This window comes from Leuresthes tenuis, unplaced genomic scaffold, assembly GCF_036924035.1.
Source record: "Leuresthes tenuis unplaced genomic scaffold, fLeuTen1.0.hap1 SCAF_11, whole genome shotgun sequence".
Lineage (NCBI taxonomy): Eukaryota > Metazoa > Chordata > Actinopteri > Atheriniformes > Atherinopsidae > Leuresthes > Leuresthes tenuis.
The window spans coordinates 20,763,884-20,900,575 of record NW_027325365.1 but is presented as its reverse complement, the minus strand read 5'-3'; the positions used below and the strand labels follow the sequence as shown (position 1 = coordinate 20,900,575).

The window sequence follows — 136,692 nt, the reverse complement described above, 5'->3', positions numbered from 1 at the left end:
ACCTTACAAACACAGAGGAACTAAAACAGGCCCCCTACCTCTCGCTCTCACTCTGGCACACACTGTCAATTCTCACTCAGCCCTTGCGGGGCACTAAAAGTTGCTTCCTGCGCCAGGAACACATCAAGGGCCAAGAATACATAAGCAGCAAGCAGGAGAGATGCATAGCTACGGTCCAGGAAAGCATAACTTGGACTATGTAAATATTGGACTGAAGGATTAGTAGCTTTTGCCACCTATAAAAGCAAGGCTGGTATGCCAGCCTGAGTTAACGACCGCACGCTCTGACTTTACCATGGATTGTTTTACCAAGGAGCTGCTGTGGACAAAGAGGACATTTCAACAAGATCGCTTTATAGAGGAAAAGGGGGGAAAGGAGACGTGAGTTCAACAATAACCCCTTTCCTTTCACTGACTTAGGGACCATTCAAAAATGATTGGAGACAGGAGGGGGGTGATTTTTATATTGCACTTTATTAAAAAAAAGCAAGGCCCACCCTTGTTGCTGCTTCATTTTTCTAAAACAACTATTTTGGGTCAATATCTTAAAATGCTAAATGGTAAGTTGACTGATTTTGCATTTTATGGTGAGTATAAAGGATTTGTTGAGTACTGCTGCACATGTTGGGTACCAAAAAAGTTGCATGTTGTGTAAATATATGGCTGACGAGGAAGCTGACAGAAAATGTGAGGTAACAGCAATTCAAGTCGAAGACCAAAAGTTTGAAAATTTACGAAAAGGAGATGTGGATATAGAGGAAAACACCAGATCTCTGTAGCCTGCTCCTCATCTCTGCCTGAGGCTAGCAGCTTGAAGCTGTTTCAGCTGTAACTAGCTTAACATACCTGAAATTCAGGCTGAACTGTCAGTTGCTGAATTGCTTCATGGGTAATGTAGGTTTTGACAAAATAAATGACAAGGAGATGCAAAGAATCTATGTTTCTCCATTTCCTTTTCCTCAGGGAAATCCTTTCAGTATCCATGTCAGGATTCTTCCATCTAAAGGTTTGCACACCAAGTCTGATGTGTTTTTATCACTGCAAAAAATCACAATCCAAGAAATAAATCGAGTCATCAAGCGGTGAGAATGATTTTGCGGTCTTCTCATTTTTTCAAATTCCAAAAAGAAATAAAATCAATGAATACTGGGTCCATACAATCTTGTGTCAAGAACAAATCGAGTTTTACCAGGTGATAAAAGAACCACATAGTTATCCTGATCATCTGCAGGTGCATTTCAGTATGTCACTTGTCTAGATAATACTCTGCTGGTAATATTGAAAACATACATTAGAAATAAGCTCAACTCATTTCTGCAATCCAATCAACCATGTATTGTTGACATTGTTATAAAGTGCTTGGTGCTGGAAAACCAATGTTATGGAAACCAATTATTTTTAACTGACATTGCAGAGTCTCTCAGATGAATACTGACTGGTGGCATGCAGATCAGAATCTCATGGGCTTTCTTAGGTGTGATTGCGGCGGCAGCAGTAGGTACACAGGTTTTGAGTCATCCAGGTGAGTATGAGCTTTGGAGCAAGACAGCCAGGCAGTACTGTGTTCCTTAAACAGACGGCAAACGGGATTACTTTAAAGGTCATAACAAACAAAATCTAAGTTTCAAAGACGGAGGTCAACTGCATACCACATGGCTAAAATAAAAATCTGGTGAGGAGTACAGAGCGGATCACAGCTGTTGGAAGGATGATGAGCTACAGGTGCGTGGAATCAGCAAAAACCGTGCCGCCGAAACAACCACACCCAAGAAAATCACAGACAGGTCGGGGAAAACAAACAGGAAACAATCTGGAAAAGGGAGGTGGTGATAGGAAGCTGGTGCCAGACACAAACAAAACATTGTCTTCATGTCTCCATACAAGTATGTAACTCCATACAGGATAAAAATTGAGGTGGAAGAATGAAAAGCTTTTGAAAGGCTTTTTTTTTCCAGAAGTCTCGTGTTCAAGTCCTTGGATATCAAAGCCTCTTTTTTTTAGACTTTTATTGTTAATTTAGTTGACTTATAGTTTTATTGTTTGTCTAATTTCAGCTTTAAATGATCTCCATCTGAAAGATTGTGGAAATACCCTTAAAGTTCCAGTCTGTAAAACGTTACAAGAACCCTTCCTCACCCCTGTTCCATATTGTACTGCCTTGTTACAACAGTATCCCAGAGGAGACAAACCAAATACTTGCTCTAGAGTGGGCCTTTTGTGTTTTTATGTCCTTTGTAAGGATGGTGAGTTGGGGCCTATCCATTTGGCTGCGAATTGCAATTTTTGCTGCTAGATGTCGCAGCATCCTACACCTTGGACTTCTAATCGCGCTTTGTATCTAATAGCCAGCATAGGGGGCCACTTCTGTAGCTGCACAAAGAAGTCTGTATATGTATCTATAGATGACTTTTTCTTTTACAATCTCATTCACAACAAGAAAAATGTGCACTTTTTGAGGCAGAAATGAGTATTACTACAACAAAAACTGTTTAAAAAACTAATTCACCGGCCAAAAAAGCTAAAACATTGTGAAGACAAAACTTTTGCTTCTTCTCTTTTGGTGAGTTCCACCCAAGAATCAAAATTCAGGAGAAAAAAATATTTAGATCAGACTCACAAAATAGATCAAAAGAATCATTTCTTTTTTCTAATTTACCTTTGAGTGTTATGTTTAAAAATCAGAACACGGTGATTGTGCAATAAAACTTAAATTGTCTGCCCACATATTCAAGAGGTTATCCTGTGCATATGGCCAAATGCATGCAAATCATTTTCTTATGTTACTTTTCAAAACAGCAAAAATATATCAATAGAAAGATGTTAAGAACTCTGAACTGAGAAAAGATCCTGCTCTGGATTAACAGAAAATTATGACACCCCCTCCTCATCAAAGCGAATATGCAACCTTCAACTTTTCTGACATCCACATGATCATTTCTGCACACTACCCAGTTATGTCTCTCCTTCGTATAAATATGAATATATCTTTCAGCTATATCAAGTGTTTGTCATCGGGGCATTCCTCTACTTGCTGTGATGTTGAAGCTGATTTTGATTTTTGTCTTTGCTAGCTCATTCTTTTCTTCTCCATCTGAGCCAGCTCTTTTCTGGTGGTGGATTGGGAAACAACAAGAATGTTTTTTTATTCTCATGTGGTCTCACCCACAACATTTGTTTTCAATTTGACAAATTTTGGAAGAGAAACTCTTAGTAGAGAAACTGATGGTTAAAAAATAAGCTCTTTACAAAAAAACCCCATTCCCCAAAATATCTCTCCTCTCCTTCATTGCTCTGAGGCTCTCTCCCCTTCACTTCCTTCTGCTCCATTCCTCTTTCCTCTGTTGGTTTGAGGCCAAACAAAGTCACCTCATCTTGTATTGTGGGAGAGATTGTAAAGTTTTCATTGAGCCCATGTGGAAGTGATTTGGCTGTAATCTCCAGTAATTGTGAGTGCAACACAGAAACAGAACAGCCCGGCCTCGAATTTTTCTTCAGGGTCACGATGGGCTTATCTCAATATTTAGCGTCTTGACTGATTGAGTTATCATATCACATTTGCTGTTAAGAGCTGAGGGATGTCAACAGATGTAACTGGAGAGCACAAAATGCTGCTTTGAATCACAAAGAGGAAAGTTCCTGTTTGAGGAAAGTACACACATCAATGTCAGTGTGACCCGCTGAGCCTTGACTTTTTAAAATGCACAACCTTTAAGAGCTCTGGTAGACATGTGAAACAAAAATGCTGTTAAAAATGCCACCATTACAATCTGCCCCGTCGTAGATCTGAACCCAGTTTCCCACAACCCATGTCATACACACACACAGACACACACACGCACACAATATCCCACATGCTCACAGAAGTCAAGAGCACTCTGCTCAGTTGCTGTTGAGGTGCAAATGGTTTGTCTCTATGCATCACTGACCCAACACTGCTCCTTCACCTCCTCTCTCGTCTGCCCGCTCCTTCTCGACTCTGTCCATCAATGTTCCACCTCACACACCCCTCTCTCTTTGCACTTTTTTGTGTCTGTGCCCTATTCCTCCTCCTCGTCTCCCATAACTTGTCTATTTGTCCTCTGTTGGTCGTACTTCTTTTGACTCCCGATTTGCTCCCTCTGCCCCATGGCTCTAACTCCCACATCCTGATGAATGAGAAATCTTGTTGCATTGTACTCAGCCATCCTTGACCATGTTCCATAATGGCTCATTTGACTCTTTCCCACTGGTGTTCAGTAGATGGCAGAGCCTGAGAGCTGGAAGCTATGAAGTTATCATACAGAGGATGTCAACTGTGAAGCCACAAAGCCTACAAGTGATTAAAACCCTTCAACTCCGGGTTACTTCATCACAATCATTAGTCTTTTTCTTGTCCTACCTTCTGGCTGTTAAACCCATAGAGCTTCACCCTCCCCATCCGTTAATAATTTTCACTTTGCCTCTGATACATTAGCCAATGAATGATAGGGCAAAGCCCTGGCCTAATTGCTTTTCTTCTTGTAAAGTCTCAATTCATTTTTGCTGAGGAGACACAGAGATGTGTGCCAGTAGCACGCACATACATGAGCAGACACACACAGATGCACACACACACACATGCACACACAAGAATCATACTTTCACACACACTTGCACTTGCATACACAACCCCACCTTCCCCAATGCTGTTTTATGATGGATGGGCCTGAGGATGCATGGAGGAAGAGGGAAGAGAGAGACTATAAGACTGCCTATGTATGTGTGTGTGTGTGTGTGTTTGCGTGCACAGGAGCAAGTGTGTGTTGCTTGGAAAGAAAGAAAAAGGGGGAGAGAAAGAGAAGCTGAGCTGAGGAGCTCTGATTAACGACACAGAGAAGGGGTCCCAGAGGAGCAGGGGGAAGAGCAAAACTATCTGAGGCCAGCTGAGAGAACTAAAGTGTGTGTGTGTGTGTGTGTGTGTGTGTGTGTGTGCGTGTGTGTGTGAGAGAGAGAGAGCGAGAGGGCACAAAAAACAGGTAGAAAATGGGGGCGGGGGAAAGATGTTTTCTTTTCATGCCTCATTCTCATTACAACACCCTCAAAAACACATGAAACTCTACATATTCATCATCATTATCATTTGCAAACAGGAGTATGAGCTTCATTCATGTTAGCCCTGCTTGTGCTTTCCTTCTCTTCAACCTTACTGATACGACACACACCTTTCAGATTACATCTTATCGCCTTAGCTACATAACGATCCTGGAGCTCCATGCCTCAGGCTTCTGTCCACAGTGCTGTCAGAAGGGGAAACAGGGTGTGTGTTGCCAGAATACAGGCCATCACCTCTCTCTGATTGCACATGAGAGTAGAGGTAATGGGAGTGTAATAGCACCTTAAGTACCCTGCTCTCACTGACACTGGCAGTATAACATTACCCCTTACGTGGCGAAGTGTGTGTGTGGATGAAGAGGTGTATCCACTGGCATATGTGCAAGTTTTTCTCATGTCAATCCATCTGTCTGCTGTTACTATGTGTGGATATGCGTGCGCGCATCTGCTGAGAGAGGTCTGAGCGAGGTTTGAGTGTGCTATGTTGTCCCTGAGGGTCGCCTGAGCAGCAGCGATCAAAGAGAGAGATGGAGGTTAACTGACCAGACCTGAGAACCTCCACAGAAGGACCTAAGGGACTCCTCTCTGTTAGCCCAGGTACCAATCATCTGACACACGCACATAAACACACACAATCAGTGGAGCGGTTAGTGTAGACGGGGGCAGTTTGAGGGATCCAGAGGGATTTAAAGATCTGTAAGGCCCAAACTAACTTTGTCACTCCACTCCCTCTGCCGTACCCTTTCACACAGTATCCATTACTTCAGATGCGTTCACTACAAAACATCAAATAGCTTTATTCCTACTCCTTCCTCAGTGCTTTCACGGTGAGATGTCTTCAACTGATATGGAAGTCCTGTAAAGTGAGTATAAGTTATATAGCAGGGGGTCCCTGGAGAAAAACTCAGTTACTAGGCTTGTACTAGAAAGTTAGACTGTATTCCTGAGTAGCTCAAAGTATATCGACTTGTGCTGAAGGACTGAGAGTGGTGCACGTCTGCTGGAAGTTAAGCTGGAAGTTGTATTCTTAAAAAAAAAATAGAGGGTAAGAAGAACAAGCGAGTGTGTGAAACGTGTACAACTGTGCAAATGGGGAAGTGTGCGAGTTTCAGGAGAGGGTGTGGAAATGTGCGTGAGTATGGGCACGGGTGTGTATGTGTGTGTGTTTGAAAATGATCGAGAGATAACCATCACAAGCAGCTGCTGTGGTGTGGAGAGATGACTAACAGCTAGACGCAGCAAGAAATTTTCTTGAATATAACGTAGACTATTTGTTGATTCCACAGCTGCTTATATGTAATACATATTCTATTAGCATCAGAAGAATGCAGATCCCATACTTACTTGAAATAACACAATTTGGAATACCCTTCCCGTCTTGGATTTAAAAATGTGTAGGTGAAAATACAGAGGTGCTTGCAGTAGAGAATAAAGTATTCGTGGTTTCCTTTAGAGAGTTTCCTGGTAAGGAGCCTCAAACAAGGGTAAAAATGTCCTATATTTTTCCCAGCAAATCAATTTATTGATAAAAACTAACAATGAGCTGCACTATCACCAACATTAGGTTGAGCCAGCATCTGAAGTTTATCATCATCTGAGGTTCTACTGCCTCACTGTGTGCCATTGATGTGTGAAAAATAATCAACAACATGCATATAAGCTAAACTGTTGCAGTGGGTGGCATGTTACTCTATCATCAGGAACATGGCGACTGTGGTTTATTTTCAGCTAATTCCAGTACAATACACCATCCTGCCGTCTGAGATCAGATGTGTGGAACAAACAGTACAGCCTATGAAAAGGAGTTTTTTTCTGACGTATATTGGAGAGATCATCTTTGAAATGGTGCCTTCAGAATACACACAGAAATATATCACACAGAAACCTACCATTTTCACAACATAAAACTTCTGAAAATGTTCTAACTGTGAACATTTCATTCTAGAAAATAAATAATTCCACAGAAAAACCCCAAGAGAAGGACATCAATTGCAAAGAAACCCAAAAAAATACTAACTAATAAAAAACTGATCATGTCAACTGCCAGAGACAGGCCTTTTGTAACTATATGGTCCAGTCATATTAACCAAAACAAGATTTTAGCCACAGTAACAGTAGAAATGTTAGATGCAGGCCAAACACATATATTCATGATAATAACTTCATACTGGCTGTGAAGTAGATATTAGAGGGCTTTTGTGTTATTTAGCTGCCTCTGGAACTGGGCAGCTTTCAGTCATTGGCTACACTTACAAGCTCAGCAATATTCCAGTGCTAATCCTGTTAAGACCTTACTCTGAATAAGACTCTTCCATGCAAACAGAATTTTTTGATTAACTTAACATGAACAAGTTCATATTCAGAGTAAGCAATAATGGGAATGAACCTATGTGTCAATCTTTTTCAGATTACAAGGACATGTATACACTGTTAACGCAATATTATATCCTACAAGAGGTTTTTTTTCAGCATCTTGCTACACACACTGCTGTTTTACAATATGTGCTCAAGGCTCCTGAGCTGCCATTTCCGCTTATCATAAGTGGCTTTGGGTTTGTTTTTTAGTAACACAGTTGCTTGTTTTGTTTTTCTTTCCTTAGACTGGGTTTCTTGTTTATGTCATTATGACATCGACTCTGGTGGAGTGCAGTGCAGAAAAGGAAGGCTGCGGTAAAAACAAAAAAACACTCTTTTGTGACAAGGGAAGAAACCTGAGTAAATGAATGCTCCGTGTATTTGAGGGGTGTAGACATAATTAAAATTTTGGATGGGGCAAATATTGCAAACCACTTAACGTGTCATTAATCCGAGAATGTCTGGTAACATGTTAACAGGAATATGTAGTGAATATCTGTTCTGCAACTCATGTCAACCATCTAGATTAAGATCAATAGGGATCTGTCTGAAAGTTGAGGTTCAAGCTGATCCTGGAGGGCAACCCTCCAACAGGACAATGATCCAAGGAAAACACTGGAAAATCCTTGAAAGAACACGTCATAAAGATTAAATGTGGGGTTATGATATTAGAAATATTAAAGTGTGGGCGTTGACAGCCAGTACATGTAAAAAAAAAACTCAAACATCTTTTAACTGAGGGAATTTTGCATCAAAGAGTGAGTAAAGAAAATCCTGTAATATCAGAAACTGGTGGATAATTACATACTCGAGAATTTTTTTTCTGCCAACAGAGACCATACAAGCTCCTGGAAGCAAAGGCGCACCTGACTATGTATTGTGTTTTTGTTCATTGCATGACTGAAAAAGAAAAAATTCCCCATGGCATTGAATCGTACTTTAATCTGTAGTCGTTGTTTAAAAAATAATCTGTTTCCTTGTAAAAGAAAAAAAAAAAACACAAAACACTGACTTCCATGAAATGTACTTAAAATTTTCACATGACTGTAATCCACAGATGAAAGTAATCATGGACAACTGACTCCATTTAAGTAACATTGACCCTGTTAAGAAATAAAGCTTTGGAATGAGTGCCAAAGACGTAGAAGGTTAAAAGCTTTGAGGTGCAAACAAATCCCTTTTGATGGCAGAAATGTATATAGTAATGCAAGCATTAAAATTCCAGTAAGTGTATGTATTAGCCGATGACACGTACAGCCAAAATATCTGTTTTGAATACTCTCAAAACAGGAGTTTGTGTCCTTGCTGTGCTTACATGAAACATGGATAAGAGCTTTTAAGGTGGCTTTTATAGTGTTTCAGTAAATTAAAGAAAATTGCCTTTTTCTTTTGTACCCTGATATACCATTTACAGAGTAATGTGAGCATCAGGTCATCTATTCTATTGAAAAAAAACACCGGCATCATTAATACATGCGATCTGAAATTAAGCATTGTCAAAGAAATGTCACTGTATTGGACTTGGATATATAAAAAAAAGTGATTTCAAGTGGAAATAACCACAAATGGTACCAATAAGTCATGAACTTCTTGCTTGCGTGACGTCAACTGACTTCGTGACAATTGTTGTCTCATAGAGTATATATTCAAACTGCTTTTCCTGTATGTGAGGAAGTGTCAGCTATTCTTTTCCTGGAATAAACAAGGTATATCCTCTTCTCCGAAGTTAAATACGACCCAAACGATGACATTGAGAGCCAGGCTGTTTGAGTAGGTAATAGTAGTATTTGAGACTGTGTGCGTGTGTGTACAAAGAGGGGGTGGGGCACAGAATCCTGCTGCTGGGTAACATCTCTGTCAGGACTGCTCTGCTCCATCACCACCCCGCTTTCACGCACACACACGCACACACTCCATCAGCACCCGCTCAGGGCTCATCAGTCGCAGCGGCGCACATGTGGCCGGAGTATTCTAAACAAAGCTTTATAAAGAGCTCAACTCAGACTGCTCGATGTGACAGTCAGGCTACTAATGACGCCAGGAGACCACTAAATACGCCACTGACAGACCAATGACCTGCATGCCGTGCTCACGCACACACACATCACATACAAGTTTTCCTATTGGCATACACCAAAAACTCTAACAAACACTGTGGCAGGATGGAACACATGCTTAGTGTTGCAAATACATAGATACCCTTAAACTGATGAGAACACACACACACACATGCACACATCTTGTGCCCAAGGGCATCTGTCCGCAGCCTAAGAGCTCCCAACTGTTGAGGAGAAACAGCTCAATTAGCTCGGTGGAGGAACTAACGAAACACATCTATCCATGTGCTCACACACACCACCCACACACATACACACTCTCAGAAAGGCATTGATCCTTTCCCAGTCTGTGGCTCTAATTGGTGTGTTGATGATGCTGCAAGTGAGTGGGATCCTTCAGGCAACCATAGCTTGACTTCCAGCTCTTTATTTCTCACTTAAAGTTGAAATACACCCACCAAGTCTCCCAGTTACATGCTGCAAATTGCATTCTACCTGATATTCCTTCTGTGGATCTTTTTTTCATGTTTAGAGTTAATCTAGTTTTTCTGTTATATGGTAATACCATACCTGAGCTCACTCCAGGATCACGAAAAGCAAAGACTGCAGCCTTAAAAATCCATCCCAATGCCATAAATATCTAATAGCTTGATGACTGTTGCTCCCAGAAGCTGTAAAAACCATCTATGCATTATGTGCACGTCCATTAAAATTATGCACGCAAATGCTCAATGAGCACCTTTATTTCAAATATACCCAACCCTTCCCAGAACACATACACACTGTTGCAGCAAGTTATTGAGAGCAAATGGGGTAGAGTTATTTCCATAAAGGGTCTCAGTGGGTCTCTAGGATCTGTACTCCCGCCGACTGGGAGCGATTTAGCGAAGCACACTCTGGTATATTAGTAACTGAAGACGTCTGGGGACAAATCTGCGCTCTCTAAAACCCTATCCCTCCACTGTGACCTCTGGAGCATTCACAACTGGGACCAGGAGGCACTCTCCATCTTCTCTCTTTTGCTGACTAGCTTGTTCTCCTTTTATTTTTGACTGTTAGATCATATTTTTTTTAAACTAACTTCTCTCTTTCGTGGGAGCAGGGTTATCTTTTTTTATCTGACGATATATTATTTTTTTTTCCCCAACTTCTTTCTCTTTTTACATTCTGCTCATACTCCACCCTAGTTTACCACATTTCTTTTTCTTACATCCATCCGCTGTCTCTTTCTCACTCTCCGTCTTTCTCTTCATCTCCCCCTCCCTCCCTCCTTGGCCCCAGGGACGGACTGCTGATAGACTGTGTACACCAGCTGCCCAGGGGCTATTTTTAAGGAGCATTTGTCCTTCTCCTTCCCTCTGGAGACTGACTCAACCCAACAGCATCTCGTCCATGCACACTCACATGTGCTCACAAAAACACACACAGGCATTAACACATGCACTCATTAGCCCATGAGCATGCAAGCCCCACACTTTCTCGCTCACTCACACACACACACACACACACACATCCTCCGTCCAAGGGCATTCTGTAAATGTAGGGGCAGCTTGTAGCGCTGTAGCCGACTGCTTAACTGCACAGGAGCCCAGGCGCTCCTCAGCCAGCCTCAGAGGGCTCATAAAGCTACCCTCCTCCCAAGGCCTGGCTAATGCTCTCCCTTGTTCTAACCCTGCCTTACAATAGTTTGTAAAACAATACCATAAAACACTGTTGCCGAGTGTTGCGTCAGACTGCTTTCATTACTAAACTCACAACAGCCAATAGGGGTCCGTGAATAATAAATACAGGAAGTTGGAAGATCTAGGTACCGTGGTACCCTGTGCGCTGCAGCTTAACACAGCTGTTGTCTGTTTTATTTGACCAAGCATTACAAATCACAAATAAGAAGTGGGCTGAAAGAGACGTCGAAAAATTAAAAAGATATTGCACTGTGAATACTTGAATCTTCGGGAGAAATTTTTCCAATAAGTAGTCTGCTCGCAATCCTGAAATTTCCAAAAGTATTTCCAATTTCACTTGTAACCTAGGTAATAATTGTAAAGGAATTTGTTAACAAGCCACTAAATTATGTTCAAAGTGTGAAATCGAGGCTATGAACCTCGCTTTTGTGTTCTTCTGAACTACTGCAGCTCAAAGCAGAAGTTAAAGATAAAATGAATCCTCAAACAACTGCTCCAGCAACCTCGTTAAGACATTATTTACTTTCATCGTTAGCCAAGGAAGAGGACACTAAAAATCTGTCAGCAGCCTGAATCGCCTGCTCGAGTGTCTGAGCACTGTTTAATTGTGCCATTTATCAGCCAAAAAAGCCTACACACTCATAAATAAACACAATGCCTGTGCACAGGAATTATAAAAACGTCATGCTGAAACCCACAAGTGAGGCCAGTGCTGATGCATATTAAGTGATTTAGTCAGTGAAAGAGTGGAGCAAAAATATGATGGTTAATTTAAGAGTCATTAAAATTGTATGAATGTGCATTGCACTTGCTTGGAGTGGGATTTTCTCTGATCGGTAAGGAAGAAAGAGAAAGAGCAATGCAGACTGCCACACATTGTGGTCTATAAACTCACTGATTGATCAGGCGAGAGGCAAGCAAACCGGAGAGAGAGGCCCAATCAATGTCTCTGAGACTATGGAGAGACTAGTGAGCGCGTATGTGTGTGTGCTTACATGCAAGTGTGCACTATTCTGTCTGTTTATGTTTACAACCTTGCGAGTTTCATGCATATGAAGTGCATGCTTGTGAGCGTGTGCGTGTCTGTGTGAGTGAGATTGTGTGCTTCCCTCATTTGAGGAAAGACAATGTTCTACATTCCACAGGGGAACAGAGTCATTACTGAAGCAGGAACTCAAGCCTGGAGGCCACGGCTCTGCATGTAGTGTGAATAGATCGAGCGAGTTTCTCGCTGAGACGTGCTGTAGAACACTCACTCTGCCATTACCAGTGCCCTGCAGTTCAAACATCACTTGCACCTTGTTTCAGCTGGAAGAAACAGGAAAAGTTGACAAACACAAACATGTACCTCACTATGACAGCTCAAGTGAAGCCATCATTACCTCGTGTGCAAATACTGCCACCTCCTAAATGAAATAATTTCAAGCATAACGCCGGTGTTGTGTGGACATTTTGAGGTGATATGCAGATTTAGCCTGTGCGTTTCCCTGTGAGTTAGAAGCAGAGCTTCTTGGCCAGGCCTCAGAGGGATGTGACAGCTCTGAAGCCCTCTGCTGCCCCCTGTTGGTAGCTGAAACTCGACCACAATTCCGTCAACAGTAAACTTGTGGAAACATGTCAGCTGTATATCACCAGATAACAGGTGAGTGAATCATTCTTCTTTCTCTTAATCTTCTTTTGTCAAATTTTCTTTCAAGCTGAAACAAACTCAGAGTGGCTTGGGTTAATTTCCCCTGTTGCTGATACACACACGTCATTAGCATGGCCCAAAGGAAACTATTGTGGCATTATAATAGACAGCAATCAGAGGTGAGGTCTGATAATGCCTGCTGTCACCTGATGCTCCATCTGTTTGTTTCTCTCATTGAATTTCTCTGTCACAATAGCTCTCTCTTTTTTTTTGTTTTTTTTTATTACTTAAAGCAGATGTGCTGCTACTCTGGGATGTACTCATACTTGCATATATATTGCGAACTTCAGAGTAATTTTTTTATTTTTTCCCCCTCCCTTTCTTTCTTGTACTCTTAGCCACTAAATTAGGTATGACATATTTGGGTTGCAATAGCCCTCACACATTTGTAATGCCTCTATACAGGGCTAAGTCTCTTTTGAAAACACAAATTTTGCACACGCACACACCAGTCCTTACTCACGAGCATGCTGCTCATTTTTATGATGTCCATCTTTGCATCTTATAAACAAATGTCCTAATGTCTTTCTTTCCACACACACTCTTGAACTTATTCTAAAATCCTTCTAGTACCGATAACTTCCAGGACCTGCAGTCATTACCACTGTTGTAGTCTTCCAATGTGCGCACAGTATGGTGTTGTTGATTTTGATTGACACCATGGGTGATGTGTAAAAAAATATGAATATTTACAGTATTAGTATTAGTCATGGTAAAAATTCCAGTCACATCACATACATACGCTTAAAACCAGCCTTGATCTATAAACAGACTGAGAATGAGGGGCCTTGATTGGCTGAGAGGATGACTGACAGTTGAACGAGTGGAACCTTTGAATGTGAAACTCAAAGGAAAGATGGGAAGCGTGTTTGTGCAGGTCCCAAGGGGGAAAAGCCTGGGTTTTACACACACTCGAACAAACACACATGCCCATAACACACACATTGTGATCTTGCTCTACTTTGGGCTGTGCTCGGCATGAAAGCATCAATGCTTCCTGCTGTTCGAGATGGGCTGCGCGTTGCACTGCAAGAGAACATACGGGTCGGTATGTACATGTAGATGGACAGCTCTGTATGGAGACAAGCAGGTGAGGCCGTATCCATCCTGGCCTTTTTCTCAATTTCTTTGCCTCGCCGTCCCATATCGCTATCATCCCCTCTGCGGATCTTTCTCTTACGTCTTTTCTCTTTTTTCCCTTTTCTTCTCCTTCACTTTGTCCCAAGAGAGAAAAAGGAATTAATTCCATTCACATTTTCCGACACACTCAAGTGACACCAAACAGTAAAACTGCATTACACCAGTTTTTTAATCACTCAAACAAAAATGTTTTAAATGCAAATTAAACATACATACAAATGTACAAAACTCAAAGTTTAATTACAATCATACTTCTTCATGTCAGCACTCTACTGACTCATCATTCCCTCAAAATATTGTTTAATATAGAAAGTTAATGTATCATCGTGTTCTACAAATGACACTCCACAAATGTGGAAGCACTGTGCCCTTGACTATCCCCCTGCTGAAAGTAAGTCTTAGCCAATTAACAACGTCTTCCGCTAGGTCTACACGCTCACACACAAACACACACTTGCATGCACTCACACACACCAAAACCTCGCAGCTCATGGGACTAAACCTCATTAACTGCTCTGAGACAGACACTCTCTCTTTAATCAATCCTTTTCTAAGACTGTGCGCACATGGAGGAACGTTGACAATGCAGCGCAAAGTCTCTCTCTCACACACACACACACACAAACACACCGGTATGGGGGGGACATACATACATACACACACTGGTCTTCCAGAGAGAAAAACATGGTCATTTGCCAGGGTGATTCAACTCTAAAACGCCCTAATTACATCGACAATGCTACTTTGTTTTGGTGCAGGATAGAATGTGAATGATTTAGCATATTATTATTATGCCTCTGAAATATTAACCAACCCCAAGGGACTTTATCTGCTCTTTTAAATATATGCAAATTACTTTATTTTGGTTTGGTTTGTTTCCAATGACTTTTGTGAATTGTGTTTGGATAATTAAATGAGAGCGTGCAGATGTAGAATCGCAGGCAGTACCTACATGATATGATGATCTGCCAGATTAGCATACAAATTAGGAATGTTGCACCTCGACTGCTAATCGAATAACTTTTGTTTTCACTTCAACCTTGACCTATTTGAAACATCCACCAAGTGTTTTGCCACAGAGTGGGATTGTAAACACTGTTTCCTGGCTTTTAATTGATAAGGCTCATTTGATAATGTCCTTCATTCCAAGCATTTCTCATTTTGTGTGTGTCAGGCTCCTTCAGTTCTGACTGTCCTATCTGTGCTTATTCATACAGCTCCAGTGGACTGATGCTGTGCTGGAGATTTACTGCTACTACAGGCACTGGGGTACTGCACTGACTTAGCACTCATAGAACTGACAAATTAATAGGTGAAGTATTTCAGTGTGAAGCATTTGGTGGTTTCTTCAAACCTCGGTTGAGATGCTCTTACAAATGACGTAAGCGGGCCTGGAACAGTTGAAGTGAAGAGCGCCAACATTTCAGCTCTGTCTTACTTCACTGATTGCCTAGAGAATCCCTGATGGGTTCCGCTTGGTACATAATCATTTCCCTAACATGGAATAATTTGATTCTATTACTCTAACAACAGCGCAAACAAATTGCCTACGTAATTTATTGTGCCAATAATAGCAAAAACAGATGTGGTAATGGTACTGCGGCTTTCCAAACTCACATTTATATGGACGATAGTTCAAATACCCAGCACTTTCGTGTCCAAACAAAAGTGTTGCGTAAAAGTGGTCTTTGACCATAGTTCCTTAATCCTCGTACCCACACAGGTCTACATTTTTTTTGCTTTGTTTTTTTTTTTCCAAAACCACCCCCCCTCCACGTCTTATTTCGTAACTTTCTCTCTGCTTATGGGGAGGATTTTCTCTGAGGGTTAAGACATGAACAACGCATTTCTACTTAGTTGTCTTATAATTACAAATAAAGCATTTCCCTCTGCCACAGAAGGGCTCTCCACTGTGTACTCTCTACCTCTCCATTCAATGGTGTTCTCTATGCCCTCTAAAGCCCTCTGCTCTGTCCCATTTCTCCCATTGCCTCAGGTCCTTTTTGACACCCCTGGCATGTTAATGGGCCAATCAGAGACACTGTCCTTGAGAATCTCACTTTGGCTCATTTTCATACCGCCCCCCCACCCAGATTTATAACCTCTGCTGCTTACAGCTCCAGATGTTTTGTTCTGGTTTTTACTCTCTGTAATTGCTAATTCAATCTGGCTGTAAAGGAGCAGATGCTCTCATGGACCTGAGCATACCTGTGTGGGTTTCTCAGTGTGTATGTGATTGGCTTCCATGTATAAAGACAAAGGATTTCCTGTAAAACCCTGTCTCATAAATGTAACCCGTCACAATTATTCCAAGCTCACTTCCTCGTGTAGGGGAATAAGACAGCAGCGATTCTTAACTTTTAACTTCCATTACACACTGCAGTACTGCCACCCTTAAATCACCACCGCAGAGGTTTGCTGCTTAAGAGGTACTGACAGTTGGCTTTGGAGGTCTAAACTGTGGTGCAAGCCTTCTCATCAGCCTCCTTACTTTTTTTTTATCATCCTCCTTCCTTTTTCTCACCAGGGAAAGTGGCAATCCACTCCGGTTTAGAGAGAAAAATAAACAGACTGGTTATCCACAGGAATGTGAATGCTACTTTAGTCCCATTAGGAACATCTGTGTGTGTGGCTTGAGATCATAGTGGGCTGTCTGCACGACTTTGAACATGTGACAAGTGGCCTCGTTGTTTAAGCATATTCAATACCTACACACTGTGCCAGATATGCCCCGTATAGTTGCACACATGCTTTCACATTTACGTTAAAGCAAACACACATAAAAGCACACTCCCGAGCTATCGTTCCCTGCTCACATGCCCACACGCACTCTCCACAGTGGACCTGTCATGTGTCATGGAGACAGGGGTCAGATACTGTGTGATGTGTGTGGGGGTTATATCGCTTGGGAAAAGGACTAAAGATCTCACTGAGGTTGAAAGAGGGCCAACAATAACAGCCTGAAATATAACAGCAGTGAAAGAACCTTTGCACTGACAGGAGGAAAGCTGGGCCCCAGTGAGTGACTCCACAGATCAGAAACTCTTCTCCGGGCAGACACAAAGATGGGCGGGATAGCTAATTCATAGCTAATGTGCAAAACAAAGAGCATTGTTTTGTAATGACATTATAAAATGGCAAAATAAAAAAAGAGAGAGGGAAAGAGAGTTTAAGTCTTTCGGAAGATTGGAAGCACATGTTTGTAAAGAAAGAATAAAGGCAGAGCTATAGAAGCAGCATCTTTTTTTTGAGCGCATTCCCAGATCAAAATGATTTTCTGACCACATTTGTCATGGGAACTTCAGCCATGTAAACACACAGCCACAACTCTGATCCCCGGACACACACACACTCTTATGTACAAATGCTTAACACATTCACCCTTGTGTGACACTCATCAGTTCCAGGTACCAGAAAAGTCAGAGTGCCCCCTAGTGCTGCTTCTGCTACCAACACATCATGGGTCTCTCCCACAGTGTTTCATCTCCTGTAACTCATAAGTTGTTAGTGACAACTCGGTCTCAGAAGACCAAAATGATGATCAACTGAAAAGTTGATCATGATGAATGGAGCGTGATTATAGAACATGAAATATCAAGCAAAGGCAGATATTTTTTGCCATATGCAAAGAGAGAATTTGGGTCTCTGTGAGTTTTCCTCTTTCTTCTTTAAACCTAAATCTCTTTTTACTGGACATTTTCACTGCAATAATAATATCTGAGATCAGATTTCAGCAGTTAAGCCTGCCATCATTTCAGGCTTTCATATGACTGCGTTGCATTTTGCTGTATTTACAACAAAGCACACAAACATCAGACTACCCCATGCACACCAACATGTGAACACCCTACATCAGTGTACATAATTCTGATCTTTAAGGACACAAGGGTTTTCAATCAAAGCCTTGATTGAATGCTTTGCCATCCTCAGCACTCACATACTCACAAATACACACACGTTGTTGACGGAGAGTGTCTTGAGCAACATCATTTACCACTTAAGCCCCTCCCCGAGGACCGTGCCATTCCTAATGCGCGGCAGATAGGTTGATAGCTCTGGTTTCTGTCGAGAAGTGCATGTCAATCAACAGCTCGCGTCAACGTCACAGAGGCAAAGTGTTCCTGAAAGATCTTTTTACTGAGTGCCTTTCTATCCATCCTCTTCCAACCCACACACAAAAACACACTCACACATGCACAAACACACACACACACAGCCATTTCCATCTAGGCAATCACTTCTCCTAGAGTTCTTCTTTTCGGACGTGTAACAGTAATTGAGGTTGCTCCCGTGGGTGCAGTGCATTCTGGGCCGTTAAGTGCTGTTTCTTGTTGTTTTTTCCTCAAATGGGTTGTATTTTGGCTATTGTGTTGTTTCTTCCTACTCTCCAATAGAAGTGTAAGCAGTGGGCCATATTTACATGAATCATTAGAGAATAAAAACCCTGTCAACTGTGGGGCATCTGAGGGCTTATCTTGCCCCCTGGAATATCAATCAATAGAACAAAGAGTCTTAATACTTTTTGCACAGACCAAGTCACAGGAGAACCAAGAGAAATAAATAAATAAATAAATAAAATGACCACTGCAAGTCATTTCATCGTTCAGTTAAGAAGAAAAAAAACAGCCACGGCACACCAATTGATCCTATCCACAAGCCAACCGTGCGTATATCTAATATGACACTCAGTCATTCAAGGGTGTTCAGTTGCTGTGCTGACCTCCCTGCTCACCACATCAGGCCTGGCTTGAGTACACCCTGTGACCTTTCTGCGCGTTGATGACGTTGTCTGTCCAGAAGAGGGAGTGACTGATCTGGATTGACACAAACAGCCAGTGCCCTGCCTGGCCTGTCACACAGCATCACTGGGTCACTGTAGCATGCCTGAATGCCAGATGAGCAGGGATGGCGAGCACATGGGGTGGTGACCTGCTGACAATGATGTAGGCCATAGTTCTGGGGAAGCTGAGATGTATTTGGATAAAAAGGACAGATTTTTTTTAATGGTGTCATAAACTGTCTGAAGGAAAGCCAAAAAAGTGTCAAACAGGAATCAGATGTTAAATGCTGTAAAACAATGTCACATAGGCAGTTGAAAAAAATACACCTGAAATCAGGAGACATATTTAGGGTTATCTTAATTTACTTATAAGTGTGTGTTCTGAAGAGTCTTTCAGAATATAAACTTCTAAACAGAAGGAAAAACATTGTTATATATTTTGACATTTCTCTGAGGAAGCAAAGCTTCTTGTTGCTACATGAATTGCTGGGACCAAGTGGCATCTATCCCAGCTCTCACTGAGTAAGAGGCAGGGTACACACGGCGACAAACAGGACACACAACCAGACACGTTCACACTGGGGTCTTTTTAGAGACACCAGTTAACCTAATGTGCATATTTTTGGACGGTGTGATGAAGCTGAAGTATCCGGAGAGAACCCACACATGCACGGGGAGAACATGCAAACTCCACACTGAAAGAACCCAGCAGGGATTCGAACCAGGAACCATCTGCAAATCATTTAAGTGCAGTATTCAACTGAAAACAGAACAAAGATTATTTCTTTATTTTCTAGAAACCAGTCCTAATTATAATGATGATGATTATTATCATCATTATTTTTGTTGTTGTCAGTGTTTATCATTATTCATGTGTTGCTGGCATCAAATTCTAAATGACCATTTATTTTTCTAAGATCAATCATATATTTCAGTTTCAACTTTTTCCATGTTGCCTTTGGACTACTTTTCACTTAAATGTTTTTACTTAACATTTTTACTGTGTCCCAACCTTTTTGAAAACCAGGTTGTACTTATTGACTGACATTTAGACTAATGCAAAGATATAATTCGGTACCAGCAGGTACCATAGTCAATTGAATAAATGGTCTATCTGCATCAACGTTGTTATGACTGGCCAAGAGTTATACAAAAAAACCCAAAACATTTACTTTTCCTACATCTTGGTCCAAAGAGTGGCAGGATTTTACCAGACTCCATTTCCTCCTCCTCCGGGTTCCATTAATATGTGAATAGCTGGGTTGTAATAGACTCTCAGGATAATCCACTTATTAAAGTTTACATACTGCCTCATTCAGTAGGCCCCAGAGGTTCATGTGTGGATTCCAGTTTAAATACTTGCCGTTTCATTTTTATCTTTCCGCTGATAACTATTTCTGTTCAGTTGTTTTATCTCCCCACACTCTGCGACAGCTGTGTATCATTCTGTCTGCCGTTTCTTTTTCGGCGTAGGGTTAACGCTTGTCTCGTAACCCAACGGCGGTAATCTCATTCAGTTATCTAAGAGATTAGATTAATGTATTTACAGTATCCATGGTGGTACCGTCACACGAATAATAAACTACAACTCCATTGCTGCTTTACGCAGTTTTGATGACGTTACAAGGGTATTTACTGCAGTAACCTTTCCTGTCTGTCTGGTGGTGCGTTTGCGCCTCCTGTCTTGAAAGGGAGGTGAAAAATAGTTTACTTTCCAGAGTTCAAGGTTTGGTTTCGGTCCTCGTCTGGAGTAAAGGGTTTTGCCGAGGCAGTAAGCCCCTTTTCACAGAGCCAAGATGCTTAACATGTGGAAAGTTAGGGAGTTGGTTGACAAAGCGTGAGTATTACCTGACTATACGTTATTTATTTTGTGTTATTTGCGCCTGTAGTTTACCTGTTTGAAAAAGACACGTACCCAAAACTTTGACGTCACGTCACTCTAACAAGTTAGCTAGCTTGTAAGCTACTAGCAAGTTAGCTGACTTTCAATAACACTTTTTGCCTTGATATGAGTATCTCGTGTTTATTTAAGTTATTTGTCTCCGTGTTTTCACTTGTCTGCTATGACATTTACAATGTTATGCGATGACTGAGCGTGTCTTTCTTGTGTTCTGTCCGACAGTACAAGCTAACTCTCTTAGCTGACAAGCTAATTATTTAGCTACTTGACTGGGAAGCTCGCTCACTGGGCTAGCAAGCTAAGCTAGTTTGACAGCCCCTCGACTCAATAACCATCAGGGAACGCTTAGGGTTTAAAATACAAGTTTTCCAATCGATGTTTGGCTACCTCTGTCTTGAAAAACGTTTAAGTACATAACTGTGTATTGGACCACTTTGCAGTATAATCGTTAGGACACTTGTAGCTAGTCACACTTCAAGTTACAGTAGCTATTCTATAAATTATGGTAACTGTCTATCATAAAGTTACAACATGTGGCTGGATTACAATAGTTATCGTCGGCAATTTCTTGTGTCAAAACGCCTATTTGACATATCGAACAAGCTAAATCTAAACATGGCAAAGTTCAGCAATGTTGAACAGCATACTTCATAATACATTGACGTATTATCCAGTAATTTTATTAAGAGTGCCGAATAAATTATTAACACCTTAATCCCCACTCTTTTTTGTTGCAACACTTTACATAGTAAAGCTGTATTTGTAGAATGATTTACAGTACCTAAACCAGTAGTTTAATCTGTGAAGGGAAGTGTTTGGTGGTTTATTTTGTGGGGATTTTGTGAGAATGTCTCAGTGCTGGAATTTGACGATTTAAGTATAGTTTGTCAAGTTTAGATACGGTTTACCTTTCTACCAGATTTTGGTTAAATTTTAGTGGTTGCACAAACTGCGACTTAAGAAATGATCGAAAGCATGTAAATAACTCGCACTCAGTTTAATTTGTGTGCCGTGTGTGTACTTTTTGTATACTTCTTGTGATCATTTGGTTAAAGCATTAGACAAACCAGTAATCTGATGGCCGTGAATCTAGTTCCAGAACATTTTTGTCAGTCAGCACTGAAATTGGTCAATACCTTGTGGTCGCTGCACCTTTTTGTTCTTCTTTTGTGCTGTGTTTACTTTCAGCAGCTAACTAAACATGAGCATGCTGTGGTGTACTGTACTGCAGGGCCGTGCAACGTTATTGCACAATTGTATCTCCCTTCAAAGCTTTAGTGGGTAGTTTTTCAAACTCAGACAATGGAATGTTGCTCAAGATTGTCGTCCTGTGGAGCCACTTGTCTCCCTGCAGCGTGACCTTTTGCAATAAGTCTTCAGTTTGTTAGAGGATGTCAGGTAACGAGAAAGAGCGAAACGTTTGGAGTCTCCATGTTGATTTTTTATTTTTTTTTCCTGTTTTGGTTTTTGTTTTCAGTTGTAGGTGATGATAGAGCTTGTGCCATAGCACGTTTAGAAATGATCACAATAAGAATCTGTTTTCATGAAGCATCACCAGACTCAAACCATTTACAACAACACAGACAGTGACATCGCGCAGCATTCTTGTTGTGTGAGTAAACTGAAGTTAATTTATGAAGTGCACTTACGTTCAGAGTAACTGCATGGGAAATGTTTTGACACCGTACTATAGTAGCGGAAATCTGTGTGATAGTGTGTCACTGTGAGAGTATCACAACTTCCGTTTTATCTAACTGATAAGCTCGGACAGAAGCCTTCTCTGGAGAGATAAATTGTTGCATCACTACATCATGTCTTCTTGTGCTTTGCTATCATTCATGCAAGTGGTTTCAAGAAAAACTCAAAACATATGAATTTAGAAATATAGCACACAGAGCACACACCCCATTCCTCAAGACGATGTGAAGCTGGGTTAAAACATGATGGCCTTGTTTTGAAACATAGATAAAGTTTTGCCTGAGATTGAAACCAACAGTCAAACATGGACCCTTCAGCAGTTACTGTCAGCTATGCCTTACCTCTGAGACACATTTTAGGCATGGTTACGGAATACTTTTCTATACAAATTGGGATAGATCAGATTTTCGAAGACTCAGTTGTTAGACTGATATTCATATCTTGTAGCTTCAAGTAGTAATGCAGCCTGTCTATGTAAATGTACAGAGCTTATATCTGTATTACCTGTACAACAAATTACTGCCGGTCTTAGGGGGCCAGTACATTTTATTGCTGATGTGGTAGTAGTGAGGCATTGGAAGTTACAAGTTTCAAATTTCCTGTTTGTCCAGCCATGGATAAAGTTGTGAGAGTGCTTGATGGATTATCTGGAACAAGATTTCTGTATGGGTTTTGATTATACTTCTTTAGTCCTGTTAAAAGCCATTTATTGTAAGTGAATAGAGTGCCTCTTGGGTATGCCTTACACACACGGAGCACAATGCATAGAAACTGGATACACTGCTCCCTGTGAAGCATAAATTTGAAAATATTGTCCTGATAACCAGTTTATCCAGTTACTGCTGAATAGATATCAGATCCCGCATTCCTGTTTTCACTAATCAGGAATGGTCAAATTGAGATTGAAAATCTCCTCGACAAATGTTTAATTTCCAAGTACAGTTAATAGGCCATGCAAACAGACAACAGTGCAGCAGGAATGGTCACACATCATTTATATTTCTGCATTATTGTTTTCCCCAAAAGTCCTTCGTATTTCTCAACTTTGCTGCATATTCTCTAAATTGCTATTTGATGCACAGTAGTTTCTTGTCTGACACATTGTTGGTTATGGGAGTGTGTATCGAGTACATTTATTTCCAGTTCGATTTTACTAAGTTCTGTGATCATTACAATTTCAAACGTGTTCCTGAGTGTCATTTCATCACTTGTAAAATATAGAGTCCTCTGAGTTTATAAAACAAATTTGTTGTTAGCTTAAGTTCTTAGAGAGCTAATATTCTAACAACTTAAGTTTCTTTTTTCTTTTGAAGTTGGTTTCTCAGAATGTCGGCAGGAAAAAGCTCACACACACACACACACACACACACACACACACACACACACACACACACACACACACACACACACAGCACAGCCCTGTTGTGCTCTGCACCACTTTTGGTGTTTTTGTAGAATGCAGATTTGCATTTGCTTTGTTCAGGCTTTGTTTCTGGTTTTGGCATGCATTCCCTATTGCTGTTTTAGCTTATAAAAGGATAGTGCATGGGTGTGGTGGTTATGAGAGTGACTTTTATCTTTTATTGTCTGTGGTGGCCACACACAGAACAGAGATGCCTAATGCCTTGTGAAATGCTTGATTTAAGCAGTGAAGTCTTTGTGTTTTTACTCTACAGAACGAACGTGGTGATGAACTACTCAGAAGTGGAGTCTAAAGTCAGAGAGGCCACCAATGATGACCCTTGGGGTCCATCAGGACAGCTGATGAGTGAAATTTCTAGGTAAGGAGAATGGATGTTCGCCTTCAGGATGTTCTACAACATATCATGGTTAATTATAAACTGAGGCAAACCAGACAAATGGAGCCTCTTACATCTGCATTTCCAAATTTCTTTAGTTTTTCTTAAAAATAAAAAAAATTCCCATTACTCTGACCAAACTTGATTTAAGTTTTTTATGGTACCCACAAAACTCACTGTTTCCGAGACAGTATTTTTCTTCCAGACAGAAGCTATTCTGGTCATTTTGGTTGAGCTGAATGCGGGTCTCATGACTGCCACAACCTGTGCTCAGCATAAGAATTCAAAATGCCACAAGCACTGTTTGTACATCCATGGCTTTTAAAAGAGATGAGAAATGGTTGTGTTATCAAAGATTGCTTTCTTTTTGTTGTTGTTGTTGTTAAACGGACCACAGAGTGACATAAACTAAACTTATCCTCGAGCTTGACTTGGGGATTAATTAATTTACTTTGGACAAAATGCTAAAAGCAGGCGGAGGAAGGTACTTTGTGATTAGTCCAGGGACTCACCACTAAGGGTTCTTAGAGATTTAAAAAATAAATAAATAAAAAAAATTCAAAAGCATTTTCTAGGAATGGGTATGAATGATCCTTGTTACTACAGCAAAAAGTTCATGAATCAATTTGTCATCAGTAATTGATCTATAAATGATCAGTTAACATTTTATAACCATTTGCAATTAGTTTGTTTGCTCATATTTACACAAAATAAAAGATTTACATTTTCCGTAATGAATCAGTATTTTTTTGTTTTTTTCCAGCTGTCCAGAACCCAACTTTATTTATTTTATGAAATTAGCATAGTGTTACACTTCATATATTCATGGTTGACTGATTTTGATGGGATTGTTAATTTTGAGACATTTGTAATATTCTGAATTAATAAGCTCTTTTTTTTTTTTCTGATTCCTGGTTGTGCAGACCATGATAGCCGATGTGACTGGATTGTTTTGACTTGTTTGTAATCCAGTTACTCTTCATTTTTCTATTAACTTTTTTTAATTTCACAATTCTAATAAAATTGCTGTGTTTTTCCTCAGTGCTTGCTTCAACAGGCACGCTACCTGCAGTATTTGACTGATGACAAGGTGTTAATGACCCAGAACTTAAGCTGAGGTTAAAAGGGGTCCATACCTTACTTTTACTTTATCCTAACTTTTCGGCTGCCCAAAACAACAAAAAACCCTGATTGTCAAATATCTTTTCTACATTATTGAGTTATTTGTTACTTGGCATTAACTGCAAAAACATGAAATGGGTCTGAAACTCTTGAATTTACAGCACTGTCTATTTGTGCTTTACAGAGTGACATATTTATGGATAACTTTTAATCCCTTTGGGTTCAGATTTATCTAGTCACTGCAACTCGTGGAGTACAATGCAAGCACAATGCTCTTAAGGAACCTGTTGTAGCTTAAACACTTTAAACTTCCTGAGATGGTGCCTGCATAAAAGCTTTGATTAGACTTTCCGGTTTAATTGTCAGTTGTCATGCATTGCAGATGCACACGTTTGTGAGTGATAATGTCTCCCTCTCTTTGATTCGTCCAATGTGTGTGTGTGTGTGTGTAAACAGAGCCACCTTCATGTATGAGCAGTTCCCAGAAGTGATGAACATGCTGTGGGCCCGTATGTTGAGGGACAACAAGAAGAATTGGAGGAGAGTCTACAAGGTCTAATTGCAACGTCCCACAAATGCACATGATTCATTACGACTCAGAGCTCAAAGACCAAAGCGCTTAGTAAAGTTTTGATTAGTCCTAAAACAAGACTGAAGTTCAATCTTGTTGGAAGAAGAATTGATTTTCTCAATCAATCACATTTTTCTCCAACTACTGTTGTGCTTCTTTGTCTCAGGCCCTGTTACTGCTGGCCCATCTAATCAGGAATGGATCTGAGAGGGTTGTAACCAGTACCAGAGAACACCTGTATGACCTGAGATCATTAGAAAGCTACCACTTTGTAGGTAAGGTACCATTTTCATCTTTACCTGCATTTGGTCTTTTTCGAACTCCATCTGTATGCTTCATGCATTTTGTTTTTGATGGGATAAGAAGTTCTCTGCACATCAGAACTGTAGTGTGTTTATCAACAATAGTTTTAGTGTTAGCTGGAATGAATGCATGGAGGCGCTAAGCACTGCTTAATCCACAAACCCTTAAAACACACACACACACACACACACACACAGTCTTCTCCAAAGCTGCTTTCATTTCTTCCAAAGAAGTTTATTTACAAGTAAGAACCATCAGTGTTCCCTTTACCTAGATGCTTATTTATGTTATTTAACACCTCTGCATCCAAATTGATTAATATATGTTTATGTTTCTCTCTCTAGATGAGAATGGGAAGGATCAAGGAGTGAATGTTCGTCAGAAGGTGAAGGAGCTGGTGGACTTTGTTCAGGATGATGACAGGCTTAGGAAAGAGCGGAAAAAGGCAAAAGAGAACAAAGACAAATACATCGGTGTGTCCTCTGACAGTATGGGATATCGACCTTATAGTAAGTTCATTTAACAAAATCACTGAATTCTAAATGGATTCTTGTTCTTGCAAAATCCTTACTGTGATGTCTGTGAATGTGTGTTTGAATCTTGATTATTTTTTTTATTTTTTTTAAGCCGGGGACAGGTACGACACTGGCGACAGCCGGGGAAGGTGGGATGACGACTGGGACAAGAATAAAGGGCCATTTCCATTCAGCGAAAAGTTGGGGGAGATCAGTGACAAAATTGGCAGCACCATTGATGACACCATCAGCAGGTTTAGAAAGAAGGACAGAGACGACTCACCTGATCGGTTCAGGCAAGAGAATGCTAATATGATATGATATAAGAGATACAAACTATGTTTCATATACAAAGGAATGTTTTATGATCTGCTAAAGGTTCTTAAAAATGTCTGATCATGATCATGTTGGAAATTTCAAACACAAGGCTTCTAAATGGCAAATTGGTGATGTCACGACAGCTCCGTCCATCATTTACGTACAGTCAGGACCAGAGTTGAACAGCTGGCTGTTCCCTGAGATTCAGTCAGATTTGAAAGCACATTATGGGTGGCACCTCTTCCTCCAATTATCAGTGCAATTGGTGCATTGCACATTGGTGGGGGAGATTTTCTGAAACGGGACAATTTAACAGTTTTTGACCTTTTCAATCGAGCTCGGAACAAAGATCCATGTACAGAAAACAGCTCTGGTTCATTTGACCCGAAATAAGTTTTTCTCTGCAGTGACAACGATGAGGACCGCGATCGTTCGTCTCGCAATGGGCAGACAGGAAAAGAGTTCAAAGACGAAGAAGAGACTGTTACCACCAAGAGTGTACACATTGTCCAAGCAACAGAAACTACAGCAACACGAAAGAGAGGACCGTCCAGAAAGGTCGACCTGGGGGCCGCAGCTCACTACACAGGAGATGGGAGCCCAGACACCGCTGCCAAACAGGTAGCAAGATCACAACAGAGAATATAAAATGAGATAAGACTTTACAGAAATGGCTCTGGTTGAGTGTGATTATGTTATGTTATGCGCTGTGTTCTGATTTTCTTTTCTTTACATTTTTTCCAGACCCAGCCAGCAGCAGCAGCTCCGCAGCCCTCCAGTACAGGTCTGGCTGACTTGCTGATGGTGGACGCGGCATCGAGTCAGCCTGCCCCCACAGGTATGGTTTAAGTGAATTCTTCGAATACTCTGACACTTAGTGACACTTGTTATCGGTTTTAGCAGGAGATGGATGCAATCAGGTGGGATTTCTGTGGTCTCAACAGGCTAATTGGTTGAAGACCAGAACCAGGAAAAAACACTTGTCTACCCAAAGGCAAAGGTGGCCTTCGAGTAGACACTACAGTAGCTACAGGCACACACTAAATACTGTTGAAAGATTATGCCCAGCTGCTGAAACAAGCTTCAGATTTTGGGGACAGCCAGGGGAGGGAGTTGATGTATAGGGACTAAGTACACCAGATGTTTTTTGGAGGAGTTCCTTGTGGATGGAGACGGCGAGAGTGCTGAACAGATGTTTGGCCTCATCCACAAATCCATTGCTTCCACCGTTCCCCTCCGTCCTAAACCTCTCACACTGAAGGAATGCTAACTATGTAAGAATGACACCTGGAACTTACCTGTTTAAAACTGACCTGGATTTTCTTTTTGCTTTTCTCTCAACCCAGACCTGATTGGTGGATTTGCTGACTTCTCCTCACACGCTGCCTCTGCTGGACTGTCGTCAGGTTGGTTTTAAGAGTTTTTTTTATTTTTTATAGTGTTTGCCACGGTATGCTGTCCTGTTGCAGTCATACTGCTAGAATATTCAGAGGGATGCTGAGGGAGCTCTGGCCATATGGAGCCTGCTACCTGCTCTGCATAATAAGAACAGACACACATCAACTCCTGTTATGGATGACAAGGAGACAGGGACAGACGAAGAAGTTGCTGGGGGTGGAGGAAGCTCTGAGTGAGGGGAAGAGCAAACAAGCTGGGCCAGTTCAATGAAAATTTAAAACGCAGCACAAGTGGTTTCTAAGAATGTCATAGATAAAGCTCGACTCTCCACAAAATTGTGTGCTTTCTTCCCTCTTGCTATGACAGATTCAGATTTGCTTGTATGACTTCTGTTCACTGAATTTTCAATTATTTGTAGAGCTCTCAGGACAGATATCCTGTCTGGATGACAAGGTTGGCCATTCATGCATGTTGTCTCTTTCATGTTGCTGCAGCACCATCCTCTAACACCAATGGAGAATTTGGAGAATGGAATGCCTTTCCTGGCGGTCAGATGCCAGCATCTGCTCAGACTGTCGACATCAGTGGAAATGACCTTTTTGGAGGCTTTACAGCAGGTTCTGCCGCTGCCACGGCCCCCACCCTTGTCTCGGCTCCTGCCTCTGGTCCTGCCTCTGCAGACCTGTTTGACTTGATGGGCCCGACTCAGTCGCTCACTTCCTCCCAGAGCCTAAACTTTAGCATGAGCAGCACACAGAGCATGAGCACCACAGTCCTGCCCCAATCTAAATCACAGGTATGCATGGTTGCACTCATGCACACTCACATTCTTTTTTTAAATAATTTATCTATATCCATAGCATTACAAGCCTTACAAGTGTTCCGGACAGAAATGGAATACAGGTGGAAATATGGTCACAACACTTTGTGTGCATGGATGCAGTGTTTGGGGAATAAATATTCTCCATTTTGAGACAGAGGAAAGTATAATAATACAACAGATTATTTTGAAAGGACTTCACGACATGAGAAACTGAATGTTTAAAGGTTTGTCAGAAGATTAGTGTTTCAACCTTTTTATATGAAATCATTTTATTAAATTGTAGTTACTTATTTATGTTACATTGAGTCTCGCACAGCTGCTATGACTGTGAGCTCAAAACTTCTGACATTTTCTTGTCTGCACCTGGAGCACACTTTGCACCACCAGTGGGTCAAAGCTGGTGGCGTCATTTTTAAATTCTCCTAAAAATAGATAAAGAGAACCCAATTAAACATGGAGCACAAAATGATTTTAATTATTTCGTAACTTGTGTTGTGTTGGATCGTGTAAATGAATAAATATTTGTGGGAAAACTCCGGAGTAGGATCAAATTTTCAGGAATTCCCTGAAAAACGATATTAGAGATGTATTTAGAAAATTTAACGCCGTCAGTTATTTTCATCTTTAACCCTGATGGAACCTTTTTGACTTTAATAATTAGACACAAATTATGATTGCAGAAAGGTGTAAACAGTTGTTACACAAACAAGGGATCTAATAAACAAAAGATCTGCAATCAAATGAAACGATAACACTGCTGTGGAACATATTTTGAAGCAGCTGTTTCCAGCAGTTCTTGAAACTCTGGCCTTACAGATGCCTTCATCTTAACATGCACTGTCCATGGGGGCTTTTCTTTTCTTATTCATCGTTTAACTGACCTTAATATCTGGATTCCTCTTGTTTTTTTAATGCTCCCTGATAAATAACATGGGGAATAGAAAATGCTAACCGTTTTCACACATCAGTTGCATCGTCTTTGTGCCAATAAAGCGCATTCTCTTCCCCTTAGGTGATTTACACATACCAAACAGAGGAAGCTCAGCTCTGCATCGTATGTGCTTACACACATCTGTGTTCCCCAATTCCTGCTTTTAAGGCACATCAGTCCCAGCATGGAAGTCATACGTGTGCACACACTACTGTAGTGACACCTGCAGAATTATGATTAGGAAAGTGTGTAACCAAGTTAGTCGTATTGAGCTGTTGCACAGGTTCCATAAAAATCTCCAGCCTGAGTTTACACACCAGTAGCAACATACACTGGCTCATTGTAGAGGCTAGCAATAACCCCCCCGGGGGTGTTTTCTGCTTCTTCTTCTCCTGTTTGCCTGCTTTGTGTGAACGGTGCAGCAAACATCCTCATATGTTGCTGCACCACCACATATTATGTTGGAACGTTAAAGTGAAGTAACCACCTTTAAATTAGTCCGCAGTGTTATCGTAAGCTTGAAGCTGTTATGGCCAATACCAGTCATGATATTCAGCTGTTAAAGGGCTGTCAGCGCAGTGAACTATGATTAGAACTGCTTCAAGAGAAATGATGCTCTGATACAAGTGGATGGCCGTCCACACCAGCACTATAATAACCACGATTTCATGAAATGATTTAGTTGCAAACACTTGGAGAGTGAATTTGACGACAAAAAAAGCTATTAAAATGACAGCCAATCAAAGTGTTGTTGTTTTTTTTTTTTGTGGTTTCTTAGAGATTTACTGCTTTTCTAGTATGAATTATAAGCTACCACTTACTAAAAATTCAAACGATGAAAATTACCAGCAACACACTGCCTTTACTGCTCTGAAGTTTCTTCTTTGCTGATGTGCTCTTTGACAAATGCTGGGACACCATCAAACTGCTGTTGACACATGTAAAAGTGTCATTAAACACTTACTTAAGACTGTAAAATGTTAGGCAACACAACACATCAGCTGTAAAGAGAAAGCCACTGTTCTACAACAAACGCTGACGTCAGTCTGCAGTATTGCTGGTAAATGACGGTGCTTCTACCAGCATTATAAAAGTTGCTATATTGCACATATGCCCTGCTAAACTAGCCGGCCCTCTCATCAGTTCTTGCTTTTGGCCTTTTTGTATAAGTAGATATGGTGCTTGTCCAAGTGCTCTAACTTTGCTTTGAATTGACACAATTACTCTCAGTGAAGATGATCCATAAAGCCAAGACAAAACAAAACTGTAATTGAATTGTTGAGCATGAATGCAGTCCGCTACAGCAAGGCATATCACTTTGAGTGCCGGCTGGTTTATTAATATAGACAAAAAGGTTTGGAGATTTTAAATATTAATCTTCTCTGCTCTGCTGAAATGTTTCTAACGCCACATGGAATTATTACTCCATGAGATCGCTTAAGATCCATCTTTTTATGCCTTGAGTTTAGCTTTATCATTTTCAGCCCAGTTTGGAATAGTTTGCAAATGTTTGTCGTATAGTTGAGTAAAGGAAACAATTTAAATATGTTGAATAGTCAGTTAATTTCAATCAGTCCCTCATCATGTGCATGCATGGGTCCTGCAAAACATGCTGAAATATGTGGCAAGTGTCATGGTAACATCCATCTGAATGCCAGAATATTAGACTTTAAAAAGGTGAGCAGTGTTGCTTTACCTGCCAGCGGTTTTAAGGTTGTGGCTGATTAGTTTAAGAGCTTCCCGACACGTTTCTGGGAAGTAATAACAAAAAATTCCCTTCTTGGTGATTATGCCGTGGAAAATAGATGTATGGCAAACGCATGTAAGAAGCTGTACACCACTCCAGCACAAACTTATTCTTGTATTTCCTCACTCATCCCCTTGCCTACCACTTACACTCCTTGGTGACCACATTAGTCAGCAAGCCAGTTTGATAGAGACATCCTTGTGTGACTGAAAGACAGAGGACAAGTATCTTGGTGAAGCGTTAAACATGCAGCCCTAACCAGATGCTCATCTCCCCAAGAGACCTCCCACTTACCACCCACTCCTCCTGTTACTGGCACAGAATGAAAAGAATGAGATGTGAGCTCCAAAAACATTAAAAACTCAACTAAAGCTTGCATATGTTGACTGTATTTCCATGTTAAAAGGTTGCTGACCTACTTAAAAAGGGGGGGGGAGAACCAAAAAAGACATTCTTTGTTTTACTGAGATGACACCCACTTCTTCGGGTTTTTTCTGGTTTCTTTGCATGGTATGTTTTCTAATGAGTTCAGAAGCAACACAAGCAGATTCCTCTGACAGTATCAGGATTAAGCGGATCTGAGTGCAGGGTTTGAGACCTTGAATTATGGAGAAAAAAAGCTTTTATGCATTTTATCACGTTATGGCACGAACTGGCTATATTTTTCTTAACATTGTGCATATACTTTGTGTCTTTACCAGCCCATGCAGAACATGGGGGGCCCTCTACAGCTACAGCCTGGGCAGCAGGGAATGACCTCCCAGGGTGCAGGAGCCAAAGCATCTCTCCCATCCACTTGGTCAGATCATTCAGTGAACATCAGCCTGGACTTTCTGGCCCCTGGCATGCAGCCCCCAAAACTGAGCCAGCCCAGTCTCAACACCCTCCAACAAGGTCAGATCAGGCAGCAACAAATTTAGCTGGGGTCTTCTTCTTAATCCCCCCGTTGATCTGGTGCGACTTGAAATTTATTTCTTCCAATCACTGTATTTTCTTGACTTTTCAGGCAATCAAGCACCCGCCAACATGCTGTCCCAGGGATTCTCCAGTATGAGTCTTGGACCTTCAACAGTCAGACCACCTGTTAATACTATGATGCACCCGGGTACTGGCATGGGAATGGGCATGGGAATGGGAATGGGTATGGCCCCAAACCCAGGCCTGATGGGGATGGGCATGAACATGGGGATGCCACAGGGGGGTATGACCATGGGAATGCCTGGTGCGATGGGAATGGGGATGAACCCTGCAATGGCCCAACAGCCCAAACACGATGCCTTTGCTGACTTTGGCAACTTTGGAAAGTGAAGCAACTGGAGAGCGAAGATTATCAGGAGTGGTGGCAGTCTCTCTCCGTCCATTGGTGAAGGATCGTCATGAGATGCAAACAAAGAGTACTTGAATTATGTCACCTATCTTATTTCCAACACCCCGCTGTCTCCATTCTTTTTTTTTTTCTTCGTCATTTTAAGTAGTGAATGGATCCAATGAATGTGTGTCAATGATGTATGTGGTCCGGGATGGTGGTTAGACGCGCAGATGATGTGTGTTTTTGGTTAAATGTTGGCTAATGAGAAGAAAAGCGCCATTGAGAAAAATGCCAGGGGGATTTTGCTTTATAACCTCAATCAAGTGAAATCACCAGAATAGCAAAAAATAAAAAAAAAATGTAAAAAAAAACAACCTAAATCAGTAGCTACATAAGTTTTTGTTGAGATGCATTCTCAGTACCTTTATCTAATAATACATTTTGATAACACGATCGGCCATTTTATCTTTCTAACATACATTTATGAATGTCAAGTTACCTCTTTTTCTTTTTTTTTTGTATTTTATTTCAATTTGGGTCCTCTTGTCTTCCTTTAAACTGTAAATAGAAACCTGGAGCCCTTACAATAAGTTATAAAGTCAACACACGAGAGGCCGTGTCCGTCTCATACAGTTAAAATCTGCTATGAATTAAGATCTAGAACGATGCAAATCAATGCGCTCTCTTTGTACATAAGTGTCCACACTCCAAGTGTGGCTGTAAGTGTTGCAGTTTGGGGGGTAATAATTGTTTGCCGTGGAATCGATCGAGTCATTCGAGATTATTTTTTTCCAACAGTCCATCGTTTGTGGCCTTTCTTATGGGGAAAGTATCGTTTAGATTTCACAGATGAAGAATACTATAATCACTTTGCGTCCAAATGAGATAATCAGTGGGAGAAGCCTCTTCCAGGGCTTGTGGGTTCTTCCTTACAGCACGCGGTGCCTGAAAGGCCGTTGCCTTTTCTCCTCAGCCAACCTGAAGGAGACGGTGGGACTGTGCAGTGCTGAAGAGAGAGAGCTGCCAGAGTTGAGCTTCTGTACTATGTACAAACGGTGTATGTTTGTATTTGGGCCTTAAGCCAAGTGTGCTGTCTGCTGAGTGTATGTGTGTGTGTGTGTGTGTGTATATATACACACATACATATGTAATCCAATACCTTTTTTCTTATTATTTTTTTTATGTTCATCCCATGCACCTTTTTTTGTGTGTGTGTGTGTTTCCAGTCTATTTAGGCCAGTGATAGCTAGAGGCACAAAAGCCCCAAGATGAGAGATTCGTTCAGCACCTGAAGTGTTGATTCAGACTGTTATAAGATTGTAAAATGCACCCGTCTGTGTGGTTGTTGTTAGTCACTGCATCTCGTTAAATGCTGCCTTTCCTTTTTCATTAATGTTGCACAGTAATACGGCAACTCTGGACACGTTTCCACCGCCTTAACGATCATCAGTCTGCGTTTCGCAGTTCATCAGGTACAGAAGATTGTGCAGTGTAACCAGCTGGTATGCAGTTGGCATGCATCTGCTCTGCGGTGCTGGCTGGATGAAAATGTGGGTTAGGGCATCATAAACGGTCCTATTCAGCTGTACACCAGAGACGTTTTGTGTTAGATGTACGTCGTGTTGCTCCTCAGTGGTTCAAGTGCCTGGCCGGTGTTTGCCTCCTGACCCTTGTAATGAGTGATTGATAATCAAAAATTGAATCTTGGGCAGCCTGACGTTTTTTGATAAGTCACCAACGAGATGAATAATTCACTGACAAGCGGGCAGTGGATTCTGCAGCCTCGGGAGGATTGAAGTTGTGCTCCTAAGGGCTCAAGAGGCTGAGCACACTAACACACAGTAGCCTTGCATCGATGTCTGAAGCATTAAAATGACCAAAATCTGTTTGCTATTTTTCTAATGTATATCAGTAGAAATTGTTCATGCATTTTGTTTTCTACTTTGAATAATTTTGGGCCTCTCAAAAATGATAATGTTATTGAAACACTAGTATATGCAAATATATATATATATATATAAAAATATATATATGTGAAAAAAAAGTCCTTTGAGAAAGTGAAATTTTTGCCTTCTTCCCGCTCTGATTTGATTTACACATCGAGATTCTTTATGGACGACATTAAACAGTTGATTGAAATTTGTTAATGATGTGTGTTATTTGGTGTGCTGTGTCATTAGACTCATTCAAAAGTGCTTCAAGCAGCAAAATCGAAGCCAATGCGCTTGGCTTGGAAATTGCATCGACTTAATGCGAGTTTAACTCGGCCGTTTGGAGCGATGACGGAGAGGCCCCCCCGTGAACGACCGGCACGCGCATCGCGGTGCAGGCAGCCAACAGGTCCACAAACTAAGTCGTCGGGACACAGTGGGATTCCTATCGGGACCGCTGAAATCTCAACTCTACTTTCCTTATCTATGCAAGCCTCTGATGTTAAAAGTATGAGAACTTTTAAGTGGCGCAACCTTAGTGCTTCCATAATTCTTCAACAGCTGAAACTTACAGTTTCTCCTCTTGAGAGGGATGGCCTGATTTCTCTGGCGTAATCCACGGAGGACACGGACAGTACGGTCTAATTGTGGCTCATCTGTTTTACAATCAGGGCCGTGCCCCTCCGTGTATCAAGGTTTGTTGGAACACACTTTGTGTGACAAACACGACTTAAACGCAACTTGCATTAAAACAATTGACCCCGTTTTCCCTCTCTGGAGAGGGCTGTTAATGGGCTATACTATGGGCTATGAAAAGAAACCGTATATACAAGAGATGAACTAAAGCTCCGCTAATCATGAAATATGCCCCACTTATGACACGAAACACGAGGAAAGAGGGTCAGCTGAAGTGGAACTAAAATAAGTAAATTCAGACCTGAAGATGCAGAGAAAACAATAATTCTGCGCCGCTCATCATCCAAAACTAACCTCTGTCATTTAAAGAGAGAGAGAGAGAGGGGAAGAAAAAAAAAAAGCAACGTCTTTACAACTTCCACGAGACGCTGTAAATTGTGCTTTTATGGGTAATGTGCCCATTAAAGAGTAAAGGCAATCTGAGACGTCAAGACAAATGACAGCTTCTGAGTGCCATCTGCAATCTCCAGCTTCACAAACTCAATTATTCATAACGCATTTATGAAGTCCGCTGAGACTGCGCTGTCATTCCCGTTCAAACTGACGGGAAAAGCAACATAAAGGGACAAGCTCTTCCAGATGACAATAGGCTCGCAGGTGGCCGCGACGTATTCATGCTGCCACCTGCTGGGTGATAACCACAACACAGACGGCCACGGACAGGAGGAAAGACCACCACAGGCTAGCACAATTAGCAGTGAGAAGGTTTTATTCCTCGAGAGCGGAATCATTTCTCTGGTGGACAGAGGAAAAACTTCCATATCAATATGATATACAGTAACAGTCTGTGTTTGATTCATCTGAATCTAATGAAATCATAGTGATGCCTCCGGCGGTGCTTCCACACCGAGTATTTCAGACACTCAGCATAACAGAGAGGGAAATGAAAGCAATCAGAGTGGTTGCGGGTTAACCAGGATAACATTCTCACCACGGATAAAAAGCTGGTTGATGTGCCGCGTATGGACCTTCCCATAAGTCTGGGATTCCTTCTTTTGTTGAGCCTGTGGACCCGGGGCCTTCACTGGCACTCTGTGCTTTTCTTGTCTGCCTTTAACAGCTTCCGACAGCTCGGACTCTGCCGTCCTGCCATCCGCTCTCATGTCAGCAGAGCAGCCTCTTGAAGCAGCTTTAGGGTTTGCAGGTAGATGCCTGGCGGCCTTTTCCTGGGTCTCCTGCCGTTTTACCGGCTCGTTGCTTTCCTGGAGATTCAGCTTCTCGAAGAGCTGCAGAAAGATTTGAGGCGTGTTAATATCTGTGGGTAAAACCTGGGGCATGAAGACAATCATCTTTGAGGTTCTCGGGGAACCCGGTTTTAAAGTTTCGCAGCGTTCTGTAATTATCTCTCTGCATTGCAGCTACTTACCATCGAGGAGATTTTTTTTTAATGAAACTTTCAAATCTTACGAACGTTTGCTCATTGCAGCCAAAAAGTTACATTTAAACTTCAGTCTGTGAGACTTTTTTCCACCAAAACACGAGCTTTGTTTGGACATTTAACTGCAGACTTTCAGAAGGAAGCGGAAAAGACCATTACTCTGAGATAAACAGCATAAAAGTCTCTGCCTGAACATATCTCAGGTTCTGATGTGCCTTTCCAGCAGTCCTTTCCCTGAACTGTCCCTCCCTCCACCTTTCCTGCTGTTTCTTCATTACATTAACCGAAGAAGCAGCTGCCTCCTCTGCTCTCCTTTTACAGGCTTCTCCTGGTTTGTCAGCCTCGATTATTTCGAATTTCTAGACTCCCTGGCAGCTTTTAAGGGCTCGGTTTTTGCATAAGTATTCTCATAAGTACACATAAATCTGTGTGAAATCCTTTTCCCAACAATGCCTATGAACACAGCCCTGAGGTGCGAGGCCTGAGCGAAGGATGCTTCCAATGCATCCACTGACATGTGGATGTGGGTGATGGAGCACTGCGTAACCAGGCGGGCTTTATGGACTAAAAAGTGCTGCTTAAGCATGTGGGTGAATCTGGCTTGTAGTCATTCATCCATTCATAGTAACAGACATTTTTACATGGGTGAACAAACTTTTGCCTGCTACTATACGCTGAATAACAATAAAATGAAACAAAACGGCACAAACCCGTGAAATGGTGAGAGCTTTCTCGTGATAGAAAGCCTCTCCGAGTAAAGGCTCTCTGTAGGTCTCATCCACATCCACCATCGCCTGCCAAAGACAAAGAACAGCTGGTGACGAGTGGCTCACATAAAGACATGAAGTTAACGGTTACGTGGTAAATGTCAAGAGAAGGAACGAGCAAGAGGGTTCCCTGACCATGTTCCAGAACTTGTCGAAGGCCACGACAAAGCCAGAGCACACTCCTCTCAGACCCTTAAAGGTCCGGATGTGAACTTTGACTCTTATCCTCTCCTCAACGCAGCGGTACAGCTCCCCCAAAGGACTGCCCTTACACACTGAAGACAAAGAAATAAATAAAGAAGGAGGTTATGCAGCGGATCAGTTTCACACCAAAGATTCAGCTGAAGAGAAAAATCAAGAGTTCTTAAAACACACAAACAAAAAGAAAAGCACGGTGAGGTTACAACTAAATTCAACTTTCTATAAGCTGAGCAAGAAAGAAAACACACAACCAGAATAAATAAGAAGAGGAAAGGAGTTTTTTACGGAAATGTTGCCAAAGTCTGTGCTTGGTTCACGCTCACAAGATCTCACAGCAGTTGATATCTGGGTCCATACCACCCCCCCCCCCTTCCATCATTAAAGCCCAGTCCCAAATCCTCACCTCAGTCCTTTCATCTGGCCTTTGCTATTTTAAAAGGTAAGGTGCCCATTTTCTTTTGGGATTCAATGACTAGTGGTCATCTGGCCCCTCAACCAGAGTGGTAGGGGCCACTGTCATGGCCAGATGACCTCCACTTAATCATCTAATACATACATAAATACCCCCTAAAAATGACAGTTCTTTGCCTCTCTGTCTTTAGATTATTGAATGAAAGTAATTCACAGATATCCCATTAGGCTTATTTTTAAGCTATTTAAATCAATAACAAAAATATGGCATGCAGATGGTTTTCCATGAAGGTGGGCGTCTCTATAGCCACTTCAGTTTAGTTTGCAGCGCACTTTACATCTATTTCAAGTTTTACTGAAGTGATTAGTGAACCTACAGGGCATCTTTGTCAGGACATTTTTCTGGGGCTTCTGCGTCCTCCTCCGCGGCGCCTTGCCGCTGCTCTCCCCGTCCTCAGACACCGGGTTGTTCACCATGAGCTTCTTCAGCCTCTCGATGCGCTCCGGGTCCACCACGCCTTTCATCGCCTTTTGCCGTTTTTTCTCAACGTTCTCCGGTTTAGCTCGGCCCCGGCCGCCCTTCATAAAACTCTCATACTCTGCTACATTGTTGAGGCACTTGATGTTTGGAAAAGGAAGCGGTGGTGGAGTCGGAGAATACAAGGCCAGCAACGGGTTGAACTTTTCAGAACAAACGTTTGTTTGATCTGAGTCATCGTCCGCGGCTTTGCTGTCTATAATCTTTGGGTCGCCATCAGATTTTGACGATGTACTCGAAGAGGGTGCTGATACCGGCTCTTTTCTATCTTTTCTATCACTTTTCCTTTCCGTCTCCTCCATGTTTGAAACAACCGCAGATTAGCGCACCGCACTGAAGCGAGGCATCCTGGGAAAATTGCTCTCGTCGTTTGATTCTAAACCTAGCTTTTGCTTAGCCTTTCAAGTGCTGCATTTCCATTCTGCAAACGTTCAATTGTGTTTTTTTCCCTCCACAAATTCTGTAATATGTCAACTTGAAAATAACCAATTTCCCCAACAAACCTTAACGACAAGGTCTTAGTTTGCAAATGAACTACAAGTTCCATCACCCCCTGCAAAACGTATACGAACATAAATCACGTTCTAAGTTTTGAGCACAAGATGGCGGTATAACACTAACGATTTTTTGATAACTCTTTCGAAAGTCCACTTGTCTTTATACACTTTCATTTCAGTTGTATAATAACATTTGACTTGAGATGAGCGGGGTTTTTTTTAAGATGGTTAAAAGACAATGGAGGAAAATTAACTTTATTTTATATCAGATTTAGCATTTATCCTTTGGTGTCCGGAACCTTTCTACGTGATGTCCAGGGCAGTACAACTACGACAGAATTTGAGGACGGACTGTACACAAACCAACGTGTGAATGTATGGTTAAAAAAAAGCTATATTTGTATAATTTTAGATATGACCTGGTTATTTAGCTTTAGAGACACGTTATATATAATAGAGATGTTTATGTAAACATTTAAGCTAATTTGCCAACACCTCACTGGACGTTGAAGTGTGAGTAATGACTAACTCGTGACAAACATGTAACAGTAATTGTACTTTGATTAGCTCCGTCATGACTTAATTATATCCATCCATCTTCTATACCGTCAATCCGTTAATCGGGTAGCGGGTGGGCTGGAGCCTATCCCAGCAGTCGACTTGATTATATATATATTTTAATTAGTTTTTATGTAAAAATGAAGTAGCTTATGGTCTTGTTGAAGCTGCAAATATGACCAGAGTTATGCGTTTGTTGACATACGATGTGTTTGAATGCCTATTGTTTTCTCTTTCCAGGAGCCTCTTCATGGTGATAGGTAAGGTCTGCAGGTTTGGTGGGGGGGTTAGGTCCACTTTTGTCACAGTCCTTGCCCGTCCGTTTGCCACATCCAACAACATGGCCAAGAGCAAGTTTGAGTACGTCCGCAACTTTGAAACAGACGATACTTGTCTGCGCAACTGCTACATCGTTGTCAGACTGGATGGTCGCAACTTCCACAAGTGGGTTTTCTCTTCTTTCAGCATTACTGCGAAAAAAAAACATGGCAGGTTTTTCGGGTCATTAGATTATTTTTATTTTATTTTTTACTTGACAATTTGTTCTGTCAATTCTTAGGTTTTCAGAGCAGCACAAGTTCACAAAGCCCAATGATGACAGGGCGTTGGGATTGATGATCAGGAGTGCTCGCTCTGTCATGGAAGAGCTGGAGGATATTACCATCGCTTACGGTCAAAGTGATGAGTTCAGCTTTGTTTTCAAGAGGACCTCCACCTGGTTCAAAAGAAGAGCCAGGTACTCGGTTATCTTCATTGTCTTTCTCACACACCTGTCTTAACGTGTCTTACCTTTGTGAGAACATATATCTTCTCTGCTTCCCTGGCAGTAAGCTCATGACCCATGTGGCCTCCCAGTTGTCTTCCTCTTATGTGTTTTACTGGAAGGAGTTTTTCGGAGAACAGCCCCTCTTGTACCCTCCTGGCTTTGATGGCCGTGTAGTTCTGTATCCCAGCAATCGTAACCTTAGGGACTATCTGAGCTGGAGGCAAGCAGACTGTAAGTATATCATGCAAGTTACCACAGGTGTGTTTCAAGGTAAGTCCCAGTGTGATCTATATGATTGTTTGTTTTTATGTCTTTCAGGTCACATAAATAACTTGTACAACACAGTATTTTGGACATTAGTACAAAAAGGAGGACTCACGACAGCACAGGCAGAGGATCGTTTAAAGGTGAGAGCAGAAAAAAAAAAAACATTTTGGTGCCTATGAATGTATGTTTTAATGTTGGCATGGGATTTTACAAATTTACAGTGCTTCATATTAATAATAAGGAGAAATTATAATAATTTGTTGTGGATTTTTCAGATTGTATAAACAAAATGAAGACAACAAAAGAAAATACAATCCTTGTTAAAGACCACTAAATATTATTGGAAGGTTATAAAACATAATTAGATCAAATACACAATAATGACAGTTATTTTTTTAAAAATTGTATTCCTTTTTAATGTTACATCAGTCAGTATGTTTAAAGGACATACATGCAGTAGGTGTTAGTTTGACTGGCTGTAAAAAATGAAAAAGAGAAAAGAACCCACTCTACCAATGGAGAACCATACTCTATGTGGTTTAGTGTTGTCATACTGAAATATTCAAGGCCTTCTCTGAGCAGTGTGTTTTCTGGATGGGGGCATGTTCTGCTCTAAAATCTATATAAATGTCTTTATATGCCTTTAAGCATGGATGGCGCCTTTCCAGATGTGCAAGTTGCCGGTTTCCCAGGCACTAATGCACACACATACCATCAGTGATGCAGGCTTTCTAACTGAGCGCTGATAACAAGCTGGATGGTCTCCTTTCCTCTGGAGGAGGGTTTTCCACTTTGCCTCAGTCTATTTTGAATTAGCTGAGGCCCAGAGAAGAAGGTGGTATTTCTGGATCATGTTCACAAAGGGCTGATAGAACTTTAACCTGCTCTGATGGAAGGCTATGTGAAGCCTCTCTCTCTCTTCAGTCAGTCAAACATATTTCCATCGTTTTTGGAAGTGTGTAGCTCCTGGGCTACACACTGTATGCACTTTTATATGGTAATAATGTTCTTCAAGGGTTATTGAGTGGTAGCAATCTCAAAAGAGTCAGGCCCTGTAGAAAAGAGGGACTAGAGTGGTTCACATCACATCCTAACACTGGAATGGAGGCGTAAATTAATGCTGAAAAATGAGCTGTTGGTCCTTTTTTCTGTAGTATTTTGACAAAAGCATGCCTTTTATTTTCATGCATTTTATTAAGACCTTAATAAATGGTGTCAACTTGTGAAAAAAAGAGAAGAATATCTTTTCTTATAAATGCAGTTTTTCTCTCTGATAAAGTTTGATGGGCACTTTGACATTTTGTCTGACTAAACAATGGGTAAATTAATGGAAAATACCTTCTAAAAAGATTTCAAAAGGCTCTGTATGTATTATTAACAGCACTATTAGCTCCTGCTGTCTGGGACTGATGCAGCTGTTATCTGGAGGTCCCTTTAATTTCCAGTTGTCTATGAGTGAAACAGCAGATGACTTGTGGAAATGGTTCATCTAAACTGGATGTTCAGGCAACCCAAGTCATTCACATGCCATCAAACTCTTGTAATCCCAAGAGAAACTTATGAACAAGCAACAAGAAACATTTTTAGTAGCAAGATTTAATCAATTTCAGTGTCATTTTAGCTCGAATACGACCAGTGGGTGGTGCTGTCTTTTCAAGTATTTGCTGAAAGGATGGACAAGGAGGGACATTGTACTCTGTACTCTAAAACCCTGTCCAGACATATGAGCTCATTTTTGTACACTCTTAATTTCACATACATACGTCTATATGCACATGCCCGACTGTGTTTCTTCCATTTCAGGGAACATTAGCTGCAGATAAAAATGAGATCCTGTTCTCAGAGTTTGACATCAACTACAACAATGAATCGGGCCTCCACCGGAAAGGCACCACCCTCATTTGGGAAAAGGTAAGTTGCCGGAGGGGTGTCATTGTGTCTTTTTTTCACTGAGGCTGCTTTTATTGAATCTGCATCGCCACGACAGTGTTTACGTCAAGGTTTCATCATGTTGGTGAAGAAGAATTCCAGGCTGGAATTAGAATGGTGCCTCCTGCAAAGTGCTCTCCAAAGGCTGATATATGAGCGTTGGCGATAGCACTTCAGTGTTCATCGATTCAGAATCTAAGTTGCCTCCTTAATGTAGAGTCAATAAACATAAAAGGGTTTTCCGCCATAGCTGCACCATTTTTTTTAAGGTTCTGCTTTGCATCTTTGTGCCCATTTACTATTTATCTTGTGTGATTGCATGGTTTATATTTTTAAAATGTACTACACACCAAGCAGTGGAGGACCTGCAAGGAGGACTGGAGAGGGCTAAGTATTTAGGTTCAGCTTTGTTTCCGGATTAGGGATTCAGTTTTGTTAAGATTGAGATGTGGAGGATATATTACATCTATCGAGGGTTTCTCTTTCGCCAAAAGGTTGAGCTATTCTATTAAGTGGCCTACTGTATATATATAACTGGATTAGTTACTATTCTCATTTCTTTTATGTAGCGAGAGGAGACTGTCACCAAACGCTTGAAGCTACCTAATGAAGAGGAGAAAGAGGTGCCTGTTACTCGGAGCAGGAGGAGGGTGGAGGCCTACCACTGTGACATTATAGGGGACCAGTTCTGGGGGGAACACCCAGACATCCTGGAGGATGACAACTGCTAACAGCTCCTCTCCTCTTGAAGAAAAACACCTCTGAACTTATTTCTGAGCAGTGTGGTTGAAGCTGACTCATATGGAAAGAATCTGAAGAGGCACAGCCTCACTTCTATACCGACTTTGTAGAAACACCTGTAACCATGATGCTTAGAAGACTTGAAAGAAGGATTTCTGAGACCACAGCATTTGATAGTTGACTTTCTGTGATTATTCTCTCACAGCCTAAACACAGCCTCACTTTCATTTATTAAAATCATGTCATAATTTTCGTAATTAAGTTTTTAGGTTTAAGTATATGATGTTCCTAGCGAAGCAGATCATTTCATAATCATTTGTAGCAGTGGGTGTTGAGGATATGCATGCCGTGCATCTCTTGCCTCGTTCAGTGTATCTAGCTCTCCTGAAGTTTCTGTTCCAAATATATATCTTCATCTGATCTCATGAATGGCATTTATACTACTACCAACACTTGATCTTTCAGCACAGACAGCATGTTCGCTCTCTGTCAACTGAAGGTTTTTTCCCCACATCTAAATTTTTCTTAGCCCCAAGTGTTTGGGTTTTGATGTTTCAGGAAGTGTAGTAGAGAGAAGTTTATCTGAAGCAGAAATAATCAGTTGGAAGCAGAATTCAATACCTCGACAGGACCGAGTGGCCTTGTCCTGCTGCCAAGACACCATTTAGAGATGTGAGTGGATTCATTGACCTGCACTGTCATCAGTGCTAAGAATACCTCACACACCCTGCATACATGCTACCCTTCCAACATGTGCTCGTGGGCATATTTATCATCACACTTAAAAATGACCGGCGCAGTATGACTGGCTGCTGGAAGGCTGAGGTGGAAGCCTACTGTATTTTGTTACTACAGTGAGCTCAGTTACTGTCGAGTGTATTTTTGGTTTGGTGACCTTGTTAAAAGCGTGTGGTTACTCTACTGTACTCTATGTAACAAGAAGTGGATTTTCTATTCATTCATTTGGAATAAAAAGTTCGCCATAGAGGCCTGTTTGTTTTAGATAGACACCAACACACAACATGAACGAGTTGTGTGGCCGAATCCAACCGCATGGGCCCCTTATAGACCAGGGGGAACCATAGGAACTAAGGCATGTAGAGGCAAGTGGTGTAGTTATTTAAAGATGGCATGTATTTACATGCTATGGAAAAACGTAAACCCACTGGGCCACAGGTTTGGGGGGGGGGGGGGGGGGGGGTATAAACTGAAAAAAAGGATGTATTCTAACATAACTGCCCAATGCCACTGTTTACAGTTACAGCTAGAAGAAAATCCACCAGCTAGAAGAAAATGAGTGAATTTAAATGGAGATATAGTCACTGCTTGTCTCCTATAGTTTTGTGAATGCTCCTCTCTAAATATTAAACACTAACAAATGGTTAAGGAAGCTTTGATAGTGTTGCTGAAAGGCCAGCAGTTATCAGTAGATCCATGAAAGACTGGACTACAGGAAGTTTTGCTGCTTGTGGTAACGCAACGTGAATGTGACGTCACAGTCGCTTAAAGTTGCTTAGTCGCTTATAGGTTTTACTCGTTGGAGTTCAGTGGTTGGGCAGAATACAAAGAGTAGTATATTACATCATCAGTGTGTCTGTATTAACTTTAAGTTTGAGAGCACAACATTTATAATGCCATCAGGGTTACCTGAGCTTTGCTAGATGTCATACTAAGCTCTAGATGTGGAGACTTAAGAGGAATCTTTTTTTTTTTTTACTCGTCTCGCGTAAAAGTCTCCCATAGTAACCTATGCGGGAGTATCACTTTAAGAAATTAAGCTAAACCGTAATAAATAGAGCTTATTTAGTAACTTACACGGCACAGCTCCATCACACAATGGATGAGCGATGGTTATGAGTTTATTTGATCCCAGTTATTTACAAGTTAAAGGTGGCATTCTGCTCGGTCTGTGTGCAGCTTGTGTGTCCTCTGCTGCTGCAATCGAACGTCGTTTCATCATATCCTGGATTACCGTTCTTCAGATCAGTTGACAGCTCTGTGTCTCTGTGTGTGTGTGTGTGTGTGTGTGTGTGTAAACGGAGGGGAGGGGTTGATAATATGAGCACCGCTCTCTGCATCTCATTCAGACTAACTGCTGCGGCGGCGGCTCTTTTGCGATGTCTCACCGCCGACGTTTGCTCCTTCTAATGTAAAATCCTCGTGCAGACTGGTTTCCCGACCTCTTTATGTGTCAGTTTCGTCAGTTCGTTTGGAGCCGTTTGTTTGTAGAATGCTTCCAGGAGCGCGTCCTCCTCCTCTCGATGCTGCGCGGTCTTCTCTGTATCTCTGTCTCATAGTTGTCCTCCTCTGCGTTGCTGCCGCTGTCTCTGAAGGCGATGTTTACAGCGGTGAGTCTCATGGTTACTGTCAGCATCAACATCTATTGATTTATTCTTTGCGATTCAGTCGCAAAGCAGCAATGGCAAAGTGTTTGACCGTTTTTCTTCTTGTCTCCTATCAGGAGTGAACAGGCAGGGTTTACAGAGGAGCATCCTTGAGCACACACAGAGCTATGAGATTATTTTCCCCACATGGCTGCATCCTGTCAGGCAAAAGAGATCTGCCACCAAAGATGTGAGTAAATATCTTGTGTTTTTATCCCAGTAACAAGACGACACATGTTTAATAGGTGTTTCAGCTTTGGCATGGTGTCCCACAATCAGTAAGTGTTATCTGTTTGATGTTTTCCTGCCAGCATCCAGCAGAGGTTCAGGTCCTGATCTCAGCTGAAGGAAAGGAGCTCAGACTACACCTGGAGAAAAATGAGTGAGTGACTTAAGGACACCACAGCATAAAGTAGACAGTAATGTGTCTGTTGCATTTGGAAGTTTAAAGAAGCAGCTTCATATAACCAGCTGGACGAATCATGGGAAATCAGTTTTTCCGTCTGATTAGATCAAGTTAGAACATAGATTTCACCAGGACATTCCAGCTGTTCCTTTTATTTGGCCAGATGTTTGCCGTCACAAAGACACATTTATAAGGTCAGTGCCCCTTAGATGGTGAGAGGGGGATGAAGGGAGGAAAGGAGGGTGATGTCTCTGGACAACAGAGGGTTGACACCCGATCTGTGTGCCTTGGGCTAACAGGAAGTGAGATTGTGCCTCTGCACCTAACATCCTGCAATCTGATGAAGCGGTTCCTGTCCAACAACAATGGGATGCTGATAGGAAGGGAGCTTAGTATCTTACCCATTTGGTAGCAGGGAGGGCTGCAGCTCTTGAGATATCAGCGGTGACAAAAGAGCAGTGGTTCATTCCTTTTGGATTCGAGCCAACACGCAAGTGGACTGTGAAGCTTTTATGAACTTTCGGAATGAAGTCCATTTTTACCCCTCGACAGTGGCTGTCCCTGTCGTTCATTCACTGTAGAGCCATCCTAACAAAAAGCCATGACTCCACTGTGTCTGTCTGACTGTCCCCTGTGGGATTCCCCCCCTGCTCTATCTGCTCAGCAGGTGGTCATGCTGTTAAGTTTTCCTCCTGGGCTAAGAATTTTCATCAATCACAAACTGTCTGTGCACGTGTGGTAAGAAAACAAAGAAAGAATGAGGGCAAGCTGACCTGCTAGGTTTGAGAATGATTTGATGAAACTTATACAGCCGGCTCCTCAGAACAAGATTGTACACAGTTCTATGTTGGAGGAAATTGAACAACTTTACCCATAACCACAAAAAAACTTGAAACGATTTCAGTGAAACTTCTTATTTTTCCTGGAACAGGAAATCCCTTACATGCAAACAGTCTGTGTGCAATAGTCAGTGCTTACAGCAATGCAGACCAAGATATTTACTTCCAGTTCATCGTTCAGCTCTCTGACGGGCCTCTTTACTTCTTTACTGTTTTGGTTCACTCACTCACTGCTTAAGTTACCAAAATCACAGCTAAATGAGTGTGGGGAAAAAGTGCAGAAATACACAAGGTGGCAATGATAATGTTGCTCTACGTCTGCTGATTTTGTAAATAATAGCTAAAAATTTTGACCCAAAAGACAGCTTATTACCACTGCTCTAGAGTTGCCCCCCTAAAAATGCAGGTTTCATTTTCATTGTTTCAACATGTAAAAGCACCTGAGATTGCCATGTTGATGTTGTTCCTATGACATTATGACCAATGTTGCTCCGAAGCCATCACTGTAACAGACCGGTCACTACAGAGAAAACTCAGGGAAACTGTTTCCATTTCTGGAAACTATGGAATACCTAGAAAAAAAACAATAGTCTACGAGTGATTAATTAACCTTCTCTTTTTTGCACTTTTGCTCCCATTACCGGGCAAGCTGCAACTTCCTTTTTTCTTTTTGTCTTTTACCCTATGTCGCAAAACTATGACATTGCGTGACTGGTCGGAGGTAATAATTGTCCTGGAGAAGTATTTACACTTTGTGGGAACATCAACATCTTGTGCAAACAAATGTCTTGCTCCGATAGCACTGCTGATCTTTCTGCTGCTGCTCACCTTCACTTGTTCACATTATAGCAAACACAAGAGATGCAAAGACCTTCCTGAATGCACTTTCAAAAAGAATTGCACAAGGATGTAATGTGTAACACAACACTGTTATTGTCTAATATGGCACATCCTGCCATGCTGGCTCTTTCTGTCTTGCCATAAACTTTAGTCTGTCTACCTACCGCAACAATCTGTGTACGGTCTATTACAGAATCATTGCACAGCTTTCAGGATAGAGCTTGCTAGTTCTCTTTGTTGAGACTTTATTTAGTTTGAGCTTTTAACATCTCACCAGCAAGTGTTCTACCTCAGACTCTGTTCCTCAACAAAGAATCCCATATTGGCTTACTATGCTTTGATTTGTCTTCTAATCTGGAGACACAAATGGCTATATGAGACTAAGGCTGGGCTGAGGAAGAGTGCAGTTTGTGTCAAGGAAGATTAATATCAGACTCTGCTTGAAAGCCAGAGAAAATGCTGCCAGTACCCACTTGTGTGTCCTGGCAACTCCTTTGTGTCCTCATTGCACCCAAAACTGTGTTGCTTGCATAGTCAGCAGATATGGGGGAACCCAAAGTAGTTTAATCTCATCTTTGCCATGCAACATTCTCCAGCTGTCCTCCTTTTTGTCCAGTTGCACCTCATCTACTCTTTGAATAACAAATCACTTAAAGCATGGACGAAAACATGACTGTGAATGTTCGTGGGCATCCTTTCTCTCAGTGGCTATAGTCCACACTCAATCCATTTCTGTCCTCCCTGGTCGTGCTTATCAATGCGCACATGTGCACATGAGTTAGCACTTCATTGGTATGGATGTGTGTTTGCCTGAGCTTTTATCTTAATGAAAGGCTACAGTGCACCCAAGGAGGGTTGATTAAGTTAAGAGCCAGGCAGGGCCAGAGCGTGTGCTGACTCAGAGAGCAGGAAAACTGATGGAAAAGCAGAGTGAGAAGCGAGAGGAAATAGTCCAAGAAAGTGAATGATGGACCGGAGGTTGAGGTGAGACAAGTCATGGAAAGAAGAAAATAGAGACAGTTGAAGTCTGTTTGGGTGTGAGTTATGTCTCTCTGGTTCAGATATGATTCGTGTGGATATCCCAGCTTCCTCCTCTGTACGACTTTCTCTGTTCTTCAGTTTAATGTCCTTCCTGCACACCATTAAGTGCATGAACCTGAATTAAGCACCCCTTTGGGAATTGTAGCCTGCATTGTTTCTCCTCTCCTTTCCTTTCTTCCTGCTCTTCTCACCTCTTATCTTGTCCCCACATCATATGTCTTACGCTGACCAGCTCAAAAACGAACACCCCATTCTTTCTCATTTCTATCCTCCGATATTCCCCAGGGCTCTAGAATAAATATACCCCCACAGACACACACACACACACACACACACACGCTCTGCGGTCAAAGTGTGGGAGTCGGTGGCCACACGTAGACAGATGACATACAAAGACTCACTTTTACACATACACAACCCCAAAAGAACACAAACAAGACTTAAAGCCTTGAAGGACTGCAGGTCGAGGGGGAGAAGAGCAGGGGATTTGATGACTTGTCCTTGTTTCTCCTGTATGTATATTTAGTCTCAGAGTGCTGTAGTTTTTTCTGCTCTATTCCCATGCTTTCACACTTCCTCCCTTTGCAATAAAAGCCTCTTCATCATCCGTTAGTGTGTGGGATTTTGACTTTGCATCAGCCTCGTCTCTCGCGCCCCTCCACCCCAGTGCGGTGATGTCATCTGATACTATGAGAGAATGCAACCCACTGACCTCAAATGCATTACCCCACATCCCCTTCTCCTTTCTCCCCCCTCACTATCAACCAAGTACATTAGCATTACTCCCCCACTCCTTCTTTCTCCTCCTGATGTTGAACCAACCCTTTGTCTCGGCCGCTTTGCCAGACAGCTCTAATTCAGCCTGTACTGCAGTCCTCAATCGTGGCATGTGTCTGGGCACTGGACATCATCCAGACATTGTCGAGCAGTGCTTGCACCATCACACAGAGGTTTTTACAGTCTTGACTTGAGAGCTCTCAGCATATTTAACCAAATTAAATTATCCATCAGGCGCTGAGGTTTTTGGCGCCGACATATGAGATCTCTAGTATGTGAATCAGGGCCAAAAACATGGAAATGATCATTTTTTGTAAATTTTCACCACTGTGGCTGATAACCAGCTGTCTGTGCAATTATTTTGTGTGCAGCTGACAGAAGTGGGTGATCAGTGGGTTAGTGCACATTTGTTGGTTCAATCTTTAAAATTTGTTTTCACGAAGACGAGGTTTTGCTTTTTGATTGGTGGTCAGACAAATCAAGAGAATTTAAGATGTCACCCTTGACTCGTGGAAAATGCAATGGAGATAAATGAGAAAATAGACATGTGCAGGGATATTCATACGCAACTTTGAGTCAGACAGGTTATGATCATTCTGCAATCTGAAGCAACCATGAGTTTGAATTCCTGTCAATTCAAACTGAGAAATGAGCATTTCCCAATCTAAAGTCCTGGTGCCAGTTAGGGTAGCTAACCAACCGCATAGTAACGGTTTCAGAGCATATGTGTCAACACTCGGTAAATGACTCATCTTTTGAAATAATCTTACTACGCCCCTGTTGCTAACAATAAACTTGTATGACAAGGTGAGTAAAACTGAAACTCATTTGCTCATTTGTGGTTGTTTAGTTTTGCGCCGCTCACCTTAGATTAATTTTCTTTACAGTTTAAATAAGCTGATGTACTGTACACCTAAAATAAATCTTCCAGAGATGTTATTTTCGATTCGTTTGATCAAATTGTTTCTCTGGGTACTCCAGCTTCCCTCACAGTCGGAAACCACGCATGTTCGATCAGTTTGTGATCGTAGAGCTGAGGACCATAAATGGTTGTTTGTCTTGTTTCTGTATGTGTTGGTGGTAGACAGACAATCTGTTCAGGCTGTACCCTGCCTTTTGACCAGTGGTTGCTGAATTAACTTCCAACCCTGCTGCAGTGATTAGAATATAGCAGGTGACTAAATCTAATAGGTTTAGTAACAACTTCAGAGATCATTTCCAAAAGTACAACCAAAAATCTGAGTAAGTTGGATCGTATGAAAAATTAAAATTAAAAGCAAGAAAACATTGCAACAATTCAATTCAATTGGACAGATGGTTGAACAATTCAAGACATTTAATTTTTCCTCTTGTCAACTTAATTTAATGTGTTGATATAATGTTTTTCTATCTCAGAGCAGGAACATATTTAAAAAAGAAAGTCGAATTCAAGGAAATTTAGGTTTTGTGATTTTATAAAGAATGTAATTTAAACAGATTATGCCAACAGCTGATTGTGATCATGATTTGGTACAAAAGTAGTACTCATTGACGAACAAAGATGGGCAGGAAATCTCCAGTTCTTCAACAAGTCTGTGAGAAAATCATTGAAATATCGACAGACAATGTCTCGCAATGAAAAATCGGAAGGGAATTGCATGTTTTCCTTTGCAGTTCATAATATTATAAACGATTCAAAGAATCTGGAGGAATTTCAGTGTGTAAAGAGCAAGGAACAGGCTAAGCTAAAAACTACTCAGAAGGGAGCCATGAGAAGACCACATTTTTTTCACCATCTAAATCAACACAAATCTCAAAATCTTCAAAGTGGTTTAAGCAGACGCTATATTATGGATTTTTCCACCACATCACGTCAGCATCAGACAGTTGTTTAGTTTGTCACTAGAGGTTCTCACCTGCAGAATATCTGTGTCACCACAGGGTTCACGGTCCAGGTTGCAGCACCATGTAGAAACCTGGACCATGAACCATGTAGACCATGTAACTGTCTGATGCTGGCGTGAAGTGGTGCAAAAATATACGGTGACATAACTCCTTTGACATTTTTGAGGTTGGCGTTTTGGATGGTACTCTTCTTACAGCCCCTTCTGTGTAGCTTTTACGATTAGCTTGCCCATCACAAAGCAATGCATTGCAAGCTTTTAATGCTGATTATGCAGCTTTATCGATGCCATGTTTTGTCTTCATGTCACGCTTTGACAGATTTTATAGCCATCCGTCTGCTAGTATATACACACCGTTACCCCCAAGGACTGGTATGTCAGCATGGTTTAGCTCAGACACAGAGCTGCTGGGTGGCATGTGAGCAGAAGTGAGAATGGAGGGGGGGTCATTATTTCTTTTTTCCCATGTAAGAAGAAATCACCTTGCTTATATAATGTGAGACGACAGCAGGGTAAAGTTCAGTCAATCATCAACTGTCCTGCCATTAATTCATTCGGTGAAAGTGACAAGGGGTTACAAGGATGAGAGGAACTATGAGGGGAATCTTTGACGAGTTACAAAAGCGGAAAAGCCAAGAGAAGGCCAGATCAGGTTAGGAGGTCAAATCCTGCAACATGGCGGGGGTTACTCTGTTTAGACTGACATCAGCCGGATACATTACTATCATGTTTAAGTCCACCCTTTGACTATGTGTATGTGTATGTGAATACACAGGCCCTACTCCCTCTGAGTGGTGATCTGTTAAAGGATGAAGTAGCCGTTTTCTGTCTTTGACCTGCTTTTTTTGCTGATTGCATCAACAGGCTGTCATTGTTTCAAGACGCTTGTCTCCCTCAGGGCATCTGATGTGGGAAGAAAAGGGAATCTTCCTGTCATTTATCCTCATCATGCTTTAAAGGAACAGTTTGACATTTTGGGGAATACACTTAATTACATTCTTATGAGATGTCACTTTCATGTCTGTTGGCTGCATGTGAAACCACAGCCAGTGTGGTGGTAGTCCAGAAACTTGTGGAAAAAGCTAGTTAGTTTTACATTTTATATATCATCATTAAACAAAGAGAGCTTCTGAGGTGCTGCTGAATGGATTTTGGCATGTTTTGACACAGTCAAACTAAAACGGTTTCTATTTGTATACAGGTTCTATGCTAGTAAGCTATATTTTTCCCTACATAAATGAGAATGTTGTGTGTCTTTCAGCATCCTCAAAATTTTGAAAGATCACAGTTGTACGTGCATAACCATCAAGTAAAGCCACAGTAAATTAAATAAATAACGATACGCAATAAAAACTCAAATTCTTAAGCTCATAGGTCTGTCCGTTTGAGTCAAATTGCTCGCTTGAGCCAGTACATGCAGGGTTCTCTGTGGTCGCACTTAGCTGCAGCTGCAGCCTGTTTAAAGGATCAGAGTTAGACCCCTTGGAGGAGTGATGATATGAGATTTAGAGACAGAGTAAAAGAAAACCAGCTGTGAGGCAGACAAAAGTTTATGAATGAAAACAGGAAGAATGGATTGAGACACAGTTGGAAGGAGTAGGACAGGAAAATAAGCATCGGTATTGGTTTGAGTCCAAAGGCACTCTGTCAAATATACATACACACAGATGGAGGATAAGAGGAATTTAATGTATTACCCAAATAGAATGAATGTTTGTTCACATATGTTCCCCTGATTTATCAACTTCTCCTATGGAGTCTGTCTTGTATATCACTTGAGAATGTTCTATATTGTGAAGAAAAACAGTGGAGAACTTTGGTAAATAACAGCCCTTTCAAATAAAGGCTGTCTGAACATTCCAATGACTTAAACTCTCAGGAAGTTACCATCTCCCTTTTCAGCTATGCTACCCAGGAAATAAAAGGATTATTTTAGAAAGGTACACATGGATTTTATTAGAGCAATAATTTATTCTTTTTTTGTGTTTTTATTATCCCTGAGTGTCTAAATCTTTAAAGCAGCTTGGTTTGATGAGTGTCTGTCAAAATGAACATTTTTATGATATGTGAACTGCAGGAGAGGCCATGTCCTCGTCTATCTACTGAGTTTCCAACAGCTGTTACTCATTATATATCCACTCAGGAATATAAAAATATATATATTGGTCATTAGGCCTCCATATTTTGGCTGTTTCTGCAGACTGAATGTGTGACACAACATATATTCTATTGTCTCTGAGTTCTGCGTTGACTTTCACCAGGCAGCTGTTGGCCCCTGGATATCAGGAAATATGGTACACCACTGATGGAGCTCGCAAGTCCTCTTTTCCTGCCAACACCGTGAGTCAAGAGAGACAGTTTGATGTTTTTAAACTGCAGAGGGGAGTTAATGATAAATGGTCATTGGGGAAGGATATATAAAGATTTTATGGTTGATAACGTTTACACAGAGAGCTGTGTGTTGAATTTTGATTTTGTCTTCCAGGGACATTGTTTCTACCATGGCAAAGTTCTGGGCATGGAAAGTTCCAGCGTTGTTCTCAGCACTTGTTCAGGACTCAGGTGAGACAAAGCTTGACCGTATTGAAAAAGCCCAACATTTCGATATAATAGATAGAATTTAGAATATTTAGTTTTGTCCATGTCTAAAAACCCAATCTACGAGAGTCTCAGTTGAACCTAAATCCCTGCAAATATAAAAATCTGTTCATAAAGAGAACTTGCACATCTGTAGTGAGAATTAAAGCCACACTTTTTTCATTTAATTGGTCTTCCAGTAACATTTGAAAAGTATAATTCCTTAAAATATTGAAGAAATACTGGATTTAATTCAAATATTGAATGCGCTTTTGCTGTGAAAATAAGATGTAATCAAAGCCTGCACAGTTCTTTAGACCGTAATCAAACTGTTGAAGAAGAAATGGCAGGAAACAGAGCGCCTAACATCTCATGTAGTTCATTAGGTTAACAGGTCTTTGGCTTCAGAGATGATTCAATGAGTACAGCTCAGTTCAGATCCTCAGACACGTCTGTCCTTATGTGGCTCCAGACGAGCTGATGTTTCCTGCTGGAGACACTCAGAGAGGCGAAACCGGCTGCAGAGGAGGAACTGGCGATTGCTGTAGCTATTTGAGTGTTTATGCTGGGTCACCGCTCTGCATCACAAGTAAATGAATACATTCTAAGGTAGATACTCTGGAGGAAGGCAAACAAAGCATAGCCTGACACGAATATGTGGGCGTCTGACTTCTCCAGATGTTTTCTACAGCTGCATGACCCGCTGCTGTGTGCGCTCTCGTATGTTTGTGTACAGGCATCTGTGCTCATAAGTGAAGAGGATTATGCATAGCTGTGCCTGTTCCAGCTGATTTTTGTTAGTAGAGGACATTTAATCATCTGAGACACACACACCCCTTTGCTCTGCTTGTCAATAAAGCTGTTCAAAAAAACAGATTGCATGTGCAACCATAAGGTTCTCCCCGGCGTCAAATTGAACATGTAATTAATTAACTTGTGGAAATGTATTAATTATAAATAAAAAAAAAATAAATCAGAAGAGCAGAAGTTATTTTGGGCACTATCTAGATGCAAACTCATTTCCTGAAGCTCACAGGATGGAACCATCTGTTATGTCCCGTTTCCCTAGAGGAATGATTTCCTTGAACGCGAGCGTCAGTTACCTGATAGAGCCTCTTCCTGATTCCACGGATGCTCAGCAGCATGCTGTCTTCAGAGCCGAGAGTCTCCACCTACCCAGGGGAAGCTGCCTGCATCACCATGGCAACGAGGAGCATGACAACAGGCTCCCGGATTTCATCCGTGGAATGATGTCACCACGGAGAGGGAGGGTGTGTTCAGATAGGCCAAGCAGTAACAATCTCTCTGACATAGATGTGAGAGTATTTTACTGTCCCATCTCTTTGTGCAGGAAAAAAGGGAACTGGGCAAGAATATGAAGTATGTAGAGCTTCTGCTGGTGGCAGACAAGGCCGAGGTGAGAATGTTGTGATGCATATATTTGGAGACAGTGGATTTTGTGGTTTCAGACCTTTGCATGTAGGAGTTTTAGAGGTGGTTATATGCATGTAAAATTAGCTGTAGAGATATTATAAATAATGCCATGAGTTCATGGAAAGGAAGCCTACGCTTTTAATGGTTTGCCATGTCCTGTACTTGAATGCAATATATCTAATCATATATGGGGTTTTTTTCCGCTTATACTGTTCTAACCTGAAGATTTCACGCAACCTTCCGCTTAGAACTGACTTCTTCAAATAAAGAAAGCTCTGATTCATATCCTGTTAGTCACTTCATGTGTGAGACCTTCCTTTTTATCAGAAGAATGTTTAAAAAAAGAAAAAGTGAGATATATGTCATGTTGTCTGCTTGTGTATTCAGTGTGGTTTATGTTTCGTGCAGTTTGAGAGGCATGGGAGTAATCTTGAGAAAACCAAACTGAAATTACTGGAAGCGGCCAACTTGGTTGACAAGGTAACATTTCATGTGAAGCTGTTCCACAAACAAACTACACCTGATTGCATTCAAGACTAATGAATGCCTGCCTGTCGCTCTTCCTGTCTCGGCCCACTCTGACAGTACTACAAGGCTCTGAGTATTCGTGTGGCACTAATCGGTCTGGAAGTGTGGAGCAACCAGGACTTGATCAACGTGTCTGATAACCCACACAGCACTCTGGCAGCCTTCTTGTCCTGGAGAAGCAAACAGCTCAACCATCTGTCCAACGACAATGCTCAGCTTATAACGTTAGTATCTGTCACTCTACCTTCATCATCCTTCAACACTAGCATCCCCTGTCTACTAAAGGTCTCCTTCTACTTGGGAAAGATCTCTCATTTGATTTATTTTACATTGTGCCATAATAAACACTAGTTGTATCCCAATGGGCTGCTGTCCAGTTGGAACTAATTACCAGTGGTCAATTTGTCTTTAGGGGGAAGGCATTCCAGGGCACCACCATTGGGCTTGCACCTCTCAAAGCCATGTGCTCCGAATACCAGTCTGGTGGAGTTAACGCGGTATTTATTAATTTATTCATCTATCATGCAAACTGCGGCTTTAACGAGATCTGATTTGTCAAAACATGATTATTGTGGGCCAAAAGTATTCACAGTGAAAATATTGCTTGTCAACAGAAAATTGCAGAATAGTTTTTTTTTCAATTGAATTACACTCAAAATAGGAGTTAAGACTCTTTAAACTTTGCACATAAAACAATCTACATTCAATAATGTCTTGTTTTTGTTAGCTGAAATCCAATCACAATATTATTATGTGTGTATCATCAATATGATATAGATAATTACTGGTATATTGCAATAGCCTTGACATAAAACAACATATTTGGTGAAATTTGGCACAAATAACATGATGTCATGACGTTATCTGCTGCTAAAATGTTCAACTTTTAGTAGAAATGGGCTCAAATAAGCCTTTTTAACAAGCCACTTTATGTTACTATTCTGAATCAAGTGATTGTGACATGATGTGCTGAAAGCCATCTTTAAGAGGCTCACTCCTCTCTTGAACAGGACCACTCAGAGTTACCATTTGGTGTTGCTGCTACCATGGCGCATGAAATGGGCCACAACTTCGGTATGAGTCATGACACCGCAGGCTGCTGCCGGGCGAGAGCGGAGGACGGTGGCTGCATCATGGCTGCTGCTACTGGGTACAATGCAGCTACTTCTTCAGCTGTCAGAAATGATAGAAAATATTGGATCAATTAAAAGAAAAACTTGACTTAATTATATTTGCATTTTGCATTTGTGCTCCTTCCTTATCTCGGCGCAGTGATCCATTTCCACGTTTGTTTAATGATTGCAACCTGAAGGAGCTAAGGAGCTATCTAAACTCTGGGGGAGGGAAGTGTCTCTTCAACTTGCCAAACACCAAGGCGATGTATGGAGGGCAGCGCTGCGGCAATGGTTACCTGGAAGATGGAGAGGAATGTGACTGCGGAGAGGAAGAGGTCAGCGGGTGTCTATGTACAGTTTGTGTTTTCACTGCATGCTTTTCCCAGGCCTCAGGACTTTACAACACTTTTTGTGTAGGAATGCACCAGTCCCTGCTGTAATGCCAACAACTGCACCCTGAAAGCTGAGGCTGAATGTGCACATGGAGTCTGCTGCCATAACTGCAAGGTAAAATCAGATCAGAAGTTTCACCTTGTTTTATCTGTAGCTATCCTAGTATTATTGTGCATACTCCTATTTTACAGTACTGGTTGCGAGGGACAATAAAATCTCTTGAATATAATTCTTCTCTGTGTTCACCATGAAGCTGAAGAGCCCAGGCGTGCTGTGCCGAGCTCCTTCTGGGCCGTGTGATCTGCCAGAATACTGTGACGGAAAGGCTGAGTCCTGTCCTGCTAATTTTTACTCAGTGGACGGTACATTGTGTGCAGGTGGACAAGCTTACTGTTACACCGGCATGTGTCTGACCCTTGAACAGCAGTGTCGGTCACTCTGGGGAGGAGGTGGGTAAACTGGATGCATATTATCTTTAAATATCTTGTTGCAAAATTAAATATTATCTCCACATTATTCACATGGAGCATATTCTTATTAGGTTTCATTACCTGCACACCCTATGTTACAGTATGAACAAGCAATGGCATAACTTTGTGGCAATACTATTTTAAGCCCACAGCCAATCAAAATGTCAGCTCTGAACAACAGATTTAGGGGCTTTGTTTAGTTTGGTGTCACTACATGAGATTGTTGCTCAGAAAGGACCTCACATCCTGTTTGGAAGCTTGTCTGGCATCTTGTCTAAAGTATTTTTGGCATATTTTGAGAGACTTGATCTGACTATCATCTGTGTTTTGTTGAAGATTTCAATAATTTGTCAGTGAATATTCTTAAATCTTGCCATAAAATCTAATATGGCAGTTACGTCAATTAAGCTGATTTTGAAAACTTGACTCTTCTTAACCCAGTAAACTCAAATGGTGTTAACCGACAGAAAATTTCACTTATTTTGGTGCCCATCAGTCTGTCAAGTAGAGCAATTTCCTTGGTTCCCTTTAGTGAAGCACCAAGCACAAATACCAAGTCTGTTTTGGACAAATTAAAGTGTTAATGAGATGTGATTTTTGCTTTCTGCTGTCATGGAAAGTACAATAAAATGTAGATTGATATAATCAGAGTTAAAATGAATTGCGGAATTTACTAAATATGAAAAACTGAGATTAAGTCCACCCATTAAAAAAAAAAACATTACTCTTAAAGGAAAATAGGATGATAAAGTCACAACAAGATCCATTTCAATGTCGCCTAACTCATTATCATTATAATAGGTAAATTGATGATGAAACACTTTCATATATCCTTTTCAAAGTTATCTTACTGGCTCTAATACACGTTAAGTTAGAACATTTTGCTGTGTTTTGAATGGCATTAGCTTACTGTGGACTGTACTTTACTAACACTATATTGTTTAAACCCAAAAGCTTCATATTTCAAGCAGCATAAAACATTCTATAATATCAACACCAGAACAAAAACAATTTTAGAAATAGTCTTGGATCTTTTGTCCGTCTGTCGTAGAAATACTTGATGAATCGGTGTGCTTTACATTGCTATAGAGTGCAACAAAATACCCCAAACATGTATTCAAAAGAGAAAAATGGAAAGGCTCGATGTAGCTAAAAATGAGTCCTCAATAAATCACAGGATTAGAGATTATTAATGGTCAGTATCCACACTTGTGTTGTGGCAAATCCTTCCAAAACAGCATGTTCAGTACCACATGATGCTCATAGAAGCATAAGAAGGGCCATCTGGTGTCCATGAGGTACACAGCGCACAGTAGGTTCATGTCCAGTATGTGTGGGTGTTATTGTGTTCCTAAGCATTTATATTTGTCTGTGCATTTTCTATCTTCACCCCACAGATGGGCGTCCCGCCCCTGATGTGTGTTTTAAGAGGGTAAACGAAGCTGGGGACATGTTCGGCAACTGTGGCAAAGATGTACTTGGGAAATACAGGAAGTGTAAGGAAAGGTGAAGACCAAGACGTTCAGGAATACATTCAAGAAAATTTGATTTGCTTCTCCTTCATTTTTAAGTGTGTTCAATTTCCTATACCTGCCAGGGATGCCAAATGCGGCAAAATCCAGTGTTCAGCTTCAGCCAGCAAGCCCATTGAGAGCAATGCTGTTCGCATAGAAACCACAGTCAATGTGGGCAACAAGAAAACTCAGTGTTTGGGAACACACGTGTACAAGCCCGGCCACGGAGACGAGGAGCCACAGGGTGACACTCTGGACCCAGGCCTGGTCATGACGGGGACCAAGTGTGGTGATGACTCGGTGAGGATGTTTTACATCCCTTTTTGGGATCTCAGTCACACTAAGTTGTTTTCTCTAACACCTCTCAAATGCTCTTCCTCACACCCCTCCTTATTCTAACAGATTTGCTTCAATGGAGAGTGCCGCAATGCATCTTTTCTCGGAGCAGATGAGTGCAATGCCAAGTGCCATGGACATGGAGTAAGTTTCTAAGTGCCCCAGCTTTGACGGTTGAGTGATGGATATGCGTGGACTGGTAGGGAACATTTGGCTGCTCGCCTGCAATTATGGAAAGCTGGTATCGTTGGCAGCGCTGCAAGAACCATTCAGATCACTTGTGTTAATTAAAGTAGCAACACAACAATGTAAGACTACTCCTGTACAAGTATAATCCTTATCAAGTAGAAGTACTGAAGTATTATCAGTAAAATATTATGAAAGTTATACGCAGCAGGATCTGCTAGGAAGTTACAGTTATACCAGAAAATTAAATGACGTATAAGTAGAAACTATGGAGGCAAATGTATAATACAAGTGTCTTTACTTTTCCGAATCAGAAATTTCAAGTTGACTTAGAAATATTTCAAAGACTTTTGTAGACCTGCATCTCAATATGATGAATGCAGGCGTGAATCGTGATGTTTATTCAAAATGGCTGTCAACTCTGTTTATCTCCCTCCAGCTTTGCAACAACAACCACCACTGCCACTGCGACCCCGGCTGGGCTCCTCCTCTGTGTGACCAGAGGGGCACAGGGGGAAGTATAGATAGTGGACCTGTCCCCCGTCAAAGTGAGACAGAGGCTAATATAAATTAATTCGACATTATTTGACTATTGGCATAATATGAGCTTGTTATTGTGAGCTTGTTTTGACTCTTGTTTATTATATATTCCAAAAGACAGTCTCCTTCCAGTTCTGCTTGCTCTTGCCATGGCTCTCTTTGTGGTTTTGGTCGCTCTTGGACTTTGGTGGTTCTACAGACGTAAACTCTGCCCACTAAAAGCCGCTGCTCCACCATCAGTGCCAAAGTAAGTCAATCTTATGTGTTAGATATGGATGATTTGCACTAACAGCAGCTTGTAGATGACACATCTACATTTGCTTTCTTGGTCTTCATGTTGTGTGGACGTCCACAGTGTGCGACAGGTCATTACTTGAGTTTACTCTGTCCTAATCCTCAGATGTTCAGTCACAGTGGAGGGTAAGCCTTCGCATGCTGACGGTCAGGTCAACGGTCATACCAACCCAACATTCTTGCTGAAGAAGCAGGACGTGGTAAATAAAAAAAAAATAAATCCTCTCAGGTTCTACCTTGATGATGTGTGACTGTAATGAAATGTTCTGACTTCATGAAAGTAATTTAATTTTGTTGTTTGCGCTCTCTCTCATGGGAAGTCTTCTACCCATCCAAGCCCATCTTGCCCATCTCGGCCCAGACATGCTATTGTGCGTCCGGCAGTGAGACCTCCTCCCATACCCGCCTATGCTGCAGAACAGAAAGAGCAGGTGCCACAGCCCCGGATCCGGCCTGTAGCTTCTACTCCAAGGCAAAACTCTCCTCAGGGTTACACCCCCCCTTCCTTTAAATCTGTCGAAGTCATTGGACAGAGACCAGTACCTCCAACAGTACCAGGGCCTCCATCTTTACCTCTGCAGGATGCTAAAAGCCAGACAAAGCCTTCAGCAATAAATAAACCTCGTCCAGACCCCCCAAACAGGCCTCCACCACCGTGCCCTGTCAACAAACCATTAGTGGTAAATTCATTTGCGCACATTTTTGCGTAGAAAACCTGATACTCTGCTTTAGATTGAAAATTAATTGAAATGACTTTTTTTATGTAGGGACAGCCTGAGGTTAAAGGCCTGCAGGTAACTGCAAATGCTGTACAGAGAGGAAAAACGTTGGCTCCATCTGCTGGACAGAAAAGGCCAAACAGGTAAATTTGCTGTCCTTTCTCCCTGAAAATCATCTCCAGAAATCGCTCAATAACCTTTCTGTTTTTCCTTTTTCTCTTCTTCTTTCTAGACCCTAAACCAGATGTTCAGGGAGGTATTGGGGACTACCACTTACATCCAGTAAAAGACTGCCATAAGTTGTCTTTAGGGAAAAAACAGCTGCAGCTCTGTAGGATAAATACTTGACACTGTATTTACACTGATGTGCATTTAGAGGAGAATGATAAGATTATTGCACGAACAGGTTGTAGTGAGTATGTTTTGGATCTAATAATCAGGTCTCATCGGTTTGTAAATACCCCCTACTTTATCCTGCTTTATCCACTTGAAACAGCTGGAGCTGTGAATTTAATTAAGTTTTTAACTATTTTGTTGTCCCAAATGTGGATGGAAATGTGAAGTTCTCCTGCAGTATTTATTCCTAAAGCGAAGAAAATGAATGTTTACAGTGCAGCCTTTGTACCAAACTCGGTGCCTCTTAAAGCACCCTCAGCTAAAAAAAAAAAGGATGTCTTGTAATAAGAAAACATTCGAAACATGGCATTGTTTCACCTCTTATGTGTTACATGAAAATGGCATAATAATGGCTTTCAATAGGTCTCATGGTATCCAGTGAAAAGCCGACATGCAAGCTGTTAGTAGATGTTTATAATGGAGATATTTCCGATATGTAGCAAGAAATGTGAGGGATTTTTTTAGTTTATAGGATTTTTATTTTCATAATTTTTTTACTGTTTTGGTGTTGCACTTCTGTGTTTTACGCTCATCGCTTGAAGGCATTAAAGGTGGCTGTTTAAATGACAGCATCTTCAGAAAGTATCAATATGTACTTGTCACCTTTTGAACCTGCAGGAGCCGAGTTTCATAGTTATTTTAATGTGACCATTTGAACATATGTTATATCTTAATTTCTTAGGTCTGTCACTGACAATCAGTTATCAAACTGTCATGATAATGTCATGTTAAGAGCAAAACTGAGCCATACTTTTGCTTACATCTATCAGTTATGAAACCGCACCATCACTTTTAATGCTACAGTGTGATTGTAGAAAAATGCTACCCCCACTGTTTAGTAGCAGCTCCCGCTTGACGAAAATGCTTTGAAGCTACTGCTCTATCTGAAAAGGTCACGCTGTGCAACTGCAGGCTGGATCACGCTGATGAATTTTATGTCAGTTTTTCCATAATACTGTGATCCATTTGACTACTTGGACAAAAATGTTATCTGGGATATGAAAATACAGCCTGCCACCTGCCATGTTTTACCTTTGTCATCTGACCTATGCAAACACAGGGGATGCGCAACCCTGCGTCTAAAACTGGAAATAAACCCATGGACAAATAAAAATGTGACTTCTTAGCTGGTCTTGTTTTGTCCATGTGTACAGAGTGGACTTGCATTTTACATTTTGTTGATTTAAGAGGGTTTTTTTTCTCAGCAGGTGCAGATAACTGAGACTATTGTATATTACATTACACACCCATGGTTTAGGTACCAGCATCATTCCCATGAGCGTATAGTCTTATTTCGTATGTTGAGTTGAACATGTCTTAGCTCTCACATTTACTGCCAAATTAAAGGTAGATAGACAAGAGACAAATTAAAGATTTAAAGATAGAATTGTACATCTGTTATTTCATCGAAACTTTGCACTTTAAAGTCTGAAAATATCTCCTTAAAAGATATAAAATATAAGTTTCCTGTTTCATCTTTGTTTTGTACCCGAATGAACACTAAGGGATTTGTAAATGGATCTTCATAATGATAGTAATACAATAGTTTTGACCATAATTTATAGAATTATCAGAGGTTTTTGGGAAAAAGGTGGAATTTATTGGAGAATGATTTTCGTTTGACGTGAGTTTAACTTTTAGCCACTTGGTGGCAGTGCAGCAAACTGTTTAATCACTTCTGACACATCAAAACACAGTGTAACGAGGTGAGAAGGTGGTATGTTACAGTGTTGAATTACTCCAGCTAATGCCTGTGAGGATAATAATTCACATATATTTGGAGTAGTGTTTTTGATTCGCTGACAAATGTTCATCTGTCATTTACTTTCGGTTTTGTTTTGGTGTCAAAAATAGTTCCGTGAAGAACTATTTTTTTACTTACAATAAAAATGATTGCTAAAATGTTTAGTACAGCTGTGGTGAGCTGCAAAGTTGGGTGATGATATTGATTACTCAACAATTTTTTTTTCCATGAGTACAGTTTTTTTTTCTTTTTTAGCTTTAATTTCTTGCTAATTTATTTGAAAGAATTAGCCAAACTTCACATGCAAGGTGCTCGACTGTAGTCCTTTATATTATACACTAGACAAGATACAAGAAACGTTTGACTGTAAAAGATCTGACCTCGATGCCTTAAATCAGTTTCACATGCAGGAGGTGAAAAGTACCTAGTTTGTTGCCCTGTGCTACTCATCAACCTTAAATCCCATAAACCATGAAAACACTGGTAGCAAGGACCCATGTCCCTAACAGTTTAAGAGAAATTTAATTTTTTTTTGTTGCTGAGACTTAAATTTGCTGTTGACTTTGTCTGCAGGCTTGCTACTTGTATGTTCCAGGGCATCAGTGGTGGACAGCACCATGTTCTGATGATATTGCCGGCTGTAAGTAAGTGTGGAGAATAATGCGTTTTGGTCTTGGAAGGACCTTCTTCATAGGTCCTTATGTAGTTGTGGTACGTCTTGAGATGCATAGTAATTGATTGCCACGGAAAACCAATGATCTTAGCTGCATCTGCTGAATGGACAAACACTCTGAGGTGAACCTCAGAAATTTGGATCATAAATTCTATCAGCACTCTCCTTTTAATCTTGTATCTTCAGAGCAAATACAACACCCATAATCTTTTACAAATCAGTTTACTTATTCTCCTGTAAGTCTTTTCACATGCACATTTTTGGTTGTCACAGTTATCAGTGAGTGGTAAAATGTCTTCTTGCTGCACTGCAGTTTGAAAGGTGTTTTATATATGTCTCCGCATCTATATGCTTTTTACGCTCTCAATTACCTGCCAACAGTGTGTGCACTGCAAGTTTAAATGACATCCCCTCTTACTGCATGTTGAAATGTTCCTGCCCTTTAGATCTCCACATCCTTTACTGAGATGAAAGCTCTCTGATTTATTATAATCAAAAGGCCGTTAAATACCAGGGCCAGACCCCCTGAACCAAACGACCTGCAGCACAACACCCCAACCCCACCCGCTCATACACACACACACACACATAAACTCCCTCATCAAACTCTATGCAGACTGAAGAGCCAGGTGATAGTCCTTGGGACCAAAGGGAGGTGAAGGTAACTGGGGCTGTGATGAAGACGAGGCATTGACAGGCAAAAGGCTTTAACATGTGGCTTAATTGCAGCCAGCCTCTCCTGCTGAGCATAATTAGTGTTAGCTGGCATGTCACTTCCTGTGGAGTTTCATTTATTAGAGATGATGATTGGCTGAGGGATAAAACGGAGGGGTGACACCCCTGCCTCCCCTCACAGTGGGAGGGAGACACTGCCAGGAGGGCAGTAAAGAGAGGATCTCACCTGCTGAAAGCTCCCCTGCCTTGTATAATGACCCAATTAACCCGAGTTGTTTTTTCACTTGTAATATTGATTAATCCACAGTTTTTTGGGGGTTTTTTCCCCCTTCAATTTCTCGCAACCAGTCCCAACTTTCTGTGGAGGTTTTAGTCCTTTTTGCTAACACCATCTCCTGGCTTTTCATTATTACTAAACATTGACAAAAGTCATTCTGTACTGCTTATTTTCTTCCACAGTAAAATGTTTTGTAGAAAATGTTTAAATTGCCACCAATGCCAAATATGACAACAAAGGCAACTACTAGCTGATAAATATCTGTGCACCCTTTCAGCTTTATACTGAAAGTTATGTTTTCATTTGATAATAGTCATCCGCTGTGTATTTCAGTAAGCTATTCATTTGTTAAAAGCTCTGTGGGAAATTATGAAATGAGGCACTGTAGCTTGCCTCTAATAAACCCAAACAGCAATACTGGATCACTTCTTACTGGAGGAGTTACACTGCTGACTAAAACGTGGCTACTGAGAATAACATGAGTTCACCAAACTCCACAAGCTTTTGCTGCTATCTGAATATCGGAATTATGAATGTAATCACTCTCACAGTGAAACATGAAGGTATTGCCCACTCAACAGTAATTTTCAGTGATAAGTTTATTACTGAAAAGTTTACTGCATTATTATAGACTATAGATACACTTTAACAATGCTATAATGCCAGAAATGAACTCAGAAAGTTTTAAAGTTACAGCTTTGCATCAACCAGATGTTTAGTTCTACATCTGAGACGCTGAACAGAGGGATGTTGCCAGAGCGTGTTGACAGTTATTCTGGATATCTGGGCCCACCTACAAACTTCTTGCTGACTATGAGTAATGTAACCTCATCTGTATTCTGTATTCTGTGGATTAAGCTGAATCCTACTTCTTAAAACAGCTTCATAACTATATTGCCAAATTCTTAAAAAGGTGGGCTCAAGCCGTCGAGCGGCAATAAGTTTGAATCGAGTATTTTTGCATTTTGCGTCACATTTTGTTCTTTGAGTCTGCAGAAGGATGCACTCCCAAAGTACAAAGAGAAGATAATGATGGTGGTGTTTTTGAGACAAATACAAAAAAAAAATCCTTTTTCTTATGATGTTTATCACCTCAAAGTGAAATGTACAAAACTGATATCCTGATATCCAAACTGATATTTGGCTGATATCCACATGTTGTCTGAGCTTGTCTGCACTTCCTGCTCCAATCAGGCAAATGTAGAAACAGCAAAGTCTTGTGTGTCATGTACGACCTTTAACAGGGAGCTGAATTCATTTAGAGGCAGATTGTTTTTCACCAGTTACCTGTCAGTGATAAGCAGCTTCAGGGTTTTCTGCTGAAATTGGATAAAGTTCCACAACTACAGATTTACCGGCTCATTTACCAGAATAAACGCCACAGCCAGATGTGTCAACAGGAAGGGCTGGAGGAAATGGTTACAGAGTGCCTTCAAGGATAGCGCCACAACAGTTATTAATGTTCCCTTGGTGTTTTTTGTATGAATAGTATAGTAACATAACATCTTTTTTTTTCTTTAACAGTGAAGGGTAAATCTTCCGCCCATTAATGGGTGCATAGCTTTTTTTTGCCTAGCCAGGTCACTACCCCAAGGACTGATGGTGGGTTATATAGTTAAGTGTTGCTCTGATTGAGTAACTTGCCTCTGGCAATAAAAGGTCAACATAAATTATTAATGAGAGGAAAATGTCATAAAGGGGAGAGGGAAAAAAAATAGGTGTTGGGTAACTATGAGATGATTGCATCCTAAATGTTCTGCTACACTTCTTTTACTCTTTACTGATATTTTATGCTAGAAATGTAACCACATCTAAAATATGAAATATTTTAAAGATAAGGAGATCAGGAGCATTAGCAGCAGCTATCAGACAAATCGATTACAGATCAACTGATGCACAATTTCCACATATTTATCTCTTCAACTGGGGGCTCCTGACCTATCATGTGCATTCAGATCAATGAGAAGAAAATTCCTCATGAGACTCCCGCAGAGTTGAATCCACTGACACCTCGTCTGAGCTCAGACGAAAGCTCTTTTCCTCTAATTGGAACCTCTGGTAATTCTAATAGTGCCCTTATGGAAACATATTTAATGATCCAGTGTCAGCAGGAATCTGTCCCATTAAGACTCTACTGTGTGTAAGGTATAGGATTCAGGATTCATCTGAACAACATGGAAACACAACAAATACAGTCAAACAGAAGCTTAATTTTGACAGTGTCTTTATTGAAAACACTCATTCAGATGCACATTGATTGCACTGAGAGAGGAAAGTAAACTCCACTTTCTACCATTTATATACAATGATTGCACATGTACAAAATATGGTGTGGGCATAATTCTCCAGTTCTGATGTAGAAAAAAAACATTTTCACACATGAACTTTAACTTAAGGGCGGTATCACTTGCAAACACTAGAATCTGCTAATCTTTATGATAATTCACAACGTGTATACATACATGTATATATCATGTCAACCTTACGAGAAGCATTCATTTACAGCCTCCAATAATCACTTCATAGGAACTATAATCTATTATGTTTCAAGTGACAAAAACATTATCGCAAAGTTACATTTTATACAGATGTTGCTGCTCTATTTTTAGCCCACACTCACACTGATTGCACTTCTTACCTTTGAATAACATTATAAACACAGATGACAAAACACAAATCATTTTCTTTGTACCACTCAGCAGAGGTCTGTTGATGATCACCTAGAGAGATGGTTGTTAGTTATTCCCCTCTTTGTTCTGATGCTCCCACGGTATAGGATCATTTTCCTCTGTAAGCGATCCAGTCTCCCTCTCGTGCCAGAACTGCTCCACATCAGGCAAGACAATCCCATCTTTAAGACTCTCCTTGTCAGCTTCCCTCCCTCCTTTTGATGCACTTTGCTCTGGCTGGGGCTGAGCCTGTCCGTTGGTTTCCTGGCTGAAGCTGAATTGAAGGCTCCTTTCCCCCCTCAGCTGAGTTGAGATCTCTGGTCTGGGACATGGCGACTGCAGGGAGGTCGGGTTGTGGGGTCCAGGCTTTGGCTTTGGAGGAGGTTGTTTGCGCAGGGTGAGACGCCTCCACAACCCCCTGTAACCCTCTCTGAACTCCTCAGAAAGAAAGAGGACAATAAGAGGGTTCACCAATGACAGCGAGAAGGTAAGCAGCTGAGCAGAGAGGATCAGAAAAAGGGGAGGAGAGGAGATAAGAGGTTGAGCTCCTTCAGTTTCTTTCTCTGCTATATGACGCTCCCAAACCCATACCACCCACTGAGGAAGCCAGAGGATAGCCATAGCCACGGTGAGGCTAAAAAGCATTAAAGTGAGCCTCCTAGATCTGATCTGTGTACGCAGATTCTGAGTCTTGCTGGAGCGGCGTTGGCATTGGCCGTAAGCTTTCCAGAAATATATCAGGGCAAAGCTGAGAGGTGCACAGTAGACCCCCAGAGGGTAAGCTTTGATATACACAGACATGAAATTGTGGGCTTCAACAGGAACCATCAGCATACACACCAACCCACGGAGCTCTCTCTGCAGCTTTGCAAATAGCCAGAGTGGAATGGTGACCGAGCAGGCAGACAGCCAGATGAAGAAGAGCACCACCAGGATGGAGCCCAGGTGGATGCTCACCTGCTTGGTAGGGTTTGATACATACCGACAGCAGGCTTTGGCCATGATTGCAACTGTGAAGCTCTTCGCTACCATGCAGGACTGCAGGAACCAGTCGGCTGTCTTGCACACCACCCAGCCCAGATTCCAGCTAGCCTTTGAGAAAGATGCAGCCCTGAAAGGCACCGTAAACATCAACACCAGCCCGTCAGCAAACATCAGGTTGAAGATGAGGGAGTTGATCAGGGACAGTTTACCCCTGTGTGCATTTGAGAACAGAATAACCATCGCAGTGAGATTACAAGCTACGCCCAACACACAGATGACTCCCAGAATAGCTGGAACCAGGACCCTGAGCTCACCCGGGTGCTGGAAAGAGCCAAGTTCATTTAATGACCACTTGTCAACGGAGCTGTTCACCACAGTTGCGTTGTTCCCACTCAGCTTATCCATCCTTACCGGAGAGATGGAGATCTGATGATCGAAGAAAATTTATGAAAAAGCCAAAGATAGGGTGGAGATGAAAAAATGGTTCTGGGTTGAAGAACTTCCAAAAACAGAACTGTTTCGTAGACAGAATTGTACCTACATCTGTACCTATATCTATATACCTGTTTTTCTTGAAATCAAAAGTTATTAAAACGGCTGAATCAGAGAGGTAATTGATTGACAATCAGTGATCATAGTGGAGCTCCAGTCTGTCCCCTGCTCTATCCTGAGACACAATGATGCAGCCTCTGCGGCTAGTTATAAAGATGCTGTTTGATTGACAGCTGCTTTCCCCAGCAGGCAAAAAGTGCGCAATCTACACCCACATGGGGCCAATTAAGAGAAACTCTGCATAATGTCCACAGTATTGGATTTCTAATTGATGTGATCATGAACAACAGCCATTACATTTACATTCAGGTTTTATATGATGTAATTACAGTAGAGGTTTTACATGAGAATCAAGAGGCAATGATGCCCAACTTCTGGGAGACTTTGCTAGCACAAAATCAGTGTCATGAGGACAAAATCATGTCAGCATTTGTTACAGAACAGAACATTTAATGAGACTTTCTGAAATCCGAATATATTTTGTGCTTTTTTCCTGCCCTTAAAATGATAATGTGGCATAAAATGAAAAAGGTGAGCAATAAAAACAGACTAACTTTACTAGTTTACTGTCTGTCCACATGAGGGCGGCCTTACACCACAACCTGCAATGATGACAGTCAGGACGTGACACGTGGAACTTTGCTCTTACATTTGATTCAGCAGGTTTTCACAAAGAAGGTTCATGAATACAGGATTTGAGCTTGCACATCTTTATTATTTTTTATTCAAAGAAAAGTCCAGTAAGCATAAAGACTGCATGGTATTTCATTGCATTTCAATACATTCTGAGCTATAAAAATGGTTTTGTTTCAATTAGAAGAGTCATAAAGGATCTTGTTTAGAAGATATTACTGTCAACAGAATCACACTTAATTATTCCCTGATTTCACAGAGTACAGTTAGACCTTTGACTGCTTTGCTTTGTGGTAATTGGCTCTTGGAACAAATCTGAGATGAGCGACAATCTCCAAACTGATCCAAACCTGCTAGACAACCTGCTGCTCCATCGCGTTACCCATCTTTAGCAAGATGAGAAACATGCACAAGCATAGCAGCAAACAAAATTAAACCCTTCTGGAAGTGGCATCTCCTGATAAAATGCCATTAAATGCATGGTGCCTCAAATGATCTGCAGACGCTCATTTCACTACATGTCAGATCCAACACATGCAAAAGACTGTAATGCCAAGATTATCTTGTGTTAAATTCAATGATTTGACATGACACATTTACGGTTCTACCATTTACAGATCATTTTCAGCACTATCCATATAAGGTAAAAATGTGGCAAGGAGTTCAGATTTTTGTGAACAAGACTATTGCAAAGAAAATGTGGCTTTGTCATGTCTCTAACAAACTGATGACATCAGACGGACTGCAGTTACTTTGTACAAATCACAGCATTCTCTCCTGAGCTCACAAGCATGTAACCAGGTGGTATAATGTCATTTTGACTAATTTGCCTCAAGCACTTTTTACTCTGGGGACCTGCATGGAGCTTTTTTTTTTTTTGTCTTCTTTATTTTTTTTTTGTTTTTAGAGAAAAAAAGAGGGGAAAAAAAACAAACAAACAAAAAGTTCCTAAGTTAACATTTCATTTGAAACATTCACACGCTCCCCCTCCCCCCTCCCACGCCCACTACATCGAGCCCCCACATACCAAAAGAAGGCACCACAGCTTCTAAACTGACTCATCGACCGAGAGAAGGACTCAACAAAACAACAGCGTTAAATAAAACAGTTGACACAGCCTGGAAGGGCTTCATTCACATTACAGACTACAGCTGTCTCGACAAGGAGACACAAAACTGGTACTAATACGACTGACTGTGCTCTGTCAGTTTCTGGAGTCAGACATTAACAGTCCGTTCTTCTTCTTCTTCTGCAGCAGGCTGCACTGTCCAAAACGCCCCCCCAGTCAGAGGCAGCAGGGTTCATTACATGCGTTGTAGCATGAGCAGATTGAAGGACAGGGGGCACTATTGCTACATGACAATGAGCCACCATCATGTAAGCGTGGTTTCTGTCTGTGTGCTCTGTTTTTTTTATTCAGTGCTCCCATATCTGCCCTTTTCTTTCAGGGTCCAGAGGGCTGCTACATCACATTATTCATGCAACAATCCTCTTGTTGCATAAATGCACAGGATTTAATTCTTCGGGTGTCCGCATGGCTAAATAAATTAAATTTAAAGAAGTCAAATTGTGGAATGAAGCCTTTTCTTCACACTGCATCCATTTCGTGCTCCTCAAAATTCTTAATGCTGACTTCCCCACTGCAGTCACTGGATACTTGACTCTGCGCTTCTAAAGCAGAGCGGGGGAATCAAAGGCAGTGACCCCTCACGTGTGCGAGGACACGGGTCAGCAGGGGGAGGCTGCCTTTTAGTTCACCTTGTCTTGGAAGATGTAGAGGTTGTTGGTGGCCGCTACAGCGATGATGTTCTCATGTGGGTGCCACGTCGTGTGAAGGATCTTCTTGCTAAAGTCTAGGCTATCTACGCTGATCTCATCCTTGCGACGTTTTCCTCCTACACAGACCTACAAAAAAAAACACATACATGGGGTGTTTACACATATTAAATCGTACATCAGAGTGGTGTTAAATAAGTATTTCAGTTTTTTTTACTGTATTGTTGCATTACACAGCAGGAGCAACTGAAGTGACACCAACACAAAATCACCTTACAAGATTTAAAGAGAAGAACATAGAAGCTTACAGCCACATGAAGGAACATCGGCAGTCCTGTAAAGTTTTCTATGGCCACTTAATAAAGCATGGTTCAATATTCATTCAGCTTTTAAACCTGTTCTCAACCTCTTGAAGAAAATCTATAGCTAATAAATGCCCCACTATGCTCACCAACTAGTTCAACACCTTTTTTGTCTGCAGTGTTGGACTGAGCTCGTCGCGTATACTTTTTGCTTTTTGTTGGAAACAACATTAATAATTGTGCAAAGAGGGAGCCAAAGTGGCTGGAAATTGCATAAGCAAAACAAAGAACTGACTGACATTAAAATGCTCTCAATAGAAGAACTGTTATATCCAATGACATTCCTTTGGGATAAGACTTTGAGTGACACATCATACATAGTCATGAAACTGTCTGAAATATCAATTACTACAGATTTAACAGTTAGAAAACAAGTTTACTTTGTATTTATTAGCCCAATTGATCAATGTGGGAAAAAGAATGATGCAAAAAGAACAAAAGACTGATTCATCTGGCTTTTCCTGAATTGTACTCTTATTCGTTTCTTGAGAGAGGAAAAAACTTCCAGATCTGGACATTTTCCAGATAATATCATATTGTTGGCCATGTTGGTTTATCTGTGATGATTTCTATTCATCACAGTGATAGGATATCAATTATTTGAAGGCAAACAGATGTGATGTTTTTATATCTCTGGGACTAAGTTAGAGCCAGAGCATGCTGTTGATGCACACAAAAGGAGGCCATCAGTTGCAAGAAATTTAGCAGGTGGTGGCTTCCCAAATGGGACAATTTGCTTTTTAGTCCTTACCCAAGAAGAGCTGGGATCTCAAACACTCTCAAACAATATCCAGTTGACTTTAACTTATATAGGATTGAATGGGCTGTGGAGAAGTGCCATACCTTGCGGGGCTTCAGAATAGCTCTGGGTTTGCTGTTCTCTCTGGATGCTTCCAGTGTGACATCGCGTTTGGTGTTCCGGTCAAACATCCGGAAGAAATTGTTGTACGAGCCGGTCATTATGACACTGAGGAGGAGATAAGCAGAGAGGAAGGTTAACAGGGGTGGGTGGATCGATCGATTGATGGATTTTATGACAGGATTGATTGAGAGGAAGTCTCACCTGTCGGATCCATTCCAGACACACTCAAACTTGTCGAAGATGCAGTCGTTCTCATACAGAGAGCAGAGTTTGCCCCGTAAATAGTCGTGAACCTGAGAAACAAATCCAAAACATTAATAGCGGTTACGTGGAAAACATCTTAACTTCATCGTGAGTGGACACCCGTAAGCTGCACTGCCATATGTTCTACTTTCAGTAATCCTTTAGACCTGATGACCTATGCTAAGTTGTTAGGTAGCAGGTGGGAGTAGAACTGGAAAATGAATCCCCTTGAGCCCGGCTGATAGCCGTATCAATCATGACCTGCCCTAAGATAGCTTTCCCTGATCAGACAGTATGGATCTGACCCTGGTAACCACACAGTGGGAGGTTTTACCCTTCAGGGTGCATCTGCACCAACACTGTCCTCTGATGGACACTTGGCTAAAAAAGCACTCCTGGGCTAATTGCTAAAGATGACAAGGTTGCAGATTGGCAGGGTGACAGTGAAACAGGATTACACTGAGTGATCATCCTTAAAATCAATAACTTCTGATTTGATCTAGAGCCAGCTGTAATTTACTATCTTCACCAGCTTTAATGAGTCTGAACGAGAAAGGAAAGCATGACAAAGGCATACCTGGTAGGTCTCAAGTGGTTTGTTCTCCATTTGGAGGTCCCACACCTTGACAGTGAGGTAGTCCCTTGTCATCAGGTAGCGTCCGTTGTGGCTGAACTTCACGTCTGAGATGGATGAGATGATTTCGGAGAAAAAAGAGCGAGTGGATGGGTCCTCAGGCTCCTCAAAGTCTGCAGGCACAAGACGTAAAACAACACAGAATATTACTCCTTTACACTGCAGGAGGTCGCTGCATGAAAGAGATGTTTCTCCTCCCACATGTCTTAAAATGCTTTAGAGTGAAAAATAACAAAGAGAATTGGATTTGGGTTTGCAGGTGACAATAATAGCCACAACAATGCCTGGATGTTTCTGCCGCAGCTGCATCTCTTCACAGAATTTTTTAGACAGATAATCGCGGGTCAGCATGGTGGGTAAATATTGGTTATGATTCATATTGATTTTGGCAGCTGCTGATCTGTGTGAGCAGCACACTGGGGATGAGAGCCAGGCATTCCATCGTTAGCTGTCAAGGTATTGTTCCTCCTCCTCTTTGCCTCCCACCCCTGCTCCCCTCCCTCCTCTCCATCTCTCCAAAAATACCCCCCATAACCCCCCCCCCATATCCTTCTCCTCAGCCGAGGCCTGGAGAATCGCTCTCTGATGTGTCAATGGGGAGTCCAACTAGGGATGCAACGTGAAAGATGAAAAAATGGGGGGGATGAGGAAGGGATAAGAAAAACAAATCAATGTCAAAGTGCTGGCCCCATATGAGCCCCACTGGATTTGTGCGTGTGTGTGTGCCAGAAAAAGTGTTTATGAATAAGTGGGAGAGCAGTGTGTGCATGTATATATGCATGTGTGTGTGTGTGTGTGTGTGTCTGCCCTCCTGCTCTGGGGGTGTATAATAGGGTCCCCAGGGAGTCAGTGAGGGGGGGCATGTTTGGTCCCTCTTGCTCTGTCCTGGGGCTCAGTGCTGTGGCAATCCCCTCCTAAACTCATCCATCCATCAATACCGTAACACTGATTGATACCAGCAGTCTCTCGGATTTACAGGTGTGGAAGGAGACACATAGTGGTTTTGAGTGAGTTGTGTTAATACCCAAGGTTTATGAAGTTTTTGTGTGTGTGATGGTCACAGAAGGGAGGAGGTGTTTGTGCATGTGCTCCAGGGATAGCATTATAGGTTGCTCCGAGCAAAACGCATCCGTGCAGTGAGACAGTTGGTGTTAACAGGCCCATCCTGAAGCTAACCATAGAAACTGGATGTTCTCTGATAGTGTGTGTACAATCTGTAAGCCTCCATCCAGGAATAGTGCACACATGTCACTATCAAACAATTGATAAGCCAGCTGTAAATTACTTTATAATTCCCCCCTAAAATCTTCCAAATCCAAACCCTTTTTCTGAGTCAATTCTCAGATGCTCATGTGAAATTCAACAGGCCGTGTTAATGCACGGTCTAGTGGAGACATCAATATGTCTGAGGAAATGAGTGACATTATTGAACAATAAGGTGTGTTCATGAGGGAATAATGCTAGTGCTCTTACTACATTGATTTCCCAGCGAAAATGCCAATGTATCCATTACTCAACCAACCAAATTGTTTGCATGTGATGTTAAGACTTAGAGAAGGCCGCTCATTGTTGGAGACGTGCTGCAAGACCTATCGGCTGATCATCAATAGTGGCATATTGAGCAGGGGAAGCCTGCATGTCACAGCTACACAAAGAAAGGGCAGATGTATGAAAACTGAATGTAAATCTGGAACTAACACTATTGTCATGTTCTATGTATACAGGATTTATGTATTCCAATTTCTCTTTGTTTGTTTTGTCACATATTTCTAATTTAGTATGAACCTGCCCCTCTTTCCCCGGTTTCCAGCCGACATTCTTGCTTCAAGCTAATCATACTAACACGATGGCCTGGAAACCAGTTTAAACTCAACAGTTACATATACAAGTAAGGCACGCTGGGCTTCATGAAAATGACTGCTCTGTTATTAGAATATGAAAATTTGAAGTAATTGCTCTAAAAGAATCAATTAATGAAACAAGATAAAGTAGCTCAATTTAGCTCCGATCACAGCTGTTCACAAAAGGTTGCTAAGCACAACCCTTCAAAGCGACATTTAGATGGAAAAAATGCCACAGTATACAACACATGAATAGAGTAATTGAAATGAACATTTTATACTGTATGTTAAAGTCTAATGGGCTTTTGGAGGGGTTTCATTGAAAGAATTTCTATATAAAAACATTTCTAAAATCTTTAGAAAACAGGAAGAAGATTGAAGAGAATAAAAACCAATCAAGATAACTGTCTCTGCCCGATTTCTGATACTTAATCATTCTTTGTCCCATGATGCACTCTGCCAATACTCACATTTGCAATGCCTGTCGCAGAGAGCAGCCTGTCTCATGTCACAGAGGCGTATCGAACCCTTGCTGCTGCTGTAGGCAAAGGTGTGACACTGCTGGGGATGAAACTCTGCTGAGGTGATGACTTCCGTCAGCTCCTCCATGTTGGCTGGCTTGATGTCCACAATGTCTGAGAGACATGCACTAAGGAATATCTCCCTTAAAATGACTACAATACACGTCTGGCATGCTTAATATATCTTCTGAGAAATAAAAAAATCATTCATTTGTGAGAAGAAAAAAAAAACGGTGATTTAATTGACAGACATTTGTGGGAAGAATAATTAATTTAATACATTTTCTTTTTGGGTTGCGGAACCCCACAGCCTTGCTTTTCTAGGTGGATGAACGTCATCACACCACAGATGCCGCTAATAAACAGGAACCGTCCTGTTCACAGTGAGGAGGTGCGACTCTGGGAACGTGACTGTATCATCAACTCATATTAATAAGGATGCTATTTTTGTTTGAATATTCCCAAAGCTGCATTATTATCAGATGCTTATGATGGCATAATGACTTCAGTTCCTTACTGCTGAACCTGATTGATAAGATAATTAGATTTGGGCCATCCGCTGCAAGCGCAACACATGTGAGATGTGATGAGATTGATTCAAGCTTGTGAAGTGACGTAATGCAGTTCCTTTACAGGAAAAAATTTGATAAAAAAAAAAAATCTTCCAGCCTTTTCTCTCCCATTTAATCTCAAATAATACTCTAATTTATTTTTGTGCAACTCTAAAATTGAAAATCCTGAGATTTTTTCTCTCTAAACATAACCTCCCCTTCACTAGCCACATAATCGTCTTTTAACCTCTTGGTTAAAAAACAATGTCGTAGCACACATTGTGTTTTTTTGGTGTTTTAAAGACATGAAATAATGCAAGCGGTGATAAATGACTGAAAAGACCAGCGTGAGAATATAACAGGATACTGAAGCTGCGGTCAGTGATCTCCAGGTTCCACAGGTTCACTCGGAGATCGTCAGTGGAGATGAAGGTCTGAAGGTCTGAGTTGACAGAGATGGAGTTGATGTGGTACGTGTGGGCGTTGCTGAATACACGTCTGGCTGTAGCCTCAACCATCAAATCCATTGGCTGCAGCACCGGCACCTACGGGGTGGGCACGGGTCATTTAAAGGGGAATGTTAATAAATACAGAAAAATGGAATATGCAATAAAAAAGAGGATTCATATTGAACATTTTGATGTGTTCTGTCACACTGATAGATTATTCTGTTTGATTTCAAGCTGGTTTCACAAAAGCCCTCTCAGATGTTCATCTGTGCATGTGTGAATGAGCATGCACGTAGTGTGCTTATGTGCATGCATTTTGAATCTGAGAGCATCCGGTGTGAGTTTGTGTGTAACACACACAGATGACTCCAGGGATTCATTTGACATTTACCCCACAAATCTTAATGAAACAGACACAGAAACTGAAGGGCTCTCAGGCTGTTTGATGAGCTGGTTCAGTCAGACTGAATATCTGTTTGCTACACAGCTACTCTGTGATCACGCCTCCCTTTCTCTTCCACAAATAACTGCTGAATAAGTCACTACTGTTCTCTTGTTTTTGTGTGTGTGTGTGTATGTGTCAGGGGAAAAACACAAAGCAAAGGAGGTAAAAAGGATATGGCCAGAGGGCATCGCAAAGCCCTGCTGAGGAATGATAACTGAACTCTTCAAAATTAAGACAAGCTCACACACACCCACCCACACACAAACATACAGAGTTTGCACAGTGCCACATAGCCTTCAAAGACACCCAGCACCAGTCTGCATGCAGCCCCCCGTTGGCCAGATAAAACCCAGACAAAGAGAGAAGAGAGGGGAGGGTGCCAGGAGAACAAATCGACTGCTTCTCCTCTTTTTTCTCTCATGCGTTGCTGGCACTGACAGAGAGACATGGCAGCCCAGCAGGCTGCTGTATCTCCATGGGTGTCACTTCATTTCCATGTCTTTCACTAGCTGTCCAGAGAGGCATGGACCTTATTAACCCATAACCCGTAACACTGACAGTTACACTGTTCAACTTGCCCCTGCACCTTCTCAGTGTCTTACAGACTGACTCCTTATAGTGTGTAAAACAGAATACACTCAATTCTTATATTCCTACTTTAGAAATCAAGAAACGCTGTAAAGCAGATTCCTATTCAAAGTAGTACTTCCCAAACAGATAAAACATGTTTTCTGTATAGTTTACATTTTAAGGAGATACTGAATGGTAACCGTTATATCCTACTTCTTTTGTTATAGTTCTAATATTCCTGAGTCCCTCTCTCTCTTCCTCTGCCTTCTACCCCTGCACAGATTTCACAGCCTATAAACAGGATTGCCACAGTCCCGGTCTGTCCTCCAGGTTGCTATGATCCCCTGGCCAGCCAGACAAAAAGGGACAGACACGCTGTACGCAGCACTAATCTTCTATGGCAGACACTTGCACACACTTACACAAACACGTACGCACACGCGTGTACACACACACACGCACACAGTGTCCTACGTGTGTGACCTCTTTTGTTCGAAAATTAAATGGGTGGTGGAGTGATACGAATGGGCGAGAAGGAGAGGATGATCACTTCATTGTTTTCTTTTCGCTACTCGTATCACTCATTCACACTTTCTACTGCCGGTCTAAGTTTAAAAGAGTCCAAAGACAGCATCACTCTCCTTTATTAGTATTGAGAGTCATCATACGATATTCCAAAGAGGTCTCACAGCAAAACACGAAAGGGTAACAAAATAAAAGTTACTGAATTAACCTTGAAGGGCACAAATTTAGCTTTTTTTCATGTCACCCAACAAGAGTAAAATATTTTGCAAGGACATTTCTTTTGTATCAACATCCTGGAAAAAACTGGGACTCATGGGGTGATAAGCCAGAAAAGGTAGATGTACGCAGAATGTCAGAGGAGTGTTTGGTTTTGACACAAACCACAATTTTGTCCTTGGTCTAACCCAATTTTTTCAAACCATCCAAATTTTTAATATGTAAACTTCACCAAATAGTGACTGAATATGGATGTAAATGAAGAATACGTATAATATTGAAGTTTGGTAGATGTCTGGTAGATGACAGTCATGTGTGTAACTCCACTTGCAAACTCCTCTTTCCACTAAAATGGTCTTTTTCACCTCTCTAAACTGATAGTCACTTCTTTCACATATCAATGGAATATGTTTTGTTACAGTTTCCCTGTTGTGTGACTATTTTGGATACGAACATGACAAGAATGAAAAAACTCTGTGACAGATACAGACATACAGTATGTGTTGCTAAGAGGTTAAAGGCTATCAGAGTATAGTGACAAGCCCAAACCAAGATAATGGTCAAACTGATGGAGTGCTTGTATAAGAGTATTTCTTTCAGTTTAGAGACTTAATCATTTATAAACAGAAGGGTATAGGTGCAAAAAGTGTGGGTCTTTCTAGAAAGTCCTGCATATACAGTCCAAATGGTCTGCATTTGTGTAACACTTTTTAATTTTAAATCTCACTAAAGTGCTTGAAACTTTGTTTCTCATTCACACATTAAAGAGAACACTCACACGCCAATGTTAGCAGAAACGCCATTCACCTTCCTGGCCAGAGAGATAGTGAGTAACTTAGGGTTTAGTGTTTAGCCCATACTCTTTGGCATGAGACAGTGGTCTGCATGAAACTGGCAAATTTGTAATTAGAGTACAACCTCTATGCACAGCAGCACCCAAGAAAAGTTCTGATAGATTGTTAATTATACAAATCAAGCTTTTGGTGTCGACCTTTAAGTTGAGAGTGCTGTTCACGCAATGGTCTTTACTTCTTTCATTCTATTATGGACCCCCTTCAGCATAAGTTTCATTCTCCCAATGAAAAAAAAATCAAAAACGCACATGGAAGTGTGGTGGACTGTCCACTAAAACAGGGTGGGATTTTTAACACAGCCCTTAAATGTTCCTGTTGTCAGCTACAATGACGTGGTGTTAGCCTGTGAACCAGATCGAAGCACTTTAACACATGCTTTGTGTTAAAGTGCTTCTTTGTGTTAACCCGCCAAGTCAAATCACATCAAACGTTACCAGTACGGTTGAATAAGTGAGAATAGGCTTCAGTGTGGTAGTAATGAAGCACTAAATGATTCAGTGATTTTGAAGCTTCACTCATAGAATTTCGCTGCTGACAGCTGTATTGTCAAGCCTGTTCTTGTAAAGACCTCGTCCCTTTAGGTGTCATGCGATCCTCTTTTGTGCAAGGATGTTCTTTGGCATTTTCACATTTATTGGAAAGTTGACTCTGAAGCGGCAGAAAGGAAAAGATGGGAATTTGTGTGCATGATGTCAAACAAAGACCCACAGCTGGATCTGAACCAGAGATCCTGCTATCATGAGCATTAATCATTCAACTACCTGCAATGTGATTAAGGAGGATGTCCAAAAGATGTGAATAGAAAAATGCTAATGTGATTTTACTTAAACACACAAAAAAACATGTTTTTGGTAAATACAAAATTCTTAAGATTTCTCTTCTTATTACATGTAAAATCCAGGAAAAAATATCATTAATGTTTCCAAAATGATTTACTCTTATTCAGTATTGGTGAAATAGTGCGGCTGTTACATAAGACTTTTACAATACATTAAATCTTATCTATAAAAGGGTCTTTTGTGGAGTTTCTGGCTTGTTGAGCTAAAATCTTAAACAATATGGTTGATCATTTTGTACAGTAATGCATTGCATAATGAATGGAGAGTGATTTTGGACAAACCCACAAAATTTTTTCTTCAACTCCCCTGACTTCTGATAAAATAACATGCATTCTTGCCCTCGAGTCAAACTGTAAAAGTAACACACCAACGAGTAAAAATCATTGCACCATTTACAGGGATGAAGGTGATATTTTGGGTTGCGTTAGACTTGATTGCATTGTGTGACCTCTTCTTACCCGCAGCGAGGTGATGGTCGATGGGTCTCGGATCCGTCCGTCCTCATCCTTCAGGTTGTAGCCTTCTGGACGCTTGTCCCTTTCACTGATCTTCCACAGCTTCACAGTCTTGTCTGGAGTGGATACATGACAAAAATACACACAAAATGCATTTAGATCACGGCTCACAACAGTGAATCTTACTACAAGATGGAAGCGGGGGGTTGGGCAGCCAATCTGGCATGAAGCTGGACAGCAGCCAGCGAGGATGATGAATGTGTAGATTCTGATGTTAGTGATATCAATCTACAAGTTGACTTCATTTCCCTGCTCCAGTACAGCTCGGCCAGAAAAAGCCATCTGGATGCATATCAATTCGGCATCACCCAAACACCAGTTACATCTCATCTTCTCGGTCTACTGAAGTGAATGGCAGCAGCAGTCAGGTTGTTGCCTTTTTTTTTATTTTAATTTCCGCTGTGAATATTGGTGTCAGAGCAGCGAGGCCATCGCCACAGGACCCTCCATCTGCTCCAGCCACCACTAGCTCTTCTGTAGCAGCCATGCGTGAAGCTCACAATCTGCAAGACGTCTCTCTGCTGTGTGTGTGTGTGTGTGTGTGTGTGTCCGTCTGGGCTAGTGAGCATGCATGTGTGTGGTAGCACATGCTTTCATATAAATGTGTGTGTTCCTGCTGTGGCAGCCATGCATGAAGCTGAAACTCTTCAGCTGGTGGCGCCCGCTCATCCAAGCAAAACACCAACACGTTCACACAGAGAGTCAGAAAGACATTTTCATGTGATATCAGCATCGCCTTTTACATTAGAATTAATCTAACCATCACTTGACACTTTCATGATAAACAAAACCCACATGTCAACATGCTCTGACTGACCGTTTGTGGAAAGCAGGAAGTACGCTGCGTTCTGCTGTGGCAGCCATTTGATTTTGTTGATCTTTTCCTCAATCTCCAAACTCTTCAGGTAGTCAAACTCGGGCTCGTGGCTCTGGAATGTGCTGTAAACATTGTACTCCCCTCTACGTTGGGGCTGTGTCTTACTCTGCAAAAGATGGGAGCAAAGAACAGTGAAACATGATTCAATTAACTGTACATTGAAAAGAGACTTGATCCAACATTTTAGAATCCTTCCTAGTTGATTACACTTTGCAAAATCCTTACATTTTGATATACTATTATAAGACACATTCACACTGAACTTTCAGGCCTAAGGATTTATACCTAATATGGGTGCTCTTTTACAAGTTTTGCCTGTATTTGGAGTAACTGGAAAGCTTAGAAAAAATGTAGAGGTGATGTGTTTAAACAATGCTTCTCCATGGAACTTGAGTTCATAATTCAAGGTTAAAAGATGTTTAGAATAAAAATAAATAAATTCAGGTCCCTTTCAGACCTTATTACCTACTTATCCAAAAACAAACATTCCAACTTGTGTTTTGAGGCTGTCAAATGCTTTTAGCAAAAGGGCAACATAATTAGTGTTGAATGGCTGGCATTTCCTACCTCCTGTTCCCTCTGGAAGACAACCACTCTTCCTCCTTTATCCCCGGTGGCCAACAGCTCCCCCGATGAGTTAAACTCCACAGTCGAGATAATGTCAGCTGCAACACAGGAAGCAGAGCAGAGAGGGGGAAAAATGTCAGTGTGGACATGGACCAACCTGCCAAAGTATCAGACAGGCAAAAGAAAAGAGGTTCCGGTGAGATCTGGTGGAGTGACTTCAGGAGAAGGGAGAGTAGGGTTATCTTGTGATCAACCCACAGAGGATGTTTTGGCCCAGATACCCAGTTTGGTGAAATATGGGTCAGGAGAAACCACTAGATGAGTCACTGCATGACAATTCAACCTTCTGTCTGGCTCAAGTGAGACAACCTGTGTCACTTAATGGCACAATTCCTTTTTCAAAAGAGTGCTGCCACTACACATAACACTATTCATCTCGCTACTATTGACTTGGACCCCATGCAGCTCTGCTGCATCACAAACTACATTCACAAACTGTTCAGACATTCGCTTTTTGCAGCTTACCTGTGTGTACAGACATAGATTTAAACATAAAACAAAAGTGTGGTATAACTGACTCAAGACTGTCCATCTTTAACATTTATTAACAGTTATTAATATACCTGGAGAGTAAATAATATACACCTACCCTTAAGGTAGCTTCTCCTTTCCTCCTCTATGTCATACATCTGCCTGGGTTTAGGAGAGGCTAATGGTGACTATAATTATTACAAACCCCCAGGCAAAAAAAGGCTGAACATTATGTTTGTCTCTTTCTCACACACTGACACACAAACACACAACAGCAGAGGCTAGCCCTCTGTTTGACAGTAAAAATAATATTAGACAGAAAAAGAGAGCGCTTGTTGTTTTGAACCCCCACGCCCTCTGTGGACCTGCTACTGATAGAGCTCTGAACAGGAGAGGGGAATGTTGCTATGGAGACTGTTTCCATCTCTAGCGGCAGTTAGACTGTGTGTGTGTCTCTGTGTGTGCCAATAGCTCTCAGACTTAGTTGCTGATGCTAGCTGTAATTCAGCAGACAGAGAGAGTGCTGCAATGGAGTGAAAACCTGCTACTGCATCTGGGGGAGTGAGTGCAGTTCAATGCAGCACGCAACTTCAGACAATAGAGTCCCTGTAGTCAGGCTAAGCACTTCATATACTACTCTTGTGCGTAGTGGAAGTGACAAGGACTCATGTCTTTGTATATGAGTGTGTGTGTGTGTGTGTCTGTCCTTCCCTTGTTTCAGTTAATTGCTAAAGAGACAGTCACATTTACAAATGACACCAGAGGGATCATTATGAGCATGTGCTGATAATAACATGAGGTGGAGGCCAATACCAATCATGTTTGATTAAAGAAGTAATAACCTTTTACACAGAAGACAAAGTCCTAAAGACCTAATTACAGCCTTGGAAAATATCTCACACCATATTGTTGGCACACAATATTGCTGTGAAATGCACTCTTGCAAACGCACACACATGAAAATACTTTTTATGCCTGCGTTTGTTGACCTTGTGTGTGCACAGAAAATAAAAGTATATAACATACATGCACACAAACACAATAGAATCCTCCCTAACACCCACCATCAGACCAACCTGAATCAAATGAATTGCACTTAGCAGTCATGTTTCTTGAGTCAAATTCGTTTGTTTCTCTGTTTTGCTCTTTATACTTTTCTCCTTTTCCTGTGTCCCCCTCTCCATCTCTTGCTCCCTCATCATTGACTCATTAAGTCACAGAAAAACAGTAATTGATGGATTCCATTTAGCAAGTGTACGCACAGGCACATCCTTCAACCATCTCTATGGCAGAGCCAGCAAAGCGGAAACTCGCTGTAACATTATGGAATGCTTCTCCAAATGAGTTTTTTCTTTTTACATGCAAATTACTTCAAACAAAAGCAGGCAATCTATTCACTTTCAGCAACTGAAGGAACCGTGGTTTAAAATGGTAACATTTTCTCCGAATGAAATTTCATTTTGGGGGATGCAATGATTGGCAGTGTGGTCACAGATGTAGATTTTTATCAGGTGAGTCCCAGCAGGGTCAAGACGGACACGAGAAGCGGCAGGCCAGAAATTCAGCTGATCAAATGTGTACTTACACACTGTCTCTATCTCTCTCTTACACACACACACGGTTTCATCAGCAGACCATAACCAGATGAAGCCCATAAATCCTGTGGCCAGCCAGGTCTAACAAAGACAGGTCAGCGCTTCTTGTCGCATCAGAGGGATGCTTGAGATAACACACATCCATCACCAGTAATAATGCAGACAAGCCTGATACTGAATTAAAACAGGCACGTCACAGCCCACCTCTGTTTCTGCATACCAGTCTGGTTGTCAGAACCCCCTTTTCACATGCAGTATTGACAGTGAAACCAGTAGGATGGAAACTGAAATATGCATTGATTCTGGAATGAAAGCAATGCATGAGGAGCCAGAAACATATTGAATGTATTTATAGATGTCTGAGCATGACAGATTCACTGCAACAGAAAGGGACACTAAAAGTAAACAGAGTAAAGGGGATATCTGTAGCTTTAAATAGCTCGATTAACGATTGTACAACAGGCCTCATGGGTGCAGACATAACCAAAAACTAAAACTGGAGCACCCTGGCTAACCTCTACAGAACACATAATCCTGTCTTGGGGGGGAAAAATCTAAACAAAAACAAAACAGACAAATAAACTAGGCCTGGATTTATCAGAATTGAAGGGTTGTGTAAGAAACACAGATCCAAAAATGATCTGCTTGCACAGAAAGCTAGTTGCGTAAGTTGTGCGCAGTAGTTCCAGGTAGAAGGAGGGACGTAAGCAACATGGTGGACTGCTAAAGCTTTGTTAGCGTTAGACTTGGAGAAGAGAGGATTACAGCACTTGTGCTGAGCTGCCTGCGTCAAAGGATCAGGCCACTGGATAATTCCAGTCTGTTCTCGCACTCTCTTTCACCTGCCAGTCTTGTTCCTTTGCAGATAATCGATAAAATGTATCATTCTGCATTTCTTTTCTTCAAGGAACATGAACACACATGTGCGAGCCCCACGAATTAAGTTCATAGAGACATAAAGACCATTTCTGTGCTGAACAAGCAGCCGATAACGACTTAATTTTGCACCAGCAACAATTGAGATCAATCAGACTTTTTGAATAAACCCTCTCATACCTACTGGCCCAGTACTCAGCCATATGATTAAGGGGTTTATTAGGCTTTATTAGCTGCACACAAAGCAGCAGAGCACAATGTAGCTCCCTTCATCTGAAGAGCATGACGCTTTGTAAGATCTGGAGTGAACAAGCTAATTAACCTGGTTTCTCCAGGATCAGCCCCTTGAGACTGATACAGGGTGCATGTGCGTGTGTGTGTGCATGTGTTTTTTTTTACTGCATGTGAATGCGAGTGTACATTTTTCTACGAGAGTATCTCTGTGTATGTGTATATGATTTCCTGCATCCCCACACTCCAGGGAGTCGAGGGCGAAATGGGCGAGACATGTTACCGCTCCACTTCTCACACTTCATTAGCACATCTCCGTGGCACACATCTGACTGCAGACAAAACACAGGTCAGGACGAAGCAGAGCGAGAGGTGAGGTGGGGAGAAGAGTGAAATCAGTTTTCAACTCCTGCACACACTATGCGAGTACTAAGAGGAGTCATTTGAAATGCTTGTTATTTGGTATTCTGTTAGATATTGAAAACATGGAAGGGAGGGGATGGTGGGGAGGCAGGGATGCATGGAATTAGGATCCACCACAAAAACAAAAGCTGACACTCACTCTCTATCTGCCTGGCTGTGTTTCTTTGGTGCAATCCCTTTCATCATACCATTTTCAAGGTTGGAGTGAATCAAAGACTAGTGGTCTGCTGCACTGACTGAAATCCTTTATTTACGGTGACCTTATCACCAAAACATGAAGGATTTCGAGCGATTCCTCAACAGAATGCAGGAATTAGCCATCAACACTTACAAATGTATCCCATTACAGCGTCCAGTAAGGTTAAACATGGCTAAGCCTTCAGGCAAGCTGTGCACCGACTGACTCACACACACAATACATCGAGCTCCGTCCATGCAGGCAGTCATATCATAGTAGAGAAATAGGATATTTTTGTCATCATCCTACAGCAGAAACACCACGGGTATTCTTTAATAAATTCTCATTAAATTTTCATGGTGCCGCCGACTTAATAAGAAGCTAATCAGGGGATGAAAGCAGCTGCTGAAGAAGGAGTGTGACTCGCCCCAACTTCACAGCTTGCCATTAAGCCCCTGCCACCCCACACCACCCCCATACACACACATATGCATTATCTTTCTTGCACGATGAGGCGAAGCAGGGTTTGGCGATTTGAGTGTTTCGTAGTGAATAATGGATGGGACCTGAGGGTATGGCGGGCTAAGTCTTTTTATGCTAGGGCCTTAAAGTGTGGCCCAAGGCCATTTGCATTGGCACAGGCAACCAGGCTCAGCTCTGTTCTGGTCCGAGGCAGCAATAAAGGCTGTGGACTCTCTGTTATGGGACTGCATCAGTATTCAGTGGGGCTAGAGAGGTCACATCACACACAGACTTGTACTCACATCAGGCAGATGTACAACAGCAAAACAGAGAGCGAGACATAGAAGGTGAAGAAGAAGAGGGAGCGGCGGCGGGAGGGAGGAAGGGATTACATTTCCTACCAATAGATCTTTAGGTCATTGTTCCGTGACTAAATTGTAAAGGACCAGAAATCAATACCAAAGCGGACGTTAGGTTAGGTCCTGCCTCACAGTGTGAAAGCTATTTACATTTTTAAACCCAATGTGGTGCTATTTGACAGTATCATCTATTATGTAAACATCCTGGGTGGAGATAATGAAAATTAACTGATGTAAATTGTAGAGGAGCTTAACAGGCAATTGACACAATATAAATACACACAGCTACAGTGAGGTACAAATCATTCAGCCCATCGCCATTAACAAGCAATGGATCTTCTGAAGGTGGCTTTTGAATGCAAATCCCAATGTAAAGTAATGTTCCTCCTTAAAGATAATAATGATGTCTCTGGAAACTTTGCTTCAATGTTTAAGGGAAACTTTGAAATCTTGGACCTGACTATGGATGACCAATCCACATTAGTGTGTGCATACAGAGTCAATGTAACCAGCAATGGACCCACTGAGGCGTGGAATTGGTGCAAGACAAAGGTCAGCATGAGTGACATCATTAAAATGTGACATCATCAAAGTGTCCTGCTGTCAAGTGTGAGCAGGACCTGAGGGAAATCCCTACCAGCTCATCACTACTCACCACGGTTGTGTGTGTGTCTGTGTGAGTGGGTGTGTGGTCTGAACAGACCCGATGGAGCGTGTGCACTTTAGTGAATTTATAGGAACGGGTGACAGACGCCAACACCAGCCTGTATGGTCTCTAGCTGTAGACTGACTTCACAGCACTTATAAGATGCACACAGGGGCACATACACCTATTCATGATGTATGAATGGTGACAATCAGTCGTAAATAACAGCAATAAAATATAACAAAAGTAGATGGGTGAAAAGCACAGATGGGCATCCGACTAGACAGTCCTTTGCTTTAACAGAGACACATTTTATAATCTGTGTGACTCTCATCCAATTTCTCCTGATCCGATGAAATACTGAGACAGAGGGAGTAGGAGAGACAGGGAAAAGAAGATGCCCCTCCTGTTTTTCATCTAGCTCACACATCAAACAAAGATATCCATCACTCCCACCCCCACTTCGCCTCCTCTTGCTGTGAACCAGTGACTGTGTGTTTACCAGTGACAGGGAATCATCTAATAAATGCTGAAGCTAAGCAAATGATGGTGCTCCCCTGCATTTGAATGGAGACTAAAGAAATACCAAAAAGGGACGCAGCAGAAACACATGTTAGAATGAGAATATGTCCTCTGAATCTTTGACTTCGTCTCTCCTCCAGCCTGCAGAGGCATCTGTAACCTGAGCTCAGGGCAAAGAAAAGAAGCCGTGGTGGCTCTGACCCACCCTGCAGCTCCTCCAGCAACCTCTATTTTATTCTACCCTAGCATGCTGCTGATAGATCATATGCATTAATGTTATTCCACTGCTCCATAATGTGGAGCTCAGTCAAATTTCAGATTAAAATAGTTTTCTGGTTAGTTTTTTTAGGGCCTTATGGTAAGTGTGTGGTAAAACATGTGTGATGGGAGTGAGTCAAAGTCTTTTCCTGTACTGTTGAGACTTTAAATATAAAGTCTGAGAAGAAATGTAATGCTTCAAACTAAACAAATAAGACAACCAACTTCTCTTAACACATAGTCTGCACTGTATATAATATTTCTTGAGCAGAAAATAAACAGATGATGATAGCTGACCATCATATGCACATAGAAACTGAAGATTGTGTTTTTCTGTGGTGAAAATGCCGTACATGTATTGCATGTACTGATATGTAAATGTTGGTATTTAAAGGGATACACTGCATTTCAAGATTACGTGATAGTGTTTATTCCCAACTGCAGCTCAGTCCATAATGCTTTTATTAAATCACTGAAAACCATACAGCATGTTAATGCTTGCAAGTAGTCTGCAAATTAGTGATAATGCGATCAATGATCATTTTCACCTTTAGATGTAGCATATAAAGGGGGTTTTAAGAAGCAGGTTGAGCTGATGGTGGACCATAAAGAAATTATACAAGCATGAAACAACTGAAAAGGCTGATGCGTGAAGAGGGAAACACGTTCATGGAGAAGAAAACAGCTATTGTTCAATTCTGGGTTATGAGCATGTACAGTAAAATGTGTGTGTGTGTGTGTGTGAGAATATGTGTGCGTGTCTGCAAAAGACAGCGAGATCCATCTTACATTGTGTTACCACCCAGAATGAGGGCATCATCCCTGTCTCTGGCTCAGCCTTTCAACAAATGAATGAGGAAAACACTTTTTTTTTTGTCATTTCCAAACAGCATCACACAGATTACAGAAGCAGATGTAGAGGCTGCTTTAATCCCTTGTTGCCCATAATGTCCTGATTTTTCTTGGTCATTCTAAAATAGCAGATATAATAGAAAGCCAACTGAGTCCAGTGATTCACACCACATGCAAGCTGGATCTTCAAATAACCAGAATGTTCCTTGAATATTGCAGCTTACGGTGAGTCTTAAGGTGGTTAAATGAACCTACAAAGTGACCAAAAAACATCACTTTAAAGCCTAACATAAGAAAAAAAGCTTCTCACCCAGACAATTTTAGAAGCCTACATCTCACTTGCTGTGACTTTCATTTGGCAGTTACAGTGACTTATTTTACCTGATGTGAGCCACCCTATGGTTAAAGCTTCTGCTTCTTCGCTGAGCCGCTCAAACTGCTTAAATAACATCTTAAAATACCTTCGGTTGCATAGTTGTGATCGCGAAGGAAGCTGTTGTTGATTTTCCGGGTGTCACTCTCCTCCTCCATTGATGAATCGGCTGGTTCGGGATCCTGAAAGCGGCAGACCTGCGCCCATCCTGCCCGGTACCGTCAGCAGGCGGGCTGTGGGACCAGCGGGGGGCCTGTCATGGCTCCAGATCTCCGGTGTAACCAACACACAATTAAGATCAAACACCTGTGATGACGACGATGTACGGGCAGGTCCTGTCCACACCTCAGCCACACCAGCCCCACCGTCCGCGGCGCAGTAACAGTGTCGATTCCAGCAGTGGTTTTTATTGCCTAATTATTATAACGCAATTGGTCCTCTGCCTCGAGTCATCGACAAGTATGTATTCCAATGATGTTAAAATATATTCATTATCACCACGGAGCCTGCACGGGTGGTACAAAAAAAAGAGAAGTGTTGTCGCGTGTTGAACGCTGAACCCGCAGCGGCAGCTCCGTAAACCTCTTCTGGGGGATTTGAGTTTAGGCAGGCGAGATTTCCCCCCTCCCAGTGCCAGCGGGGCGGGCGGGATTATGCGTCAACACGCTTGCTCCGATACTTCAGCATTTCCATGTCAGACTCTTCTGAGTTGCGTCTTCGCCTTTCTGTCTCTAGATCACACAGGGTTCCCTCGCTCTCCTCCAGTCATTCATTCATCGAAGCGGACCGGCGTACTGGCATCCCTGGCAACTCAGCTGACTCACTGTGCAGCAGGGCAGAGCTGTACTGTATCTGTACCCAGTGAGCTGCTGCTGCTGTTGCTGCTGCTGATTCTGTTGCTGGCTTCAGCAGAGAGGGGCCCCTCCCTGCCGCCTGGCAGCTGGCTCTTTAAAAACCACAAGCAGCAAATGTGATGCTCTGTCTTGCCACCACCGCCTAAGAAAGACTTTTAAGATTTTCCTCACTCACTGTCTGATAAACACTAGCTGCATTCAGAAGCTTGCTTTATGACCTGCTGGCAGATTAAGCCTGGTAGATCCATCACCATCCCTACTTCCTCCTCCTGATGCTGCTGCTGCAGAGGAATCTGTTCATTGTCAGAGCAGATTGGGGAGTGAACCTATTTTTTATGACTTTTCTCTCTGTATCTGAACAATCCCAGACTGCAGCAATTCATGCCATAAGAGGACAACAGAGGCTTTACATGATTTGTTAAAACAAGTGCACAATACAGCACATTTAGCTAGAGGGCATCAACCTCAGACTCAGAGAAATCAGGGCAGAAGGACACAAAGGAGAGATGTCGAGAGAGGGGCGGATATAGGTAAAAGAGGCTTGAGAGAAAACAGAGCCAGTTGTAAGAAAATGAAAAAAAATCCAGACGCTGGTTAATTAGATTAGTAAGGCCTCCGTCTGCACGTCTTTCTGAAAAGATCTAATTTCCATGCTGAGTTTAATGACACAACACACAACGAGCTTCCTTGGTCAATTCTTAATCTTTGATGAGTGTCTGTGTGTGTGCACTGTATCAGTGCGCCGTGCAGCTCTGCCCCTATCTACTCACTTTACGCTAAATCTCTCTGTTTCCACAAAGGGACCGGGTATCTTCCCCACACGAGCCTCAACACACACATAGCAGCAGCAGCAGCAATCAAGAGATTGTGGAGCCCCCTCTCCTAAATGCATTAACAGTCTAATCCACAGGAACCATTTGCACACCCAGTCCTCTGCTCCTCTACTAATGGGGATCTGGCTGTGAGGGAGGTAGGCCGCTAGTAGCAAAAAAAAAAAGAAAAAAAGAAAAAAAAGGCCTTCCTACACATGCTTTTTTTACACCCCATCACCTTCCAACCTCCATTTCCATCGGAATATATTACAGAGCATTATCCATGCAGGGGGATAATGAAGGTTGGAGCGTCGGCCTGCAGTTCACGTGTTCTGTATTTACGCTCCTCTGCTCCTTTAATGAAATGTGCAGAGAAATGCTGCCATCCTTGACCCTCTTAGATCTAACTGAGTGGTCAGTGTTCTGTATTTCCCATCTCTATCAATATTTAAACAGGATTTAAGACGACAAAAGAAATGCACAAAGACTTTGGCTAAGTTACAGCTGAGTGAAGCAGACAGAACTGAAAGTGAAACAATGGGTTTGTCAGAATGAAGTCACATGGATGAGGGGTTCAATTCTGTCAGATTTTGTTTGGGGGTTTTTTGGGGGGGGGATTATAGCACAGGCATATCTAAGGCACAAAGATATCTGAATGTATAATGAAGTACTGAGTAGGGAAATCCTGCTTGACACCCAAACCAGGATCAATGTTGCCTTGCTAATCTCATCCACTATCTACCTCCATGCCTTTTAACCTTTCATTGTGCATATATACACCCAAAAACTTCAAAATATGATCTCACATGACAGCCCAACTGATCACAGTTTGATAAACACACATATTCTGAGAGACTTTGCTCAAAAGGCCTCACGTTTCTGTGCTCCATGGCTCTCTTAATGCTGCCCTCCTCCTCTGAACCACCAGCTACTTGTTCTCCTCTGTTACCTCGCTTCTCTCGCTCATTACACCCTATCTCCCACTCCACTGGGTCAGAAACCAGTGACAGCGCGTCTACAGCCCATCTGCCGTGCGTCAGACTTGCAGGAAATGCTCCGGGGGCCACCACAATTGGAGAGCGTGTCCTCAATTTTCCTCGATCATATGGACAAATTGGGTTACATTAGGCTGTAGCAGAACCTAACATAGGGACACTATCACATGGCAATGATATTTTAGTCATGCCCAATTGCTTTCCTTGATGTGTCGTAATTGCTTTACCTGGAATTGCTGATGTAGGTTCACAGGCTGAAAAGTAGTCGTCTGCATACAAAAGCAACAGTGCAGACGTAGTATACGTAGATATTCGACTGCACAGCATCTGTGAAACACAGTTACACTGCTACACCTTCACTGCAATCACTTCATAGCTCAAGGCTGCCGTCAATAGTATATTGATCACGCAGTAATGACAGGTTTAAATACATTAAGATATTGACTTTTTTATCCAATTAATCCAACAAATACAAGGTTATGGGATTTGAATTAGAAATGTATTCTATCCCGTATTATTAATTGTATTTTGAATTCAGTTAGTACAAATAATGGAACAACTGCAGCTAAAAAATACATCATTCTGCAATCATTTTTATTTGACCAATGGACTTCAAACTGTTTGTATCAAATATGTATGCCACCGACTTTGCTCCAAGACTACATATATGCATACAGACTATATTGCAATGTGGAAGCATTTTACTGAAAGTAAGCCGTGCTTTCCGTTCTCTGGGGAACGAATGATTCACTTGTCAAGCTCATGGGTTCACAAGTAGAAAAAACTTTGATTAAAGTCACAACAGCTCACTATTTTGCGAACAATAACTGTTTGCCCTCGTGAAAAAAGAATAAACCTTAATCACGGCCAACATCTGGCTTGTCACATCTTGAAAAGCTTGTGTAATAAAATTAACAAAAGCTATGTTTCTTTTCATGGCTCAGTAAACCTTGACAAAGAACAAATATGCATGCCAGCAGGACTTTCCCGCAGGTAGAATGTCTGTTCTGATATGATACACATGGGTGTCACAATTATGACATTTTAATAAATTACTATTTCTCAAACAAACAGTTATGATTAACATTTTAATTGTCTCTGTCAGATTTTACACCACTATTATACTATAAGCCTAAATAGAATATCAGCCTGTATATGACTTTAAGGGTAATAGTTGTCGTAAAATAGAGCCATATAGCCATAAGTATACACAATACTTTGAAAGAATCCAGCGGTTCTAAGGAACAACAGAGCAACAACAAAAATTAAAATTATATCTGCCGCTGAAAGGTGAGGCAGGTATTTCACATATATACAGTAAAGCCTATCTCATTCTTGAGCTGATTTGATATGAAGTCCCTGAGACAAGCCATATAAAAGTGAACCAGCTGAGCTGGAAAGCCGTCATGGTCACAATTTTCACTTGCATCCAATGGTTTGAGGTTTTCTTGGTGTTATCAAACAAATCAGGATGATAATCATTGGGTAGCATGAAATTCTCCCCCTAAACCTTCATTGCCTTCAATTAGCCAGGCATCCCACCCTGGCATTAAGAGCAGCTAAACACGTGGGGGTAATAGGATTGCTCTGGCAGTCCATCTGTCAGACAACTGAGCAGCAGCAAACACCAGAGAGACAGCACCCAGGCCTACATCCACCTTCTAAGTCTGCCCTTTTCTTCAAGCTTTTGTCTGGAAATATTTATTCAATTTTCAAACATAACCTCTGTGGAAGTAAAACACAGCCATTCAAGCACATAAATGCCACATGGACTAAGTAAAACTCTACTTCCAGTAGAGTCTGTATTTTTTCTTTATAACCTTCTGGCTTTAAGTATTATAAAAAGGCTGATACTGTTCCATTAATAGGGTACAGATGGAGATACATGGCAGTAGGTGAATGAGTGGAGCGCCAGAAAGGGTGGGGGAGGGATTAAGGAGAGAGTGGAGGGCCTGGGATGGGGAAGGAAAATAAGATAAAAAGATGGATGCATAGTTTTGGTAGAGGGCATTAAATCAAGCCTAGAGGCTGTCCCTAAATCAGCAGGCTTTACTCTTGGTGTCATTCCAATTACATCAGGATGAGACTAATGCTCCAATGCTCCAAGACTTCGGACCAGCAGGATTGGATTTTCTGTTTCCCCCTGACTCTTCTCTCCCCTCCCCCAACTCTCCCACCACCTTTCTCTCTCTCTGCCTCCCTTGATAATAAATTAATTGAAAAGAATGTGTGTACAATGATTAGCTCAGGACAGGGCATATTGGACAAAAATTAATCAACTGCAACAATTATGTTTGCAGCGGCACATCTATTTGATCTATATGCCTCCAGGATACAAGGATGCACATGTAAAACATATGTATGTCTAAATACGAGCATATCCCGTTGGAAGACATACACGCAAACACATCTATAATTGTTTCTGTTTCAAGGCAATGTTACAAATGATAAAGCCACATTAGCCTAAAGGTAAAGGTGCATACATACCCTGCAGATTATGATTTGTTTTGTGAAGACAGCCTAGTCTTGCTAAGAGGAAAGGATGCCACTTAACAGAAAAATCATTGCATTGTACCTCGCTGGTTGCTAGGAAACTGCAATTGAACTGGCATTGCAATGCAGCACAACAGCTGCCCACGTAATTGGACAATTAAGATCTTAAAATGTCATTATTTTGGTCATATTCATCTCAATAAAGGTTCAAGCACGTCCCAACACATTTTCTACCAGTTGGGTTAATGGGACAAACATGGAGAGCTCATGTTCAGAGACAAGCTGGATTTCATTAGGGAAATGATTAGTGGTGCATTAAAGGAAGAGATACAGTACACCAGCAACGCAAAGTACTGTTTGCATTGCGTTGGACTGAATCTATGTATGTTGATAAGTATGCTATATTTATCCTACAGCACTTTCCTCTCCGTGGGGAGATGAAAGACCGGTCAGTAGAAAGTAGGTTAAGCAGGTTAGTGACTCATTACAAAGCCACCTCCCCATGCGTAACCAGGGAGCCGTGCACAGCTTATGTTCAGGACCGTGGACAGCTCTTCACAAAGCTGACACTCAGGCAAACAAAGTGAATTAAAAACATAAAAAAGGGGAAATCTACAATAGCAATGGAATTCATGGGAATTGTTCTCTAATAGCATTTAACTCAGATTTCATATGAACACATCAGAGGCAAACATTACATACAGGCTTTTTAAAATGTCAAAAATGGCTGATTATAATTCGTTTACAGCTATTTAAAACAAAGAAAAGGAAAAAATCCTCACCAACTGCAATTACATTTATGTGCAATCTAGCTTGAAATATGAAATTAGTTTCAGAATAATTTTTCTGGCAATCGGTGAACCAATAAATCAAAAAAAATAATTCAGCTATAAGAAGGTGGACTGTAAATCATTAACAAAAGCATTAAACAGTTAACATATAGTAAAATCACCCTGCCTTGTACCAGCCACATGTGGGTAACCATTACACCATTAAACTGGACAACCAGCAACTAATCAACAAGCGCTCGTGTCGCTAATAAGAACAGCATCAATGTGGAAAATGCCCGACCCCACATCTGACCACATTCCCTCCCCTTTTTTGTCTACAGCTTGCCAGAGAAGGATCCCTGCAGCTATTCAGTCATGTTTCAACCAGCCCCATGTGACAAAAGAACATGCTCTCTGTGCACCCCAGCTCAAGAGCCCTCCAAAAACAGACACACACACGAATAAAGTACACTGCTTCATTACAATAGTCCACACCCGCACTCTATCAACAATAAAGACAAAACACATGCAAGCGTGTCACACTTTGAGGCTGTAATCTCCAGGAAAATCCCATTTGGCAGAGCAGCTGCCAGCGTGGATCACAGATAGACTGTAGTTGTGCTGCCCACAGGGTGGCAAGCTGTCCATCCACACTTTTATAACAACTACATAAACACACACATGAAAACACAAGCTTAAGGTGAGGTCAAACCTCTCCCACTGTGATGATAAATTCTTGCCACTTGCTGCTTTAATAGAAACATATCAATAAGCTCAAGCAGCCAGTTTCTCATATAAACAGGGCTTGATTTTTATGGCTCAATGTATTGATCTGGGTATGAGGGGGTCTCTGTTGCAAAATAGCCTCAAGGATTGGCCACTTGTGATGTGGCAGGGTAAGATCAGACTTTCTGGCAAAAGTGATCAGTCCATCTGTCTGTTTATCCTCCTGGCTGTCGGTCAAAAACACTTTCAACGTTGACTGGACAGGAGGACTTATCAAAATAAAAATATAAAAGGGGGAAAAAAAACTAAATTTCATATATATATCACAGTATATGTGTATGCCTGTAAAACTATCTATCTATCTATCTATCTATCTATCTATCTATCTATCTATCTATCTATCTATCTATCTATCTATCTATCTATCTATCTATCTATCTATCTATCTATCTATCTATCTACTTTTCTTTGTATACTCAGAAATGAAACAGTGTGCCAAGTAAAAACCATGAGCACTGAGGAATTTAAATCTTAGAGCACCACCATCTGGCAAAAAGAAACATTACATGGTTAAATTTGCCAATGCCATATAACACAAATATCAGTTTTAACATTGTATTTTTACTGCTAAAATGCCTGCTGACAATTTTGTACTTTTGTTTTTTTTAAATATACACGCACACTGACACAAATGCAGCTACATGAGTTTAGTTTCTGTCTCTGATTGGGTTACACCAAAGTTGGATTTAAAGGTAATTCAGGGATTGTTTTGGCTGGACCCTGGGGATTAGTCGGTCAAAAAAAAAAGGGCAATGGCCTAAAAACAGAGAAATTTTGAGAGAGATAGCAAAATTGATATGCACAAATTGATAGTAAGAAAATCATATGTCATTACAACTAATAACTTATGGGCAAAAAGCAAACAATAACCAGGGATGTGAACAATAGGCAACAATAATTAGACATAACCCTTGCACAAGGACTCAAAGGACAAGACATCAGTGAAAAAGGTCTAAATAAATTCAGTCGTTTTGTGGTGATTTGGTGATGGCCAAGCCACCACAGAAACCTCTTGTGGCTAATCATATAAGGCATAAATATGAATACAGCTAATGATGTGTTTGATGGTAACCATAAATTTAGATTTATTTTGGTTACTATGGTCTGTCTAGCTATGTGGTATTGTTTTCTGTCATTTAAGACTGCAACCTTTTTACAATAGCAAAGACACCTCTGTGTGGGTTGAAAGTGGAGAAATAATTCTCCTCTTATTTTTGTTGATGGCCAACACCTGATGTTCAAGTCATGTGATATGAAAGCTTTTTTTTTTATTCAGCTCTCAGTATGTTCAGTTCACTCCAATGATTCAATAAATTGTAGAGCCCCTTTTAGCAGATATAACTTGAAGTAATCATATTCTGTATGATGTTATCAGTATCTCACATTGTTGTGGAGGAAATTTCTCTATAACGCTGCTTCAGTTAATTAACGTTTGCAGGCATTCATTTATTCACAGGTTTTTAAATGTCCTGTCTCAGTAATTCAGTCAGATTGAAGTATCAACTTTTAACTAGGCACGTTGATTTTTGTCTTTTTCAGTCATCTTGTTGTAGATTTGCTGCTGTATTTGGGATCATTGTTGTCTTTGATGACCTAACTGCAGCCAAGCTTTAGCTCTCAGACAGACGGCCTCACATGTTCATGATTGTTAATGATCGGCTCAATGACTGCAAGTTGTCCCGGTCCTGTGACTGTAAAACAAGCCCAAATCAACACATCTCATCCACCGTGCTTGGCAGTTGTTCTGAGGTGGTTGCGCTGATAAGTGTTTGGTTTTCTCCAAAAGTGATGCTGTGCATTCTTACCAAACAACTTCACTTTGGTCTCTTCCAGCCAAAGTTCATTGTTCTAGAAGTCCTGTGGTCTGTTCTGATGCAATTTTGCAAACTTGAGCTGTGCTGCCATGCTGTTTTTCTCCTCCAACCTTCCAAACAAGTCATACTTGTTTAGTCTCTTTGTAATTCTACCATCCTGACCTTTAACATTTATCATGCAAATTGAAGCCTGCAAAGGCTGAGATGCAGCGCTTGGGTTTCTCCAGTTTCTCTGAGCATTGCACAGTCTGACCTCGGTGTGAACTTACTGGGACATCCACTTCTGAAAAGATTGACAACTTTCTTGACTGTTTTCCACTTGTGAATAATCTTTCTCACAGAAGAATGATGGACCAAATTGTTTGGAAATGGTCTAAAAACCTTCCCAGATTGATGGGCAGAAAGGGTGGACTTCCCACGCTGCTTCTGGATTTTTCTGTTAGTTTATAGATTTTCACTCAATGTAACATTTCGTGTGTTGTTGTTTCTACCTTTTTTCGAGACCTGGTAAGAACAGGTTGGTTAGTTAAAATATTGTCTTGACAACCTTAGAATTGAAAAAGGGTGTACTTTTTTTTTCACGACTGTATATATTTGGCTTACCTACATGGTGTAACTTTAAAGCCCTGCTTTTGAAACTGTGCCCTTCAATTAGCAGGTAACATTATTCTTTCAAACAAGTTTTTTTCAAAAATGTTTTTAAATGCATCTGCTACTTGCAGCTAGTTTCAGGCGTACGAAGAGGAGCACTCATATTCAAAGCCCCTAAAAGGTAATTCAACAGATATTCAATTTTGTCCTTGTGTCCAGTTGTACTGAGACAGGTTTTGTTTGCTGTTTCTTCTTTAACTGTAAAGAAATTGAATGTGTTCTGTAGCACAAAAAAACAATATGAAGACAATTAATCCTTCATGATCATCTGAAGTCAGCTGCTCTCAGTAATGCTTTAAAATTCCTGTCTGCGAGTACAGAGTGAAATACTGGTTTATTTGTGTTAATCAATTATTCACCAAATGTCTGCACTCTGGTACTGGTTGGGCTTAAAGTATAATGTTCCCAAACTGAGCTATGCTAATGTGTGTGTACATGTTGTATTTGCAAACTTCAGTTCATGTCTCAGTCAATGCAGGAAATGATTTTGTTAACATCCTGTGTCCATTTTAATTATTATATTAAATATGAAAAATTACAAGAGGACGATGCAACAAGGAGTCGACAGACATACAAATTTGATCAGTGCATGTGTCCTGGATAAACAAAAAAGATGCGCTCTGCCTGCATGTGATGTGACAGCATCAATATGGGATCCATATTTTGTCCATTCCTGGTCTCAGAAACCAAGCAGACCTAATTACACTGGCAGCACAGAGGCTGCAACCTGCCAGCTGAGGGCCTGCAAGAGAGCTCTGAGCTGATCAAGCTACCAGAGGTGGAGATGTGCTGGGAGCAGCCCTGAGATTTGAGTAATCACCACAGATATATGAGGTCACTTGGGCGAATACAAGCATAGATAAACACGCTCACATATATATCCGAGGGGAGTAGTGTTGAAAGGGCGCCCATCTCCTCAGACAGATGAGCCAGCGAAGCTTCCAGAATAGTGAAGAGTGAGACAGGGAGTCGGGCTGGGAGTTATGTACTACAGACATGCTTCAATGATCATACCATAAGCAGGCAGCCAGAAAGGATGTTTCCTTGTTAAACAGCAATTTCCTGGTGCAAATCCAGCATTTGGAACTTGATCATACTGTTTTATGTCAGACAGTCACAAATTAAACAGCTTTGCTATCTGCTGCCTTTTCACCCAGTATCAAAACATCAACAAGCAGACAAACTGAATTAAGTCTCACACACACATGCAGAGTCACACATTAACCTAAAAGTGAATAGCTTAAGTTTTGAGTAAACAGTCAACAGCCTCTGTGCCAGGACCGCTTGGCCTTGCTACACACCGTCAATACTAATGACATCAAGATACAATGTATCACTATGGAAACCTGGAGGCCCACGTTCTATCCAACAGCCCTCTGTACTACCGGAAGACACGAACAAAGCTCAATTGGAGTGGAGAAAGAGAAAGTGAAGGAAAGAGAAATAAAAAAAAACAAAAAGCCAGACGTAGGAGGTAGTGAATGAGAGTCAGGATGGAGAAGATGGGGAAGAGAGGAGTGAGCCAAAATGTCAGAGAGGAGGGAAATAAAGGGGCATGGTGGTAGGTTGAGGGGGTTGGAGGCATTGATAAGTTGAAGCTGGTTAGATGCCAGAGACAAGTGTTTGGTATGAAAACAGGCAGAGCAGTGTGTCACAGCCAAACCTGAGATTCTACTCTACCGGAATAGAGCCCCCCCCCCCTCAAAACAAAATCTGCACTCTCATCTTGACCCCTCCCCCTACATCGATCACCTGCTTCACTCTGCAGCGTGACCGCCTTTAGACTGAACAACACTTCGAATCAGTCTAGATGGGCTGAATGAAATACACCCCACTGTTTGCAGCCACCCACACCACTGCAGCGCCACTGCTCTCCAGAGCTGCTGTACTTCCAAACGCTGGACCAGCTTTGCCAGCCTTGAGAAAGTCTTGGTATGAGGCAATGTGTGGGTCAATAAAGACCAAAGAAAAAACTGAATCCCTCACAATACATCCAACTAAGCATGTTGGGTCTTGGCTGTCAGAAATATATATTAAAAGTAATTTCTGAGCGTAAAATTGGCTGCTGGTGAGAAATCTAATTTAAGCTTGGTATCCTACTTTGTCACACAGCAGGCCTTCAGACACATCCTATGCTAGATGGGTCACAGAGCCATTTGGTTCGATCAATGTGAACTAATCACAGGGAGCCAATGCTATACAAAGTTAACAAAGCTCAGTTTGAATAAAGCCAAACTCTGCAAAGTAAGATGAGAAGGTCATTTACTTCAAAGTTAATATCAGGCTAAGAATTCATTTGAATGTGTCATTGTCTCTGAGTATTATTTCCGTTAAGTATCAAGTATCAGTAAGGATACTTGAAATTAAAAACATTTTCCCCATTTTTTTCTTTCTTTAAGTTGGCAAAACAGTAAAACTGTACCATAAAAACGGATGTGAGTAATGTGCAGATGTGGGTAATGTGTCATTTTATGATTGGAGACTGCAAAATGTATCATTAAAAACCCATTAGCCCCTAAATTGATCTAAAAAAAAAAAGTATCTTCTTTTTTGTTGCACTTATTCTTCTTTTGGGGTCTTTGCCTTCTGATTGAAATCAGTTTGAGGCTCTCAAGACTCATATGAATTCATTAAACAAATGAGATAACAAGTGCTAAGCCTACGGACTGTCGTTCAGTCACGTCTACATAATCCCTGAGTTGTGGTACTGGTATCATGGTGAGATTTAAAATCTGGTGAAGCTCCAGTGAAACAAAGCTGATTCTGTTAGCCAGAAACACTGGACTGACAAACAGTGGAAATTCAAATTTAATTTAAGTTTCTAAGAAACATTTCAGAAGGCAAGCACAAATCAAATACAGCAATTTATTGAACGAATTTGGTGACACTGTATTCCTGAAGTCTTTACTTTCTGTTGTCAGCTACCATTTTCTACTGGCAGTCTTTGCTAACCTTCTGATTCTTAGTAACATTATTAGGTAATCCTGTCTATTTCTGAGCCACGTGTCTAAGCTTTACATCAACATTCAACATGCAAAAGCAGTGCTATATGAGCAAATGATTCAGGAAGCAGGGCTTTGCAGTATTCATAATATCATATATAAATAGCTGAGATATTTAGGTCGAATTTTTTGTGATAAAGAAAATGGTCTCCTTGTAAATGAGCTGAATAGCTGTAGTATCCGTTAAATAATTAATTGTTATGAAGTATGTGTATATAATGTGTTAGGCAATGTTATTAAAATGCTAAATTAATATTGGTCCATAAAGCTCCTCAAAACCCTAAAATGACTCATTTGAAAGGCTGCCCTGATCAGTACCTTGTAAAAATTACATAAAAAAAACATTAAGAAAAAAGGTTAAAAAGAAAAATCACACTGATTTAAAGGAGCCATGCCCTTTTATTCACCAGCTGGCAATTTCTTGAGCTCCTAATGAAATATCCGTGATATGCTTTCCAGCAACCATGCAAACTAAAACTGGAACCAAATTGCACACAATAATTCGTGAAGCACATTGTTACCATCTGAGTAGTTCCTAGCTTCAGACCTAAAACTAAATCTTTATGTCAAGAACTGTTACAGGGGCTACACATGACCAAAGTTTGTATTTCTAATAGCAGAAGGTGGTGCATTTAAAGACAACTTCTGACAAGAGAAGAATTAAAGAACATCAAATAGAAGTCATATTTCCTTGTCTGGGTATCAGATCATGATAGGGCATTGTTAGCTTTTTAATTTCAAGTTCGATGTGCTATAACTGCTGTGCGCAAAACAGGTTCAACTTCCCACTTTCGAGGTACAGTGAATACAGCATGATTTAAACTGGGAACTAACATGTGAAGGCTGGATATTCATTTTCTGAGATGGGAGTGTGACATACTTTTCCCATTCAAATCTGAAGGCGCTTACTGAATTTACACATTGTCAGACTTGAGGGGCCCCAAATAAAGTGCCAGGTTTTTCAGGGTTTTTTTTCAAGGCTTTTTGAATTGGTCTCAAGCAAAGACAAAAGGGATTTTTTTTTTTTAATTAGAAGTCCTCTTTAACAGTTGTGTATGCTTTTAAAAAGAGTCTACATGAGGTGTTTGTACTTAAATGATATGCTTGATACTCATAATGTCAACACTGACATACTACTACTGTATCTATTTCTAATGTACAATATTCACAATACTCTGTACCTTAGTTCAACATGCTGCATTACAGGTATTTGCCAAAAAACATGTTATCATTAAGTTACCTTAATTCTGAATTTGAGATAGATCTGAAAGTTGTTTGATAATTCAGTTATACAGGTCTGTTGCAAGTTGCACTGATCCTGGGGGGGAACTATTGTACATAAACACTTTGATGGGCAATAGTACCCTCATCTTAGATGGGGCCACTTAACTCCTAATAAAGTTTACAATGGGGAACTCAGCTATAAATAAGGTATGTATGGCAGTGTGGATCATGTGCATCTGAGTGATTTGCTGTTTATCACAAGTTGTACATTTCAAAGGTGAACTGGTGATGCACAAGAATATAGAACTGACTGAGGCTGATAGCAACAGAGCAGTTATGACTCATCTAGTGCCATCCACTCATTCAGTATTGTATTCCATGAACCTTGAGTGTGTATATGCAGGGCTTCGGGGGCTAATAGACACAGTAGGAGACAGAGACTGGTACTTCATGTACTGCTGCTGTCTGCCACCTCAGAACAGTAGCATTAGGCTACATTATTCATTGAGTGCCGTGTCTGATGTGTAGAACAGCATTAAGACAGAACAGTAAAAGCTTTCAGTACACTATGGCATGATGAAGTTGTGTCTCCCTCTCTCTTTCTCCCTCTATATTTCTAACAAACAGACACTACAACACACTCCGAAACAGCAAATGCCTCAGAACCTTCATTCTCCCTACAGCCATCTCTGCTCTGGAAATGTTTGATCCCTGCTTCATATCAACTGTATAATCAAGGGTTATTTTGCACAAGCAGTACTGTGATGACTCGGCAAGAACCGATGGCTATTTTCAGAGGTGTATTTAAAAAAAAACAAAACCTTCTGTTAGGAAACTACAAGAGGGCACCTAAACAAAAATCGAATTGGATCTCTGCCATTACTCCCATGGGCATGTGTGGGTTTGAATTTCTGAGATAAACACTAGGTTTATATGCGTCTCAGACCCTATGACTGTCTACTATCCTGAGAAGAAATTACTCTCGTTTTCCTTGATGTCAGAAACCAGCAGGACACAGGACACAGGTGCCGGATCAATTTCAAAGTAAGATACTTTATTATATAAAATTTCTTAACAAGTCTCCGGACAGAGAAATAAACACTTATGAAAATTGTTAAGGCTCTGATCACTATAACTATAGAAGCGTCAGAGGCCGGTATAAAACTTCATCAAAAGAAACAGTCTCTCCACTCGAGGAGGAAAACGAAAGGTCTATGAAAAGATTAATATTTAAATTTAACCACACTCTTCTCAAGAGGTGAAACAAAGAAAACTCTCCTTCTAATGGAGGAACTATAGAATACATCAAAGAACAAAAATCATGCATCCACTCCTATAACGGAGGAGCTATGAAACATTGCAACAAAAATCTCTCAAAAGGAGGAAACCAAAAACGACTATGAAAACTAGTCAAAGCTAAACTGTGAAACTACACAAACATTAACCAAAAGAAAAACTATGAAGGAGAAACGCTCGACTTCAGCGAACAAACAAGGCATCAAAATATTGAATACCACAATGGTCAGGAATCTGGAACACAAGGAATCAAGCAATAGGTTTCGGAGGCTAGGATGAGGACTGTTAGGTACAACACACTGGCAACGAGACAAGGGAAGACAAAGACTATATGAGGATCCAAGGGGAACAGGTGGAAACACTTGGGTAATCAGGGGAGACACGCAGACGCAGGACACGGGAGGAAGGGCAAGTTAGCTGAAACGAGAGGAGAAGTTAACATTCAAAATAAAACCGGAAGTGACAAGACAAAGTACAAAACTAAAAGTGTTCGAGAATCATGACACTGGATTGTTTTTGTTGGTTCTAAATGTTTGATATTGTCATCTAGTGTTTAAAGCTGTGAGCTTGAAGGTATTAGAAAAGGACCCCGAAGTTGTGTCTGAAATCACTCACTACTCATCATGTAGTGGCCTAAGTAGTGAGAATTCCATTTTGTTGTGCTGTTCGAAAGTATATTGGGATTTCATATATTTTGACAGGAACCTTCGATGCACCGTGAAATGTAATAATGCATTGTGCTAAAGGACAGGTTCATGGTTTCAAGATATTTTCAATTTTGTTTATTCAGTTTCTTATCATTATAACTTTTAAATGAGTCAGTATTATATATCACATAAGCTAGACATTTATTATATATAATAACACACTTTTTAGGTTTTTTTTTCCCTATAAGTGAGGACAAAAGACAACTACAGGAGTTGTGGCGGTAAGATAATCAGCTAAATTCAATATGATAATTACAACAGAAATGGCTAGAGACTTCAGTATTCACTTATATTTAAATCATTCCGTGGGCTTCCTCACAAAAATGCATACAAATACCTGAATTGACACGATGAGTTAAATTGTGCAGCAGTGGGGGCATAATTCAGAAAATGATTGGATCAGTGTCAGAAAGCGTTCTTTCATCATGATGATGAGCCCACTATATAATTCTTTACATACAGCTCCCGTCACTGGGGGCAGGTGAATGAGTGCCTGATTTAGATTAAAAACACATTTGAGGCTCCAAGCTCATATCATTCATTATTAATACACTACTGCATAATCATAACCACAATTCAGCGTGGCTCATATCAAACTGTCAATTCGTCTTACAACACCAAACTCTGTATTTGTGCCATGAACTCTGGAGTTTTTTTTCTTTTTTCTTCCATACCACCCAGAAGTAGTATATCTCAGAAGGACAAAGCCTGCGCTTCCATCACAGAGGCTGAGAAACTCATAAGCCAAGAACAGGATGTTTTTTTTTTTCTCCCCCCTTGTCCTGTCCAGCATTATGGCATCAGAATTGTAATCTGAATACCGTTTATGCCAAACACATTCGCTTTGCCAAGGGAAGCTTTATGAATGTAAAGCTCCCCTTGATGCCCATCGACTGCCCATTTATTTATTTTTGTTACAATATTTAACATGTAATAGTGCTGAACCGGACTGGGGGACAGGGAAAGAGGAAGAGAAAAGAAAAAGAAACGGAACAGAAATAGAAAGAGACAAACAATGAAAAACCAGACAACCAGCTGCTACACCTGTAAAAACTAATATGATGTTTTAAAGCGATGCTTTATAACAGTGTTTGCATGAAAGCGACAATGCCACAGCATTTTGCTAAACAAATAGCATCTAAATTTAACCATATTGTTTGTATTGTGCAAAACAGTGACAAAGCAGCAACTGAACCAAAAAAAATTAACATGTAAAAGTAAAGTTACTCCTAATAAAGCTACATCAGTAGCTGCAGCAGGATTCAAACTTGCACTTGAGTTTGACAGTTGTACTGTAACTCCACCTCTCCAACCTCCAAATTCACACGTTTTCATCTGTTAAATGTGTTGCAAAAGTCAGGTTTTTTGATTCCATGAAACGTGATGACAACATCTTTCTTTATTAAATCATTTTTGTATTTAATAGTAGCAAATAATATAAGCTAAACAAAACCCAAAAACTTCTTCTTTTGACACAAATCAAGAGATTCAATTTGTGCGACTACATCAGGCTCGCCTGTGAGGCTGGGTTGCATAATTCCAACTTGAAGTCAGAAGAGTTAATTGTCAATCATTTTCAAACTCAAAATTTTTAAATATTTACAAAAGAAAAATGTTTTGGGAGTTTTCATAGAAACTGGACTCTCAAAAGCAGTTACTTCCTGTTTATCAGCGATCAGCATGAGCTTTACACACCTTCTGGTCAACTAGTAGGGAGTGATAATAGCTTCTAACAACCATTTACTTTTTAAAACCAAAAATTAGATTAGCAGGCACATGTAGCCACCTAAAACCAACTTTCACACGTCTTTAGATGTTAATTTTTAATCTAAATCGTATGTTTATTCATCTGAATTATCTGAGACATTATTTTTATTTCTATGTGCCTTTTTACGACAAAAAGAACCCCTGGAATATAAGTGTCAATATGTATATACATTCCCATCCCTGAGCACATGATAACTGAAATACAGCAGCGTTTCATACACATTTACTACATCTGCCCATTGTATTGCTTTGTATATGTGTAGTTTCTTTGTTTTATTATTTGTTCTTCTAATCAGTTGAATGTCCGCTCCACTGCCGCACTGCCGTCTCATTAAAGTTTCATCCAAGCTGGGTCTCTATATTCTTCTAGTCTAACATCACACAAAAGGCTGCATAACAAACAAGATGAGACTGTCACCAGTGTGTGTCCCCTTGTCCATGTCCAACACTCAGCCTTAATTGTACGGTTTGTGTGTCAAAATGAAAAGCAAAAGGGAAATAAATACCCCAACGGTATGTTCACCAAATCTAAGAATATATCACGTCCAGGAATATCCTGTTTGTTACACTGCATTTCGTTGCCATGCTTGCCCGCAAACACTGATTATTTCAGCGACACATGGAACAGGATGTAAGAACCTTTGCCATAAATCAGGATTTAATGAGCTGATTTTATTGCAGCACTGTAAATTTGTTCACAGTGACCGAGCTCACTCAACCAATCAGGACCTTTTATAAAACCACAGAGAGACGGGCAAAGAAGGAGACTGAGAAAAAGAAGAAGCCCTTCTTGATGTTCTATATTTACCCCAAACGCAATAGTAGCCGCTGCAACCTTGTGAAGCAGACCAAAGGCCCAGCAGTCCGACTTGATAAGGAGCCTCTCTGTCTGGCTCTGCGGCTCCAAACGGAGGCAAAGTCGATGTAGCGTCGCAGAGGGGTTTCAAAACACTGTCGCTCACCATTTAATTACAGGCCAAAGGAGATTTTTTTTTTCTAGTTCTACATATTGCAAAACAATGATAAAGGGAGGGGGGGGACAAGCAGTACTGTTTTTGCTGGAATGATGCACTACCTCCTGTGAGGTTTTGCGTCTTTCCTCGTTTTCATGTGGAAACCTAGCAGGAAGTGTTTGTGGTAAAGTGAGATTGTGAGTGAGTGCTGTGTGAGAAGGATACTGATATGCTGTGGTGTTTTCTTCTCACTGTGACAGAGGACGTCATGTTGAGGTCCACCTCGGTGGGAGTAAATGTTTTAGTCCTTTAACCCCACATAACTTGTCTCATATTTCTGCTCAGGTTTTTTCCAAAGGGTACGATCAGGTTTTACGTTAACTTTCTTTCACGCCTGTTTGTTTCCCTCCTTTTAATTCAGCATTAATTACTTGAGTCACTGCTGAATGAAGGTGAGAAACAGCTATGGATCCGGCTAATGTTTAAACGCAAACATCACTCAGCATACACCTGACTTACCATTTGTATTTGCTAAACATGGCATTGCGTTTGCAATCCTTCTTCATTATAGATTGGTGTAACTGCTTCCCACTGTACTGAATGTTACTCCTAACTCTCTCTGTCAACAGTGAAAAGCTTCACCACAAGGACATAACTGGTGTCAATGAACAAAGCAAGGTTCATCTTTCTTTTGTTTTTTCTTTACAAATTTATAACATTGAGAAAACATGATCTAATGTGGATTGGTCCAATCATAACAATACATAATCCATTTATAAAGGTCAATAACAGTACCAGTGTAATCCGTACATCATTTTCAAGCCTGCTTCCAGAAATGCTGGGGCACCACATATAATATAAATTTTTAAAAAATGAAGTGTTCTACAAACATTTAAACCTTGTTGCACCTCATTTTGAAAAGAATTGAATTTGGTGGCAGCAACATGCTTTAAAAATGTTCGATCAACAGCATGTTTAAACGGAACAAACTGTTGTGTTTTCTCAAAGCAAATGTTCTTCTATTCTTGCTCAACACGAGTCTAAAGATTCTCAACAGTCCAAGGACTCTCTTCACTCATTCTGTTTATTTCAATATTGTAGCAAATTATTTTAACAGTTGACAGGCCTGAAGTGCAGGGAGGTCTTTTACTGATTGATTCCACACTTTAGTAATCTCTGCCAGTATTACCACAGCATGGCATCCGTTTTTTTTTTAACTATACACTGATAACAAGTTGGATGAATCCTCTCCTCCTTAACCCAGGGAAAAAACTGGTTATGATATCCAAAAGAGATCTCAAAGTTTCACATTTTCAGACCACAAGACAATTCCAATCTTAAAAGAATATGGGCGCACTGAATTTGAATATAATGGAGGTGTGTGTGTTCATATGTTGCGTTTGGCTTTCCATTACCAAACATCTCAACTTTGGGTCTCATCACGTTATTCCACAAGTCTTGTGGTTCGTTCAGATTCAATTTAGCTACTATATTCCATGTTGACATGTTGTTGTAAGGGAGACAATACTTTCTCCTGCAACCCTTCCAAACAAGCCATTTAAGAGGCTAACTGGGGCCTGTGGTGTCTGAGATGCATTGACTCTTGGGTTTTTTGCAGTTTCTCTGAGCACTGCATGGTCTGACCTTGGGGTAAAGTTACCGGGACACTGCCTCGTGGGACAACTGACAACTTTCTTGAATGTCTCAGCTTGTGCATAATCTTTCTCACTGAAGAAGGACAGATTCCAAATTATTTGGAAATGGCCTTAAAGTCCTTCCAAGATTGATGGGCAGCAGCGATTGCTTCTCTAAGATCACTGCTGATGCCTTTCCCCCTTGGCATTGTGTAACACACATCCGAATGCTCTAGAAAACTTCTGCTTTTAAAGAGGTCTTCACGCTTGGTGATGATCAATTAATCAAGGATGTCTGAATCACAGCACCTGGCTGCTCCATACCCTCTTAAGTTCTATGGAAGCAGTGAGGGTGGACTTGGTTTTTCACACACTGCTTCTGCATGCTGACTTTGTTTTTGTTTAATTGATAATGGTACAGTGTATTATGCTGTACGTTTGTTGATCTCAGGTTGTATTCCTCTAATCTCTCTAATTCTTTTTAAATCATGTGCATTCTTTTTCATTTGACTATACATGAGACTGTGCGTATGTGGCCCACTTCAATGGGCCAATTGGTGGAGATCCACTAATTCTAAATATGAATTACAATTGGCTCTTCATAAGGAGTACTAATCAGCATGTTGAAGGTTTTATATTGTCACGTTTATATTAAGCCTGCTGAAGTTTGCTGAAATAACCCTAATGATGCTACAGTGATGCCATCGTGATTGTATCAGCTTAGAGCAAAAAAGTTTTCACAGACATCCCATGTCACAAGCCTTTAGATGGGGAATCCAAAGAAGACCAGCAAAACATGATATCCAGAGACGTTGCAAGTCAAAAACAACTCAATAGAAGCACAATATTAATTGTTTTGCCTAGTTTCCCTTTAAGGACAATCTCCTGTCTGAAAAGCTGACCTAACTGAAACAGAATGGTCACGTGTACAAGTGTGTAACTGTTTGTCCCCAGTGGCATGCAAGCACAGGATGATCGTGAGGAATGCATTCTGAGCTGTGAACTGGATGTCTGTCAGACTAACAACAACACTGCAGGATGTCTGATAACAGAACACACACACACCAACATAATTATGATGTGTTCTCAACACTCTCGGTGTCACGTTTTGACACAAGTGATGACAGAGTTCCCCCGCAGGCGCTGCCATGGAAAAGCTCACTTCTCCCTTTATAAATTCAAGTTAGAAGTTCTTTGTCAGACAGAATCACAAAAATTCCGACTTTATTCTGCTTTCTGTCTCACTGACAGCAGCGTATCACAGAGTCTCCTTCAGACAGTACAGCAACTAAAAGAAGGAAGAAGCTGATCCAAGACGGGCTCTGTTGATTGATAGCAGTGAGAAATGTGATGTGGTGTCACTTGGGGACCTACATTTTTTCCTGACTCAAACACAAAACAGAGGCAGGGAGCAGCACACCCACCAGAGAACTTTAAGGCTTAATCCATCAGAGCAGAACTGACAGACTGATGTGAAACAGAAGAAGGGAAAACACTGGGAGAACAAGAAGAAAAAAACAAACAAAAAAACAAGAAACAGATAAAAGCCGCAGAGAAATTCATGCAAACTCACACAGGGGTCAAAACAGAGGGAGATATAAGCTCGCTGTGTGTCCCTCAGATGCTGGACCCAGGTGAATCTGAGTGATGCTAGCATAAAATTCTCAACGATGGCCCAGATAAACAAAGATAACACACACAACACAAACACAAATAGGGTGCAATACAGGGCTTATATAATGTATTTTCCACTAACATGGTAGCTGCACACTCATCTTCCCTGGGGCTAACTCTGCTCAGCTGGAGGCAGCAGACAGGAAGCAGGATTATCATGATGCACTGACCAGCCTCATAGAGGCTCACAAGATGTGTAAAACACGGCAACAAGGTCACATCAAGACGTGCAAACACACTAGTCCTTGCTATTTTGGCAATAATAATGTTATCAAAGCCAAAATGTGTCATTTTTCTGACTTTCTGAAACATGGACATATAGCAGATATTGCACAAAGGGAGTGCTCCGGACCATCTTTACTCATCACATTTCCAGGGTCACCTGCTGTGTCATCATCACACCCTGCTGGCCTCCAGCGCATGAGACTCAACATCTCTCACTCCTGCTTTCTGCCTGTAACTGTTTCAGAAAGTCTTCGGACAAAGAGCAGAACGGGATCATGTTACTGTGGCTGAACATTGCAGCGTTTCATACGTTTCATGATCCATTACTTCCTCTATCCTACTCCTCCCTTCTATGAAGCAGAGAGATTGAGAGTCAGAAAGTGAGTTGAGAAGGTGGGAGAAGGTGAAATGAAAGAGAAAGACAGTGTTTATGTGCCTCACCTTTTAAAACCAGAAGCTCAAGTGTGGTTTTTAAGCTTTGATTTTGATGCTCGAGCTGCTTTAAGATAGAGATGTTTTCATTATAATAACATCATGTCATCTGGACAACTTTTCTCCAGTAAGATAGTGACTGTATATGTGTCCTTGACTTTTCGGACACTAATACTTCTTATTCAAGTGTTATTTCCTATATTTTGTTGGATAACATTTGTATTTGTTGATTAGTGTGTAGTTTGTTGTCTTTTCACTCACAAATGTGTGTTTTTAGAACTTTTTAAGCTACATTTCGTAATTGTAAGTGGCTAACCAATGGGAAATTGCTAAGATTGATAACTGAAGGGAGGAAACAAGGGATGCAGTTTTGAAGGGGTGAGAGCAATGGGATGGGACTGAGCAAAGAAAAAAGGTGTAATGACCATAAGAGTGTTCAAGTGTTTCTCCTTTTTTAAGAACATTTACAGTATATAGGTCAGCTTTACAGGCTTTGAGGGACCCTAGCTTTGACCACTACCGCACTTTACCACAGTATCTTTCTTCCTGTGCCAGAGGGCTGAGGCCAGAGCATGCACAGGAAGGAGGGAGGGCAACCATGCAAAGCTAAATAATGCAATGCCTCAGTCTCCCACATTATGACCTAGTAAATGGCTGGTTATACAAACACTCAGATCCTCTTGGGCTGCATCTGACAGCTCAATCAGCAGGATGGATTGACCAGCCAGCATATGAAGTAATTTAGGTTGTTACTATCACTGCGGGTATGTTCAACATTTTGAACTCAGTGAAACTCCAGAGAAATAACCCTCTATGGACTGGGCGCATCTTCCGGCTTAGGAAAGCTTTTTGGCATCTCTAGGGGATGGCACACTCTAAACTGAGATAATTAAACTGGGTGTTGTCCCTAAACAAAATGTGAATTGGCTAAATGGATGAGAGAACTGGGGGTAAGGGGCAATGGAGGTACTTACCATACAACTCCTCAAACTCACTTTCTCTCTTGGCATGCTGTAGGCCTGAGTGCCACTTTTTACAAAATACTGGCACACAATCAGCCTTTACATTGTTTACGTTATTTGCTGGAGAAATATTTACCTCTGGCCCGTGTCTACAATTAATAATAGCTCAAACAACTTCACGTTTTGTGACAAATCTGCAGCGGGCAAAGCAGTCTAACTTCTGCAGATATACACAGTATGTGTCAGGGACATACAACAGCCTAAACATTCATCTCACACGTACAAAGTAAGCAACTCGCAGCCCCCGTGAAAGCCCTGTCTGCGTCCCACCCTACCTTCGGTGTGGCAAGTGGAAGACAGGATGGTGCTCGGAGGGCGGAAGAGGTACGGGAGGTAACGGGAAAAACATTTCATCTTCTCCGGTGCTTGCCGTCGGGTGAAGAGCGTTGCGTTGCGGGCTCCACATCCGCACTGCTGCCGCGACAGCCAGCCAGAGACGATCCAGGGAGGTGCGGGAGGGGAAAAGAGGCTGTATGACCACGGCGCAGGGGGCTATGACAGCATCACTTTTCGCATGCAGGCAGCAGGCTAACAGCGCACAGTGTCAGCTCGTCTAAGGCGTCCCTGTCCGTAGTTCACTCCTTATGTGGCAGAGTTGTTTAAGCTGGACACGGGATCGCTGCTGTACTCACAGGGAGATCAATGCAAGCGTGATATGGCGCTGAAAGCACCGCCACGTATTTGTTTGTCAGCTGATTTGAGTGAAGGGAAATATGACAAACAGTGGCGAAGAGAGGCATGAACTACATAAATCATAAACAAAACTTGTCTGCTGATCAGGTTATTGACTAATTACGTTTGGCGCCATCTTATGGCAATATTTAAATTAACTAGGAGTTTTGTCGCAAAAAAACAAAACATTCGCTAAATATTCCCGTGTGACGTTTATCCAGAAAAAATCCAGTTACTTTAAACTTTCGGTAACATAAACTAGAATATATATTTTTTAAAGTTGACAAAAAAAAAATCAAAATTACCTCATCAATAGAATTCAACAACTGGAAATAAATGCAGCAATGGTATACCTGCCAAGTACATGTTTTTTGTTTTGTATTGTGTTTCCAGTGTGCAAGTGTTTGGGTCTGTTATCGCTTTCTTGGACATCTCGCGAGACTTGAGTGTGAACTAATGCAAGCGGAAGTACTATACGAGTCTCTTTTCCGCCGGCCATAGAGGAGCAAACGGCAGGGTAAGAATTCCAGGCAGACAATTTCGCCAAAGTTATCACTATCCATCCTCCATTTAATATAACTGTGGGATGATGTACAACTCTGAACACAAAGTAAAAAACAGTACAAATAAATGTCCGGCAGTATTGAGCACATTGTGGAGATAGATTAATAAAAACATACCGCTAGTATGTGTTCTCCCTGTAAAGTCCTGACTGTATCCGCATGTCTGCCAACGCTAGTAAAGTAGCTAGATACCGGGTGAAAGCGATTAATATCCCGCTTCCCTCGCATTATGTTGGTTTCACATATTCTTCAGTACTCTCAGAACTACCATCTTAATCAAATAATTGCCTCTACATTGTGTACTTTGTCATGCTAGCTTCCTAGCACATCTCGCTAGGTTAGCATTTAGCTTCGAAGACCTCACTTCGCATAGACCTCAATAAAGTACTTTGTATTTTCACGCATTGTTTGGAATCTTTAATCCCAGTTTACTGACACCAAATTGCCCATTGGGTCTCAAGTTTGTACACCGCAAAGACATACTGGTAATCTTTACATTGTGCAATTAACCTTAATAATAGTGAGTGCTTGAAAGATTTAGGATTCTAGGATTTGACATTAGATTTTTGGCAGAAATGTAAGCTTTGTTACTTGAGAATGTAATAAGTGATTTTTAATCTATTCTTTGCTTCAGCATCATGAAGCTGAATCCATTTGTAACATCCTCCCGCCGCAAGAACCGCAAGAGGCACTTCAATGCCCCCTCACACATCAGGAGGAAGATCATGTCCTCCCCACTTTCTAAGGAGCTCCGCCAGAAGTACAACGTGAGGTCCATGCCCATCCGCAAAGATGATGAAGTCCAGGTACTTTAGTTTGGATTGCAGCAGACCTTTTGCAGTGGGCTTGCAGAATTTGAGCTTCATTTGCTTGACCTTCACAATACTGTTGCGTTCAGGTTGTCCGTGGACACTACAAAGGCCAGCAGATTGGAAAAGTCGTGCAGGTCTACAGGAAGAAGTACGTCATCTACATCGAGCGTGTGCAGAGAGAGAAGGCCAACGGAACCACTGTCCATGTTGGCATCCACCCCAGCAAGGTAAGACGGATAAGTGTCGATCCTCTGCTTGTGTGCTTGTGTCTGCCCAGGCTGGTAGTGGTGTTAAAGTGTCAGTTTAAACTTTACGCGCACACATGGACAGACAGTGTATGCCCCCCCTTGTGTTTACCTGTCAGAACGTGCAACTGAGAAAAGTGATCTTGTGCCCTTTTGGGATTTCTTTAATGCTAAGTTAAATCTTGTAGTGCAAGCTCACAGTTTTGCTTAAAGTGTAAACAAAATGTTCACTTGGAGAGCAATACCTGTATCCTACAACTGTACTCGTGAAGCACAGCGAATTGTATTTAGGATTCAGAAGTTGAATGGCAGGCACTCACCAATGCAACGCCAGCATGAAGTGTTAACACTGTTTTGGAATGACAAAACATGGAAAATATGAAGACGGTGTTGAAGTTACAGACTAAATGCAATCTAACCTAGTTGTGTTATTGTAATTACACTATGTTGATGTAATTTCTGCAGTGATCACCTGTTTAAACAGTGGAGAAACAATACTTGACATGAGACAATTATAGATGCTGCTTGTGACTTAAGAGACTTTAAAGATATTCTTTTGATGTGTTCTGAAGCTGTAAAATTATGTTTTCGTATAAAGTGCAGTGATCTGAGGTGCTTCTGCCTTTGGAAAAAAAAAAATTTATTTCTATTTTTACTGGTAGATGTATTTAATTTAGATTGAATGTATTTAATTTGTCACTGAAACTTTGTGCTCAGTGTCTGTAAAACTGTCTTTTTATGTTTTCACATCACACTTAAGTTTGACTTGTGTGAAGTCTTCACTTATTATTAGAGACACGACTTTAAGCTCAGACTTTGAACGAGAAACCTTCTGTGGACCAAAGATCTTTGCTGATTTTGCGGATATTGATAACTTTGCACAGTGAGAAGTCGAACATCTGGGTGTTTTTGATCAAATTTCTTTTAGTGCAAATGTGGTTATTTTATGTGTAGTTGTTTTTTCTTCTGCTTTTAAATGAGATTTAAAACTGTGCGCTTATCTGTTGATAGACATTGCAGTTATGAATGTAGCATAAAGTAGACTGCTGCAAAATAATTTTAAAGCAGCCACAAGTTAATTAAATCTAGGTTATATCATTTTCATTACGAGGCCTCTTTTGCCCTGTACCTTGCTCTCCTGTTAGTTTAGTGACTGAAACAGGACATCTTACAATCACTGTGTTAAAGACATTTGCTGATCTCACCTGATTGGATTTGCTTGACTTGAACCTGAGCTGGGTGCAGCTAATAATACCAAATAACTGAAAACACCTCCTGAGATGAAAAGTTAATTTAATGTCCAAATCTGCAGCAAACCTGTGAGTTGTCCTGGTGTTCTTCAGGCAAATGGTCATAGCAACCAGGTTGTATTTAACGATCATTTTCATCTTTGTCTATTATATTCTTGGTTTGTAGTCCATCTGAAATACAAGTGTGCTTAAGCCCATGTCATCAGTTTACCTGTTTCATTAGGCCGCTTTGACACTACGATAGTCCAGGGGACTCTGATTGGACAGGGAAGGCCGAAAAATGTCACACCTTCATCTGGTTTGGTTCCCTTTAACACTGCACTTTTACAAGTGGACCAAACCGCCTGAACAACGTCACACAGTTCCAACAGCTGCTTGTGTGGGGCTGTGTTGCCCCAACAACACAGGGCAACACAGCACTGACCAGGAGGGACAAAAGCATAACGAAGAAGTAAACATGGCTCATTGATTTGCCAGGACCGAAAACAGAAATCCACAACCTTCCACCGGCTTGTTCACAACAAAATGAAACAATGGAGCAACACCAAATGTATGCGGTCCTGGGGTTTCTGTTTTCACTTTGGAGTTCAAACCTAATTGCTTTTTCAGAGGAAGCTGCCCAGTAAGTGCAGCAGGCGAGGCAGCGAGCTGTGCAGCACGTTGAATAGATCTTTGATTCGCTGGATACTCTGTTTGCATTTCCCACTGTAAGCAAACCGCACCAGAGTTCACTTGCAAGCAAATAGCACTTGAGTTAAAGTGCCATGAGGCTGACTATCCTAAATATAAGACATTATCAGCTCTTGTTACAGACCGTTGAACAAATTACCTAAACGATTATCCAAAAGTTGACTTTGATTTTTGTTCTTTTTTAATCAGCTGATCAACTGATTGTTGCAGCTCTGTTTGTTTAGGTTACCTGAGTTGCAACCCGAGTACTGTCCAGGTGTGCATTTGATCATAGGTGCACAGCTGTGGGTGGCTGGGTACATGATTTTCATGTGCATGAACCAGTTGAGTCTTAATCATACTGCCTTTAGCTGAGCTGACCCGACCCAAAAGCTCAGTCAGTACATCATAGAGTTGTGGATATCAGCGATTGGCTGCCAAGTGTCCTATCAAGACATGTTCTTCTGTTTTGATGTGACTTTGCCACAGAAGTTAAATGTATTTCTCGCAGGTTCTTCATCCTCATGTTCTTGTATTCAGTGTCAGGAACCACAGTGCAACTGTATATAACATCATCAAGTGAACGTTTCAGCTAAAGGGAATTGTGTGTCACAGTTATCTCCTTTCATAAAGTTGCTTCAGTGTTTTCTATGCTAAGATGCTAAGGAAGTGCTAAAACTTTTCTTAGCATTTATTGAACTTGACCAGCTCTTACAGCTGCTACTCAGACACTTACGGGTGGATTTCACTAACAAAAGATTATTATAAGAGCATTTGTAACACCTGTCACTCCTCAACCTCTGGTGGTTTAATCCCTTTCTGTCCAGTCAAACACTTAACCAAGTAAGGAACTCTGGCCGGTCAGCTGCAGAACACTTTAGGACTTGGTAAATGCCATACAGAGTGAGAAGTTAATATTAGTTGACTTCACATTTGGGGTTAATCTCTTTAAAATAATTTAGAATTAATCATTTCAATGAAAGATACAAAAACAAATACATCTGTAACTAAAAATACTTTTTTGTATAGGAAAAATGTAACTGGTGGGCATATTATTTCCTCTATTTATTTCTTTTAATTTACTGCGACCTTAAATTTGTGCCAGAATTCAGTTTGATATTAGACATTGTTCCTCTTTCAAGGGTTAGCTGCAATACTTTTGAGACATTTCATGCTTTGTTAAAACCCCACCAACCACCACCATTTTCTTTGTCTGCAGGTGGTCATCACCAGGCTAAAGCTGGACAAGGACCGCAAGAAGATCCTAGAACGCAAGGCCAAGTCTCGTGCTGATGGAAAGGAGGGCAAATACAAGGAGGAGACCATTGAGAAGATGCAGGAGTAACAATCTTTTGCTATCAATAAAGTGTATAAATGGATTTCATTTTGTCGGTTTGTTTTTGATACGTAACATTTTTTTCTGTAAGGAACTTTTACTTTGAAACACGTAAAGGTTGTACTTCTGTATCATAACATCTAGACTAAATCTGTAAACGGCTAAAGACCTCAAGCCTGTTGAGCAGAACTTAATAAAGAACATCATTTAGTGTCTTAGAGAAATTCATTTGGGATATTAAAGCAGTTCTTTTCATGTCAAATACAAATATTTCAGGGTGTATGAAATTTATTTAAAAAAAAACAACTTGTCATTTTGAGTTATAAGGTCTAAATTACCAAGAGTTGTTTTATATGTGCTATTTTGTAAGTTTCAGCCTCTTCAAAGTTTAACAGCACAGTACACAAGGAAGGAAAGGATGTGCTTTTGGTCAATTCATAATATACATGTCCAAGCTTTAATTACCAGATGTTGAGTGTAGGACTTTAAATTGAGCACTAAGCCAGTGTCTTACAATTATACATGGTTATATGCAGCAATTAAAAGGATATTAGGTTGGAAGTGTCCTGGTTATGACAATTTGTGTGACGTTACCAAAGGAGCAACAGGTATCTACAAACATTTCCATGTCATGGAATTTGAGAAGAAATCTACTGTAACAAATAGACACATAAACATCCAATGGACATGCACGATAGAAGTGCGTGACATTTAGTACGTGTTTTTTTTTTTAAATTAACATTGAAAGCACAAAATCCTAATACTGATGTAGCAGAAAAGGTTAAGTCCCATAAATAATTACCTATGATACCTAGATATTTGTTGTCATATTTTTTAATTAAGCATTTGCAGTCTTGCAAATGCTATGACGAAAAAAGATGGAACTGACAAAAACGTGACCTACAGCAACGAAGAAATTATTTCTTTTGGGGTAGGTCTTCATCAAAGTCTACATGGATAATTCAAGAGGGAAACTGTCTTTAAAGTGCTTGTCTTTCATTGTAAATGTAGATAAAAGCTTGAAAACAGAATCATTCATGAGACATATGTTTTAAAGAATTTTGCTATCACAATTGACAAAAGAGGCATCCTGATGGGAAAAGAAACTTTACCGACTTGGATATACACAGCAGAAAAGACTTGACTCCAGCACATAGACGGGTCCAGAACGAACCTCTGTACTTCCGCACTTCCTGTCAGAGTCATGTGACACACGTGTTGCTTTCTACGTGACGTCGTCAGGCAGATCTTTTTTGGCTGCCGCACAGCGCTGAAGTTTCCTCAAGTTAAAAGTTAGCGCTTTTGGCACATTATTAGTTCTTTTTTTCCCATTATTCTTGCACATTTGCAGACATGGCGGATCAGAGATTTGCAATCGCCATCTCTGTCATGACCCTGTTTTGGGGTATTGTTGGAGGAGTTGTGCCCTGGTTTATCCCCAAAGGACCAAACAGAGGGTGAGTTTGCTAGCTCCGCAGCCCTCAGCTGGCTAAAATGAGCTAACTTGTTGCTGTGTTGTTGTTTTTTTATGGTAAATGTTGTAATTTTACAGTTTTCTTATCAGTATTTGTATTATTTTCAAGTTAAAGTTCATGGTAAACACTATTCTTGACTTATTTAAAGAGTGAAAGAAGTTTAAACCTTTTACTCGTAAAAGTTTGAATTAGCATAAGATAAGCTAATTTGACAGCCCTTTTTATGAGTGATGATAGCGTAATCTCATGTATATGTTAAACTAAAGTTATTATTATGTGTATATGTGCGTGTATATATATTTCCATCCTTGGGAAATGTGACAAAATGAATGCAGCTTCCGTTTTGTCAACCAGACACTGCAAATCACGAGATCGCTGCCTTAGTATGTTATTTAAAGACATTCAACAGTCAATAGATGACAGCTTTACCATCTTATAGATATTCTGTCTTTTTTCCCACAGAGTAATTGTCACAATGTTGGTATTAACTGCAGTCTGCTGCTACCTCTTGTAAGTATTATCTTCCCGGATATACACCAACATTTCTCTTACATTGTGTTCTGTAGGATGTTCTGCACTCAAAAGCAGCATATTTTACACAAACAACGGAGTGGCAGAAAATAATTGGGTTTGAATTGTGAAACAAGAGGCCGTTAGGCACAGGCCTGTAAATGTTTCAACACTTGTTCCGCTGAGGACCTAAACTCCCAGATTTGAAAAGGCATAAACCAGGCAGACCCAAAATGTGATGGTTTGTCAGTGCATTTGCATTTAGGTACTGTGTCAAAATGCATTTCTGGAGTTGATTGGTCTCATTGTGGGGGGCTTGCTTTTCATTCTTATTTGATTTTATCATTTTGGTATCTATTTATCATTTAGTGTGGGGGTTTTTTTGTTGTTTTTTTTTTTTTGCTTTTCCAGTTGTTTTGGTCACGTTTTTTTCTCATGAGTAATTTTCTCATAGTTGTTTGTTTTGTTTTGCTTTTTTGTCTAAATTTGGTGGACTTTTTATTTTTTTGTGACTTTTTTTTTGTCTATTTATCATCTCTTCTGGACATAAATGTTATGTTTCATTCCGGGCTTCAGCGACGGGTCTCCTGACTTGTTTTGGTCCTCTTTTTCTCTGTATTCAGCTGGAAGTATTACTGAGACAATATACGTCTCAGTAATAATAGCAGCAATTAATTATTTATATTTACAGTTTGGTGCAAGTGTACGAGGTGGTGTAATGTTACACATATATGGGCAAAAGAGGGCAGTAGAGGCAAAGTTGCTTTGCAGCCAGTCATCTGACTCTTTCCAGTCATCTTGCCCTCTGTGTAGAGTAGACCCTCCAACTGGAATTAGAGTTATGAAGAGTGTTTGTGTCCCCTTTTATTCGGGGGAGTGGGTAGTAATCCACATTGCTGAGATTTGAAGTTGAAGATTTGAAGATTTTGACGGTTGTGATCTTTATATCCTCTATCTACCAGCTGGTTGATAGCCATTCTGGCCCAGCTGAACCCGCTGTTTGGGCCCTCCCTGTCCACTGACACCATCTGGTACTTGAACTATCACTGGTCTTAGGTTGCTCTTCCAGGACATCACTCTGCAGGTACACTTCTCCGTCTCTTTTTTTTTTTTTTTTTTTTCTTGCCACACAGTTGTACTCTATTTACATGTAACTTGCTGCTCATAAATTTTGTTTCTTGGTTTTCTCAGAATTTAATGTAGTTTGTCTCAGCGTCAGAGGACCCGACACTGCTGTGTATCGGTGGATGTTTGCGGCTCCAAAGAACCATTCCTTCTGAAGTGCCTTGAAACTCGGATCCCTGTGTGCTTTTGAAGTTATGCCCACTGTTGCCTTTTCCTAAATGATTCTCAAAAGACTACAATATCTCACTGGATGTGCTTTACTTTAAATTAAAAGCAACCTTTCACCCATTGTCTACTTTATAAGTTGTGCACTTTGTGTTAAATGCTTTTGTCAATATAAATGACCTTTAATAAATTGTTATGTGTTGTGTTTGACGTGATCTTGCGTTTGTGTGTTTATGTTGGATATAATTCCATTTGATAGTTGATTAATATATAACAGAAATTGACTTGTATGTGTAGCCATACCGTAATAATTTTAATAATTTTCTTCGCTGTGTTTTCTCATTATTGGCATGAAAACAACCACTGTGTCTGACTTAAACATCATTTGTTTGATATACATTTTTTGAAGTAAAACATTTCCCCACGTTAGCTGTATACATGGTTAAAATGTGTATTAATTAGGCACTGTTCGGCATACTGTCCGCGTTTTAATTTTTTATTTGATAAGTAAATGAGTTCTGTGAGCTCACATCGCTTCCTGCTTTCCGTAGTTTTCGCCGGCTACGTTGGCAATATGGCGTCCAGAGATGTCCACGTCCTATTAAACGAAAAAGAAATTCTCAAATATGACTTGGAAATCAAGGCCCTCATCCAGGTGCGAATATTTCTTTGGTAAGACTACTCAGTGTCTCGTTAGGCCGCAGTGAAATTAGAGCTTGTCACCGAAAGTAATCGTGTTTTTGCCACGGCGGCCTCAGCGCTGCACCGAGTTCCTCGAACAGCAGTGAGCCCGAGTGACAGTCTGGGGAGCTCTCTAAAGACGAGCCGCCGCCACCTCTGCTATTAGGGTATAAAATGTCTGTTGAGAGAAACAGCAGTTGTCTTTCAGTATTATGAATTGGTTGTAAGAAAGGCAACGTGAACCCAAAAAGTCTCGTGCGTTGTTTGGAAATGACGCTCTGTTGTAAGTAAAAGTCCATCATAAAAATAGCAAAGCAGTGCAGCCCGACTCTCCTGTCATGAAGACAAGATGTTATGAACAGTTTTTCTTTATGTGCAGGCACACCAGTCAGTCCGAGGAGCTGCCAGATGGTCAGTGGGAGCGGGCCAAACAAAAATGTCATATGCACCATTCTGTTTTTAATTCCTGGTCTTTTTTTTTTTTCTTCTTCTCTGGTTTTTAATGACACACTGCGTCATTTCAGCATTTTGCCCTACATCAAGTCGTCAAATAAATATTTGTAACTTCTTGGACAGTCGAGACCTCACTTTTGGAAGCCTATGTGGCATTTTCCTGCTCCCCCCACACACACACACACTTTATATATCGGACAGGTTAATCATGTGTAGAATTCCTGGGCTATTCATAGTGAAAGCCGTCAAAAATTGTAGTCATAGAGCTCATTTTTTAGCCTAACAATCGACCATACTACCATTCCTCTTGATATTGATTTGTGCAATTAAATGTTGGGGTGGTGATGTTGTTAGACTATCCAGTCAGTGTTCATGTTGAGAGGGTAACACTTCATGTCAGAACGCTGGTTATGTTCTGCATGTGATGCTGAATTTATCCCCCTTGTCTCAACAGGATATTACAGAGTTCACCGGACCTCAAAGCAAGCTAACAGAAATAAACGCAGATGTGAAGAAGTGCTTTCACTACCTCCGATTGAGAATTCAGGTGAGAGCCATCACTTGAGGCTAATCTTGCAAAAATATCAGTTTATCAATAGCTGGCTCTGCACCGCTTACAGTACAAAAAAAGAACAACAACACATGTAACATGATATATATGTCCCATTTTGCCCCCTCTGCCAGGACTTGGAGCAGATGGCAATGGAACAGGACAAAGAGTCAGACAAGCTAGGTTTGATTAATCAGGTGGAGGGACACAAAAAGCAGATGCTGAGGTAATGTCTTTTAGATAATTAATAATACCTGGACATTCAAAGATATGGATGATTGCGCATGCGTGTGTCCTTGTTTCTGTGTTGATATTGTTGTCTACACTTATGTGGAAATGCATGAGAAACATGGCCTGCTTATTAATACCTACTAAACAAACGTGTTTTCTGAGTTTTCTTTTTGGACGTTTCGCAGCAATCAGACAGCGTGGAGGAAAGCCAACCTCGCCAGCAAACTCTCCATCGACAAAATGGAGAAGCACGCACTCCTTAACGGGGCCGACGACGCCGTGAGGCAGAGGTGAGCCGACGGCGCGCAGCTTTGTCCTTCAACGAGCCGCTATATGTTCTTTTAATGTCATGCTCAGAAGACTCGTTGTTTCGACTCCTTAACCAAGCCTTTCACGTGGAGCGTTTCACTCTAAGTGTCTCAGTTTTGTTGCAGGAAGATGACCAAAGAAGGCCTGGCCCAGACCACCAGTGATATCACAGAAAATCTGATGAGCATCAGCCGAATGATGGCCCAGCAAGTTCAGCAGAGTGAAGACACCATAACAACTCTAGGTCAGTAAAGGAAACGCCTGGTGCGATGTCTGAAATCCTAATTACCCTCCCTGCAGCTCGCACTGAACACATAAAGCCGGACTGTTGACTTGGTTTTGTCAGATGAGTTTGACTGATAGTCACAAAGCTTTAAAGCGTCGCTGCTTCTTCGCTCGTTTCCTGAACGTTGCTAAAGTCTAACCTGTTAACATTATTTCTGGTAAGACTGTTTTAATGCACTGCTGTATGTTGTGTTTGACAGCTTTCATTCTCATTTAAAGCGACCTCATCAAGAACAGTCCAAGAAACAAACGATGAGTTTAGGACCATGACTGGGACCATACAGCTCGGGAGAAAACTCATCACCAAGTACAACCGCAGGGAGCTCACCGACAAACTGCTCATCTTCCTGGCGTTGGCTCTATTCCTTGCCACGGTTCTCTACATCCTCAAGAAGAGACTGTTCCCCTTCCTGTAGACCAGGTACCTCTGAGGAGCTCGACCATTCCCCACATACAGTGCTTTTCTTAGTCAGCGCGAGTCATTTAAACAGCTCAGAGTGCTGGGAGTCATGACACACACGCAACACATCAACTGTCCTCTTAAATTTGCCGCTGCGGGTGGAAACGATGACCGTGAAGAACGTGACCCTGCATGCACTGTTGTTCCTCACAACGTGGATTTATGTAGTCAGATTTGAATTCATTGCACTGGAGAAAAAATGCATTCTTCTTCAATAAATGTGTCAGAGGTTCATCTTTAGTTGGGTGCTGATAAGGTACCGACAGTGTGGTTACATCTGCCTCCCGCTGAGCTCTTGTCAATGGTATATTTAGGTAGAAGATGGGAGCAAAGCCGACGACTGAACACTTTCGTGCAACAGAAATTCCACATTAACGGTTTTAAACAAACTGTTTGCCACCAACCCTCGTCGCATAATCTCTGTGAAGTTGACGTCCAAGATGTTTGTGTACATGCTATTTACAGCGGTGTGACTACTGTGAGGTATCCTTTAGAAATGCTTACAGTTGCCTTAACAGTTTTTTTTTTTAAAAAGAAGGAACAGAATATTGAGATACTTTTTAGATTGTAGTGTGACTTGGTTCTAACTGCACAACCTCAGTGTAAGTTTCACCGCCTGGAGAGCACTCACACTTCAAACAGCTGCCATGTTTTATTCAGTCAACATGCAAACCAGAAAATACACAAAGAAGTGAAATCTTTCTGAAGTGTGAGAGTCGGCACACCGCAGCGTCCCCTCTGCCGTAAGCTCAGCTGCGGGGCTGCGGCAGAGAAGGAGTAGCGGTGTTCACACTGGCAGAGACAGAGCCGCATGCACCCCTGCCTTTCTTCAGATAAGACCCGGAAAAGCAGATTATTCCGACCCGCTTCCCCTCTCTCTCTCTGCTGCGTGGGTGGAGGGTGAGGGGGTATATTTTTAGGTTTGAGCGGCGCTGTTATCTGACGTTGCCTTTTCAACACCAGGGAGGAGAGGGTGAACAGGGAAGCTACATGACCTTGCTACCCTCTCTGCAATTGCCTGCTATTGACATTTTGTTTAGCATTTGTCCATTTCTCGATATTGATGATGAATAAACACAAATGATCCTGGTCTTTATATTGGAAATGTGTCTCCTATGTGGCTTTGTGTGCATTTTTTTTATTTATTTATATGTATATATACATATATATATATATATATATATATATAAAATAGACGCAAACAGCGTATGTGTGGAGAGACCTGAGAGATGCCCAAGCATCTCTTACTCATGTAAAGTGGAGGCAGTTGGGCAGAGCTGGTTCCTCGCATGTTCATACAGCTGCACACTTAGACGAGGTCTCTGGCTCGCTTTCAAGCAAATTGGACTATTCTTGCATTTAGCGCTGAGATATTGTCAATCAAGTGCTTTAGTTTGTATCTGGACAAGTGGGTTTGAGTCTCTAGAGAGGACCCTGCACCTGAGGGTGTACAGCAGGAGTCAGATGGCTACCGGGAGTCTCAGAAACTCCACATTTATGTTGTCATTTTTACGTCATACGCCATTGCTTGAGATTGCATTCAGTGTGTGTCCAGTCAAAGTCAAAGTTTTCTTCTCTTTTATTTAGACAGTTATTACTTAAACGGTCATCTTTGTCAAATTCGACAACAGAGAGTGTCAGGCATCAGATCACACTTTTGTTCCTTATATTTCTAAAAGCAGACCTGGAAGACTGAATGAAATGAGGAGCTCACGTATTTCACGGAGCTAACACAGCCAACGAGTAAGTACGTGTTCTTTCTTCATTTAAACATTTGGTACTGGTCAAGGTCACGGCTAACGGCCATCTCTGTCCAGGCTTGAAAGATTTGTGTGGAGACCACATGTGCCTGACAGCAGGTTGTAAAAAAAAACCCAAAACAATAAAGTTTAAACCTTTTAACGACCTTTTCACCTTGTTTAAGTAAATTTGAGGGAAGCTTCCTCATAGCCACTTGAACATTTTAACCAGACACAAACCATGGCAGGGTTTTACTGCTCCATTATGAGCAGGTACAGTTGAGTTAGTATGTCAGGCAGAGGTATTGAATTTGTTGGAATAGTTTCCTATATTGTTTTGAGTGTGTGTCCGACTGAGACATCTGCTCAGTGAAATAGCCGACTTATTGAAGTTGTAGCTACATGGAATGTTTCATGACAATATTAAACATATGAGTTCATAAACATGTGACTATAATTAGGTTTTCAGGTCTCTGTGTTTTTATTTTGAAAAATAGTTATCATGACACAAAAAAAACAACAAAAAAAAACACAGAAATGAAATATTAGTGAAAAGTTTAGGCAAGTCTGAAATTGAATTTGAAGAACTGGGGTTGCAACTACTGTTCTTTTTATTATTATTTTGGCAAAAAAAATTACATATATGCGCTGAAAATATCAGGACAAAAACTGGTGCAGTAAAACAAAAACGAAAAACTTGAGAAAGTACCTATTTAGCTATAAGAGAAGATACACAAATACACCCCTGACTCTTTTGACACGTTGAAATCTGCATGCAGCCTTCAAATCCCGTCAAAGGGAATTAGTCTACATACACTTCTTTTTTCTTTCTTTTTTTACCATGTCCTAATGCTGTGTAACGAAGATACCCCATTGGGGGAGAATGTGGTCTGGGCATTATTCAAGTCCCCGACCCCAAAGTTCATGTAATTCCCGTTGTTGGATGATCCCTGCATAGTCTGTACTGTGGCTGCGGGGTAACTGCATGCATAGTTCGTGTTGCAGCCGGGGCTGGTGTAGCCGCTGAATGCTGGGTAGTTGTTATAAGTGAAATGGTTGATAGGACCCACGCTGTAGGACGGGTTGTAGGCGGCTGTGTCCGCCGCCATGCAAGGCTTCCCGTCCCGCACCAGCACGGGCACCGACACCCTCCTTGGCGGCGGCAGAGACACCATCTCCAGGCTCTGGTCCTGCCTCTGCCGCTTGCACTTGTACCTCCTGTTCTGAAACCAGATCTTCACTTGAGTTGGAGTGAGTTTGAGCACGCCGGCCAGGTGGTCTCTCTCCGGGGCGGACAGGTACCTCTGCTGCTTGAAGCGGCGCTCCAGCTCATATACCTGAGCCTGGGAGAAGAGGACCCGCGGCTTTCTGCGTCTCCGAGGCCTGGGTCGGTCCGGATCTTCGGGCTTTACGTTCTCCACGGGCTCGACGGGAGCACTGAAATCATCTGATGAAACCAAACACAGAAAAAAAAAAAAAAAAGGATTTTGTCCATTAATAAGAGCTTTATTGCTCACAGTTGTAATAAGCAGGATATTTGACAAGGTCTGCTGCTTCCCTCCAGGAAAGATACGCACATGTAATGCAGGTGACATCTTTTATCATTTAATTTTTTTTGCATTTTAACTGTTTTTCTCTCACACATTTAGAAAACAATAGCAAGTGCAACTTTAATTTTTTGGCATTAATCATAAAAACTAGACCTTTTTAAAATCTTACTATTTACCGGTGCCCTTTGTTTTTTTAGCATTCGTTGCGTTTTGCTCAATCTGCGGGCCTGATTTAGTCAAGGCCCGCAGATTTTGACCTCTCGTCAGCTCACCTTTTCTTCGTTTTTCCTCAAACGCGTCTGATTTCCCACCCCTCTCCACATCCATCTCCATGAGGGATTTGCCATAAAAGGTAGAAGCGAAGTTGAGCGCATTGCCTCTGCCGGCTTTGGGGTCTTGGATGTCCTCGCCAAACAGAGAGGCGGCGGTGGACGACATGTCCCGGAGAGGCTCCTGCTTCAGGCGGGCCAGCATGCAGGAAGAGGAGGACGTGGGCACGGTGCAGCAGTCCATGCGAGGGGAAACCTCCAGAGAAGATACCATAACGTCGTGATTCTGCTCCAAGTTTAATATATCCTTTACAGAGAAGGGAGTGGACGTGCTGGGGCTGGGAAACATTGCCAAGAACTTGAGGGGGGAGAAAAACTATGAATCTGTCATATGGAGGCAACAAAAAGATGTCAACAAATCCTTTTCCCTTCCTGGTAGTATTTACTGGATTTAAGTATTAGTTAGGTGTACCAGACTGATCTTGAGTGAAGTGTGCATTTTGAATGTTAACTCTGTCTCCAAACTTTTTTTTTCCTCCCTCGGCCTCTCTCTCTTCTCGGTGACGCAGAGAGGAGGAGGAGGAGGAGGGAAGGAGGGAGAGGCCCTGATCCACTGGTGGAGCTCCAAATGAATGACGTGAAGTGATGCATGCAAGGCCTACATCTGTTCATCTACTGCTAATATCCCCATCTTACCAGCCCTGGCCTTATTAGTCCATTGATGGAAGTATCTCTCCCCTCCTTGCAGAAGTAAAACTGTTTTACAAAGTTTTTAGGATTTAAGAGAACTGACTCGTTGGATAGTTTTAATACACCGCAGTTCGTCATGAAGCCCCTTCCGAGCATTTTAAGAGATTTTTAAGCAACCTCTCAAGTCATTTATCTAACATAGGGGTGAAATCTGTACAATAGCTACCAAGGAGCCAAATCTTGATTATTTAGATCACTGAGATGAATTAACGGGGTCAATGTGTCTGATAAGTATCTGTGTTTTGGGTGTCGACCCGTCCTCCATCCGAGGGGAAGCGGAGGAGACAAGCGTGGAGGGAAAAAAGGGGATCAGACGGCAGGTTAGGTCCCTGAACACGGAACCTGAAACCAGGAGTGACACACTCTGCTGTCTGCTTCCAAGAGATTCTGGAGCCGCTGTCTGTCTTATCGGGATGTGATAACAGAAGACAACAAATCCGCACACACACTCACCAAACACACACACACACACACACACTCCCACCCACCCTGCAGGCCAGGTTATCCTAAAGGAGTGTGTGACATTTTTTTTTTTTTGTCTTGGACACTAAAAATGAATTTACTGAGGAAATATAGCAATTTCATGGAGTTTTCTTTCATTTTGTCTCATTTCAGTCGTGTTGGTTTCAGATATCATGTTGACATTAGATCATTTTAAGTGAGCGCAAATACGCAACTTTTATTTACACACAATTTCAGAGAGACGCAGTAAAACTGATAATATGTGCGTAATGACTCATAACCTCCACGCGTTTCCCCTTGCACCGTTGGCCCTAAACCTACCATTAATGCCTGTGGAGACGGTCGCAGGAGACAGACAGTATTATCGTTTGTTTTATCTTCAGCGTTTAGCGCAGCCACGGGGTAAATGGGTCCCCCTGTCTCCGACCCACCGATTGTGTTTATAGTTTTAAAGACTATTTGTGCGCCTCGGGAGCTGATGAATGGCTGTAAAATCGCTCTCAGTCGCAGTGAGAGTTAACACTGGCCGAGCTTGCTGTAATAATTGGAGAAATAAAGTAAACGCACGGTGGGGACGCACGAAACGGGGAAATGTTTCCATCATGATTGATCACCGCGACTTTTGCTCAGAGGCACGAGTTTTCTGTCGCATACTGCAAAAGAGAAATTCAAATAAAGCAACGAATCCTGACTATTGCAAACAAGAGTCAGATATATAAAAGTGCGTATGTATATATATACATATAACATATTATATGTATATGAACTGTAAATTGAACATGACAGGTCTGGCATGTGTTACACATCCTTAATGTCTCGTCCAGCAGCAGCCCTGCGCTCCCCTTTGACCCGTCTTTCTGCAGCACATCTCCAACTCAGATAAAGCGTCAGATAAGGTAGCTTAAAAACTTCCGCTGCTCGAACGTGTGGGTATTTTTAAGGGCTGCGTGTTGGAGTGAGGTGCCTCACGGAGTGAGCGTGTGAGCCCCCCCTCCCTTTGTTTCTCCTGCTGCTGGCGGTCGACGCCGTGGTCTGGTCGTCTATCCTGTGTGCTGTAGGCTTTTGAGTGATTTAGATCCATTAACAGCTTCAACCAGTTCAAATAGGATAGGCTAATCCTATTAATAAGGAGGGTGCTCAACAAATACTTTCACCACAAAACTGTTTTGGCGTCCTTTTTCAAAATGTCAGAAAGTTTTCACTGGCAAATAAAGTAGACCTTAGTATCTTTTAGAACTTTGATTTAAAATCTAAAATGTTTTTACTACAGGTAGCCTATTTGTTCCTGTGTTTGCTTGAGGTACAGCTGGCTCATTTTGATGGACTGGTGATCTTAAAATGCAAAGCAATAACTTATAACAAGTCAGAAAAACTAATAATAAGTCAGTAAAAAAAGTCTAACAGTTTGACTGAAATGCACAACGTGAGTACACATTGTTGCTGTAAGCTCTTTATTTATTGTTGAGAAGCTCAAGTGAAAATGTGGAAACCTATTGTTTAAGCAAACATCTAAATATTTAAAGTACACCAGATCTGTTCATATTTTACACAAGAATTCACATTTACAGGGTTTGGAAATTAGTAGAGTAGATATATGTTGCACGTTGCCTGCTTCTGTGCTTGCATACAGTAATAGAAATACACAGTAATGCACCAAATGATATCCTGCAAAAGTATTAGGCCCTTTAAATGTGTAAGTCATCATTAAGGAGGTATTTAACTCATGTTAAATTCAGTCGGCAACATGACAACAAACATTCTGTTACAGTCTGCAACAATAAAATGACTAGGATCTCTCCAACAAATGTTAGGACCCCCTCTGAGTCCTGATCTCATCATCACAGTCTACAGAAACTGACCGGCCATTTACGTTGGAAAGCTGTTTGGATCAGAGGTGGTTCTCTTTTAAAGGGAATATGGTGGTGATAACAATTGATTATTCATCTGATTCAGTTTCTTTGTCCTCTGTGTGAATCTGTGTGAAGTCCATTCATTGATAAACATGATCTATTTACGCCATCCTTAAACACATCCAGTCTGTGTGGCCTGAAACGTTTGCATCTATCGACAAAATGCATGCAAAATCAAACAAAGCAAATACAAATAAATAAGAGGACATATTGTGCTACGTGTACTACAAATTACTAGGAAGCAGAACAAGTTTTTTTTTTAATAAAAAAAAAAAAAAAGGTGATTCGAGGAAGAACTCATTGGTTCATCTGAAGGCTTCCACTATAAAAATAGATTAAACTGATCATAATTGAACCTAAAAACTGCCACAGCCAGTGAGGTCATTTTTGAGGACTATGCAACACATCTGAGTTCATACAGAGAAATTAGCTGAATGATGATGAAAAATGTTAAATTTCGAAATGTCCTCCAAAGGAGCACTGGACAGTGATGTGTTCTTTTCTTTCGGATATACAGACAGTTTTCTCGACTTCTGTTCTTGTCTGATGATAGACTGATTTGTCATATTTCCTAGACGTTAAAATGTGCTTTATGTAAAAAAATAAAGAAAAGAAAAAGAGTACCAGCCCTAAAAGAATAAAATGCAAAACACTACACAAATTTACAATAGCAAGAGATTTTTTTATCATTATTTTTTCCCATGTTGCAAGGTCAAATATGGGTATAATAGAAAATTATTAAGCATATCCTAAGACATTCTTTTTTTAAAACTTTAAACTCAAAATCTTTAAACAGCACCAAGTAATGTGTTGAGAAAAAAAAAAACAACTCTGAAGAAGCTTCTTTTCCCACTAAGAGACTGCAATCAGTTGTGACAAAAAGAAATCAAACAATGAAAAGTGTGTTTCCTGTAAATGTCTGTCAAGCAGCTCCAGACTAATCTCTATCCTCACAGCAAGGCGGACAAACAATAACTGGATCTAAAATCAGCGATAACTTCAGATTAAATCTCCTTTAAGTTCAAATTGCCACAAAGACATACACTCAGTCCCATTGTGTGGCCCAGCTGACCCACAGCCTGATGCAGTGGAAATTTGTGTCATCGTAAGTTTTTCATCTCTCTTTTCAACAGTTCATCACATATATTTCCCAGAGTACTTCCTTTCCCCTCATGTATCAGGTAATGGGTGATACAGTCCAGTTCACTTCCAGTCCAAGGCCAGATCTTGACAACTGTGCTGTCCTCATCCCCTGCACCCTGGATGTTTTTAACAGCATTAGCAGCAGGCGTGAAGATATCACGAACTGACTGTTATGTAGATATAACTGAAGTGGTGTACTGGCCAGTGGGTTAATACACGGTGCTTTGACTTTGCGGTCTGTCCAGCCCTCCCTTGTGAGCTACAGTACCCCCATGTGGCTGCTGCAGGGAATCACACAAACTTTGATCTGGTTCATTGTCCTCATATTTTCTTGATTGTAGGATCAATCTGGATTTTTATTAGATAATTAAAAAGTTAGATGTATTTTTTTGGCAAAGATCATTCAAGGGTCATTCAGCACCGTCCCGTTTATGGAGCGACGTGACTGTAACCACGAGCATCTGAAATTCCAAAGTAGAGCAGTTGTAACTGGAAACCAAGTGAATGTGATGTCAAGTGGCGTCTGTCTGTGCATCATATGTCTCGCCTGTGATGTAGGGTGCAGCATCTCCTTATCCTTCTCCATCCTCTGCCTTCTCCCACCCACCTCCCCCATTCCCTCACATACACTCTGCAGGTCATGTTCATAGGCTTGGCAAGGCTTCACACAGCCTTCTGCCGAGTTCAAGGTGATGTGAGGGTCCTCAGGGGACTAAAGAGGATGGATCTTGCTCTGTGCCTAATATAGTTTTGTCTACAGTGCTTTGCAGCTGATGTTTGAGGTCAGTCGGGGGTTCTTGTAGTGTAGCTTGTAAGATGATGAATGGATTTTAGGGGACAGGTTGCGCTCTATGGACATATGCAGACAGGAAAGCGGTAATCCAGCATACATTTTCACATTACGTTCAATTAGCAGATGCTTTCATTCAAAGCTGTATTTTTTTTTTAGAGCTGCTCATGAAACTGTGTCCAGCAAATCCTTTGTAATGTCTGATGTTTTCTTTCTCCGTTCTGTATTTTTGGAATGAGCTTTTTAAGCACAGCCTTGTTACCTATGTGACTACTGTATGTGCAAACTCTGTTCATCATCAGCTAAACAAAGCTCTCAGACCTGAGAAAATGCTGATCAACCGGAGCATTTGCTCAGAATGAGAAAGCTCAACCCAGAGCCTCAGAAAATGTATGATGCACCATAAGTTAAAAGCCGACTGACTTTTAGCTGTAAAACCTTTTAAAATGGCATTTTAGTCCAATTATTTAAAGAGGCTTTACTTCAAATGAGCTTTATACCTTTACCTTTTATATCCTTCCAATTTTGTCAGTTCTCGCGCTAAATTTTAGACACAGCTGGCTGGAAACAGCCAACATCTTTTGCCACACTCTGAGATCAGTTGCCTTCTCAAGGGAGTTTGATAATCCTTTCCATTATTTCCACCAACAGCTCTCTGTAGCAACAACTTGTTAAAGTCTGCAGACTCTCTCTTTTAACGACAAACTCATTTCTATATTAAAATTGCACAAATATTTGTTTTAGAAAAAAATTGCTAATTTCATGGTGATGCATATTTTTTTCCTCTACTTGATATGAAAAACAAACAAACAGGCAAACAGAAGTACAAGCTATAGTAATACATTTACAGACTGTTTTTGGGGGCCTGTTTTTTATTCCTTAATTTGTTTATTTTAATTAATTCCTTAGTAATGACTTGCAATAAATCTAAACAATAGTTTTGTGGTATTTCTCTGTTTTTTGAGATTTGTTATTTTTTTTATTTTTCACAGAATGAAACATTTGTATGGTTATGACTTGCTGTGTAAGCATGAAACTCAACCACAAGAGGACAGCAGCGCACCTTTGTTTACCGAGTCTCCCAAATTACTACCTTCATCTCTGGAATAAAGAAAAACAAGGAGGTATGTTGTCACATCCTGAAAGTCATATTCTGATTGTACATTCCCATTCCAAGTTTCTCTTAATTTTCTGTGTGCACGTTAGACCAGTCAAGAGCAATTTCACAGTCTAATTTGTTTATTGTTCTCTAAATGATCTAAACTCTTAAGTTTCACTGAAGCGGTGTATTAAGAGCTGTAGAACTGTGGTACTGCTTTGCTTGTTTGTAATCATTCAGTAAAACTCGGAGCTCCACTGTCCACATTAGGTAGATTTTATGACATTGAGCTCATCATGCTAAGTCCTCCAGTGACCAATCCATGAGCCCTGAGCTCAGTGTCTTACTGAGAACCTGCTGGTGTTGTATCAGCTGCCGTCACTTCATGTTCCTTAATTCATCCAGCCTTCCCCGAGTCCATTTAGCATGCGTAGTGCCCTGTTTTCCGTGCAACTGGAGTTGACCAAGACATGAGGTAAGAGCATTGCTTACAAGCTAAAGGACCAACACTGTAACAAGGCTTGCCTGCGAGGCTTAATTTCCACACTTGGCTTGATGGATAATTCATGTGGAGACAAAGGCGGTGTGGAAAGAGCGCCTGGTCTCTGTGCATGTCTGTGGTCAAGGATGAACCGCCTGAATACACTCACACACAACCACTGTAATATACATATATTGGAAGGGAGACCACAATGTCCTTTGGATCGTTATGACTGCTTCCTGAGCAAAAAATGCATAAACACATCATTCACTTACTCTGAACCCACTTTCATCACCTCTAATTGTGTGGCAGGTACCGTAGCATTTAGAGCTTCGATCATTGTGACAACATCTTGGCACACAGATCCTGGCTGATCAAGTCCAGACGCTGCTTCCTCCCACTTGGGCCCATTGTTTTCAGTATTTCACCGCAGACTTAAGTGCTCAACGTGATGGTGCGGCACATATTTTGGGCCCTCAGTAGGAAGTAGGTTAAAACACTACAGAGGAATTAAAAGAGTTATCATAACACACTTCAAGAGCTTTTTGTGTGGGTTGGGCCACTAAGTTGCTTTACTGCTGTGTAAGGTTAATGTATAGTGTAGTGTGTGTGTGTGTGTGACAGAGAGAGATCATTATTGTGGGTCCTCTTCCTGTCTGTCCTCACTGCCTGTCTCTCCCTCTCTAATGGGGACATTATGAGAAGAGAGCTTGTGCTCCGTCTGGACCTTTCTAATTGCCCCTGCCACAGAGGCCTGATACAGCAAGACCTTGTGTTCCCAGCAGGTCAGGCATATATGTGTGTGAGTGTGTGCGTGAGCGAGAAAGAGGTATTGAGGGAGACTTGGGCAGACAGAATCATCACTCAGGTGGTGCTT

The 136,692-nt window shown here is 41.2% G+C and overlaps 10 protein-coding genes across 15 annotated transcripts; 6 read left to right on the top strand and 4 right to left on the bottom strand.

Annotated features, from left to right (window-relative positions):
• Positions 1 to 20,426: 20,426 nt before the first annotated feature.
• clint1a (clathrin interactor 1a) lies at positions 20,427 to 35,347 on the top strand. Of its 2 annotated transcripts, XM_072396036.1 has the most exons (12): positions 20,427 to 20,611; positions 24,049 to 24,153; positions 25,750 to 25,846; positions 26,031 to 26,139; positions 26,512 to 26,676; positions 26,795 to 26,978; positions 27,408 to 27,621; positions 27,745 to 27,838; positions 28,347 to 28,406; positions 28,893 to 29,194; positions 32,601 to 32,793; positions 32,906 to 35,347. In XM_072396036.1, the coding sequence occupies exons 1-12, from the start codon at positions 20,571 to 20,573 to the stop codon at positions 33,205 to 33,207; spliced, it is 1,866 nt and encodes a 621-aa protein (XP_072252137.1). In that variant the 5' UTR covers positions 20,427 to 20,570; the 3' UTR covers positions 33,208 to 35,347. The 2 variants fall into 2 exon arrangements, with proteins under 2 accessions (XP_072252137.1, XP_072252139.1); XM_072396038.1 differs by lacking the exon at positions 28,347 to 28,406 and having other exon boundaries at positions 20,428 to 20,611.
• A 1,175-nt stretch (positions 35,348 to 36,522) lies between these two features.
• lsm11 (LSM11, U7 small nuclear RNA associated) lies at positions 36,523 to 39,482 on the bottom strand. Its single transcript, XM_072396041.1, has 4 exons — positions 38,970 to 39,482; positions 38,116 to 38,255; positions 37,924 to 38,007; positions 36,523 to 37,061 (listed from the first exon to the last, which is right to left on the bottom strand). Exons 1-4 carry the CDS (start codon positions 39,430 to 39,432, stop codon positions 36,729 to 36,731), a joined length of 1,020 nt encoding a protein of 339 aa, XP_072252142.1. The 5' UTR covers positions 39,433 to 39,482; the 3' UTR covers positions 36,523 to 36,728.
• A 422-nt stretch (positions 39,483 to 39,904) lies between these two features.
• On the top strand, positions 39,905 to 44,141 carry thg1l (tRNA-histidine guanylyltransferase 1-like). Of its 3 annotated transcripts, none has more exons than XM_072396042.1 (7): positions 39,905 to 40,002; positions 40,426 to 40,629; positions 40,745 to 40,921; positions 41,013 to 41,182; positions 41,270 to 41,358; positions 43,022 to 43,129; positions 43,717 to 44,141. In XM_072396042.1, coding segments are annotated over exons 1-7 (912 nt in total). In that variant the 5' UTR covers positions 39,905 to 40,000; the 3' UTR covers positions 43,879 to 44,141. The 3 variants fall into 3 exon arrangements, with proteins under 3 accessions (XP_072252143.1, XP_072252145.1, XP_072252144.1); XM_072396044.1 differs by having other exon boundaries at positions 39,923 to 40,007; XM_072396043.1 differs by lacking the exon at positions 39,905 to 40,002 and adding an exon at positions 40,025 to 40,140.
• Positions 44,142 to 45,921: 1,780 nt separating this feature from the next.
• Positions 45,922 to 63,686, top strand: adam19b (ADAM metallopeptidase domain 19b). Its single transcript, XM_072396035.1, has 23 exons — positions 45,922 to 46,236; positions 46,350 to 46,462; positions 46,584 to 46,654; positions 54,320 to 54,398; positions 54,544 to 54,620; positions 55,705 to 55,906; positions 55,987 to 56,052; positions 56,478 to 56,549; positions 56,655 to 56,821; positions 57,010 to 57,094; positions 57,608 to 57,747; positions 57,870 to 58,047; positions 58,130 to 58,219; positions 58,359 to 58,554; positions 59,973 to 60,081; positions 60,173 to 60,389; positions 60,492 to 60,569; positions 61,051 to 61,159; positions 61,269 to 61,398; positions 61,552 to 61,645; positions 61,766 to 62,125; positions 62,213 to 62,307; positions 62,397 to 63,686. The coding sequence occupies exons 1-23, from the start codon at positions 46,119 to 46,121 to the stop codon at positions 62,401 to 62,403; spliced, it is 2,853 nt and encodes a 950-aa protein (XP_072252136.1). The 5' UTR covers positions 45,922 to 46,118; the 3' UTR covers positions 62,404 to 63,686.
• A 4,623-nt stretch (positions 63,687 to 68,309) lies between these two features.
• Positions 68,310 to 70,015, bottom strand: gpr151 (G protein-coupled receptor 151). Its single transcript, XM_072396471.1, has one exon. It carries the CDS (start codon positions 69,985 to 69,987, stop codon positions 68,665 to 68,667), a length of 1,323 nt encoding a protein of 440 aa, XP_072252572.1. The 5' UTR covers positions 69,988 to 70,015; the 3' UTR covers positions 68,310 to 68,664.
• Positions 70,016 to 70,828: 813 nt separating this feature from the next.
• On the bottom strand, positions 70,829 to 114,589 carry ppp2r2ba (protein phosphatase 2, regulatory subunit B, beta a). 2 transcript variants are annotated; one of them, XM_072396039.1, is made up of 10 exons: positions 114,107 to 114,589; positions 83,415 to 83,512; positions 82,788 to 82,953; positions 81,914 to 82,026; positions 77,925 to 78,102; positions 76,956 to 77,120; positions 74,588 to 74,757; positions 73,969 to 74,060; positions 73,749 to 73,872; positions 70,829 to 72,672 (listed from the first exon to the last, which is right to left on the bottom strand). In XM_072396039.1, the coding sequence occupies exons 1-10, from the start codon at positions 114,183 to 114,185 to the stop codon at positions 72,517 to 72,519; spliced, it is 1,341 nt and encodes a 446-aa protein (XP_072252140.1). In that variant the 5' UTR covers positions 114,186 to 114,589; the 3' UTR covers positions 70,829 to 72,516. The 2 variants fall into 2 exon arrangements, with proteins under 2 accessions (XP_072252140.1, XP_072252141.1); XM_072396040.1 differs by lacking the exon at positions 114,107 to 114,589 and adding an exon at positions 90,809 to 91,625.
• Positions 114,590 to 114,917: 328 nt separating this feature from the next.
• On the top strand, positions 114,918 to 119,421 carry rpl26 (ribosomal protein L26). Its single transcript, XM_072396046.1, has 4 exons — positions 114,918 to 115,020; positions 115,701 to 115,872; positions 115,965 to 116,105; positions 119,262 to 119,421. Exons 2-4 carry the CDS (start codon positions 115,705 to 115,707, stop codon positions 119,385 to 119,387), a joined length of 435 nt encoding a protein of 144 aa, XP_072252147.1. The 5' UTR covers positions 114,918 to 115,020; positions 115,701 to 115,704; the 3' UTR covers positions 119,388 to 119,421.
• A 1,179-nt stretch (positions 119,422 to 120,600) lies between these two features.
• On the top strand, positions 120,601 to 122,863 carry atp6v0e1 (ATPase H+ transporting V0 subunit e1). 2 transcript variants are annotated; one of them, XM_072396047.1, is made up of 4 exons: positions 120,601 to 120,835; positions 121,316 to 121,363; positions 122,326 to 122,447; positions 122,567 to 122,863. In XM_072396047.1, the coding sequence occupies exons 1-3, from the start codon at positions 120,732 to 120,734 to the stop codon at positions 122,417 to 122,419; spliced, it is 246 nt and encodes an 81-aa protein (XP_072252148.1). In that variant the 5' UTR covers positions 120,601 to 120,731; the 3' UTR covers positions 122,420 to 122,447; positions 122,567 to 122,863. The 2 variants fall into 2 exon arrangements, with proteins under 2 accessions (XP_072252148.1, XP_072252149.1); XM_072396048.1 differs by having other exon boundaries at positions 122,555 to 122,863.
• A 336-nt stretch (positions 122,864 to 123,199) lies between these two features.
• LOC140318291 (vesicle transport protein SEC20-like) lies at positions 123,200 to 126,727 on the top strand. Its single transcript, XM_072396045.1, has 6 exons — positions 123,200 to 123,308; positions 124,242 to 124,334; positions 124,472 to 124,563; positions 124,754 to 124,858; positions 125,003 to 125,121; positions 125,382 to 126,727. The coding sequence occupies exons 1-6, from the start codon at positions 123,228 to 123,230 to the stop codon at positions 125,576 to 125,578; spliced, it is 687 nt and encodes a 228-aa protein (XP_072252146.1). The 5' UTR covers positions 123,200 to 123,227; the 3' UTR covers positions 125,579 to 126,727.
• A 1,454-nt stretch (positions 126,728 to 128,181) lies between these two features.
• Positions 128,182 to 129,681, bottom strand: nkx2.5 (NK2 homeobox 5). Its single transcript, XM_072396470.1, has 2 exons — positions 129,184 to 129,681; positions 128,182 to 128,808 (listed from the first exon to the last, which is right to left on the bottom strand). The coding sequence occupies exons 1-2, from the start codon at positions 129,527 to 129,529 to the stop codon at positions 128,198 to 128,200; spliced, it is 957 nt and encodes a 318-aa protein (XP_072252571.1). The 5' UTR covers positions 129,530 to 129,681; the 3' UTR covers positions 128,182 to 128,197.
• Positions 129,682 to 136,692: the final 7,011 nt, after the last annotated feature.

Coding starts and splice junctions, on each gene's coding strand:
- nkx2.5 (XM_072396470.1), bottom strand. CDS start 129,529: ATGTTTCCCAGCCCCAGCACGTCCACTCCCTTCTCTGTAAAGGATATA. Junction 128,809..129,183: donor TGAGGAAAAACGAAGAAAAG/GTGAGCTGACGA, acceptor TGGTTTCATCAG/ATGATTTCAGTGCTCCCGTC.
- atp6v0e1 (XM_072396047.1), top strand. CDS start 120,732: ATGGCGGATCAGAGATTTGCAATCGCCATCTCTGTCATGACCCTGTTT. Junction 120,836..121,315: donor CCCAAAGGACCAAACAGAGG/GTGAGTTTGCTA, acceptor TTTTTCCCACAG/AGTAATTGTCACAATGTTGG. Junction 121,364..122,325: donor GCAGTCTGCTGCTACCTCTT/GTAAGTATTATC, acceptor TCTATCTACCAG/CTGGTTGATAGCCATTCTGG.
- gpr151 (XM_072396471.1), bottom strand. CDS start 69,987: ATGGATAAGCTGAGTGGGAACAACGCAACTGTGGTGAACAGCTCCGTT.
- lsm11 (XM_072396041.1), bottom strand. CDS start 39,432: ATGGAGGAGACGGAAAGGAAAAGTGATAGAAAAGATAGAAAAGAGCCG. Junction 38,008..38,115: donor TCGACAAGTTCTGGAACATG/GTCAGGGAACCC, acceptor TGTCTTTGGCAG/GCGATGGTGGATGTGGATGA. Junction 37,062..37,923: donor AAGCTCTCACCATTTCACGG/GTTTGTGCCGTT, acceptor ATCTTTCTGCAG/CTCTTCGAGAAGCTGAATCT.
- rpl26 (XM_072396046.1), top strand. CDS start 115,705: ATGAAGCTGAATCCATTTGTAACATCCTCCCGCCGCAAGAACCGCAAG. Junction 115,873..115,964: donor GCAAAGATGATGAAGTCCAG/GTACTTTAGTTT, acceptor TGTTGCGTTCAG/GTTGTCCGTGGACACTACAA. Junction 116,106..119,261: donor TTGGCATCCACCCCAGCAAG/GTAAGACGGATA, acceptor CTTTGTCTGCAG/GTGGTCATCACCAGGCTAAA.
- thg1l (XM_072396042.1), top strand. Junction 40,922..41,012: donor TGGTTCAAAAGAAGAGCCAG/GTACTCGGTTAT, acceptor CTTCCCTGGCAG/TAAGCTCATGACCCATGTGG. Junction 43,130..43,716: donor CCACCCTCATTTGGGAAAAG/GTAAGTTGCCGG, acceptor TCTTTTATGTAG/CGAGAGGAGACTGTCACCAA.
- adam19b (XM_072396035.1), top strand. CDS start 46,119: ATGCTTCCAGGAGCGCGTCCTCCTCCTCTCGATGCTGCGCGGTCTTCT. Junction 57,748..57,869: donor ATCATGGCTGCTGCTACTGG/GTACAATGCAGC, acceptor ATCTCGGCGCAG/TGATCCATTTCCACGTTTGT. Junction 58,048..58,129: donor GTGACTGCGGAGAGGAAGAG/GTCAGCGGGTGT, acceptor CTTTTTGTGTAG/GAATGCACCAGTCCCTGCTG.
- ppp2r2ba (XM_072396039.1), bottom strand. CDS start 114,185: ATGAAATGTTTTTCCCGTTACCTCCCGTACCTCTTCCGCCCTCCGAGC. Junction 74,061..74,587: donor AACCACTTGAGACCTACCAG/GTATGCCTTTGT, acceptor TTTGTTTCTCAG/GTTCACGACTATTTACGGGG. Junction 73,873..73,968: donor GTCTGGAATGGATCCGACAG/GTGAGACTTCCT, acceptor TCTCCTCCTCAG/TGTCATAATGACCGGCTCGT.
- clint1a (XM_072396036.1), top strand. CDS start 20,571: ATGCTTAACATGTGGAAAGTTAGGGAGTTGGTTGACAAAGC. Junction 27,622..27,744: donor CAGACACCGCTGCCAAACAG/GTAGCAAGATCA, acceptor CATTTTTTCCAG/ACCCAGCCAGCAGCAGCAGC. Junction 27,839..28,346: donor GAGTCAGCCTGCCCCCACAG/GTATGGTTTAAG, acceptor CTCTCAACCCAG/ACCTGATTGGTGGATTTGCT.
- LOC140318291 (XM_072396045.1), top strand. CDS start 123,228: ATGGCGTCCAGAGATGTCCACGTCCTATTAAACGAAAAAGAAATTCTC. Junction 123,309..124,241: donor AAATCAAGGCCCTCATCCAG/GTGCGAATATTT, acceptor TTGTCTCAACAG/GATATTACAGAGTTCACCGG. Junction 125,122..125,381: donor AGACACCATAACAACTCTAG/GTCAGTAAAGGA, acceptor TCTCATTTAAAG/CGACCTCATCAAGAACAGTC.